The sequence below is a fragment of the Salmo trutta genome, chromosome 1 (assembly GCF_901001165.1).
Source record: "Salmo trutta chromosome 1, fSalTru1.1, whole genome shotgun sequence".
Taxonomy (NCBI): domain Eukaryota; kingdom Metazoa; phylum Chordata; class Actinopteri; order Salmoniformes; family Salmonidae; genus Salmo; species Salmo trutta.
This window is the reverse complement of record NC_042957.1, coordinates 56,709,632-56,853,810: the sequence shown is the minus strand read 5'-3', so window position 1 is coordinate 56,853,810 and position 144,179 is coordinate 56,709,632. Positions and strand designations below refer to the sequence as shown.

Below are 144,179 nucleotides of genomic sequence, written 5' to 3'. Positions count from 1 at the left end.
TAGTTAATCTACAGTCCACTAGAGGTCCTCACACCATAGTCAATTTAGGACTCCCATGGCAGGTACTTTGTCAATGACAAAAAAAACTGCATAGTTACAATCTGGGAGATTTGCTCAGCCACACACACAAACTCACACTCACACACTCCCAGCAAGCTGGTAAACAAAACTATGATTCTTTCAGACTCTCTGCAGCAGTGTTCAAAGTAATGCACGATGCCAAAGACAGAGGCAGATTGTAGTCTAAGAATTATCTTGTCTGGGTGCAGGAGGTTCAATCTCTCAAGGAATGGTTTTAATGATCTATTATCATTACTTGTATATTGAAGAGGCCAGAAAGCACTTACAGAAATAATCATATATTAGAATTCCTCCATGGATGATTCATTAATATTATTAATTTATGGCTGCAGTACGGATACTCTGTTTATAAACAGGATTATTTCTTCCCTCAGTCAGTGCCATGATGTTCCAACAGCAGTCAGGAGTCTAATCTGAAGTGGTGTCTGATGAGAAAGTAATTTCTGCACAAGGAGAAAGAGGCCAAGAATGAACACTTACATAAATTCGAATTGCTTGACAGATGTAATTAAGTTATTGATGTGTGTACGCCTACATTAAGACTGATATCCACCCTGACCTTTTTAAAGTGGGTAAGTGGCCTGGGGGGGGGGGGCATTTACTGTGTGTGTGTGGTTACAGGAGGAGACTTAGAAGACATGGGTGACATTAGCCAAACAACATGGAGTCCAAAGTACCAATACATTTACACTGTTTAGGAAATAATGGATGTGATGTGAAATTTCGCTACATATTTACAGTAATGGTACCTTGGGGGCCCTGGGGCCTCATTTATCATTCATAGGCACAAATCTGTGCGTAAACCATGTGTGGGATCATTTCAACGCAAAGTGTAAGATTTATCAATATGAACATTTGCTTGAGAGTTTGCGTAAATGTACGCACCGCCATGACCATGCGTACAAATTGGTGGAATAAGGAACTGCTTGTCAAGTGTAGAATGGGTCAAATATATGGTGAAAATGTGTGAAATTGTGGGAGTAATAATTAAATAATTTTTCCATTTCATTGCATTCCCATTGTGAATTCATGCAACATATCTTGACAAGCTACAGTATATAATTTGACCACATCAGTGCATTTGTTATGATAAATCCATATAAAGTACAGTAATTTGTTAAATGACAAGTATGTGTGAAAGTGAAACCATTGTTGAAATACAATAAAAGACTGAGATAATGGAAAATCGAATGAGTTGAGAGCTCAAGGGAGGCCTGCTTGGTGGAGAAGATGGCGGACAAGGAAAAAAGGATGAAAGTGGAACATATTATGAATAAATATGGAGTGGGGATTGCACAAGCCTTCTGGAAGATCTGGTAAAGGAGAAGATAGCGGATAAGGAAAAAAGTGGAAGATGTTTTGAGGGAATATGGAATGGAGGATCGCACAGAACTTTTGGAAAAGCTAGAGAAGGAAAGTGAACGTGACGAGTGAGGGTGAATTAATTGTACTGGCAGGTGCAGTGATGTCCGCTGAGAAGGGAAGCGGGCTGCTGAGGAAGGTTGGCTTCAAGTGCAAAAAGTACGATACCTGCTCTAGTAGCTCAGAGATGGAACCTGAAGAGAGTATGGCGGTAGTATATGCGGTGAGGCCCGCCGAGTTTGGGCCTCATCCCGAAGATGAAAAGGATGATTCTGGCCCAGTGGGAGTGAGATTTGTGGGTCCTTGCATTTTGGCTGATCCATATTGGGTGGAGAAGAGGCTGGGGACTGTTGAGTGGTGAGTGTAACTCGGGAGTGGACTAGTGATGATTTATCATGTTTCTTCCGTCCAGAGGGAGCGGGCACTCCGGATCACGTGATTAGGGAAAATAAATGTGTCTTGGTTTGCTCTTTGGAGCACGGCGCCATTGAAAGGAGTAATATTGGGGTGGCATTAAGTGTTGAGGAGGATCAGTTGAAATGTAAGAAATTCTTGGTATCTGTGATACCGGCCGTTTGGTGCGACACAGATCCGATGGAGAGCGTGTGAAGAAGACATTGTCTGTCCTGCTGAGTTTTGATGTAGAGTCTTTGCCCAACAATGTCATGTACGTTATCCGGTGAGAGCATTGCTCAAAAAATACTACAGTGTTTTAGTTGTCAAGTTCATGGGCATGTTGCAGCAGTGTGTAGGAGGGAGATTTCTAGATGTGAGAAGTGTGCAGGAGGTCATGAGATGAAGGAATGTGTAGTTTCCTTGGAGAAAGTTGTGTGTGTTAGCTGTGGGGGTGCCCATGGGGCTGGAGATTTGAGGTACTTGGTGAGAGAAAGGCAGGCTGAGTTTGCCATGGTTAGAGTTGTACAGAAAGTGTCATATGCCAAAGCAGTGAAGAGAGTGGTAGAGGAAGATGAGTACAGGGGGAGGGATACTTAGAGGATTCCTGTGAGTAGGCAGAGACCAAGCAAGAGAGATGGGAAGAATATGTGCTTCAGTAAGGTGGGCTTTTTAGCATTCACAGCCATGGTGGTCAATTGTAATGCAGAAATGGATCAGAAGTCACAGAAAATAGAGGTTGTGGTGGAAGAGAAGTACATGGAATTGTGAGGATTTACTGCAGAATAGTTGCAGGGGGTTTTGAATGGTAGTGTTCTGTCCTCTCAGACCGTTGGTCTCAAGTAGGATTAGATAGGGTTAAATAGTGGAATGGGGTGGTGTTTTTTTAGAGAGGGCTAGTAGTTGGCAGGGCAATTTTCCTTTTCCCCAATTTTGTATTACCAAATCAAGAATTTAATGTAGGTAGGCCGTGAATGGCCTCACACACCAGTAAAGTAGGTGGCGGTGTATGCACCTAAAAGTTGGATGCGATCCGCCAACCAAATCCTAAAGAAGAAATCGAAGGAGAGATATCTGATCTTGCTCTGTTTGAAGATTTGACACACTCTACATTTAGCAGAGTGCATTTTTAGAGACAGGTGGGACTTTCTGCAAAAAGTACAGATTGTCTCAGCAAATATTGTTTTCAAAAACCAATCTTTAGGATTTTTACGGAGATTTAAGACAAACACATGCCATTCCGGTGCACATCCAAACGCTATCCACCCCCAGGTTTTTGTTTTTTGGCAACTGCACTTTTCAGTAGGAACTTGCCGATAGGCATCTCACAGCCCTCGATGAACCAATGTTTTGGATGCAATCATCAGCAAAAGGAACAGTAACACATACAATTTCCATACACCATCGCACAACAGGTTGGTCAAGAGGGGTTTCTTTGCCATGATGCCATGTGTTCCCAAATACGAGCAGAGCAATAGACGGCACCCACACCCAAAACAAAAATACCATCCCAAAACGGTTTCAACTATGTGAGCAGAAAAGGCTTCCACTTTTTATGTGCAGGTGATGCGATGCGTAAAATACACTGCTGAATGTGGTGGCAAAGTGGCCCAACTTGTTCTGCAGAACAGCAATGTTGGCCTATAGGCCTGCAGGAGGGAGCTGTTGAGGATGGATGGCTTATTGGTGAGTGTTGCCTTCTCATTAAAAGTATATTTTCCATTGCTAAAGCAACTTGAATTGTCAAATGGTCCTCTTTGTAGCCATGTTTTAATTTTTACTGGTCAAGCCACAACTGCAGGGAGCCAATTAAAAAATGTTGGTTGTACTCAATCTCTGACACTAGCACCTCCATTTCGTTCTCGGAAAAGTAAAAAATATCATATTTTTTGGTTGCACCGTTGTATTTCATGGTACGGTGTTGTATATTCCACACAGGCTTTAAAGGGATGATTTGGCCATATGTTTAATTAGGGGAGTTTCAAAATGCAAACAGCCAAGGTCATGTACGACCACTGAGGCTGAGAACAATTAGTATTTATCAATGGTTATCGCCTACCAGTGTGTGCATGACGCATGTAGGATTGTTTGATAAATAACTTCTATGCGTACGACCATTCTAAATTCCATTCGTAACAGGCCCATGGCCTGTTTAAATGTCATTGATAGCCTCAGAATATATTAATAGCAAATCCATAATGTGTTGGTTTTCGAATAGCGAGATGGATTTGAATTTGTTAAACTCAAAATGAAAAAATGTAAAATGGAACTTCCTTCAATCTCTTACGGATCAGTCATGATGATGAACGCACAAGTCCTTCCACATTCAAATGAGAAAGATGTAGCTTTCACAGGGCTGCCCTGCCATAGTAAGTGAAGTCTGCCAAAACACCAGAGAGAGAGAGATGAGCTCACTCCGTGTCTGTCAGCTCGGCTTCATCTCATCACCAGGACGTTAATACACTGGGCACCTGAGAGGAGTCAGAGAAGAGTCACGCATTGTGACCTTTTCTCAAACAGTGGCTCAAAGACCTCAGTGCCTTTTATAATGGGCCACTCTAGTCTGCTCACCTACATATCTACAGTAATGGAGAGCCTAGAAGATTTAGCCATACTCACCATATTATTCCATTCAATATTTTAGTCTGCATAGTAACCCAATGTAACATGCCAGTCCACAGGTAGTCACAAAGAAACAGGCATTGACCATAGGTAGATAGGCTTTCAGATATAAGTGTTTATCAAGTATCAAGTGTTTATCTGTGCTGGCTCTAATTAGCAGGCCCTGACAAGCTGGCTGACAGCTGTTTCTGCTGCAGCTGAGGCAGCCTTAACCAGTGCAAATGAGATCAATTAGGCCTGATCAAAGCAGGAGATTACAGCTGTTTGTGAGACGGGCCTGAGTCATGCCATCCTGATTCATTATTCAGTCTGCCTCTGCTCTGCCGCCCAGATACAGACGCCCATCATTCAGGCCCTCTACGTCAGCGCAGAGAGGGAACGGGTGAAGCATAACATTAACTGTTTTTCAAGTTATCGTGCGCTTATTCCCTTTGATAATCGTTTTTTAGAGTATCCTTATTTACAAACTTGGTGGTGTGGTTTTATATATTTTAATTGTTGGTTATTTCTGGGGCTTTGCTTGGCTTGCTTAAGTGACAATAGCAGATCAAAAACCATCCACTGGGAATAATTGTGTGATACCAAGCGGCAATATTAATTTTCTTGGGGCGAAAAGGTGAATTGAATAGAGAGAAAGACAGAGCGAGACAGAGGTGTGTTGCAATGAGGAGAGAGACAATCCTTAATCACACGGTTCACCATGTCTCCCCGGGAGATCCATCCTTAGTGAGATTGCTGCAGTCACTTCTAAAGCTTGGCCATCTCATTTGGAGAGATCAAAGGGGATCAGACACTATCAGAGGCTGGCGGAAGTATCTCCATAATCAGAGCAGACGACTGGTGACTACTGATCATCTTTGCTGCGGCTTCACAGTCTACAGGAACACTATCATTGTACTGAGGTTCTATCGAGTTCTGGATCAATCCACTACATGCTGAAAATCAAGGATAAATATATGTCGGGCATTTAATTAATCCTTTATTATGGTAAGAGCAGTGAAAAACCTCCCCCTACTCCTAGCTAGCTTCCTTTAAAACTCATAGTTCAGGGGCAGCACGGAGACTGAATGGGACTTTTTTCCTCTCTCTCTTCCCTTTCTCTGAATTGGACCCACAGCTGTGCCCTGTTCCCTGTGGCTGCACCATGTAAAGTAGGAGATACTAGAGTTCTCTTCTGCTGCGTTGCTGTGTCTGAGGATGGCTCTGGGGATATGCCTGCCAGTATGTAGTACAGCATATCCCTTCTCTCTCTCACACACACACTGACTCCCCCTCTCACTCCATCAATCCACAGCCTGCTAAATAACTCATGAGAACAAGTGGGCTGGAAACAAGCTGGCTCTGAAATTCACACAGGCTTTGATCTCTACCAAGACTTTTACATCAAGGATCAAATTGGATGGATTTCATAATTTTGCCATTCTGTGAATCCCGTTTGAGGCTTCTTTCCTTCATATATTCTGGATTTGGATCAGAAAAGATCACTCACCCTGTGCTGTTTTCCTTTGAATGTGAAAGTTATATTGCTTGAAAGGGTTTCATGATGTCACAACTTCCACCGAAGTCGTTTCCTCTCCTTGTTCGGGCGGTATTCGGCGGTCGGCGTCACCGGTCTTCTAGCCATCGCCGATCCCACTTTTCATTTTCCATTTGTTTAGTCTTGTTTTCCTACACACCTGGTTTCCATTTCCCTCATTATTTGTTGTGTATTGAACCCTCTGTTCCCCCCATGTCTTTGTGTGGGATTGTTTGTTGTAAGTGCTTGTTTACTGGTGCACGTCGGGTTTTTTGTACCAATATTCTGTTGTATATTTATGGATTACACATCTCCGGCTACTACCTAGTTCTGCTCTCCTGCGTCTGACTTCCCTGCCACCAGTTACACACCCCTTTACACATGAGATCATTGTTGGGTAATGAGAGTGTATTTCTGACCAGTCAGTTCAAGACAACCTGGTGTGCTGCCAATGGATCAGTGGTGCTGAGACTGTGAATAAGTCCAGAGCAATAGCAAATACCCACTGGGCACAGACGTCAATTCAATGTCTATTCCGCGTTGGTTCAACCTAATTTTATTGAAATTATGTGGAAACAACGTTGATTCAACCAGTGTGTACCCAGTGGGTAGGAGTGTCTTCAGTTTACCTCTCTCCTGTTCTCTCCCTCACTTATTCAATCTACCTCTCTTCTTCCACTATTCTAAACTCAGCAAAAAAAGAAACGTCCTCTCACTGTCAATTGCGTTCATTTTCAGCAAACTTAACATGTGTAAATATTTTTATGAACATAACAAGATTCAACAACTGAGCCATGAACGGAAGAAGTTCCACAGAAATTGAATAATGTATCCCTGAACAAAGGGGGATCAAAATCAAAAGTAACTGTCAGTATCTGGTGTGGCCACCAGCTGCATTAAGTACTGCAGTACATCTCCTCCTCATGGACTGCACCAGATTTGCCAGTTCTTGCTGTGAAATGTTACCCCACTCTTCCACCAAGGCACCTGCAAGTTCCCGGACATTTCTGGGGGGAATGGCCCTAGCCCTCACCCTCCGATCCAATATGTCCCAGACGTGCTCAATGGGATTGAGATCTGGGCTCTTCGCTGGTCATGGCAGAACACTGACATTCCTGTCTTGCAGGAAATCACGCACAGAATGAGCAGTATGGCTGGTGGCATTGTCATGCTAGAGGGTCATGTCAGAATGGGCCTGCAGGAAGGGTACCTCATGAGGGAGGAGGATGTCTTCCCTGCAACGCATAGCGTTGAGATTGACTGCAATGACAACAAGCTCAGTCCAGTGATGCTGTGACCAAGACCATGACAGACCCTCCACCTCCAAATCGATCCCGCTCCAGAGTATAGGCCTCGGTGTAACGCTCATTCCTTCGACGATAAACCCAAATCCGACCATCACCCCTGGTGAGACAAAACCGCGACTCGTCAGTGAAGAGCACTTTTTGTCAGTCCTGTCTGGTCCAGCAACGGTGGATTTGTGCCAATAGGCGACATTGTTGCCGGTGATGTCTGGTGAGGACCTGCCTTACAACAAGCCTACAAGCCCTCAGTCCATCCTCTCTCAGCCTATTGCAGACAGTCTGAGCACTGATGGAGGGATGGTGCGTTCCTGGTGTAACTCAGGCAGTTGTTGTTGCCATCCTGTACCTGTCCCGCAGGTGTGATGTTCAGATGTACCGATCCTGTGCAGGTGTTGTTACACGTGGTCTGCCACTGCGAGGACAATCTGCTGTCCGTCCTGTCTCCCTGTAGCGCTGTCTTAGGCGTCTCACAGTACGGACATTGCCATTTATTGCCCTGACCACATCTGCAGTCCTCCTGCCTCCTTGCAGCATGCCTAAGGCACGTTCACGCAGATGAGCAGGGAACCTGGGCATCTTTCCTTTGCTGTTTTTAAGAGTCAGTAGAAAGGCCTCTTTAGTGTCCTAAGTTTTCATAACTGTGACCTTAATTGCCTACCGTCTGTAAGCTGTTAGTGTCTTAACGACCGTTCCACATGTGCATGTTCATTAATTGTTTATGGTTCATTGAACAAGCATGGAAAACAGTGTTTAAACCCTTTACAATGAAGATCTGTGAAGTTATTTGGATTTTTGCAAATTATCTTTGAAAGACAGGGTCCTGAAAAAGGGATGTTTATTTTTTTGTAGCCCCCTATCCTTAAAGAGCTGTAAGAGTGTGCTCCTAATCTTAGCTCATTACCTGTATAAAAAGACACCTGGGAGCCAGAAATCTTTCTGATTGAGAGGGGGTCAAATACTTATTTCCCTCATTAAAATGCAAATCAATTTCTAACATTTCTGACATGCGATTTATGGGATTTTTTTTGTATTGGCAATTTCGGAAAAAATATGTGCCCATATTGAACTGCCTCCTACTCAAACTCAGAAGCTAGGATATGCATATTATTAGTAGATTTGGATGGAAAACACTCTGAAGTTTCTAAAACCGTTTGAATGGTGTCTGTGAGTATAACAGAACTCATATGGCAAGCAAAAACCTGAGAGAAATCCTACTAGGAAGTAGAAATCTGGATGCATGGGCTCTCTTCAAGTCGTTTCGTATTGAATACACAGTGACGTAGTAATAATTGTGCAGTTCCTAAGGCTTCTACTAGATGTCAACAGTCTTTACAAAGTTGTTTGAGGCGTCTACGATGAACAGAGACCGAATGAGAAGGTGGGGAAGTTGGTGAGCCAGGGAATGACATCACTTCATTGGTGCGCGTTCACGAGGGTGGATCCTCCGTTCCAAAATGTTTTTCAAGACACAGGAACCGTCCGGTTGAAATATTACTGAATCTTCACGTTCTAAAGGCCCTAAAGATTGATGTTTTACAACGTTTGACATGTTGGAACGAACGTAAATACAACTTTTTTTTACTTTTCGTCGTGAAATTGTCCGCGCGCTCCCTACATTTGGAGTAGCTGAACTGAACGCGCGAACAACAAGGAGTTATTTGGACATAAATTATGAACTTTATCAAAACAAAACAACATTTGTTGTGGACCTGGGATTCCTGGAAGTGCCTTCTGATGAAGATCATCAAAGGTAAGGGAATATTTCTAATGCAATTTATGATTTTAGATGACTCCAAGATGGCGGCTATCTGTATAGCCTAGTGTATTTTTCTGAGCTCAGTACTCAGATTATTGCAGAGAGTGCTTTCCTCGTGAAGCTTTTTTGAAATCTTTCATAGCGTTTGCATAAAGGAGATGTTCATCTATAATTCTTTGAATGACAGTTTAATATTTTATCAACGTTTATGACAAGTATTTTTGTAAATAGTGGCGCTGATTCACCGGCAGTATTTGAGGGAAAATATTTTCTGAACATCACGCGCCGATGTAAAATGCATATAAATATGAACTTTATCGAACAAAAAAATGCATGTATTGTGTAACATGATGTCCTAGGAGTGTCATCTGGTGAAGATCGTCAAGGTTAGTGCTGCATTTAGCTGTGTTTTAGGTATTTGTGATGCATGCTAGTTGCTTGGAAAATGGCTGTGTGGTTATTTGTGTCGATGTACTCTCCTAACATAATCGAATGTTTTGCTTTCGCTGTAAAGCCTTTTTGAAATCGGACAACGTGGTTCGATTCAGGAGAAGTGTATCTATAAAATGGTGTAAAATAGTCCTATGTTTGAGAAATAGAAATTATTAGATTTGTGGTTTTGAATATGGCGCTCTGATTTTTCACTGGCTGTTGTCAAACTCAATCCCGCTAACGGGATTGGCGTCGTAAAAGGACTGCTCCTAATCTCAGCTTGTTACATGTATAAAAGACACCTGTCCACAGAACCAATCAAACCATCAGATTCCAAACTCTCCACCATGGCCAAGACCAAAGAGCTCTCCAAGGATGTCAGGGACAAGATTGTAGACCTACACAAGGCTGGAATGGGCTACAAGACCATCGCCAAGCAGCTTGGTGAGAATTGACAAAAGTGACAAAAGTTGGTGCGATTATTCGCAAATGGAAGAAACACAAAAGAACTGTTAATATCCCTCGGCCTGGGGCTCCATGCAAGATCTCACCTCGTGGAGTTGCAATGATCATGAGAACGGTGAAGAATCAACCCAGAACTACACGGGAGGATCTTGTCAATGATCTCAAGGCAGCTGGGACCATAGTCACCAAGAAAACAATTGGTAACACACTACGCCGTGAAGGACTGAAATCCTGCAGCACCCGCAAGGTCCCCCTGCTCAAGAAAGCACATATACAAGTTTGCCAATGAACATCTGAATGATTCAGAGGACAACTGGGGGAAAGTGTTGTGGTCAGATGAGACCAAAATGGAGCTCTTTGGCATCAACTCAACTCGCCGTGTTTGGAGGAGGAGGAATGCTGCCTATGACCCCAAGAACACCATCCCCACTGTCAAACATGGAGGTGGAAACATTATGCTTTGGGGGTGTTTTTCTGCTAAGGGGACAGGACAACTTCACCGCATCAAAGGGACGATGGACGGGGCCATGTACCGTCAAATCTTGGGTGAGAACCTCCTTCCCTCAGCCAGGGCATTGAAAATGGGTCGTGGATGGGTATTCCAGCATGACAATGACCCAAAACACACGGCCAAGGCAACAAAGGAGTGGCTCAAGAAGAAGCACATTAAGGTCCTGGAGTGGCCTAGCCAGTCTCCAGACCTTAATCCCATAGAAAATCTGTGGAGGGAGCTGAAGGTTCGAGTTGCCAAACGTCAGCCTCGAAACCTTAATGACTTGGAGAAGATCTGCAAAGAGGAGTGGGACAAAATCCCTCCTGAGATGTGTGCAAACCTGGTGGCCAACTACAAGAAACGTCTGACCTCTGTGAATGCCAACAAGGGTTTTGCCACCAAGTACTAAGTCATGTTTTGCAGAGGGGTCAAATACTTATTTCCCTCATTAAAATGCAAATCAATTTATAACATTTTTGACATGCGTTTTTCTGGATTTTTTTGTTATTCTGTCTCTCACTGTTCAAATAAACCTACCATTAAAATTACATTTTTTTGTCAGTGGGCAAACGTACAAAATCAGCAGGGGATCAAATACTTTTTTCCCTCACTGTAAGTGACTATTTTACTCTTTTAATCCCTCACTCTTGTTTTCTGTCCCGTTATATGGCATTATTTTCATTCGGCCTCACGTGTCCCTCTTACTGTGTTCCCTCATTCTTTCTCTGCTTGTTTTCCCTTAGCGCTCTCCTTCTCATCTCCTTTCTCTATCAATACAAGTGGGCTCAGACAGTTTGGCAGGCCACTCAGACACCAGGATCATGTGAAGGGAATGTCTGGGGATTTAGAAACCTCTTCTCTATCTACCTGTGCTTTCTCTCTCTGCTCCACCTCTCCAGACAGCCAACAGTCACCCTGCCACTCACCTTTCCTAAAATCCAGACCACAGATGCTCTTCAGTCCTTCAGCACCACCTGATTTACCACTGAGAGTGGCTATACCGTCTGTGTGTCATGCTGCTAGATCCCAGTCTATAAACTCTGTAATTGTGTGACCTTTGCAGTGACAGAGTGTCTGCCAGAGCAGTGACAGATGCAGCATGAATAGACTGGTCCTGGATCTGCCAGCTGGCCCGAGCTGCACAGACTCACCTGCTGATGGGTATGTCTTCTGTCCTCAGCTCCTCTCCACTGTCGGTTAGCACACACCTTTACGGCTTGAACTCTAACTATCATTCCACACACCTTTATGGCTTGAGCTCTAGCTATCATTCCACACACCTTTACAGTTTGAGCTCTAGCTATCATTCCACACACCTTTACGGCTTGAGCTCTAGCTATCATTCCACACACAACTATTTTGGGTGGGTAGCATGCGTGCAGGATGGCATGCACCACTGAGCTTGCTTGATCGGATAGCATGTACCATAGTATACATCAGTGACCAGGCTGAGTGACCTCAACCATAGATGACAACAGAAGAGGAGTGAAAGGGCATTTTGAGTGAGTGGGCTGATATTTGAGGGCATTTTCCTGGAGAGCCTATTTCCTCAGCTCTGTGGAAGACTTTGCTGCCTCTCTGACTTTGGAAAATATTAATGTGTAAATATAATACATATAGCCCAGAGAGAGGTATCCAAAATGAGAATGATTGGTGAATATCCCCTTCCAGATTAGTTTTAGCCCATCATTTCAGGCCAAATGAACTTTAACAGTAGTTATGATTTGAAAATCTCTGCAATCGCTACCTAGTCAAACGCCTTGGATATGACCCTGAGCAGGGAAGCAATTAAGTCAGCCAGGATGGAGACTGCATTAGCCAATGTGATTACCACCTTACATATGAAAATAACTCCCATCCGTAGAGGTGAACTGCCCGAGCGTCCGGCGGAGTGACTGACAGATTGCTAATGAGGTGAAGAGGCAGAGACACGGTCGGGTCCAAACCCAACCTTCCTCTTTTCGGATGCCTCTGGGCAGACTCGGCACCAGTGGCCCAGATCTGGATGATACTACCCAGCTAGCACACTTGGTTCGTTGGGAGTTGTGGGAAAGTATGTTTTTGGTTTCATGTTGGTTCTGTGAACAAAGCCATACGTTTCTGACCAGTAAAACGGAACGTTTTTTTTATACATTCTGAGAACGGAAGTGATCATTTCGGCTGTTCTGGGAACATTTATTTTTAGGTTGCTGGGAGGTTCTGAGAATGTTTTACTCTGGTTTCTTGAAAGTTCTTTCTAGGAGGTTTATTAAAGCTCTGAGAACGAAAATTCAAGATAATTTGGAGGTTTATGAATAACTTTCAATAACACGACTAGCTTATTTCCTTAGGCATTAATAATGCAAACATTTATTTTTTTGTGACACGGCATCAGTGAAATTCAAACCTATAATCATCTGTCCTCTATCCATGGAATTAGTCCACTGCACCACCAGGATGGGGCTAGAATGCCATTTTTTTGTTGCATACAAAGCTGTTCCTTTTAGTCATTAAAACAGACCCCATTTCAAAGGGAAACAAGCATTCATTAAGATCAGGTGTGGGCAATGAGTGGGCACAGCCAACACACCTGAACACACTTAACAAAGTAGAGGATAGAGAGAGTTTAGTTAATGCTGAGAATGTTATTTACAAATATATACATTCCAATCTTAGAACGTTCTCTTAATGTTTCTAAAATTTGCTTGTGGTTTTTATGGAAAGTTTTCTTAACATTCTTGGAACAATTTGAGAACATGACTTTAAGTAGAACCATGAGGCAACCAGTAGAAAACGTTATATTGTACTGAAATTCCATTGTTCCTTAACGTTCTCTAAACTATTTGAAAACATTCCCAATGTCAAACCAGTTGGAGAATGTTTCTCGAACATTACCAGAATTGAAATTAAATGTAACCATGTTTGAACCTTTAGGAAACGTTCTGTTAAAGTAATGAAATGCCAAGAAAATAACATATTTTTGTCAAGTTCCTTAAATGTACTGAGAATGTTCCAAAGCCAAGAAACTATCCTGCACCATTCCCAGAAAGTTATGGGAAGGTTGTATGCAAAATAACCATAGGACAAGCATGCTCTCACCAAGCTCTAAGAAACATATGGTTCTCAGAACGTTATATGCAAGCTGGGTATAGTCTAGAGCTGTTTCCCCCTGTTTGGACTGCTCTCTCTCTACCTACCTGCCTGCCATGTGTCTTGCCTCTGGCCCAATTCAAATTGAACTAGCTTCCCTCAGAGAGACAGGGCAGGCTTATCATGCATGTACAGCACTGTCTGTGTGTCTAAGGGAGGTGCAGGAAGGTTTGAGTCAGGAAGTACAGACGTAGACAGGGATTGTGTCTGCATGCTCTGGGTCCTGCATTTTTATACATGCTATAAATGTTTTGGTGAAAATTACATTACTGTATACGTTATGTACATATGTGGGTGTGCATGAATATGCAATGTCCATATTTGCATTTTGGGTATTTTTCTACACACTGACTTTTTATGAGCTCTGCCCCCCAAAAATACCAAATTTGATTCATCAAGACCAGACCGAATCTGAATCAATCATATATTTCACAAGTTTGGACATCAAAGTAAGCACAGTAGAGCTTAGTAGAGGACAGAACAGCACAAAACAGTAGAGTTTAGTTCAGTACATTATAGTGTACTCAACTCTAGTGTTCTCTACTGTGTACTGTACTGAACTCTACTCTATTCTACTCTACTAAATTATACTCTACTGTGCTGAACTCTACTGTACTGAACTGTAAGCTACTTTTCTTTACTCTGCTGTACTGAACTATACTCTACTGTACTGTCCAAGTGTGTACTGTGCTGTCCAAACTTGTGAACCCAACTGTGGTTTGTGACTACTATGATTTCCCATTGTAGCCAATTTAATTACAGAAATTCCGTTACCGATTTGGTAATGGAATTTCGAGTTTGAAGTGGTTAATAATTGCTAAACAACATTGATATCAGTACAAACACTAACTAATTGATAGGTCTACCTTTACTTGTTACTTCTGTGAACTTTCATTATCCCCCCATGAGTGAGAGAAATTTGAAAATATCTTAAAGATGTGAGTTTTTGGTAAAAGAATTTCAAGGCAATGTTTCTTAAGAATACAGAAGGCAGAAACATTTCTTTAAAATTAAATATAAGTTTTGATATTAGTTGGCAGGGGTATATACTCAAACATTATTGTGTTTTGATGTATTTCTAATACCTTTTTAATATTTTTCTGGTAGATTTTTCCATCTATTTGACCAGAAATCAAAGGATTTGTTTATACCAATTTTTTTGCATGGAAAATGATTGGAAAATGTATATATACCTTATTTTCCCAAAAATATAGACTCTTAGCTTCCATTTGACACACACACACACACACACACAGGGTGGTGTGCTGCTGGCATATGAACTTCACATGTTGGTGTTGGGCCTTTTTACATGGAAATGACCAGCAGCAAACCATAGCTCATTAAGTAACACTAAGACAAACAGGCCAATTTCCCTCCTCCAATGCACGCTTTACTCAGAGAGAGCCAGACCAGTCACCCTCCATTGAGAAAAGGCAGGAAGTGAACAAATTTCATTGTAGACGCTTTGCCAATTAAAATATGTGAGAGAACACACACAGACACGTGAGTCAGATTCATTTGAGAGAGCAGGCGAGGAAGCCATTAGAGGTGTGTGTTGCATTAATCAAAAGGGAAGGCTGCTGGTAGGGGACATGAGCAAGCAGCCTTAACCCCACTGTCACGCAAAGAAAAACACCACAGAAACCAGAGAGAGGAGAAGAGAGTGGGAGGCCTGGCCAGCAGTTTAGATAAAGGTGATTAATCCTAGCCTGTGACCTCTCTCTGTGGGGAAGGTGGCCTCCCTCGCTTTGAATCATGCCTTTTCATGGCCACTGTATGGGCTAATTCACTGATGGAGGAAACACATTCAGCTGGTTGACCGGTGGCTGTCCACTCTACTTTATACTGAGCTTACATATTGTTCCTTACCTACAGTGCAGCCAGTACACTATGTTCTGTATCTCTTTTCATTTCTTTTATATTTCATACTGAAAGCCTTGGATTAACAGTGACATCCGTGCTACAGTATGCTAAAGGTTATGATTATTATTGATTACTATTACCATTATGTATTATCCTGTTACCAGTCACTTCCTGTTCACATGTACATAACTATCTCAATTGCTCCAGTACCCCAGCACATTGTAATAATACACTGATCTGTATATAACTTCCATTCTCCTGTTTTTTTTCTTCTCTTATTTCTTGTGTTTTCCTCATCTATATTATTACTGCATTGTTGGAATGAGCTGCAAGTAGCATTGTTGGAAAGAGCTGCAAGTAAGCATTTCACTGTGCTGTTATACACCTGCTGTATTCTGTACGTGTGACAATACAACTTTGAAACTGAAGGCTAGAAATATTTTTTTTTAAGGACGGGACACGGACGCATACAAGAAGTCCTGCCACAACCTCCGTCAAGCCATCAAACTTCTGAGCTTCTGAGTTGAACTTTATATTTTATTCTTATGCACACTCACATTCCAACACGCATACAAACTCACTATCATTTGCTCTCACACACATAATATGCACATACGTTTACACTGACTTTACACACACCCACTCACATCAAACTACTCTGTTTTATCATATATCCTGATGCCTAGTCACCTAGTGGAGCTAGGTGACAACTGTAAGCTCACAGAACAGGACCGCCAAGTGCTGAAGCGAGTAGCGAGTAAAAAATGTTGTCCTCGGTTGCAACACTCACTATTGAGTTCCAAGCTGCCTCTGGATTTAACATCAGCAAAATAACTGTTCGTTGGGAACTTCCTCCAATGGGTTTCCAAGGCTGAGCAGCCACACACAAGCCTGAGATCACCATGCGCAATGCCAAGTGTCGGCTGAAGTGGTGTAAAACTCGCCGCCATTGGACTCTGGAGCAGTGGAAACGTATTCTCTGGAGTGATGAATCAGGCTTCACCATCTGGCAGTCCAACGGACTAATCTGGGTTTGGTGGATGCCAAGAGTATGCTACCTGCCCTAATACATAGTGCTAACTGTAAAGTTTGGTGGAGGAGGAATAATAGCCTGGGGCTGTTTTTCATGGTTCAGTCTAGGCTCCTTAGTTCCATTGAAGGGAAATCTTAACGCTACAGCATACAATGACATTCTAGACGATTCTGTACTTTTAACTTTGTGGCAACAGTTTGGGGAAGGCCCTTTCCTGTTTCAGCATCACAATGCCCTCATGCACAAAGCGAGGACCATACAGAAATGGTTTGTCGAGATTGGTGTGTGGAAGAACTTGACTGGCCTGCACAGAGCCCTGACCTCAATCCCATCGAACACCTTTGGGATGAATTGGAATGCCGACTGCGGGCCTAATCGCCCAACATCAGTACCCGACTTCACTAATGCTCTTGTGGATGAATGGAAGCAAGTCCCCGCTGCAATGTTCCAACATCTAGTGGAAACCCTTCCCAGAACAGGGGAGGCTGTTGTAACAGCAAAGGCGGGACCAACTCCATATTAATGTCCATTATTTTGGAATGAGATATTCGACGAGCAGGTGTCCACATCATTTTGGTAATGTAGTGTATCTGTATCACTCCAGTATCCCTGCACATTGTAAATATGGTACTGGAACTGACCCTGTATATGGTATGCTTGCTTACTTTTTGTTTTTCTTATTTCTTATATCTTGTGTTTTTGTTCAACCTTGTTATTTTTAGTATTACATTATTATTTATTACTGCATTGTTGGGGTTAGAGCAAGAAAGGCATTTCACTGTACTTGTGCATGTGACATTAAAACTTGAAACTTGAAAAACACAGCAAAAGGACAATACTGGAACAAAATGGAATCCTACTACAACGTCTCCGACGCTCCTCAGATGTGGCAAGGCTTGCAGACTATTACAGATTACAAAGGAAGACCCAACCGTGTGTTGCCCAATGATGCCTCCCTCCCAGACGAGCTAAATGCCTTCTATGCTCGCTTTGAGGTAAACAAAACGAGCCATGCATGAGGGTTCCCACTGTTCCGGGCGACTCTGCCATCTAGCACTCTATGGCTCAGGTGAGTAAGACTTTTAGAAGAGTTAACATTTGCAAGGCCAGGGACCAGACGCAATACCAGGGCATGTGCTCAGAGCATCCACGCCCCCATCCACATCGACGGGGCTGTAGGAAGTTCCTTGGTGTACACATATCTTAGTTAACATGGTCCATACACACCCACACAGCCGTGAAGAGGGCACAACAGCAACTTTGTCATCGGCCATCAGATCCCCAAGAGGATTTACAGCTGCACCACCGCAAGGCTCTATAGAGAGTGGAGCGGACGGCCCAGTTCATCACTGGGGCCGAGCTCCCTGCCATCCAGGACCTTTATACCAGGTAGTGTCTGAGGAAGGCCCAGAAAATTGCAAAACACCTCAGCCACCCAAGCCATGGACTGTTCTCTCTGCTACCATCTGGCATGCAAGCGGTACCATAGCATGTTCCGAGACAGCTTCTGTCTCCAAGTAATAAGACTGCTGAACAGCCAATCGATGGCTATCCGGACTATCTGCACGGACTCTATGCGCACACTCACACACTTACACTGACACACATGACGCACACACATTACACACATCCTGACGCCACACACACGATCACACTCATCACATACACTGCTGCTACATTTTACTCTTATTATTATCTATCCTGATGCCTAGTTACTTTACCCCTGCCTACATGTCCAAATCTACCTTAACTACCACATATGCCTGCACATGTAGATGTTATTGGTACTCCTTGTACAGTGCATTTGGAAAGTATTCAGACTCTTTGAATTTTCCACATTAGTTACATTACAGCCTTATTCTAAAAAGAAAAATCCTCATCAATCTACACACAATACCCCATAATGACAAAGCAAAAACTGTTTTTTAGACATTTGTGCAAATGTATTAAAAATAAAAACAGAAATAACTTTACTTATTTGCTATGAGAATTGAAACTGAACTCAGGTGCATCCTGTTTCCATTGGTCATCCTTGAGATGTTTCTACAACTTGATTGGAGTCCACCTGTAGTAAATGAAATTGATTGGACATGATTTGGAAAGGCACACACCTGTCTATATAAGGTCCCACTGTTGAAAGTGCATGTCAGAGCAAAAACCAAGCCATGAAGTTGAAGGAATCGTCCATAGAGCTCCGAGACAGGATTGTGTCGAGGTACAGATCTGGGGAAGGGTACCAAAACATTTCTGCAGCATTGAAGGTCCCCAACAACACAGTGGCCTCCATCATTCTTAAATTGAAGAAGTTTGGAACCACCAACACTCTTCCTAGAGCTGGCCACACGGCCAAACTGAGCAATCGAGGAGAAGGGACTTGGTCAGGGAGGTGACCAAGAACCTGATGGTCAATCTGACAGAGCTCTAGAGTCCCTCTGTGGAGATGGGAGAATCTTCCAGAAGGACAACCATCTCTGTAGCACTCCACCAAGTAAGCCTTTCTGGTAGAGTGGCCAGATGGAAGGCACCTAACGACTCTCAGACCATGAGAAACAACATTCTTTGGTCTTAGGAAACCAAGATTGAACTATTTGGCCTGAATGCCAAGCGTCACGTCTGGAGGAAACCTGGCACCATCCCTACGATAAAGCATGGTGGTGGTAGAATCATGCTGTGGGGATGTTTTTCAGCAGCAGGGACTGGGAGAACACTCAGGACCTCAGACTGGGGTGTCATGACGTTGGCCTGTGGGTAAGGTTTATGACCCCCCCATAAATACCTTTCTCCCTTCCCCTCTCTTACTGACCCTACTGAAGGACTGCTGTCATGTTAAATATAGAGAGTCTGGGAACATCAAACAAATGGGGAAAGGAACCATCTTTTGATAATAAAACCAGTTGGAAATATGCTTGATAACGTAATGAGTATGTATGTCAGTTCATTGTTATCTGAGACATTATGATTGATGACAGGACGACATAAACTGTACCTGAGAAAGTATACACCCTCTAGTTATCAGAGTCACATGGAATTGTTATGCAATTGAAATGTTTGATATTGAAATTGTTTGTTAGGAGATTAAATGTAATTTTAGCTTCCAAATGAGATAATTGGGTTTTCATAAGGAAAGTGCCCTGCTCGATCAGTGGCCAACCCTGTGAAGAGACAGGGGTTATAAATGATGAAACACCTCCTTCCCTCCTCTCCACTATATAAGCCTTTGACGAAAAGACATTCACATGTTCCAGTACGGGAGGTCTGCAGCCTCTACGTTAGAAGGACAGACACATATCAAGGACAGAACTAAGCCAACCTCGGCGTGAGCTATGGTATGAACTGGTATGAACTTTGAGCTTATTCACTACAGAAGTGATACTTCCTAGCCGTTGAGTTAGCCGCTGCTAACGTGGGCTAGGAAAGGACGGACGACGGATCCAGTCTAACAACCAGACGAAGATACCACCACGTATCCATTACCACTAGAGACATTCTTCCACTACAGGAAGATCTGTTGGCCAACCCGGCCAGCATCTACGACCAATCTACCGAAGCGCAGCTCAGAGTAAATATTTATTGCATTTTCCTTTTCCAAATGGGCGGTAATTTAGAATGCATAAGATAATGTATTTACGATAGCATAGCTGCTGTTTCTTTGTTCCTAAATCTTCCCGCTCTTTCATTCAAGCCCAACCCCCTTTCCTTTGTGTAACCAGCCATGATACAGGCTCCGTTCACCAGGGCGTTTTCTGTATGACATCATTTGTATTCTGTGTATTTGTAATTCTGTGTGATTAGTTAGGTATTTAGTAAATAAATAATTAAACCCAATTTTGTATTGCTGATTCAACTTGTTAGCCAGGGTTCGTGAAGATAACCAAGAATTGACAACTTTCATTATGAGACTGAAAAGAAGATAAGGGTTAATATTGACTGCTATCGATGTAAAATATTACTAAGTATTTTAAGAGTTTATTCGGAAGATAACAGCTCTATAAACGTTCTTCTGTGGTGCCCCGACTTTCTAGTTAATTACATTTACATGATTAGCTTAATCAGGTAATATTAATTACAGATAAATAATTTTATAAGTTAGCATGTCATATCACTTAATCCGGCATAGCCAAAGACACAACAGGAGTGAAGGTTCACCTTCCAACAGGACAACAACCCTAAGCACACAGACAAGACAACGCAGGAGTGGCTTCAGGACAGCTCTTTGAATGTCTTTGAGTGGCCCAGCCAGAGCCCGGACTTGAACCCGATCTAACATCTCGGGAGAAACCTGAAAATAGCTGTGCAGTTACGCTCCCCATCCAACCTGACAGAGCTTGAGAGCATCTGCAGAGAAGAACGTGAGAAACTCCCCAAATACAGGTGTGCCAAGCTTGTAGCGTCATACCCAAGAAGACTTGAGACTGTAATCGCTGCCAAATTTGCTTCAACAAAGTACTGAGTAAAGGGTCTGTATACTTATGTAAATGTGATATTTCAGTTTCTCTCATTATAAATTTGCAAACAATTCTAAAAACCTGTTTTTGCATTGTCATTTTGAGGTATTGTTTCTAGATTGATGAGGGGAAAAAACTTTTAGAATAAGGCTGAACATTAAAAAAAAAGTCAAGGGGTCTGAATACCTTCCGAATGCACTGTACAGTGGCAAGAAAACGTATGTGAACCCTTTGGAATTACCTGAATTTTTGCATAAATTGGTCAGCAAATTTGATCTGATCTTCATCTAGGTCACAACAACCGACAAACTTAGTGTGCTTAAACTAATAACACACAAATTATTGTATTTTTCTTGACTATATTGAATACATCATTTAAACATTCAGTGTAGGTTGGAAAAAGTATGTGAACCCCTCGGCTAATGACTTCTCCAAAAGCTAATTGGAGTCAGCTAACATGGAGTCCAATCAATGAGATGAGATTGGAGATGTTGGTTAGAGCTGCCTTACCCTATAAAAAAACTCACAGAATTTGAGTTTGCTATTCACAAGAACCATTGACTGATCTGAACCATGCCTCAAACAAAGAGACTTCAGAATACCTAAGATTAAAAATTGATTGAGTTGCATAAAGCTGGAAAGGGTTACAAAAGGATCTCTAAAAGTCTTGATGTTTATCAGTCCACAGTAAGACAAATTGTCTATAAATGGAGAAAGTTCAGCACTGTTGCTACTCTCCCTAGAAGTGGCCATCCTGCAAAGATGACTGCAAGAGCACATAGCAATATGCTCAATGAGGTTAAGAAGAATCCTAGTGTCAGTTAAAGACTTACAGAAATCTCTGTAACATGCTAGCATCTCTGTTGATGAGACACGTAAAACACTAAACAAGAATGGTGTTCATGGGAGAACACCACGGAAGAAGCCCCTGCAGTCCAAAAAAAAACATTTCTGCATGTCTGAAGTTTGCAAAAGTGCACCTGGATGTTCCACAGCGCTACTGGAAAAATATTCTGTGGACAGATGAAACTACAGTTGAGTTGTTTGGAAGGAACACACAACACCATGTATGGAGAAAAAAGGCACACCAACATCAAAGCCTCATCCCAACTGTAAGGTATGGTGGAGGGAGCATCATGGTTTGGGGCTGCTTTGCTGCCTCAGGGCCTGGACAGCTTGCTATCATCAACGGAAAAATGAATTCCCAAGTTTCTCAAGACATTTTGCAGGAGAATGTAAGGCTATCTGTCCACCAGTTGAAGCTCAATGGAAGTTGGGTGATCCAACAGGATAACGACCCAAAACACAGAAGTAAGTCAACAACAGAATGGCTTCAATAGAAGAAAATATGCCTTCTGGAGTGGTCCAGTCAGAGTCCTGACCTCAACCCGATTGCGATGCTGTGGCATGACCTCAAGAGAGCAGTTCACACCAGACATCCCAAGAATATTGCTTAGCTGAAACAGTTTTGTGAAGAGGAATGATCCAAAATTCCTCCTGACAGTTGTGAAGGTCTGATCCGCAACTACAGAAAACCGGTTGAGATTATTGTTGCCAAAGGAGGGTCAACCAGTTATTAAATCCAAGGGTTCACATACTTTTTCCACCCTGCACTGTGAATGTTTACATGGTATGTTCAATAAAGACATGAAAACGTATAATTGTTTGTGTATTAGTTTAAGCAGACTTTTTGTCTATTGTTGTGTCCTAAATGAAGATCAGATACATTTTTATGACCAATTTATGCAGAAATCCAGGTATACTTTTTCTTGCCACTGTATGTAGCTTCATTCTTGTGTGTTTAATTTCTCATGTGTTTTTATTTTCTGTATTGTTGAGGAAGAGTTTGTAAGCATTTCACTGTAAGGTCTACCTGTTGTATTCAGCACATGTGACTAATACAATTTGATAAGACCTGTACAGTAAGCTGAAGGAGGGAGTTAGGTGAGCCAGAACTACTACATGGCAGTTAAATGGCCCTTTCCACGTTCGGTTCCTGACCATGACAGTTGAACACTCTCCAGAAAACAACACACTTATAAAATCAAAGACAGCCTCTTGAGAGTCAAGATGCTCCAACCTGTGCTGTTGGCTCTCTACAGTCTAATCCTCTTATCTCCCGACCAGCAGAGATGCACTGTAGCTTACGAGATAATAATACATTATAGACCTCTCTGCTGCTTCAGTCCACTTTCACCTCACAAAGTCACAGTTAGACTGCTGCTCAACGCATGGTGGAGTTACACCAGCTGGGGAATGTGAACTGGCTATTACCTGCAGCATTAGAGAAACATCTATGGTCTGTAATAGAGTTATGTCATTGGCAAAGGTAGTGTGAGGGGATGGGGTTTATCTTTCAGTAAATGCCATGGGATCTTTAGTGACTACAGAGTCAGGACCTCAGATTAACATCTCAATCAAAAGGACGGTTGGGCGAAGGGAGAGCCTCCCCACTGGGCACAGACGTCAGTCAGTCTAGTTTTGATTTACATTTGGTTAAATTGTCAACTAACATGAATTCAACGTGAACTCAACAAAAAATATCACCATGTCATTGAATTTAGGTTAAAAGTTTGTTGGAACAGGAAAAGCTCATCGCCTCCCTCGCTCCCTCACCCGTTCCCATCTCTCTCCTCTCCTCCTCGCCATCCTTCAGTTCTCACTCCTGTGCCTGTGCTTTTTCAAGCTAAAGTTCAACTTGAGTTCACAGACAGGAAAATTCTGATTAGAATGGGCTTAAATGTGTGTCTCCATTAAACTCAGGTGACAATGGAGTATAAGCACCTTCATTAAGCTGGCAAATTCCAATCATCTTCTCTCAACATATCTCATTAAAACTTCTCTTATCTTGGCTAAGAGTGTTCAGCATTTCTGGAGCAGCTAGGATGAGAATGTCTTTCACGTCACCTCAGCCATTTTGTGCAAGTCAGGCTAGTGTGGTAGAAAAAGTTGCCGGATTATTTCTGGCACTATAAAATGATGTCATTAAATCCCATATCACCTCACTTAAATCATGTAACAAAAACATAATGAACAATACGCCGCACCAATATTCAACAAAGCACTGTACTATAGCTGTGATTCAAGTCAGTAGTAGATATATCTACTGGACAAAACATTAAAGGAAGAAAGAAAGACCTAATTGGAAAACGTTTCTCATTGCAGATTGAAATGCACATATCTCACCATTCCATTAAAACAATTTACACTGTTGGACAGAATGAGCCATTTTCCTTTTTAATATCTGGACGGACTGCCACAAAAAACGTGTGCAGACATGACGTTGGCACAGTCCGTCGGAGATAAAAGTTTAATATAGCTCTCTCAGGACTATGAGTGGCCTGGTTCCCATAGGAACCCTGTATGGTAGACACCTGTTTGAAGTTAGAGCTTGAAGCTTTGCCTGTAGACATCCTCCCTCTCTCTCTTCAGGCCTGAAGGTAGGTTCATCTCTCTAATTTCTACCGTCTCTATTTCCCCCCTGTGGAGTTTGCGGGGCTCTCTGTTACCTCCAGAGAGGAGTGATACACAACCTGGCAATGGAATCTTAATCAGGACAACCACAGGAGGGAGAAGACCGTGGGAGGACAAACAGGAGTTTGGAACTAAAACTTTTAGTCATCAGCGCAGATTGTCTGATGTGTCGGTTAATGTTATTCTCTGAAATGATAGAATCAGTCATGTGTTTCAGAGTGTCTTCCATGTGTTTTATGAAAGAGTGATCTACTTGTCTATACCAGTGGAAGAATCGTAAAATTCACATCAGATGTTGTAGAAATGTCTCCGTCAGTTTCCTTCACTAAATCCATATTGGTGCCTCGATATCAAAATCTATGTAAATGAATGAGTACATTATTGGCAGCCTCAACAAGTGAATGATGACGTTCATTTTACACCCAGGTCAGGGAATGGGAAATGCTGATGAGGGCTATCAACCCTGTTGATTGCAAAGGGATAATTGAATGTTTGTCTACAGTATATGGGCTTTCTCAACATCTACCTCCAGCTCAATCTACCTCAGAGACAGACTGGGACATGGACCAGCTCCCCTGCAAACTCACTTTACTGGGTCTCATCATGGTATTGGGGTATGGCAAGTATAAGGTATGGCAAGTATAAGTTTGTGTATGACGGTTACTTCAGTAAATCATTGGTGTCTACAAGACTGAAAATCCTGAAGTCAGACAGACAAAGAGGGCAAAGAACTGTAGAGCTGCTGGTTGAGGTGAGATGAGTGAGAGGTGGGATCTATTGCACCTAGAGCCATGGATAAGCCAACACTACTCTCCGTCCCAACAGAACTCACTCTGATCTGCACCATCTAAACGCAGCCTTCCACCCACTCTGGCAACCTTCTCACGAATTGTCTGTGGGTATTTAGGCACCACTCCATGAACTAAATGAGTCCAAGCCAACAGTGCCTGCAGAGAAATCACCAGCTCTGAAAGAAGTCATTAGAACATTCTCTTCCATTTGGCTTTGTGAAATTGACCAAAAAAGATGGATGACAGCTTTACACTCAATTGCTTTTCTAAATCTACAGACTCATTCATGTCTCAAGACGTAATCTGACTCTTAGACTTGTTTTAGAGTTGAAGAAGTTGTACCAGAAAAGAGTTGTACTAGAATGTTTCAATTGTCTTTTTTATTAATCAACACTTGTATGTACAAATATACTAATGTATGAGACATGGAAAATATTACATCTAGTAGTGCATCTACTGTACAAATATCCCAACTGCATTATGATCAAAGTATTTCACAGAACATTACATTCCATACAGTATCTGCATGTCACTTGAAGCGAGATATTAGCAACTATAGCATTGCAATACAATTATCAGGGATATAATTTTGAATCCCCTCATTTCTGTGTTCCTCATAACTCCATCCCCCTAACATTCCTGTTGTTGGACCAAATGTAGTCCATAAAGACTATTGTAAAACTTTCACCTTATAGCAGCATCATCACTTTAGCAGGGTACAGTACAATCATGCATTTCCCTGAGATGCATCATGTCAGCCACACGTCTTGTTTGGCAGCCATTTTGTGGGTTTGGCGACTGGGTATTCTAGTAATTTCAGAATTGCCAATGCACTGAGCCTGTGGTCAGAGCAGCAAGTAGGGAGTCTCATTTTTCTCACTTTAACATTATCCAGCTGTCCAGTTCCGTGAAGCCTTCCCCCCTGTGCTATAATCATACCAGCAGTGATCTTTGTACAGCTGCTCCTCTACCCCATGGTGACCGACCCTACTGGTTCCTCTGTGTCACCCACAGTGACCTCCATCAAGGCCATCCTCCTCAGTGTCCCTCCCACCTATAGAAAGGGCCCCTGGGATGGCCAAGGCTGAGGGAGGGGTGGCAGGTCATCTTCCCCCAGGTGCTGATCACAGTCATAAGCAGTCCCTGCACAGCGCCACCTGGCCCTTACGGTAGTCCCTGCAGGGACAGAGGCGGTGGTACTTGGTGTTGGCCCCGGCACAGCTGAACAGCAGACGGTCTTTCTGGAGGCCACACTCACTACTCTCCACTGAGAAGGCTGGGAAGATGTGGTTCATCTCAGCCTCCACCCCCTCACACTGCACCTCCAGCCTGGGCAGAAACACCAGAGATACATTTCTTTATATATCATTATTCATATTAAGTAATGTGATTTACATTATAATCAATGTTTAAAAAAAGGCTTCATAAATGGCTATCAATATCATTACACCAAAGCACATTGGGTAGTGCATTTGAATGAGGGAGGATATTCAGAAGAATTTAAGATGCACATATTCATTGTTTGTTTCCTCAGTGATCGTGCTGTATAACAGAATCTGCTAAATGTTAAATTACAAGATGTAATGTTGTGTAACAGATGGTGGTGTGATCACATGGTGGTGAAGGGAGGCAGCAGCAGCTCACCCGTTGAAGGCCTCTTTGATATTGATGAAGCGGTAGAAGGCGGGCTCACAGATCAGGCCTGCGCTCTGGCACGCATCTATACATGACTGGCCCTCCAGGGAGGCCAGCAGCCTCAGGGCGCTAAGCGGGGGCCATGAGGGGGGAGTGCTGATGTTGGAGGCCCAGGCCAGGGCACTGGAGTTGGGCAGCAGGACAAAGGGGCTGGGGGGGCTGCCTGGCCAACTGCTGGAGGCATTCGCTGAGGGAAATGGAGCTTCGGGTGCACAGAATTCCTGCCGAGTACAATACAACAGAATAACTACACAATCTGGCTATTCAGCATTACATTCATCAGTCAATTCTACTGTAGCCTACATTCAGCATTGAAGCGGCAGGTAGCCTAGTGGTTAGAACTTGAGCCAGTAACCAAAAGGTCGTAACCAAAATACCCAAGCCGACAAGGTGAAAAATCTGTCGGTGCCGTTGAGCAAGGTTTAACCCTAATTTGCTCCAGGTGGGCTGTACTAATATGGCTGACCCTGTAAAACAACACATTTCACTGCACCTATCCTGTGTGAGACAATATATATATATATATATTTTATTAATTCAGCTGTGAACTATAAATTAATTTATTAGCTATACATTGATGGGTTCTGATTTAGACAGAATATTAAAAGCAGCATCACCATAGCTCTTATGACATACACATTGCCTTCCAGCCTCCTGGAATAATATGAATATACAGTACCAGCAAAAGTTTGGACACACCTACTCATTCAAGGGTTTCTTTATTTTTACTATTTTCTACACAAGTAAAATAATAGTGAAGACATCAAAACCAGGAAATAACACATGGAGTCATGCAGTAAACAAATCAAAATATATTTTATATTTGAGATTCTTCAAAGTAGCCACCCTTTGCCTTGACAGCTTTGAACACTATTGGCATTCTCAACCAGCTCATGAGATAGTCACCTGGAATACATTTCAATTAACAGGTGTGCGTTGTTAATTTGTGGAATTTCTTTCCTTCTTAATGTGTTTGAGTCAATCAGTTGTGTTGTGACAAGGTAGGGGGGGGGTATACAGAAGATAGCCCTATTTGGTAAAAGACCAAGTTCATATTATGGCAAGAACAGCTTAAATAAGCAAAGAGAAATGACAGTCCATCATTACTTTAAGACATGAAGGTCAGTCAATACATAAAATTAATAACTTTTAAAGTTTCTTCAAGTGCAGTCACAAAAAACATCAAGCGCTATAATAAAACTGGCTCTCATGAGGACTGCCACAGGAAAGGAAGACCCAGAGTTACCTCTGCTGCAGAGGATAAGTTCATTAGAGTTAACTGCACCTCAGATTGCAGCCCAAATAAATGCTTCAGCATTCAAGTAACAGACACATCTCATCATCAACTGTTTAGAGGAGACTGCGTGAATCAGGCCATTGTCGAATTGCTGCAAAGAAATCACTACTAAAGGACACCAATAAGAAAAAGCGGCTTGCTTTGGCCAAGAAACACGAGCATTGGACATTAGACTGGTGCAAATCTGGCCTTTGGTCTGATGAGTCCAAATTTGTGATTTTTGTTTCCAGCCGCCATGTCTTTGTGAGACAGAGTAGGTGAACGGATGATCTCTGCATGTGTGGTTCCCACCGTGAAGCATGGAGGAGGAGGTGTGATGGTGTGGGTGTGCTTTGCTGGTGACACTGTCTGTGATTTATTTTGAATTCAAGGCACACTTAACCAGCACGGCTACCATAGCATTCTGCAGCGATATGCCATCCCATCTGGTTTGCGTTGAGGGGGACTATCATTTGTTTTTCAACAGGACAATGACCCAAGACACCTCCAGGCTGTATAAGGGCTATTTGACTAAGAAGGTGAGTGATGGAGTGCTGCGTCAGATGACCTGGCTTCCACAATCACCCAACCTCCACCCAATTGGGATGAGTTGAACCGCAAAGTGAAAGAAAAGTAGCCAACAAGTGCTCAGCATATGTGAGAACTCCTTCAAGACTGTAGGAAAATCATTCCAAGTGAAGCTGGTTGAGAGAATGCCAAGAGTATGCAAAGCTGTCATCAATAATCTAAAATCTATTTTGATTTGATTAACACTTTTTGGTTTACTACGTGATTCCATATGTTATTTCATTATTTTCTACATTGTAAAAACTAAGAAAAACCCATGAATGAGTAGGTGTGTCAGAACTTTTGACTGGTACTGTATATACACACATACCAGTATACATAATTTTGATAGCAGGACACTGTAAAGTCCATTATCCCTCTGAAGAGTATGAATCCTAAGCAACCTGCCTACACATAGTTTGAAGAACAACATAGCTACTGTAGTAGGTTGAAGCTGTGTGCTGGAAACCCTAGGTAGAGCATGGGTGAAATAGGCAATGTGGTGCTCATGGGAATTTCCTTTATTTTTTCAGCTTCCGACCAATGCCTATTTTCAATTAAAACCTTGTTTTTAAATTCCAAGGTTTTTACACTGGAAGGTGATTATGCAACATTATTATACAACATAATTAAGCACGTGAGAGCGATAAATTATAAATTGACAAAAAACTGTTACACCTACACATTTAGTCAATCTGGCATTTTTTAAATCCCGATGGTCGCTTTATGGACGCTATAGTCTCGTTTTAATCCGACGTCTAGAATTTTAGCTAGGTAGGCGCAAGAAATACTCTGCTATGTGGTTCTCAGTAACGGCTCATGACAAGAGGCGGGGAGTGTGTTGAGTACCTCCAATCAAGTTGATTTGCGAATTTTCATTGAGATTGGTCTCATATTGGCTTAGATATGATGGTAGGGAGATTTGAATGTAACACTAAACTATCGTCATGTCTATAATACAGTTATGCAACCAATAATCAAATGAGGTTCAGGCAGGAATCAACCCTGGGAGAGCACCTCCCCCAGTTGGGCCTATTCATAAGGAACAGGGTATAATATTTCTGCGACATCTTCCTCTGACCCCCATCCCGGTTTATTAAACAGGCTCCCAGCGCCCTGCTGCAATAACCAGGCCTCCTCCACACCACGGCCCCCCAGCCCTGGGCTACTGCTCAACAGGAAAACAGGGCGAGCTGTCACACACCTCATCCAGAGTCTGTGTGTGTGTGTGTGTGTGTGTGTGTGTGTGTCATGAGAAAGCAGTATAAAAATTCTAAATAAAGAATCCGTGAAGATCATGGGGTCAGTGCTGCCCACGGAGGAGGATAGAAGGGTTGTCGCTGATTGGGAGTCTGGGTTCGTACATGCCAGGCGGGCAGTCTCAGTCAGTCACAGCCCACTGAGCACACTACTCTGTGTGTGATGGACAGATGGGGGAGTGGATCAGAGCTGGGCATAGGCCACCCAATTTCCCCTTTTCTCCCACGGCCTTAACCAGACTGGCAGACATGCACCGCACAAATCATCTCAGCATGATGAACGTATTGGAGCATGACAATGTGTGTAATTGTGCAAAGAAATATTAAAAGGCTTTTAGTGTGTGTGTGATTGTGTGCGTGGATGTGTTTAACTATACTGGTGGGAAGCAGAAGTCCCCACAAGAACAGTAAACAAACAAACATTTGGCCAACTGGGGACATTATGTTAGGTTAAACGGTCAAATGCTATTTCTAGGTGGTTTAGGGTTAAGTTTAGAATTAGTGTTAGGATTAGGTTCAGGGTTTGGAGCTAGGGTTAGTTTTAGGGTTAGGAAAAATAAGATTTTGAATGGACTGAATTGTGTGTCCCCACAGGTTAGTTAAACAGGACTGTGTGTGTGTGTGTGTGTGTGTGTGTGTGTGTGTGTGTGTGTGTGTGTGTGTGTGTGTGTGTGTGTGTGTGTAAATGAGCTCTTTTATATGTATACAGTACAGTGTGACTTCATCTTGCCTGTGCATAAATAAATGTGGATGAGGTTGGCTGCACCATCTCCAGGGTAATGGAGGCCAGTGTATGCAACACAAACCCACCTGGTTCTGGATGTAAGCATGCACTCTCTCCAGCATCCCCTCACAGGTGTACTCATAGGGCAGATATGGCTCCACCTGCAGAAAGGAAATCATACACCGTCACACACCATCGGCTTTAGACCTCCATCACCACCACAGCTATAATAGTACTGCAACGTTTTACCGTTAATCAAAGCTGACATATTCATTAAGGTAATTGTGAACGGTGTTTCAGTATGATATGTTGGATAAAGGAATAGAGACAGACAGATGTCAAGTTCAATAGCCTTGTTCATGTACTGTACAAATCCCTACACCCGGAGTCCAGGGAACAGTCCGGCTAGTCGATTACCTATCAACTAGACTCCGTAACAAACGGCTTCATTATGAGCTGCTTCATATTATAATCAATAACCTCATACATCACAGGTGACAGCCTTTGAATTGATTTCATTATTCTATTAACATTGACTACATCAATATGACAAACAATGGATTAAGCTGACAATCGACCACAGGTTATGTACGAGCTGCTAAACTGAATGTCTGAAATCTTTTTAACAACTCACTGGAGGATGTTTTGACCATCCCACGGTTGACCTTTACCAGATCATGTGAAAACTTTCTCCAGAGCTGGCATATTTCATAGAGTTACAGGTTAGAACGTATGTTACATACACAACAGATGCTGTGACACTGCAGTGAAAACAGCACAGAGAAGGCATTTATTTTCAGTGCAGCAGTAAACACACATTAGTCATCAGTGTGAAAGGATGAAGTCTGCAGGTCAATGCTTTCTATTTTGCTGTTATCCAAAGCCTATTTGGGTTAGATTACATAAATAATTATGATACATGTTGGAGTGAGAAATGTTCAATCAGTGTGATGGTACTGCATTCCCATTCCACATCACCTAACCTAAGATGTCTGTGCCATTTAAAAGAGATCTCATTGTTTACCATCAGGCCTCTCAGAGGCACTTGAGCTTTTAAACTGATAAATGGTTCCTTTTAGCATTCACTTCCTTTTAGTGCTCACTTACTCGTTTATTTCATCTGAGTTTAATGAAATGTATTTGGCACCTCATCAGCTATTCCAGAATGCAATTTGCCTTTTGGGCATCTTTATATAATGGAATGAAAAGGAACAGGAAAAAAACTGCTCTCCATGGAGTCTGAATTGAATTCAGCTTTAGAATACATGTGCATCTCTAAACCGACCACATTTCCTGCATACATACTCATCATATCTGACCAGTATACCTGATTACAATATCACCAGTGGTGTAAAGTACTTAAGTAAAAATACTAGAAAGTACTACTTAAGTCGTTTTTTGTGGGGTATCTGTACTTTAACTTACCATTTATATTTTTGACAACTTTTACTTCACTACTTTCCTAAAGAAAATAATGTACTTTTTTACTCCATACATTTTCCCTGACACCCAGAAGTACGAGTTACATTTCGAATGCTTAGCAGGTCAGAACTATTTGACAATTCACACACTTATCATGAGAACAACCCTGGTTATCCCTACTGCTTCTGCCTCACGAAACACAAATGCTCTGTTAATGAATTATTTCTAAGTGTTGAGGTGTGCCCCTGGCTTTCTGTAAAATAATAAAACAAGAAAATCATGCCATCTGGTTTGCTTAATATAAAGAATGTGAAATGATTTATAGGTATAATTAAAACCAAATCCTTTTAGACTTTTACTGGGTGACTTTCACTTTTATTAGAGTCATTTTCTATTAAAGTATCTTTACTTTTACTCAAGTATGACAATTGGGTACTTTTTACACCAGTGAATATCACAGGGATTAGTATTGTTGTTCACCGACATTGGATCAAAGAGGGGACATGTTTTTCTTCACCTTCAGTGTGTACTGTATAGTACAGTGCATTTGGAAAGTATACAGACCCCTTGAATTTTTCCTCATTGTGTTACAGCCTTATTCTAAAATTGATTACATTGATTTTACCCTAATCAATCTAAAACACAATACCCCATAATGACAAATCAAAAACTGATTTTTATACATTTTTGCAAATGTATAAACATTTTTTGGGGAAATATCACATTTACATAAGTATTCAGACCCTTTTTTACTCAGTACTTTGTTTAAGCACCTTTGGCAGTGATTATAGCCTTCAATCTTCTTGGGTATGATGCTATAAGCTTGGCACACAAGTGTTTGGGGAGTTCCTACCACTCTTCTCTGCAGATCCTCTCAAGATCTGTCAGGTTGGATGGGGAGCGTTGCTGCACAGCTATTTTCAGGTCTCTCCAGAGATATTTGATCGGGTTCAAGTCCGGGCTCTGGCTGGGCCACTCAAGGACATTCAGAGATGTGTCCTGAAGCCACTCCTGCGTTGTCTTGGCTGTGTGCTTAGGGTCGTTGTACTGTTGGAAGGTGAACCTTCGCCCCCAGTCTGAAGGTCCTGAGGGCTTTGGAACAGGTTTTCATCAAGGATCTCTCTGTACTTTTCTCTGTTTGTCTTTCCCTCGATCCTAACTAGTCTCCCAGTCCCTGCTGCTGAAAAACATCCCCACAGCATGATGCTGCCACCACCATGCTTCACCGTAGGGATGGTGCCAGGTTTCCTCCAGACGTGACGCTTGGCATTCAGGCCAAAGAGTTCTATCTTGGTTTCATCAGACCGGAGAATTTTGTTTCTCATGGTCTGAGAGTCCTTTAGGTGCCTTTTGGCAAACTCTAAGCGGGCTGTCATGTGCCTTTTACTGAGGAGTGGCTTCTGTCTGGCCACTCTACCACAAAGGCCTGATTGGTGGAGCGCTCCAGAGATGGTTGGCCACTGTGTTCTTGGGGACCTTCAATGCTACCAATTTGTTTTGGTATCCTTCCCCAGATCTGTGCCTCGACACAATCCTATCTCGGAGCTCTACGGCCAATTCCTTCGACCTTATGGCTTGATTTTTGCTCTGACTTACACTGTCAACTGTGGGACCTTACTATATATAAACAGGTTTGTGCTTTTCCAAATCATGTCCAATCAATTGAATTTGCCACAGGTGGACTCCAATCAAGTTGTAGAAACATCAAGGAGGATCAATGGAAACAGGATGCACCTGAGCTCAATTTCGAGTCTCATAGCAAAGGGTCTGAATACTTGTGTAAAATGTGATGTTTTTATTTGTAATAAACTTGCTAACATAAAAACCTGTTTTCACTTTGTCATTATGGGGTATTGTGTGTAGATTGATGAGGAAACTCATTTATTTAATACATTTTAGAATAAGGCTGTAATGTAACAAAATGTGGAAAAAATCAAGGGGTCTGGAGCCTCCTGAGTGGTGCAAAGGTCTAAAGCACTGCATCGCAGTGCTTCAGGCGTCACTACAGATCCGGGTTCGATCCTAGGCTGTATCACAACTAGCCGTGAACGGGAGTCCCATAGGGCAGCGCACAATTGGCCGAGCATCGTCCAGGTTAGGGGAGGGTTTGGCCGGGGGGAGCTTTACTTTGCTCATTGCACTCTAGTGACTTCTTGTGGCGGGCCAGGTGCCTACAGCCTGACTTCGGTCATCAGTTGAACGGTGTTTCCTCCAACACATTGGTGTGGCTGGCGTCCGGGTTAAGTGGGCGGGTGTTAAGGAGCGGGGTTTGGCGGGTCATGATTCGCCTCTCCCGAGCTCGTTGAGGAGTTGCAGCGATGAGACAAGATCGTAATGGGATATGACGAAGTGGGGTAAAAAAATGTATATTACAAAAATGTAAAAGTCAAGGGGTCTAAATACTTTCTGAATGCACTGTATATCAACATAATGAGAAGTGCTTGTGTCCTGTATTATTTTGTTGTTTTGTTTTCCTCCACTCCTAACCCATTACATGCACGTGTTCTACCACAGCATTACATCAAGTGGATGCTCCGTTTTGGTTCCCTCAGCAGCAAATCTGGGCTATATTTAACCTGCCATTATTCCCCACGTGTTAGGGGATCAATTGGCCGTACCTTGCATGTTGGCCTGGCGACAGATTGAGCACAGCATGATAGATTCATATCATCTCCAGTAGACAATGGTTAGTGCCTGGAGAAGACAGTATGGGCCCTCTGGAAGACTGCCATACTAACCCAGGTGTCTGCTGCCCAGTTTACCTACTAAGCAACTCCATCTCTGAGGCAATTAGGACTAAAGTCCTTGGAAGGAGCCAGCTATGCAGTTTGCAGTTACACTGGATCCTGTGATTAACAGCTCAATTAGCAATGTGAGAGAGAAGTGGGTCACAACTGGAAATACAGTCTGTGGGAGAGGAGATTATATACCTCCACGGCACCATTAATCATATGCGTAGGTAATGTTAATACTGAAGACTTTTTTTAACATGAGATGCAGTGAAGATACTACATCTGAAAGGTCATTTGTCTCTGAACAGCCACGCTTATCTCCGTGAAATCATGTGGTCCTCTGTAGCCAGGATAGTGGGTTTGATTCCCGGGACCATCCATACTTAAAATGTATGCACACATGACTAAGTCGCTTTGGATAAAAGCGTCTGCTAGATGGCATATATTATATTATCATCTCAAGTGAAATTAGCATACTAACCTTGGTCCTCATGATGTCACGTATGGCAGACTCAAACTCTTGGGAGTTGTTGAAATCCACCGTGATGACATGTGGCCTGCCTATATACTGCTCAGCATAGGGATGCTGTGAGGAGACCTGATGGAGGAATTAACACAATACTATATCAGTCAATACAGTCTCCATCCAGACAATACATGGACACAGCCACGAGCAGAGAAGCACACGAGTCAGGTTGAGGCCTACCTTGCACTAATTCACTGACTAACATTCATTTTCTCGACAGTATGGAGACAGTCCACTGACACCACAGAGACAACCCACTCACCTGTCTGGAAGTGGGCTTCCCTCTGAAGAACTCATGGTTGAGGGAACTGTGGGACGGCTTAAACTTGGGCTGCAGGAAGATGCAGCCATTGGCTATGGCCTCTAAAGGGGCTGGCCCTTCATATGGGAAGCCAAACCCAATGAAGAGCTTGTTTGAGAGAGGAAAAGAAAAGATGAACCAAACTGCTGCTGTTTACTGGCAACTTGAAGTATATAATATGAAAAGGTATTGAAACCCTCCACACCTTGGCCTTTCTGAGCAGCTGTTGCAGCTCTTGTTGGGGCAGCAGGCCGTGGTTTTTGACAAAAGCAGGCACCTCTGGAGGGCGCTGTGTCTCATAATAGACAGTCCCGTGGATATCCATGTAGCGATGCAGAATGGCCAGGAACCTTTCCTTACCCTATGGGTCAATGGAACAAATGGTTAGGACGGACTGGGCACACAGTATAATCTACCTATCCACCCCAAATATGCAGAATGTAACTCCTTTTTTTAACCAATTCTGTATGGAGTTCAAAGTTCTTCTCAAACATAAAGTTATGTTCAGTGTGTTGGTTGCAGGCATAACCAAGACAGGGGCAAACATGTTATTCATGACATTGGCTGTCAGCCTCTTCCACTTAGAGATTTCTCCATACTATCTGTGTCACCCTCCTGGGACTGAAGAGCAAGGGAGAATGTGCTCAACCTAAGAAGACTTCAGTAGCATGGAGGTCATCTCTCAGAAGAGTTTAAACCCCTTGACGGATAGGCCTCTCACCCTGGAGAGCTTCTGATTGGTGCAGAGCAGTGTGTACAGAAGCCTGTATGACTGACTGATACTAGGATTAGTGGGGTGGCTACTGTAGCCTCTGGTGCATACAGACTGGTATGGCCAATTAGAGGGTTGATCTGATTTCCTACACCAAGCAACAGCAGCACCAGGGGCAAATTACACGAGAATGGCCATAGAGTGTGAAAAGTAAGCATGGGTTTCACCTTGGCTACAGCAGCACACTGGTCACTGATCATAGAGATGTATTCGGTAAGCATTATTGACATATATTGGTGAGAATGTTGTACACAAAGTAAAACTATCATTAGTTGAGAGCTGACATTCTGAGTATTGATTAAAACTCCACCTTTTGTATTTTCCTAAAGCTGTTATAGGGCAGCAGTTTATTGATCCGACAGGGGGATGGCAGAAGATGCAGATAGACCAGGATGAACGCAACCCTCAGGCCTTTTTAGAAAAACTCCAGTATCTTTATGGTAGATAAAGATGATTCACCTGAAACATCTTTCTTTTTCTGTGTCTGAAGAGCTAAAGCTGCTGACTCATTCCAAAATAATTGTAGTTAACTGCCTGGCACATTTAATGGAACATTAACACATTCATTGTGCATGAACAGTACCAATCTCTATAAAAGGAATCTGCAGAGAAACCAAACACCAGGGACAGTCCGTACTATGGCTCAATGTAAAACAACGTTTCAGAGCGTGTTCAAAACGTCAATCATTGACAGGAAGTGCAGGTATACTTACTTGGAGCTGGAGATGATCCATCAACATGGCATGAGAGCAGAATAGGAGGAAACCATGTGGGAAGGAGAAAAGACGAGAGTGAGTGGGAGAGATAAAATGATAGTCATTTTGTCTCCTTGTAGACATACAGCTGTAGTACAACACATAGCTGACAAGCATGTGAACCGGAGAGCTGAGGATGATGCCAAAGGAGTGAGGGGTAGTCAGTGTCGAGGGAGGGCCAGGCACAGATGGCATTCACACTCATAAATATTATACCTCGCACCTCAAACTGTTCAGAGGGAGGGGGAATTCAATAAGCGTAGAGAGTGAGAGAACAAATGCAGCTGATTCAACTACGGGGAGGCGGCCAGACACATCAATAAGTGATGCCTTTTTCCTGTAGCTTGGAGGGAGAATTTACGCTAAACAAAAACAATTGCCACTTCCACAACACTCACACCTCTCTGGGCGTACATACATATACCTAGCGGATTGAAGTGTCATGCTTGGCAGATAGGAGAGAATAGCTTAGGCAAGTTTCAGCTTGTCTCTGGGAGTGGGGTGCACTCCATTTATCACATCGTGACAGAATACACTGCAGCGTATAACAGACTGCTGACTGTTGTGTAAATATGTTGAGACGCCACCTCAACTGGACTGCACATCTTAGTAGGAAAAAAGTCATTCGTTTGTTGATATCTTGTAGACAGGAGCAGGTGATACGCCCATTGGGGTGTCAGTCAAATGCACTCTCAGCAATATGGTTTTCTTTGCTTGAGTTGTGACATTAGTGGTGTAGAAATTGAACATTAATATCCATATGATCACCTTCCACATGCTGGCCTCTTTGCCATACACCACTGCCATGCTGTCCACCTTGTTCCTCTGGATGCTCAGCCTCTCTGTGCCGTTCAGCTCCTCAGCCACAAAACCCATGAAGGAGTTGTCTGGAGTGTGTGCTGTGAGGGACAAACATAGCAAAGTGTCAAGCTCAATAAGTCAAAGTCAATGACGCCTGGGGAGGGAACCAAAGGGAGTGACATACAGTTGAAGTCGGAAGTCTACATAAACTTAGGTTGGAGTCATTAAAACTCGTTTTTCAACCACTCCACAAATTTCTTGTTAACAAACTATCATTTTGGCAAGTCAGCTAGGACATCTAATTTGCACATGACACAAGTAATTTTTCCAACAATTGTTTACAGACAGATTATTTCACTTATAATTCACTGTATCACAATTCCAGTGGGTCAGAAGTTTACATACACTAAGTTGACTGTGCTTTTAAACAGCTTGGAAAATTCCAGAAAATGATGTCATGGCTTTAGAAGCTTCTGATAGGCTAATTGACATAATTTGAGTCAATTGGAGGTGTACCTGTGGATGTATTTCAAGGCCTACCTTCAAACTCAATGCCTCTTTGCTTGACATCATGGGAAAATCAAAAGAAATCAGCTAAAACAATTGTAGACCTCCACAAGTCTGGTTCATCCTTGGGAGCAATTTCCAAAGGCCTTAAGGTACCACGTTCATCTGTGCAAACAATAGTACGCTAGTATAAACACTATGGGACCACGCAGCCGTCATACCGCTCAGGAAGGAGACACGTTCTGTCTCCTAGAGATGAACGTACTTTGGTGCGAAAAGGGCAAATCAATCCCAGAACAACAGTAAAGGACCTTGTGAAGATGCTGGAGGAAACAGGTACAAAAGTATCTATATCCACACTAAAACGAGTCCTATATCAACATAACCTGAAAGGCCGCTCAGCAAGGAAGAAGCCACTGCTCCAAAACCGCCATTAAAAAGCCAGACTACAGTTTGCAACTGCACATGGGGACAAAGATCGTACTTTTTGGAGAAATGTCCTCTGGTCTGATGAAACAAAAATAGGGGGTGCTTTGTGGGGTGGTAGCATCATGTTGTGGGGGTGCTTTGCTGCAGGAGGGACTGGTGCACTTCACAAAATAGATGGCATCATGAGGCAGGAAAATTATGTGGATATATTGAAGCAACATCTCAAGACATCAGTCAGGAAGTTAAATGGGTCTTCCAAATGGACAATGACCCCAAGCATACTTCCAAAGTTGTGGCAAAATGGCTTAAGGACAACAAAGTCAAGGTATTGGAGTGGCCATCACAAAGCCCTGACCTCAATACTATAGAAAATGTGTGGGCAGAACTGAATAAGCATGTGCGAGCAAGGAGGCCTACAAACCTGACTCAGTTTTACCAGCTCTGTCAGGAGGAATGGGTCAAAATACACCCAACTTATTGTGGGAAGCTTGTGGAAGGCAACTGAAACATTTGACCCAAGTTAAACAATTTAAAGGCCATGCTACCAAAAACCCTTAACCCAGGAAATAAATAATTCGCTCTGCTATTATTCTTACATTTCACATTCTTCAAATAAAGTGGTGATCCTAACTGACCTAAGACAGGGAATTTGTACTAGGATTAAATGTCAGGAATTGTGAAAAACGGAGTTTAAATGTATTTGGCTAAGGTGTATGTAAACTTCCCACTTCAACTGTATATAGGGCAGGTAATCAAGGAAGTGATGGAGTTCAGGTGAGTCTGAAGACCCACAGGTGTGCGTAACGATGGTGACAGGTGTGCACCATAACGAGCAGCCTGGTGACCTAGAGGCCAGAAAGGGAGCACACGTGACACTAAACTAAATATTGACATTCAGTTTCAGATGAGTCAGAAGCATGTTGAGTAAGTTGTAGGAATAAAGAGACAGTGGTTAAAGGAATAGATTGGGCCAGCTGGGATCACATCACCTAAGAGAAGGACAGTGGTCACTCCATAAACCAGGAAACAAAGCAAGGCCTGAGTATTCCCAGTACACATGAAAAACAAAAAAGCCATTAGAATCATATATATATTCATAACGTGTTCCTATTTCAAACCCAATATGAGTGTGGCTTGCAATTACAATGTGTATTTCCAAAACAGCAGTACTTCCACAGAAGCTATGCTCACTGAGTTAATTGGAAGAGCACAAACACAGCTGAAGTCTCCTCTCCTTCCACTGATCCCAGCTGGATGTCTGAGCTCTGCGTGCGTGCCACTGAGAGCCTATGGTGCTAAGTTCTAGTGTCTAGCTCTAGGCATCTGTTTGGCCTCAACTGCTGTTACCCTCCCAGGCTCCTCCTCGTCTCTCTGCCCCTGAGCTTCCACTGTGAGAGGCCAGAGGCCTACACAAGCGCCCCACAACATCTGTGCCCCTACACACACTCCAAAAGCCAAACCTCCACTAAAATCCCAATTACCCTTTCCCACTTTCTGAAGTTGATACCTGATAAACAAGCGCAACCCCATTCCCCTCACATCCAGTGTCAGAAGAGAGATTATGCTCAGAGTTCACTCACGGAACATGGTCATGTACTGCCTGCAGTTGAGGTTCCAGTAGCCCCAGTTGGTCCTGTAGCCGTGCAGGGTGGCGTAGTCCTCATGGTTGTATGCCGGCTCTGTGCCAAATGTGTCAATCACACGGATGTGGCACCTGAGAGACAGAGGAAAGAGATGCGAGAATGAATGGGTTCTGTATGTCAAAATAGCGGAACATAGATAGACATTGCCTCCTGTTGCGATGATAGAATATTTATCTGGTAAAAGCCCATGTCTAACAAGCAGTGGTATGGGAACCAAGCCCAGGAGACTTGAACCGTAAAGCAGTCAGAGGTGATGGATGTCACCGTGCCTCTCCTCTCCCTCAGTGTGCTGGGCTCAGCCTGCCCTCCAGGTGGGGGAAATTGACTTTAAATCACACGCTGCTAGGCCACTACACACCACGGGGGAGATAAATGGAGAGCTCTTACTCACAGCAATGTAACAACGTCTAGACACCACAACGACACCTCCCTTCTTTGGTGGGTCTTTGACATTGCTGGTGCATAATGTGTGAGGGGCTGCTTCCTAATAGTCGGAAAAGGCTTCCTTTCCTTGTGTATGACCACTTGCTGTACCTGACAGGATTGAATAAGAGAGACATTTTGACAGGAGCACTACTAACATATACTACTTTGATTGCTACCTTTTAGTAGCAACGGTCATCAAAATTGTTAAAAGGTTTTTAAAATAATTCTAATAAAATGCAACAGTTGGACATTTACAATGGAAGCTGCTGAGGAGAGTAGGGCTCATAATAATGGCTGGAACAGAGCAAATGGAATGGCATCAAACACATGGAAATCGCTCCAGCCATTACCACGTGGTCATCCTCCCCTATTAAGGTGCCACCAATCTTCTGTGTTGGACAATGGATGAAGATACTCCAAACTTTTAACATTTTTATAATCCATCAGATATTGACTGAATTATAGCACATAAAACATTTTACGGACAAATAATGAATCGAGTTCAGGGAATTTGGTGGGAATTCAATACAATGTACTCATATTTTGAGTTAAATAAAGAAACATGTGCCTATTTGTATATATACACACTGAACAAAAATAAATGCAACATGCAACAATTTCAAAGATTTTACTGAGTTACAGTTCATATAAAGAAATCAGTCAATAGACATACATTCATTAGGCACTAATCTTTGGATTTCACATGACTGGGAATACAGATATGCATCTGTTGGTCACATATACCTTAAAACAAGGTAGGGGCGTGGATCAGAAAACCACCATTTGCCTCATGCAGCGTGACACATCTCCTTCACATAGAGTTAATAAGGCTGTTGATTGTGGCCTGTGGAATGTTGTCCCACTCCTCTTCAACGGCTCGGGGAAGTTGCTGGATATTAGCGGGAACTGGAACACGCTGTTGTAGACGTTGATCCAGAGCATCCCAAACATGCTCAATGGGTGACATGTCTGGTGAGTATGCAGGCCATGGAAGAACTGGGACATTTTCCAGGAAATGTGTAAAGATCCTTGTGACATGGAGCTGTGCATTATCATGCTGAAACATGAGAGGTGGATGAATGGCATGACAATGGGCCTCAGGATCTCGTCACGGTATCTCTGTCCATTCAAATTGCTATCGATAAAATGCAATTGTGTTCTTTGTCCGTAGCTTATGCCTGCCCATACCATAACCCCACCGCCACCATGGGGCCCTCTGTTCACAATGTTAACATCAGCAAACCGCTCGCTCTCATAACGCCATACACGTGGTCTGCGGTTGAGGCCGGTTGGACGTACTGCCAAATTCTCAAAAATGACGTTGGAGGCGGCTTATTGTAGATAAATTAACATAAAAATGTATCTGGCAACAGCTCTGGTGGATATTCCTGCAGTCAGCATGCCAATTGCACGGCCCCTCAAAACTTGAGACACCTATGGCATTGTGTTGTGACAAAACTGCACATTTTAGAGTGGTCTTTTATTGTCCCTAGCACAAGGTGCACCTGTGTAATGATCATGATATTTTATCAGCTTCTTGATATACCATAGCTGTCAGGTGGATGGAGTATATTTGGAGAAATGCTAACTAACAGGGATTTAAACAAATTTGTGCAAAAGGTTTCAGAGAAATGCTTTTTGTGCGTATGGAAAATGTATGGGATCTTTTATTTCAGCTCATGAAACATTGGACCAGCACTTTACATGTCGTGTTTATATTTTTCTTCAGTGTATGAATACATTAATATAAAGGTGAGGAACAGGGTTGCAACCACCAAACACTTGCTCTGTCTACCCTACCTGCGCTCACCTGCGCTGTCTAGACTGCCTCATTAATAACGGTTGTTGTCACATTCTCTTGCATAATTCAACAAGTGTGTCAATAGCAGGATTCCCTCAGATAAAAGGGTATCAACACGATTACACCTAAACATACTTTACATTGTTTGCGAGATCAGACATAATATCACTATAATCCGAGATCATTTTCAGAAATTGCTTTCATTTCAGCGCATCTAATTTGTAAACATTTCAACTGTATTAAATTACTACTTTTTTCAATTCCACAAAAAAAATGTACACCCATCAAAATAAAGTTATCTTCTCTTTCTTGTGACGTAAGTGTCGAGACGATACGTTCAATTCCAATTCCAGCCAATGTATCCCATTGAGCACATTTCCACCATTACCGGGGTGTGTTTGATAGGTCTTTACAAACATTTCAGTTGTCATAACGTTAATGGAGAAAAAAACGGCAGGTGTAAGCAAGAGTATGAAGAGTCACAAAAAGCAATCAGTCCACGGAGATTTAAGTGACAAGTGGATTTTGCTCCCCTCAAACACAGGAAATAGATGGCTGAAAAATACACATCTGAGGTGGGTGGGGCATGCACTTCACTACGCTAGATTAGATGAAAAGGAAGAAAATAGGAAGGATAGGGAAAGGAGGAGGAAGGATAGAAGAGGACGGATAGGGAAAGGAAGAGGAAGGATAGGGAAAGGAAGGATAGGGAAAGAAAGAGGACGGACAAGGAAAGGAAGAGGACGGATAGGGAAAGGAAGAGGAAGGATAGGGAAAGGAAGGTGAAGGATAGGGAAAGGAAGGATAGGGAAAGAAAGAGGACGGACAAGGAAAGGAAGAGGACGGATAGGGAAAGGAAGAGGAAGGATAGGGAAAGGAAGAGGAAGGATAGGGAAAGGAAGAGGACGGACAGGGAAAGGAAGAGGAAGGATAGGGAAAGGAAGAGGAAGGATAGGGAAAGGAAGAGGAAGGATAGGGAAAGGAAGAGGACGGACAGGGAAAGGAAGAGGACGGACAGGGAAAGGAAGAGGAAGGATAGGGAAAGGAAGAGGACGGACAGGGAAAGGAAGAGGACGGACAGGGAAAGGAAGAGGAAGGATAGGGAAAGGAAGAGGAAGGATAGGGAAAGGAAGAGGACGGACAGGGAAAGGAAGAGGAAGGATATGGAAAGGAAGAGGAAGGATAGGGAAAGGAAGAGGACGGACAGGGAAAGGAAGAGGAAGGATAGGGAAAGGAAGAGGAAGGATATGGAAAGGAAGAGGACGGACAGGGAAAGGAAGAGGACGGACAGGGAAAGGAAGAGGAAGGATAGGGAAAGGAAGAGGAAGGATATGGAAAGGAAGAGGAAGGATAGGGAAAGGAAAAGGAAGGATAGGGAAAGGAAGAGGAAGGATATGGAAAGGAAGAGGAAGGATAGGGAAAGGAAAAGGAAGGATAGGGAAAGGAAGAGGAAGGACAGGGAAAGGAAGAGGAAGGATATGGAAAGGAAGAGGAAGGATAGGGAAAGGAAGGATAGGGAAAGGAAGGATAGGGAAAGGAAGAGGAAGGATAGGGAAAGGAAGAGGAAGGATATGGAAAGGAAGAGGAAGGATAGGGAAAGGAAGAGGAAGGACAGGGAAAGGAAGAGGACGGATAGGGAAAGGAAGAGGAAGGATAGGGAAAGGAAGGATAGGGAAAGGAAGAGGAAGGATAGGGAAAGGAAGAGGAAGGATAGGGAAAGGAAGAGGAAGGATAGGGAATGGAAGCCATTTGAGAATACTGAGAGGGTGAGTCGAACATGGAGCATTGCTTTATCTCCCAGCTTCATCAGCTCTGAATATCCAGACTGAAGGAATCAAGGGATCTTATCAGATCTGGTTGATTTATCAGTGTCCTGCATCTCTAAGCAGTCTTCCTCCTGCAGAGGAAATTGAAGTATTAGCCTGCCAGACTGGGACAGTTGATACACATCAGCTAATCAAGTGACCTTGGATTGACACCGATGGGAATCCATGGTGAATTATTTCAGCAGCATGTACTGTCTGGGCCGGGACTGAGGGTCTCATAAAAGAGTCTTATGGGACCTCAAAGTAATCGCACAGTCGGATTTCTCCTGTGTCATCTATTCAAACATAATTCCATTGCTGCACAGATATCTGCCTGTAATGCAAATGATCCATGAGGCAAACACAATCATATTGGCATGTGGTCAGTCATCTTCATTAGGAGTTTCATTGTGTGATCGCAAACAATAGTGTGTGCACTACAAATATTGTGCTGTGTTTGCATGTCTCTATCACAGGAGGCTGCTGAGGGGAGAACGGCTCATAATAATGGCCGGGAAAAGGAGCAGATGGAATGGCATCATACACCTGCTAACCATGTCTTTGATATATTTCATACCATTCCACTTATTCCGCTCTAGTCATTAATACGAGCCCATCCTCCACAGTTAAGGTGCCACCAACTTCATATGGTCTCTATAATAAAAAATATTTGTGTGTGTGTGTGTGTGTGCGTGCGTGCGTGCGTGCGGGGGTGTGAGATAGGGTTGGGTGTTATCCAGATTTGCATACCTTCATACCGTTCCTGTACCATACCGGGTATACTGTATTACAGGCAGTGCACACAACGAGCTCTATTTATTTCCAAACGTACGTTTGATCCAGGACGGGATTGATTGTCTCTGCTGTAACCACAAAGTTTCATCTTGCAGGCTAGCCACTTCGCTAGCAAGTTAGCAAACCAAATGCATAGCTGAAGCCCTGAGCTGGAGAAAATGTATTTGGCTCATCTTAGATAGTTAAGGGTAGACTGAATGAAATTATGTTGCCACGAGCAGCATCGCAGATATTGCGATGAGCGAGATGCATGACTTCGCTTTCACACAGTCACACAAAGCATTTCTGTCATGTGGTAGCCATGGGACAAAAACAGAGGAGAAGTTGAGACTCACCCTTCAAAGCTCTTAGTTGTCGTGGAAATTGACCACTATGCTGTATTCTTTCTGCATCTATGACATATTAATGTCTCCCTTTAACTTATATTTATAAGCAGTGGGGTAGCACCCCCCCCCCCCTCCCTCCCTCCCAAACGTTAGGGTGCACATGCAAGTGTGCTGATGTTTGAGTGCATGTATGTGTATACTGAGCTAAATGGAGGTTGTGGAACAGGAAATTGAATATGCAGCTAGGGACAAAACAGACTGGAACACTACTCCACATTATAATGGAATATAACAGAACAGATTTATCACACCCCAGACATATTAGTTTCTCTCCAACCAAGAAATGGAAACATTATCATTTTCACAATCCTATCACTTAAAATTGTCCTGCAATAACTAGGACCAATAATTACATGTTTTATTTGCTTAGTCGACACTTTGCGGGCCTCTGGCAACTTCCTGTACATTGCAAAGTTCAAAATATATACAGAGAATTCAGGGGCTTTAAGCAGTGCCATTTCTCCACTGTGCTACTTAGCATTTCTATCAGTCAAACTGGGATTCATTATTTACCAAATTGATCGCTGTGTAGGCTCTCATGCAGATTCCCCCTGGAAGCGCTATGGTGACTCACAGGGGACCAACCAGCTGACCAAATACCAGCCAATAAGGGCAGCAGGCCAATAAGCCAATGATTAACCAGTACAACAGAAATGCCAGCAACAAAGAAACACTAGACAGTTTAACTTACGCATCATGGACAAGTTTGTTCCTCCTCCAGAAGGTAAGAGATAAAATTCATATTTGGCCCTGTTATAGTGCATAGTATATTCCATGCCTACACACACAGTAACCACACACTCACAAACACACATACAGTTGTGGTCAAATATTTTGGCACCCTTGCACGATTCACTATTTCTTCTGAAATAAGTAGACATTTAAAAAAACCTTTGGTGTTCACACATGTATTTCTTTGATTTATAACTGCACAGGACCAAGAAAAAAAAAATCTAAACTGAAATTGAGATTTTTCTCTTCAAGTAAAAAAAAATAAAAATGGCCTGGACTGTTGGCCTGGACTTACAAAATTCTAATTAATTTTGTTGGAGGTGAGTGATTCTCGTTTTTGTGTAATCTCTCACACCTGTGGTAAGTTGCAGGTGCCTACAGGGTAAAAATTGCCATTCAACCAGTTTTGAAAAGAGAAATCAGAACATTGCTCCATTGCACTGCATTGTCAAGTGCAAGGGTGCCGATATATTTGACCGCAACTGTATATATATTTTATATATTACACCTTTATTTAACCAGGTAGGCTAGTTGAGAACAAGTTCTCATTTACAACTGCGACCTGGCCAAGATAAAGCAAAGCAGTGTGACACAGACAACAACAGAGTTACATAAAAACCCACTGACTTGTGCTTCCTCAGAGAGAGACCCATGTGCTGCCTCATCTGCTGCAGGCCATGGTAGTCCGTGTAGATGAGGTCAAAGGGCAGAGGTCCTGTCAGGGGGCAGCTTCCTCTTCCAGGGGGGACCCCAAGAAACCTGCACACACACAGCACACACAGAAGCTCAGCTTAGGTACAGCAAACACATCACAACAACTTCATCACTGTACATACATTACCAGTCAAAAGTTTGGACACACCTACTCATTCAAAGATTTTTCTTTATTTTGACTATTTTCTACATTGTAGTATAATAGTGAAGACATCACACCTATGAAATAACACACATGGAATCATGTAGTAACCAAAAAATTGTTAAACAAATCAAAATATATTTTATATTTGAGATTCTTCAAAGTAGCCACCCTTGGCCTTGATGACAGCTTTGCACACTCTTGTTATTTCATAGGTTTGATGTCTTCACATTTATTCTACAATGTAGAAAATAGTCAAAAGAAAGAGAAACCCTTGAGTGAGTAGGTGTGTCCAAACTTTTGACTGGTACTGTATATCCACTGTCAATATGAGAGGAATGTACATTAACAATCGACACGGAGAATAACAAGACTTGGAAAATAAATACTACACATTGTCCAGTTCCCTATAATGTAAGTAAGACTGTATATCCACACAATGAAGTGAACAAGACAGTAAAAAGCAGCTGACATACTCTGTTCCTATAAAAAGCAGCTGACATACTATGTTGCTGTAAAAAGCTGAAATGCCTTAAGGGGGGTAATTCTAATGCTCTGAAATGGCCTGGAAGTTTCCATAAATGTTGTGTGCCATCTCCCAAGTGGTGTGTGTGAGAGAGAGATGGGGAGCCCCAGCCGTCAGAGCTCCCAGCTCTAGTCACATCAACTAAATGTGTCTGGTGTAAGGGGAATGATACCAGAAGTCTGATAGGTGGAGATGCAGAAATGGGTCAGAGAATGTTCCTAATTCAGCCACTGCTTTGCCACTCGCTCTATGTGCAATTAGTAGAGAAATTAAAGTAAAGGTATGTGTTGCCGTGAGCAATAAAACAAGCAATGCATCTCAGCTCACCTCAAGAGGCCTAAGCTTTTTAGACTTTCCACACTAAAAACTGTATTATCATGAAAACAATCATTTGCTTGCCAAAATGCAAACAAACACATATGAATGTATTTCCCTTCGTAAAACCTTCTATACACCAGCCACATGGCTCAGAAAAACACCTGCAGTCTTTGTAAAATAGCCAAAGGGATTTCAAATAAATGTTTCAAAACAGAGGGTGGACCCTGCCTGTTATTCACATATTCTGATGTCTGTCACCACAATATTACCGGACTCTCTCATATGAGTGACTCTCTCAATAACCACTGGTGTTGTTGATTATTAAGCCATGTCAGTGGCCCACAATCACCTCAGAGAGATAACGGATAGGCAGGCAGTATGTACAGGGATATCTAAACACTTGATTTACCATATCATTGCTGTCTGTAATGCATGGCTGAGTAGGGAGAAGCATCCAAATGACACCCTGTGGAAGAGGTAGTGAGGCATTGGAATGAAAATGACAGCTATCTGCCTACTATCCAGACTTTTATCTCTGTGGAAATGCACACAGTTCTGCAGCTACCACTTATGCTAATGACCGTAACACCAAGAATTGGAGTCCAGAAAATTGGCCACTCGTTACAATTTCCAGAAATAGCTGGGGGAAAACAATAATGACAGAGTGTTCGTGTTCTCTGACTGACTGTGAGACAGTCTAAGTTTTGTTATTCAGCTTAGGAGCCTCAAATCAAGCACCACACACACACACTGACATTAGTCCAGGATACAAGGTAAACATGTTAATTGCAGGTCTTGATTAATTCCTCCGGATTCCACTTTACAGAGCTGGGTTTCTAATGTTGGAGTGTTCTTCAGATGCAGTGAGATTGCACTAGTCAGCAGCCAGAGTAATTGCTTCCCTTTGCTAGAGCCGAAGTTTCAGGAGGCTGTCAGACACAAAATGGCCCCTGCAATCAAACGGTTTTCAGCTGAATTATGTCTGCCTCTAAATTATAAGATTTTTTTGTGATTGCACAGCAGACGGGAATATTGTCAACACATTGCCTTCTGAAAGGGAGATGGACAGCCTCTGTGGGAGAGGAAATGTAATTGCAGGGGGAGACAGGGAGAGCAGTTCTGTAAATGGCATGGTATAAGCAGAGATAATGGTAGCTAAAAGATGAGATGTTATCCACCTCAAAATTCAGTGTAACTTATTTTTATACTATCAAACTAGTTGAGTTTGTTGAATAGTTGAATTTTACCCAGATCTGATCCATACAGCACAACACGTTTGTCAATAATGTGCATTCTGTACACAAAATCTTGTTGATAACATATTAACCTGATTGCACAATTTCCAGGCTAAGTTGTATAGATCTATGTAGATGAAGGATGACAGTGTTTGTGTGACTCAACTGTGGTTGATTTAGATGCTTTGCTGTGTGGTCTTCTGAATGTGTTCGTGCTCACAGCTGTTCTAGCGGGGCTTTGCAATAAACAGCAGAAAGGCTTAGACTGCTACTGTATAAACAGTGTGAATAAACAGACACAAACAGTCAACACACACAGACACACACACACACACACACCTGCAAATAAAAGCTATCGATTTTTCTTTTGTTTGCTCAACTGATTTAGTCGGAATTGCAAACTGGTGGAAACAGGCACGGTAGAATGTTCCTCTGCAGTAGACTTGATAATGAGCAGAGAGTCTTTGTCAGCTGTCACTGCTTTAGACTAGAGCTTCATCAGTCAATTGTATAAAGGCTTACAAAAACAAAAAGGGGTCTTCACTCAAAAGTGGATTCAATTCTCTTTGCCTGCACCTCACTCAAGAATACATAGCACTAGTCAAGCCACTTGTATGGATGTATGCCTGTGTGTGCATCCAAACAGCACCCAAACACAAGCCTTGTACACTTCACCGGACTGAAATGAATCTGATTGCAGTGTGGGCCTGCATAGTAACCCAAAGACCTACAGTAAAACCATACCCTGTGTCTGGCATTCAAATAACTCAACTTGGACAGTTTGCATTTTTGCCGGGTAGTGTCATGTTTTACTATTGGAAATGAACACGTCAGGCTTAATTTCAAGCAAGACTGCTCCTAAATGGGGTGATTTGCCTCCAATGTGGTCTATTGTGGCAAACTTTCACTCCCAAAATGGCAATGGCATGCCTCACCCTTCTGTGTGTGTGTGTGTGTGTGTGTGTGTGTGTGTGTGTGTGTGTGTGTGTGTGTGTGTGTGTGTGTGTGTGTGTGTGTGTGTGTGTGTGTGTGTGTGTGTATAGAGGGATTTGCTATTTGCTCTGTATTTTATTAAGGACAGATATACTGTAGCAAAGTCAGCATGGTCAATCTAATACACCCCCACAAGGGAAGTGAAGGAGCTGCGAGACATTCTCTCACCTTGAAAGCTAGAGAAGTAATTTAACCTCACCATGGCTCAAGCAGTGGCATACCTACCTTCCCTGGGGGCAACAGTAGATTTAACAATATACAGCTTTCTATTCTATTTTCTGACACACGTAGTGTATCTGACAGCAACACACTGTTCTAAACACTGTGGCTTCACCTGTGTATAGTGCCTTGTGTCATGTAAAAATCTTCCCTGCGTGAAAAAGTTCCCAATCGTTCTGATGGTGACGTCATGTTGTAACATTCCGTACAGCGTCATAATGTTCCCAGTTTAAGAATTAAAAGGCTGAGATCGTTCGGATGTCTCTAACACACCCATGACACCTTGCAGCAGTTCAGACAGGTGGAACTCATCCCAACTAACCCACTGAAAAGTGGCATTTACAACCTTGAATATCACATTTAATGTAATTGTATTTGTCACATGCTTCGTAAACAACAGGTGTGGACAACAGTGAAATGCTTACCTCCAGGCCCTTCTAAACAATGCAGAGAGAAAGAAAATAGTGAAATAATAGAAAAGTAAAACACGTAATAATAAAAGTAATAATAAATACATGAGTAACAACTTGGCTATATATACAGTACCGAGTCGATGTGCAGGGGTACGAGGTAACTGAGGTAGATATTTAAATATAAACTTGGAATAAAAAACAGATAAACAGTAGCAGAAGCATATGTGATAAGTAAAAGTTCAATGCAGATAGTTAAATAGTTAACCACATTGCTACCCAGACTAACTATTTAGCAGTCTTATGGCTTGGGGGTAGAAGCTATTCAGGGTCCTGTTGTTTCCAAACTTGGTGCATCAGTACAGCTTGCAGTGCGGTAGCAGAGAGAACAGTCTATGACTTGGATGTCTTGAGTCTGGCAATTTTTAGGGCTTTCCACTGACACCGCCTGGTATAGTGGTCCTGGATGGCAGCTAGCTCGGGTCCAGCGATGTACTGGCCTGTAAGCACTACCCTCTGTAGTGCCTTATAGTCGGGTGCCAAGCAGTTGCAATACCAGGTGGTGATGCAGCCAGTCAAGATGCTCTCAATGGTGCAGCTCTAGAACTTTCTAAAGATCTGAGGACCCATGCCAAATCTTTTCAGCCTCCTGGTGGGAAGAGGTATTGTCGTGCCCTCATCACGACTGGGTTGGTGTGTGTGAACCAGGATACATCCTTAGCTATGTGGACACCGAGGAGCTTGAAGTTCTCCACTACAAGCCCCGTTGATGTGAATGGGGGCGTGCACAGCCCTCCATTTCCTGTAGTCCACAATAAGCTCATTTGTCTTGCTGACATTGAGTGAGAGGTTGGTCTCCTGGCACCACACTGCCAAGTCTCTGACCTCCTCCCTATAGGTTCTCATCGTCGTCAGTGATCAGGCCTACCACCGTTGTGTCTCCAAAAAACATAATGATGGTGTTGGAGTCGTGTGCAGCCACACAGTTGTGGGTGAACAGGGAGTACAGGAGTGGACTAAGCATGCATCCCTGAGGGGCCCCCGTGTTGAGGGACAGCGTGGTGGATGTTGTTGTTGCTTACCCTCACCACCTGGGGAGGCCTGTCAGGAAGTCCATGATCCAGTTGCAGAGAGAGGTGTTCAATCCCAGGGTCCTTAGCAATGAGCTTGGAAGGCACTTTGGTCTTGAATGCTAAGCTGTAGTCAATGAACAGCATTCTCACATAGGTGTTCCTCTTGCACAGGTGGGAAAGGGCAGTGTGGAGTGCAATAGAGATTCCGTCATCTGTGGATCTGTTGGGGCGGTATGGAAATTAGAGTAGATCCAAGGTGTCTGGGATGGTGTTGATGTGAGCCATGACCAGCCAAGCATTTCATGGCTACAGATGTGAGTGCTAAGGGCGATAGTCATTTAGACAGGTTACCTTGGGGTTCTTGGGCACAGGTATGGTGGTCTGCTTGAAACATGTATGTATTACAGACTGGGTCAGAGAGTGGCTGAAAATGTCATTGAAGACACTTGCCAACTGGTCAACACATGCTCCGAGTATGCATCCTGGTAATCCATTTGGCCCTGCGGCCTTGTGAATGTTAACCTGTTTAAAGGTCTTACTCACATTGGCTACGGAGTGAGTGATCACACAGTTGTCCGGAACAGCTGGTGCTCTCATGCATGGTTCAGTTTTGCTTGCCTCGAAACAAGCATAGAAGGCATTTAGCTTGTCTGGTAGGCTCGTGTCACAGAGCAGCTCATGGCTGGGTTTCCCTTTGTACTCCATTATAGTTTGCAAGCCCTGCCACATCCGACAAGCATCAGAGCCTATTCTATCTTATTCGATCTGTTGTATTGACGTATTTCCTGTTTGATGGTTCATCGGAGGGCGTAGCGGGATTTCTCATAAGTGTCCGGATTAGTGTCCTGTTCCTTGAAAGCGGCAGCTCTAGCTTTTAGCTCATTGTGGATGTTGCCTTTAATCCTTCTTTTGGTTGGGATATGTACCTGGGTGATTCTGCAACTTCGGGCACTTTGGCCATGCAAACTTTCAGAAATTAAAACTTATTCAAACACCATTTTACCAGTATTGTACTTGTCTTTGATTTGTCTAGAAACTATATCTGATAATGGCTGCGATCGTACTATTCAGGAATGTATATTTTTGTCATTTTTCCCAGACAGCCGTAGACAAATGTCATTTCCATCACGTCATTAAACATCCAAACAATTGATTTATAACAGATTTCTTATACATTTGTACATGAACTTGTATTGAATATTATTTTAAGTGATTTTTAAGGTTTTCCTAATATTAATAATTCAACACCACACCTGAATGTAAAAACTTCCCTTGGTGACAGCTGAAAACATTTATTTATCATGAAAAATAAGATATTTCCACCCAACCTTCTTGTGAGATTATGATAACAACCATATGATTTCCATATCTAAAACAAATAAATGTATGTAAATTATACATAATATACTTATTTACCTAAAAAATATGGGTTGTGATGGAAATGACAAGGTGTGGTGGAAATGACAAGGTGTGGTGGAAATGACAAGGTGTGGTGGAAATGACAAGGTGTGGTGGAAATGACAAGGTGTGGTGGAAATGACAAGGTGTGGTGGAAATGACAAGGTGTGATGGAAATGACAAGGTGTGATGGAAATGACAAGGTGTGGTGGAAATGACAAGGTGTGGTGGAAATGGCATCTATGTAAAAAAAAACTTATGAAAACAATATTTTATTGCAAACATTTTGAACAACCACCACTGTTAAACAATTCATTAATATAAGACAAAGTAAGATTCCAAAACACTGGATCTAACACCTTTTCAACATGAGAACAATGTGTTGTCCTTGACTACACTTAGATGCTACAAATAGAAATTCTAGCACATCTATAGAGGGAAGAGTTAATTGAGACCTACACATGTTTTATTTCATGTATGATTTTATGCCCTGCTTTGTATGTACTGTATAGTGAGTTTCCAAGTGTATCTAAGGCTTAGAAAGAGAGCTAAGTTACTCTCAGACCAAGGCATCCAGCTCCATGTGCCTGGTCTGTGGTCTGTACCATATGATATCGTCTCTCATTGGCCATTTACACAGGTAGTTCTCTGCAAAGTCAATATGCACAATGATCTCCTCTTTCCCCAGATTCTCTTTTAATTCTCTCCGTTTGGAGTACTGGTGTTGAATGTTGTACATGTGTTTCCCCAACTTCTCTTTCAATCCTTTGGAGAAGTCCTCCAATAGAATTTGCAGTGTGCCACATACCTTTTCTTTTACTGTCAAATGTACAGTGAACTTCTCCATGTTTTCCTCTTTGTTTTTCCACTCAAACCACCATGTCTGCTCACCAGCATCAAAGTCAGATGTTTTTGCTTGACAAAGGGAGCACGCTCTATACATGCAATATTTCTTCAGGTTCTCACAGCACAAAGACTCAATAGTCTCAATGTTGCTGCAGCTGATCATTTTGTGATACTGTAGTTTGTCCACCATGAATTGGAGGTTGGCGTGGGTTTTGCAGAGACATGTGTCCCATCTTGGACTGCTGGCTTGACAACCCTAAAATGACATATTTTGCAGAATTGACAGTAGGAAATTTGAATTTCTGAATATTCCCTCTTAAACTTCTGATAAAGATTCTGAATTGTGCCATTCAAGAAGAGCTTCTGCTTTTTCTTCTTGTTCCTCGTTAGTGTGTCCTTTTTCCCTGTTGTTGCTCTGCTGTTGTCATTACGTTCATAGAATCTAGTGATTTTCTCTTCTGTGGCAGTGCTAATTCTGTTACACTGATTTTTCCTGGAGTATTGAAGACTTGATGGCCTGTTTTCATTTGCCCTCATTGCTTTTGCTGAAAATCAAAATTCTCTGTATGTGGCTTTGACCAGGCCATACTTTCTCAGGATGTTGCCTCTGAGCATTTTTGAAGCCACTTGTTTGTCCTTGGCACAGCACATTTTGAAACAATAAAATCCTTCAAGTTTTTCGGAGTTCCCTTCAGTTGATGTTTTGTCTTTGGGGAATCTTGTCTCTCCATTTTGTTCATCAGTCAATCATACCTTTTTTTGTATTTCTCAGCTTTCCGTAAAGCATTATCAAGTTTGACATTTGTCATACTAAGATCTCTGTATGCTTTTGAGCAACCTCTTCCAACCTTTTTCCTTCCAGCAAGTATTCAACTTCTCATTCCTGTTGCAGATGATGAGGAAGGGGTATCAGGGTGTGCATCAGGGCAAGTAAGTTAGGGGCAGGTATGTTAGCTTCCTGTTCTGGCTGCAAGTCATCTGGTGAATGAGGTGTCATGGCGTTGCCCTCTTTGGGTACAGCGAGCACAGTTGACCCCCTCCCTCTGCACCATCCCCCTACTTCTGCACCCATCTCCCTCTGTCTCCTACACCCAGGCTGCTGTGGTCAGAAGGGGTCGTAAATTCCTAAGAAAATGTCCTGCCTCATAGCCACAGAATAAAGAGACAGAGTGTTTTCATAGAGAGACAAAGGAATTCTTCCACCTCACAGAATTGGAGAACCGAACGACATTTATGTTCTGGAGATGGTATAAAAGATCGGTGAAGAATCCAGCTACGAACTGGTCCGTTTGGTACAATTTTGTGAAACTCATGAGAGACAATACGGCCATATTACCATAATAATGTTTATATACTAGCCTCAGCTATGAGACTTACATCTAAATGGTTGTATAAAATTAATGAATAAGGATAAAGCTATTTGGAATATGTTGGGATGCTTGTAAGATGTTAATGTGAGAGAATTGTATTTTCTGTTTAAAGTTTTACCAAGTCATCGGCACGCCCCCATGAACAGACGAGACCTGGCGTCATGAGACAGCCTTTTTCTGTCATTCCGAATAAAACCCCCACCCAGGGTTTCTATCACCAGACCAGGCCTCCACTCCATTACGAGTTGGCTAATAGGTTTGACCATGCATCCCTCTACTGAACTTTAACCATACCACGTGGTTAAACTATTAGACTATCGATACAGAATACATTTACATTTACATACATTTAAGTCATTTAGCAGACGCTCTTATCCAGAGCGACTTACAAATTGGTGCATTCACCTATAATATCCAGTAGAACAACCACTTTACAATAGTGCATCTAAATCTTTTAAGGGGGGGGGGGTTAGAAGGATTACATTATCCTATCCCAGGTATTCCTTAAAGAGGTGGGGTTTCAGGTGTCTCCGGAAGGTGGTGATTGACTCCGCTGTCCTGGCATCGTGAGGGAGCTTGTTCCACCATTGGGGTGCCAGAGCAGCGAACAGTTTTGACTGGGCTGAGCGGGAACTGTGCTTCCTCGGAGGTAGGGAGGCGAGCAGGCCAGAGGTGGATGAACGCAGTGCCCTTGTTTGGGTGTAGGGCCTGATCAGAGCCTGAAGGTACGGAGGTGCCGTTCCCCTCACAGCTCCGTAGGCAAGCACCATGGTCTTGTAACGGATGCGAGCTTCAACTGGAAGCCAGTGGAGAGAGCGGAGGAGCGGGGTGACGTGAGAGAACTTGGGAAGGTTGAACACCAGACGGGCTGCGGCGTTCTAGATGAGTTGTAGGGGTTTAATGGCACAGGCAGGGAGCCCAGCCAACAGCGAGTTGGAGTAATCCAGACGGGAGATGACAAGTGCCTGGATTAGGACCTGCGCCGCTTCCTGTGTGAGGCAGGGTCGTACTCTGCGAATGTTGTAGAGCATGAACCTACAGGATCGGGTCACCGCCTTGATGTTAGTGGAGAACGACAGGGTGTTGTCCAGGATCACGCCAAGGTTCTTAGCACTCTGGGAGGAGGACACAAGGGAGTTGTCAACCGTGATGGCGAGATCATGGAACGGGCAGTCCTTCCCCGGGAGGAAGAGCAGCTCCGTCTTGCCGAGGTTCAGCTTGAGGTTGTGATCCGTCATCCACACTGATATGTCTGCCAGACATGCAGAGATGCGATTCGCCACCTGGTTGTCAGAAGGGGGAAAGGAGAAGATTAATTGTGTGTCGTCTGCATAGCAATGATAGGAGAGACCGTGTGAGGATATGACAGAGCCAAGTGACTTGGTGTATAGCGAGAATAGGAGAGGGCCTAGAACAGAGCCCTGGGGGACACCAGTGGTGAGAGCCCGTGGTGCGGAGACAGATTCTCGCCACGCCACCTGGTAGGAGCGACCTGTCAGGTAGGACGCAATCCAAGCGTGGGCCGCGCCGGAGATGCCCAGCTCGGAGAGGGTGGAGAGGAGGATCTGATGGTTCACAGTATCAAAGGCAGCAGATAGGTCTAGAAGGATGAGAGCAGAGGAGAGAGAGTTAGCTTTAGCAGTGCGGAGAGCCTCCGTGACACAGAGAAGAGCAGTCTCAGTTGAATGCCCAGTCTTGAAACCTGACTGATTAGGATCAAGAAGGTCGTTCTGAGAGAGATAGCAGGAGAGCTGGCCAAGGACGGCACGTTCAAGAGTTTTGGAGAGAAAAGAAAGAAGGGATACTGGTCTGTAGTTGTTGACATCGGAGGGATCGAGTGTAGGTTTTTTCAGAAGGGGTGCAACTCTCGCTCTCTTGAAGACGGAAGGGACGTAGCCAGCGGTCAAGGATGAGTTGATGAGCGAGGTGAGGTAGGGGAGAAGGTCTCCGGAAATGGTCTGGAGAAGAGAGGAGGGGATAGGGTCAAGTGGGCAGGTTGTTGGGCGGCCGGCCATCACAAGACGCGAGATTTCATCTGGAGAGAGAGGGGAGAAATAGGTCAAAGCACAGGGTAGGGCAGTGTGAGCAGGACCAGCGGTGTCGCTTGACTTAGCAAACGAGGATCGGATGTCGTCAACCTTCTTTTCAAAATGGTTGACGAAGTCATCCGCAGTGAGGGAGGAGGGGGGGGGGGAGGGGGAGGAGGATTCAGGAGGGAGGAGAAGGTAGCAAAAAGCTTCCTAGGGTTAGAGGCAGATGCTTGGAATTTAGAGTGGTAGAAAGTGGCTTTAGCAGCAGAGACAGAAGAGGAAAATGTAGAGAGGAGGGAGTGAAAGGATGCCAGGTCCGCAGGGAGGCGAGTTTTCCTCCATTTCCGCTCGGCTGCCCGAAGCCCTGTTCTGTGAGCTCGCAGTGAGTCGTCGAGCCACGGAGCAGGAGGGGAGGACCGAGCCGGCCTGGAGGATAGGGGACAGAGAAAATCAAAGGATGCAGAGAGGGAGGAGAGGAGGGTTGAGGAGGCAGAATCAGGAGATAGGTTGGAGAAGGTTTGAGCAGAGGGAAGAGATGATAGGATGGAAGAGGAGAGAGTAGCGGGAGAGAGAGAGCGAAGGTTGGGACGGCGCAATACCATCCGAGTAGGGGCAGAGTGAGAAGTTTTGGATGAGAGCGAGAGGGAAAAGGATACAAGGTAGTGGTCGGAGACTTGAAGGGGAGTTGCAATGAGATTAGTGGAAGAACAGCATCTAGTAAAGATGAGGTCAAGCGTATTGCCTGCCTTGTGAGTAGGGGGGGAAGGTGAGAGGGTGAGGTCAAAAGAGGAGAGGAGTGGAATTAAGGAGGCAGAGAGGAATGAGTCGAAGGTAGACGTGGGGAGGTTAAAGTCACCCAGAACTGTGAGAGGTGAGCCATCCTCAGGAAAGGAACTTATCAAGGCGTCAAGCTCATTGATGAACTCTCCAAGGGAACCTGGAGGGCGATAAATGATGAGGATGTTAAGCTTGAAAGGGCTGGTAACTGTGACAGCATGGAATTCAAATGAGGAGATAGACAGATGGGTCAGGGGAGAAAGAGAGAATGTCCACTTGGGAGAGATGAGGATTCCAGTGCCACCACCCCGCTGGCTCGATGCTCTAGGGGTATGCGAGAACACGTGGGCAGACGAGGAGAGAGCAGTAGGAGTAGCAGTGTTATCTGTGGTAATCCATGTTTCCGTCAGCGCCAGGAAGTCTAGGGACTGGAGGGTAGCATAGGCTGAGATGAACTCAGCCTTGTTGGCCGCAGACCGGCAGTTCCAGAGGCTGCCGGAGACCTGGAACTCCACGTGGGTCGTGCGCGCTGGGACCACCAGGTTAGAGTGGCAGCGGCCACGCGGTGTGGAGCGTTTGTATGGCCTGTGCAGAGGGGAGAGAACAGGGATAGACAGACACATAGTTGACAAGCTACAGAAGAGGCTACGCTTATGCAAAGGAGATTGGAATGACAAGTGGACTACACGTCTCGAATGTTCAGAAAGTTAAGCTTACGTTGCAAAAAATCTTATTGACTAAAATGACGAAAATGATACAGTACTGCTGGCTGGTGGAGTAGGCTAGCTAGCAGTGGCTGCGTTGTTGACTTTGTTTGAACGTGTAGCTGGCTAGGTGTAGCTGGCTAGGTGACCTCGATAGTTTCAGTACCACACCTTGTCATGATACAAAAGCAACTTTGTAGCTAGCTAACATAACACTAATCAAGACGTTCCTTTGTAATGTATTTAGTTTCTACAGTGCTACTCGTCGGTAATAGTTGGCTGGGTTTGGAAAAATGGCGTCGCGGGGGACGGCAATAGCTGGCTAGCTAACCTCGATAATTACTAAACTACACAATTATCAAGCTATGACAAAGACAACTATGTAGCTAGCTAGCCAACACTGCACTAGTCAAATCGTTCCATTGTAAAGTATTAGTATCTACAGCGCTGCTAGTCGGTAACGGTTGGCTAGCTGTTGGCTAGCTAGCTAGCAGTGGGTTAATGATGACTAGGTGTGTTGACTACGTCTGGCGTCGCGGCTGGCTAGTTACTAATAATTACTCTAAACTACACAATTATCTTAGATGCAAAGACAGCAAAGACAACTATGTAGCTGGCTCACTAACACTACACTAATCAAGTCGTTCCGTTGTAAAGTATTAGTATCTACAGCGCTGCTAGTCGGTAACGGTTGGCTAGCTAGCTAGCAGTGGGTTAATGAAGACTAGGTGTGTTGACTAAGTCTGGCGTCGCGTCGCGGCTGGCTAGTTACTAATAATTACTCTAAACTACACAATTATCTTAGATGCAAAGACAGCAAAGACAACTATGTAGCTGGCTCACTAACACTACACTAGTCAAGTCGTTCCGTTGTAATGTAATAGATTCTACAGTGCTGCTAGTCGGTGGAAGTTGGCTGGTTGGCTAGCTAGCAGTGTTGACTAGCTAGCTAGCAGTGATGACTACGTTAGGAGGACGAAGATAGCTAACTTCGATAATTACTCTAAGCTACACGATTATCTTTGATACAAAGACGGCTATGTAGCTAGCTAAGAAAAAATTGCTCAGATCAAACAAATCAAACCGTTGTAATGTAGTGAAGTGTAATATTACCTGTGGAGTGAAGCGTAGTGCGACTGCTCGCTCCAAACCGGAATAAGAACAAGTCTTTGATATTAATTACTAGTCTGCAGCTAGGAATTCGGTATCATTGAACGTGACAACCGCTGGAAAATTCATTCTATAACGACATTAATGAATGTCACTTTGAAATATCCATTCTAACTGAGAGAGAGAGAGAGAGAGAGAGAGAGAGAGAGAGAGAGAACGAGAGGACAAAACTTTCCAACAGAACAGAACTTTTCAACAAAGATCCCGATGGCACACTGAGCGTAAATATATATATTGATTGCAATTGTTCCCGAATGAGTGAGCGTTCATGTGCAAAGGATTAGCATTTCAATTGTTAATATTTATCAACTCTGTAGTGTCTTCTCCGCCGCCCCACCGCCCCTTTTGTCTAACAACCCGCCATGCCGGTTTAGCCCACTAGGGCACATTCTTCTATCATTTCCTTGTAACCATATCTGTTTGTTTTGCATTTCTGTTGAATTATTTAGTTTAGTAAATAAATGATTTTAAGACAATTGATGTATGGATGACTCATAGTGAAGACTGGGTTCATGCAGATAACCAACAATTTATGACGTTTGGAATGAGACTGACCAAGGTAAAGAATACGTCATTAAATCAGAACACTGATTTAATGACGTATATATTATGATATCTGAAAGTTATATTAGGAAAATTATAACTTGTAATCTGAATATTTTCCTTGGTGCCCCGACCTCCTAGTTAATTACAGTTACACGATTAATCAGTTTAATCGCGTAATAATTACAGAGAGTTATTTGATAAACATATCTTCAGTTTAATGATGCCAAAGACACGACAGAGGTGATGTGTTGCCTGATAGGTAGGTCTCCATCTGGTGACTGAGGTGTTGTGGTGCCTGATAGGTAGGTCTCCATCTGGTGACTGAGGTGGTGTGTTGCCTGATAGGTAGGTCTCCATCTGGTGACTGAGGTGGTGTGTTGCCTGATAGGTAGGTCTCCATCTGGTGACTGAGGTGGTGTGTTGCCTGATAGGTAGGTCTCCATCTGGTGACTGAGGTGGTGTGTTGCCTGATAGGTAGGTCTCCATCTGGTGACTGAGGTTGTGTGTTGCCTGATAGGTAGGTCTCCATCTGGTGACTGAGGTGGTGTGTTGCCTGATAGGTAGGTCTCCATCTGGTGACTGAGGTGGTGTGTTGCCTGATAGGTAGGTCTCCATCTGGTGACTGAGGTGGTGTGTTGCCTGATAGGTAGGTCTCCATCTGGTGACTGAGGTGGTGTGTTGCCTGATAGGTAGGTCTCCATTGCAACTGTTTTCTTTAAAGTCTGTCTTCTATTTTGTTGGTTACATTTCCATTGCCTTCTCGTTTCTTTGTTCTCGCTTTGTGAGCTCAGAGATAGATTTCACTTCTCCCTTTCTTTTTTCTTCCAGTATCTCTCCCTGTCTTTTTGCAGATGTTCCTGGTATCGTATAGGATCATTTTTTATTTTGTTTCTATATGTCTGTGACCTCTGTGTTGTTTTATGTGGCATCGTCTAAAAATAAAGACAAATACTACTTCGTTTTCAACTTGTGCACACCTTGGAGCATTTACTAGATTCAATTCATTTAAAACATGATTAAATAAGCCAAAATAAAAAAAGGAAAGTAAAAACGAGGAAGATAATGGATTTGTGTCATTTCCACCACACTTATGTTTGTGATGGAAATGTCACTTCTATAGTTTCTGGAGAAAATTGACAGACTGCTTAGCATGCTTTGGTTAGTATTACAGCTAGCATATCATTTACACTAAATACCTAAAATAGAAAAAAAATTCAAAAGTTCTACCACAAATGAAAGAAATTATAGCCTGTTTGGAAATGACTGACAATTAAAATATTCTCTACACAAGCAATATTTACCCAAATTTTTCTTCAACTTCTGGACATCACATCTGGAATAACTGTCCACTGCAGCCATTTGCTTCAGTGTCACAATGTTTCCATGGTAATTAAATTAACATTCTCTTGAAAAAAACTTTATTAATGAAGAATTTGTCCTCGGTGGTGGAAATGACACCACTCCCAAAAGGACAGGTATATTTTGTGTAAAGGGCATACTCACAATAAATATTGATATAGATTTTATTTAATTGACTCTTTCTGTAGTATATACCATTATATAATGTGTAATTATTAATGTTTTCTCATTGAAAAACATAGTAGGAGCTTAAAAGTCTGGGTCAGGGGCAAAATAGTGATATTGAGGTATAAAATGCATCTGAAAAGTAGCTAAAATACTTGATATAGAGGTGTTTAAAAAAGTATGGGGTGGTTCCAGTGTGAACTTAACATACAAATGTTTGTATTTGTTTTATTTTTTATAAAATCCCCAAAATTGACCCGAGGACATAGAAGTGCCCGTAGTTGCAGAAATACCCACCTACGTAAATACGGTCACTGTGGGGACATCATTGTGCACTTATTAATGAAGCCGGTGACTGATGTGGTAAACTTCTCAATGCCATCAGATAAATCCCGGAACATATTCCAGTCTGTGCTAGCAAAACAGTCCTGTAGCTTAGCATCCGCTTCACCGAACACTTCCGTATTGAGCGCATCACTGGTACTTCCTGTTTGAGTTTTTATTTAAAGCATGAATCAGGAGGATTGAGTTATGGTCAGATTAGCCAAATGGAGGGTGAGGGAGAGCTTTGTATGTGTTTCTGTGTGTGGAGTAAAGGTGATCTAGAGTTTTTTTGCCTCTAGTTGCACAAGTGACATGCTGGTAGAAATTAGGTAAGAGGGATTTCAGTTTTCCTGCATTAAAATCACTGGCCACTAGGAGCACTGCTTCTGGATGAGCATTTTCTTGTTTGCTTATGGCCCTATACAGCTTGTGAAGTGTGGTCTTAATGCCAGCATTGGTTTGATGTGGTAAATAGACAGCTATGAAAAATATAGGTGAAAACTCTCTTGCTAAATAGAGTTTATAGCTTATCATGAGATATTCTTACTCAGGCGAGCAGAATCCTTAATATTACAGATCGCGTGCCAACTGTTGTTAACGAAGAGACACGCACCTCCCCCTTTGAGCTTACCCGACGCTGATGTCCTGTCCTGCCGATGCATAGAAAAAACAGCTAGACCTAGTTCAGCCACAACTCCGAGAAAGACCGTATATTATAGTTCTTCAGGTCCCATTGATAGTATAGTCTCGAACGGAACTCTTCCAGTTTGTTCTCCAATAGAACGGAGGTACTGTATTTATTAGAACATATAAAACAATGATTTAAGGGATAGATCAGATAAAAGATGTGGTGTGATAATGTGAGAACAAATGTTTAATAATTACAACAAATGTTTAATAATTACAAAGTGCATTATGTGACTCCATGAGGCAGAATTGCACACAAATGCACTAAATCTGCTGTGTTCAGGGCTTTAATTGGATATATGCAAATCCATGCAAACTTGGAGAGAACAGGGGGATTACATTTGCAGTTATGGAGCTGAAAATGAGCAGCAGTTGAATAAAAAGCAACACATACACGCACGTGCACACGAACAAACACACACACTGAGTCTGACGCACAAACTAGAGGAAAGAGATCGGCAGCTGACAGTCCTGCTGTGAGTTCGGCAGGAGTGGGAGAGAGTAGGTGAAGAAAGGGGGAGGGAAGGAGAGGGAAGGAGCGGAAGAAGAGAGGAGGGGAGGATGGACTGGCACCCCATAAGAAAAGAACCAGCTACATGCACCAGGCCATCTTGGTGTATCCCACTGAGTGGACTGGCCACCTGCACCGTGCTGCCAGATATCAGAGAGAGAACCTCATACTGTAGCTGAGCAGAAGTCTATCTCACAGAGAGGAGGAAGTCAGACGGTGAGGAGAATTGGCCCGTGGCAGATGCCGTGCCACATTCACAGGAAGGAGGCCAGGGTGGGGCCATGGGGTGCAGAGGGCTCAGTGTGGAAGAAAAGAAACGGGCAGAGAGAGGGTAGTGGCAGCGTGGAGACCTGCTTGGCAGAGCAGAGCCAGGCATAGTAATGAGCCAGTTGAGAGAGTTGGGCATAAGAGACTGAGACGCTGCCTCCGTCAACAACAAAAGCACAGCTTCCTCTTAATGTGGAACACCCACTTGTTATGCTATTTCCGCACTTTTATTCACTGATTGCTTATTGTTAGTGTTGAATGTCGACCGCCCACTTTTTGGCTCTGTACAGTCAGCCCTGTGAGTCAAAACCTCAATGTGGAGAAGATTGAGTGGCGCTAGCAGATACTACTGCAGCTACTGAGAACTGTGTTTGGCCTCTCCTGCTCCATGTCTACTGCAGGATATATACAGTATATAACGGGTGTTCATATTTGGTCCTATTTTTCAAAATACAGGGTGTGTCCAATTAAATGTCACAATGTTCAAGTGACAAAAGAAACGTCCTCTCACTGTCAACTGCGTTCATTTTCAGCAAACTTAACGTGTAAATATTTTTATGAACATAACAAAATTCAACAACTGTGGCTCAGTTGGTAGAGCATGGTGTTTGCAACGCCAGGGTTGTGGGTTCGATTCCCACGGGGGGCCAGTACGAGAAAAAAAAAATGTATGAAATGAATTGAAATGTATGCATTCACTACTGTAAGTCGCTCTGGATAAGAGCGTCTGCTAAATGACTAAAATGTAAATGTAAAAATAAACTGAACAAGTTCCACAGACATGTGACTACCAGAAATTGAATAATGTGTCCCTGAACAAAGGGGGGGGGTCAAAATCAAAAGTAACAGTCAGTATCTGGTGTGGCCACCAGCTGCATTAAGTACTGCAGTGCATCTCTACCTCATGGACTGTACCAGATTTGCCAGTTCTTGCTGTGAAATGTTACCCCACTCTTCCACCAAGGCACCTGCAAGTTCCCGGACATTTCTGGGGGGAATGGCCCTAGCCCTCACCCTCCGATCCAACATGTCCCAAACATGCTCAATGGGATTGAGATCTGGGCTCTTCGCTGGCCACTGCAGAACACTGACATTCCTGTCTTGCAGGAAATCACACACAGAACAAGTAGTATGGCTGGTGGCATTGTCATTGCTGGAGGGTCATGTCAGGACGAGCCTGCAGGAAGGGTACCACATGAGGGAGGAGGATGTCTTCCCTATAACGCACAGCGTTGAGATTGCCTGCAATGACAACAAGCTCAGTCCGATGATGCTGTGACCCAGACCATGACGGACCCTCCACCTCCAAATCGATCCCGCTCCAGGGTATAGGCCTCGGTGTAATGCCTCCTTGCAGCATGCCTAAGGCACGTTCACGCAGATGAGCAGGGACCCTGGGCACCCTTCTTTTGGTGTTTTTCAGAGTCAGTAGAAAGGCCTCTTTAGTGTCCTATGTTTTCATAACTGTGACCTTAATTGCCTACCGTCTGTAAGCTGTTAGTGTCTTAATGACCGTTCCACAGGTGCATGTTGATTAATTGATTATGGTTCATTGAACAAGCATGGGAAATAGTGTTTAAACCCTGTACAATTAAGATCTGTGAAGTTATTTGGATTTATACGAATTGTCTTTGAAAGACAGGGTCCTGAAAAAGGGACGTTTCTATTTTTGCTGAGTTTACAACATATAGTAGAGGAAACTAGCAGCGATTGCAATATCTTACATCCATATGTTGTTTACAGTAGCGATTCAAACTGGATGAAAACTGACATGCAACACTCAAAAACACACCATGTAGTCCCTTGGTCTCAATCTCATTTAGGCATCACACTATGACTCTTGGATGAAGTTGAATCCCTCTCGCTGCAGCTAAATCATGTCACATGATTCTATCATGTTATCTTGCCGTGACCCAAATGCGATAAAAAGCGATAAAAATCTTCTCTCAACTCTGATTCTGTAAAAGTGCTGCGCACTGCAACATATTGTAAACACACAGCAGTCTATTTTTAACAAGGCTGCTTTAGTTTGGCTTTTCAAAGCCGAGAAACAAAAGCACATCGTTGGAAAGGCTGGAGGGTGAGAGAGCGCAGTAGCACTTGCAGGCACAAAAAGCAGCCCCGATTCTGGAAGCCTAATCAGCCTCAAAGGGTGATTTGATAGGGGTAAAACGACAGGGAGAGTTATGTTTCTTAGTGCCTCCTTCCCATACACATAGTGGCTGTGCTCTTATCGATACTATCTCTGATTCCAGATCAGTTTGAACCTACTCGTCATTTATTGCACGGCTCTATCACGCTTCTGATTGGACTCGTGCTGAGGGTTCAAATGATGTATGTTCCTCATATTATGGAATCACCCCCTCCCTTTCCCTCTCTCTCTCTCTCTCTCTCTCTCTCTCTGGTCTCAGAGGGTAGAGGACAGGGTCTGTGTGGGTGGAGACAGACAGAGCTGCTGTAGCAGGGGGGGGTTCTCAGTATTCTCCTGGTCCTGTCGTCACTGCAGAGCCAGCCAGCTCTGTCAGGCTGCTATCACCTCCCTCTCTCCTCTCCACTCTCCCTTTTCTCCTCCTCAGGTGTTGATAAGCCATGCTCTGGTGCTGGCTAATTACTCATGTCGCACTGGGAGGAACAGGGGGGAGATCCCCTAGAGGAAGTGACAGCTGTCTGCACTGCTCGGCTAACCACCACAGGGCACCTTTTAGCACATGTGATGCTGTTCCCAACAAATATGATGTTACAACCACTGAGGCTCCCCCTTCAATTAACCTCACCTCCCTTGACAGAGACTGGAGCCTCATCACTTCCTCCCATCCCCACTCTCAGCCTAGTGACTCATCTGCCCGTCAAGGCAACACAGCAGAGAAAGAGGGTGACCAATAATGGGATGTTTACAGTTTTTAAATGTTAGTCATTTAGCAGACGCTCTTATCCAGAGTGACTTACAGTGGTGAGGGCATACCGTACATTTTCATACTTTTGTTTTCATACTCTAACATAGAAAAACACACTGCACCATCCCAAACTACTACCACAACTTGACCAACAGCAACAGAAAAATGGGCTTACATTAATCATGAACATTTACAGATGGAACAGTCCTTGGAGAATGTCTTTTCAAGCTGTTTTTCTGTGCGAAGGCGGACTTGATGAATCTGGCTGCATGCAGAGGAGCGTCCTCCTCTCTGTCCAGAAATATCACTAAAAATATACCAAAGCAGCTTAGTTAAGCATCTGCAAGCGATGTGAGCCAGAAGCTTGTACTGAGAAAAAAAGGCTCTCAGCTAAAGGAACGAGTGGAACGGAGACATCTGAATAAAAAAAGATTGTATGAAAAAAAGAGAGCCAGAGGACTAGTCCATAAAGCTGGCAGGGGAAGTGACAAATGAGAAACAATTCCAACCACTCAAGCAAACTGCTTGGTTTCATCCAAACCAGCAGGTACTGTAGCTACTACTAATCTATATCTAACTTAGAGTAGTAGTAGCTACAGTATCTGGTGGTTTGGATGAAACCAAGCAACCCATGATCTGCAAAACAACAATATCAACCATCGTCTTCTTGTAACAGCCGCTGTAGACCATGGGATATTAGGATGACATGTTTCCCAGGCTGAGTGGGCGAGAAAGGAGGATGAAATCTAAATAGATACAACCCTGGAGGAATCTGTGGGAGCACAAACCATATAGCAATCTGCCAACTTAATAGTGAGAGAGAGAGAGAGTGTGAGAGAGGGAGGTAGAGACGGAGAGAAATGTCTGATTTTCCTATTCATTAATGTTCCTGGAAAGGAATTTATTGGACATTCAGCATCTCTTTTATTGGCCAATTTGAGAAGATAGGATCATAAAAAGAGAGTGGGAAATGTACTGCATCTCTTTTCTCTGTGAGAAAAAGGGTGAAATGGTCTGTCTGATAAATCCAATAGGCTCCAATTTCAACCTTCTATTATATTTTCTCTAAGGCTGCACATTCCATTTCCTGACAAATAGAGAGCTGCATGGGCCTTACAGTAGACCATCACATATACCAATAAACAAACACACTAGAACACACGCACACACACACACACACACACACACACACACACACACACACACACACACACACACACACACACACACACACACAGAGCATTTCAACCTTCGGAAACAGAGCCTAACATGGCTTTAGCACAGCTCCAATTTGTTTCTGACTGACAATTACTGTCAGTCTCATGCGGTTTCATCAACATTCACAAGACACATTCCCTGTGGTGACTGAATGCAGTAATTCAATACTCCATGACACCAATTAGTGAGGTAAATAATAGCGTGGGCAGAAGAGGCAGAATCCCATCCGCTCTCACTGATCTCCAGTCTACCCTTATCAAAGCCGCTTTCTTCAAAACTCAAATTTGAGATCACAGGGAAGCTCTAAGTCTTCAGTGCAGCTCTAACTCTGACGCTTCCCCACAGTGAGGAATATGTGTTCAATAACAGAAGCCACACCATATGCTGCTGCCTGTCCAATTTCTCTCAGCCTCACGTCTGCACTGGCAGGAATCGACAATATCCGATATCTCCAGTCTGACTTAAACACTGCAATTTTGACCAGGCCGGGTGAAACTGGGAAAGGGTAAAATATAAAAGGAGAGGCCGGGACTGGGTCCTCCAAGACGTTTATGGCATTTACTCCCAGATTGAACCATCTGCTCTCTTAACTCCAGCAGTCACACCTGGCCGATTTGAAAATCAATAGCGTTATCTTTTCAGATGGATAAATAAAGCCTTGGTTAGACAGAATGTTGCTCTGTGGCCCAGCCAGCCACTGCTATCAGTCTGGGGTCAGTGAGCTGGAAGAAGAACACATAAACGCTGTCTGTCTGGGGTCAGTGAGCTGGGAGAGGAACACACACTGTCTGTCTGGCTGGAACTCCAGTCCACAGGGAGACAGGAAGCTTATCAGGGTGAGACCAAATGTGACCAAACACACTGCGTGGGAATGAACCCTGAGATGGGCTGCCTTATACATGGTTACACATCACCTAAAGAGGTAAGACGGTATAAATAGAGATGTGTTTATAAGATATGTATGACATGAGTGCCAGAGAAATAAGCTTGTTTGTTCACCCAAATGTGTGTGCAAAAAAAACATCTCAAAGTGGGGAAAAATATCATGTCGTCACAACAAATCACATGACTCTCAATAAATACATGTCACAGGACTAGAGCATTCCTGAGGGGATTAAGAATTGACAGAACAGTTAGAAAGGCCATAGCACGGTTCTCCCTGGAGCTATCCATGGTGCTGAAAAAGTCCTCTCTCATGCATGACTTTATATACTCTGAGCCAGAGGAAGTTGTTCTGAACCACTAGACTCTGTCTGACCACTGTGATAGGTCCCATCCTTACATATAGATATAGACATAGATAGAATATGACATCATCTGACTCACCCCTGCAGCTCCTTCAGCGAGACAGAGATCTTGAGGTTGTGTCCCAGGACGTGCAGGGCTGTGAGGATGTCGGCCCACTGGACCATCTCCCCCAGAGGACCTCCCTTCAGGACCTTGGGGCTGAACACGTCCCCTGACTCCTCTGTCAGGAAGCCTACGTGCACCAGGATCTGAGAAACAAACGGAGGGTTGAGGGGTTGGAACCATAGGGTTGAAGAGTTTCCAGTCTCATTCTGATGAGCTCCCAACTAATAGGACTGATCCATGGTTCTTATCCATAGCTCTCTCTATTAGCTTCATTCATGTCTGTACATCTCAGATCACCCCAAACCACTGGTCCTGGAATAGAGATGAATGGAGATAAGAGAGATGAATTGCAACAAACTGAATATTTATGCTAGAAGACAGGAAGAGTAGTAATGCAAGCCATGAAACATTTGTCCCCAAGCAAATCTTGGAAAACACCATTTCTGAATCTGGAATCTGAATAGTGATTGACCTGCTGAAGATAATTAATATGCCTAATGGTACAAGACTGTTTTAATTGCTGATGGGAGAGGATGGGACTTCCAGCCTGTTAACTGTGTAATGAAATCAGACTGTGATTTCTCAACAGATGGCAGCCTTTAATTCTTCCCCAGTTACTTTTGACTCACAAAACTTTCTCATCTTACTTCTAAAAGGTAAAGTAGCTAACCACTCTGGGGTTTGTGCTCCAAACTAGTTTAACCATTCTGACTAAAGACGGGAGAAAAAGAAGGACACAGTGAAGGCAGCCAACACAGACCCATTGAATATTGCACAATGCAGGGAAATTGCTAGAGGACAAGATGACTGCACAGTGCACACTCAATACAAAGAGGGAAATCGATGACAATCAATTGCGATTTATTGCTCTGCTTTCGTTAACATACAGTGGGGGGAAAAAGTATTTGATCCCCTGCTGATTTTGTACGTTTGCCCACTTACAAAGAAATGATCAGTCTATAATTTTAATAGTAGGTTTATTTGAACAGTGAGAGACAGAAAAACAACAACAAAAAATCCAGAAAAATGCATGTCAAAAATGTTATAAAATGATTAGCATTTTAATGACGGAAATAAGTATTTGACCCCTCTGCAAAACATGACTTAGCACTTGGTGGCAAAACCCTTGTTGGCAATCAGAGGTCAGACGTTTCTTGTAGTTGGCCACCAGGTTTGCACACATCTCAGGAGGGATTTTGTCCCACTCCTCTTTGCAGATCTTCTCCAAGTCATTAAGGTTTCGAGGCTGACGTTTGGCAACTCGAACCTTCAGCTCCCTCCACAGATTTTCTATGGGATTAAGGTCTGGAGACTGGCTAGGCCACTCCAGGACCTTAATGTGCTTCTTCTTGAGCCCCTCCTTTGTTGCCTTGGCCGTGTGTTTTGGGTCATTGTCATGCTGGAATACCTATCCACGACCCATTTTCAATGCCCTGGCTGAGGGAAGGAGGTTTTCACCCAAGATTTGACGGTACATGGCCCCGTCCATCGTCCCTTTGATGCGGTGAAGTTGTCCTGTCCCCTTAGCAGAAAAACACCCCCAAAGCATAATGTTTCCACCTCCATGTTTGACGGTGGAGATGGTGTTCTTGGGGTCATAGGCAGCATTCCTCCTCCTCCAAACACGGCGAGTTGAGTTGATGCCAAAGAGCTCCATTTTGGTCTCATCTGACCACAACACTTTCACCCAGTTGTCCTCTGAATCATTCAGATGTTCATTGGCAGACTTCAGACAGGCCTGTATATGTATTCTTGAGCAGGGGGATCTTGCAGGCGCTGCAGGATTTCAGTCCTTCACGGCGTAGTGTGTTACCAATTGTTTTCTTGGTGACTATGGTCCCAGCTGCCTTGAGATCATTGACAAGATCCTCCCGTGTAGTTCTGGGCTGATTCCTCACCGTTCTCATGATCATTGCAACTCCACGAGGTGAGATCTTGCACGGAGCCCCAGGCCGAGGGATATTGACAGTTCTTTTGTGTTTCTTCCATTTGCGAATAATCGCACCAAATGTTGTCACCTTCTCACCAAGCTGCTTGGCGATGGTCTTGTAGCCCATTCCAGCCTTGTGTAGGTCTACAATCTTGTCCCTGACATCCTTGGAGAGCTCTTTGATCTTGGCCATGGTGGAGAGTTTGGAATCTGATTGATTGATTGCTTCTGTGGACAGGTGTCTTTTTTACAGGTAACAATCTGCGGTTAGGAGCACTCCCTTTAAGAGTGTGCTCCTAATCTCAGCTCGTTACCTGTATAAAAGACACCTGGGAGCCAGAAATCCTTCTGATTGAGAGGGGGTCGAATACTTATTTCCCTCATTAAAATGCAAATCAATTTATAACATTTTTGACATGCGTTTTTCTGGATATTTTTGTTGTTATTCTGTCTCTCACTGTTCAAATAAACCTTCCATTAAAATTATAGACTGATCAAACGTACAAAATCAGCAGGGGATCAAATACTTTTTTCCCCCACTGTATGTCATCACAAATGTCTCGCCATGACCAGGCAGAAGTACCTCAACAGGCCCCCATCTATGATGCCAGTGAATCCTCATGTCACTGCAGTGCCAGGGTACTCATGCCAGCCACACAATACTTGTCACATCACCATAACTACATGAAATAATTCATTTTCAAATTACTACAAAAAGGAATTGGAAGTTTAAAAAGTTGTCTACAGCAATTTTGCCTTTATGAAAGTACAGTTCAGTGCAGTGTAGAGAGAAAAAGACAGAAAAATCAAGGTTGCAAACAGAGAGGAGAGAGACAGGTGGGGTAGACGGCTGCTGTCTAGTTCCACTCCTCTGTGAAGTCTCCCTTCAAATGAGTATTTCCATCGGCAGATTATCGTTCTCTCATCTGCGTTTTCACAGCAGCACAGCAGTTCCTCCTCGTCTGTTTTCTAAGCACAGAGGGGCCAGTTAATGGACAGTAACTATTGCTGTTGAACACACCGTTAAAAAAGAACAACAGAGACTCTTCTTTTTGGAGGCTGATCAAGGAACAGGCTTGGGAAGGATGCTGTGTGTTGACAGCGCTGGTGCTGGCTTATCCAAGCTAATAGTTCTCTAAAGAGAGACTGATGAAAAGAAGAATCCTATTTATATACGTTCTGAAAGCATCTCTTGGCCAAAGACCAGACTGGCCTGCTTTCCCAAAGCAAACACCTATCAATCACTGCGTCTCATGTTCACTCAGGCGTTTGAAGTTATGAGCCTCTTTTTAACTAGAGAAGGATTAAAGGAGGGGTTTGCATAAAGAGAATGCTCGGAGTGGTAAACTCAAAGAATACTGCAGTCAATCTATACCTTTCCCAGCCTTGGTTTTGTGAATAATTCAAGCTTCAAGTTTTTAACGCCGTGTGCACAAGTACAGTGAAATACCTTTCTTGCAAGCTCCAAATCCAACAATGTAGTAATCAATATCAATGTAGCACTAAAAATAAGGTAGAACAGTAACCCATGAGAAATAAACATAAGAAGAACACAGTTTATAAAGGGTCAGTTCCAATACCATATTTCCAATGTGCAGGGATACTGGAGGGATATAGGTAGATATAGAGGAAAGATGACTAGACATCAGGATGATAGAGTAGCAGCAGCGCAAATTATGATTGTATGCGAGTGTGTGTGCATGTTGTGTGTGTGTGTGTGTTGGAGTGTCAGTGTGCGTGAGTATGTAGAGTCCTGTGAGTGTGCATAGGTGTCATTCTTGATGTCCCGGTACCGCTTGCCATGCAGAAGCAGAGAGAACAGTCTATGGCTTGGGTGGCTGGAGTCTTTAATGATATTCCGAGCCTTATTTTCATACTGCCTGATATAGAGGTTCTGGATGGCAGGGAGCTCGGCCCCAGTGATGTACTGGGCTATCCGAATCACCCTCTGTAGCGCCATGGCATAGAGGGCAGTGCTGTTTCCATACCACCTTACCTCAAGATGCTCTCAATGGTGCAGCTGTAGAACTTTTTGAGGATCTGTCATGAGGGCCCATGCCAAACCTTTTCAACCTCATCCCTTCTCTCAGCACACATCCAAGCGGCAGGCTAAGGTTGAATCTAGACTTGGTTTCCTCTATTGTAATCGCTCCTCTTTCAACCCAGCTGCCAAACTAACCCTGATTCAGATGACCATGCTAGATTACGGAGATGTAGATTACGGAGATGTAGTTTATAGATTGGCAGGTAAGGGTGTTCTCGAGAGGCTAGATGTTCTTCGGCCATCAGATTTGCCACCGATGCTCCTTGTAGGACACATCAATACTCCTACTCCTCTGTAAACTGGTCATCTTCTGTATACCCGGCGCAAGACCCACTGGTTGAAGATTATTTATTAAACGCTGTTAGGCCTCACTCCCCCCAATCTGAGATACCAACTGCAACCCTCATCCTCCACATACAACACCCGTTCTGCCAGTCACATTCTGTTAAAGGTCCCCAAAGCACACTCATCCCTGGGTCACTCCTCTTTTCAGTTTGCTGAAGCTAGCGACTGGAAAGAGCTGCAACAAACACTCAAACTGGACAGTTTTATCTCAATCTCTACTTTCAAAGACACTCTTACTGACACTTGTGGCTGCATTGTCTTCTTTGCCTAACAAAGTTTGTGCTGCTACTATGTTGTACTGCTGCAATGTTGCTGCTATGTTGTGTTGTCATGTTTTTTGTACCTTTATTTAACTAGGCAAGTCAGTTAAGAACAAATTCTTATTTACAATGACAGTTTACCGGGGAACAGTGGGTTAAACTACCTTGTTCAGAAGCAGAACAACATATTTTTAACTTGTCAGCTCGGGGATTCGATCCAGCAACCTTTTGGGTACTGGCCCAACGCTCTAACCACTAGGCTACCTGCCGGCCCTGCTGTGTTGTCACCATGCTGTGTTGTCACCATGCTGTGTTGCCGCCATGTTGTGTTGCTTGCTGCCATGTTGTGTTGCTTGCTGCCATGTTGTGTTGCTTGCTGCCATGTTGTGTTGCTTGCTGCCATGTTGTGTTGCTTGCTGCCATGTTGTGTTGTCTTAGGTCTCTCTTTATGTAATATTGTGGTGTCTCTCTTGTCGTGATGTGTGTTTTGTCCCCGCAGGAGGCCTTTTGCCTCTTGGTAATCCGTCATTGTAAATAAGAATTTGTTCTTAATTGACTTGCCTAGTTAAATAAAGATTCATTAAAAATGTAAATAAAAGGTGGAAGGGGCAATGTTGTGCCTTCTTCACGACTGTGCATGTATGAATGGACCATTTTAAAGTCCTTAGTGGTTTGGACACAGAGGAACCTGAAGCTTTCGACCCGCTCCACTGCAGCCCCATCGATGTGTTGATCAGCTCCTTGGTCTTACTGTCGTTGAGGGAGAGATTGTTGTCCCGGCACCACACTGCCAGGTCACTGACCTCCTCCCTGTAGGGTGTCTCATTGTCTCCAGTGATCAGGCCTACCAACGTTGTGTCGTCAGCAACTTGATGGTGTTGGAGTCGTGCATGGCCACGCAGTAGTGGGTGAACAGGTAGTACAGGAGGGGACTAAGCACACACCCGTGTGGGGCCCCCATGTTGTGGGTCAGCATGGCAGAGGTGATGTTGCCTACCCTCAACACCTGGGGGCGGCCCGTCAGGAAGTCCAGGATCCAGTTGCAGAGGGAGGTGTTCAGTCCCAGGGTCCTTAGCTTGGTGACAAACCTTTAGTGGACAATGTTGAACGCTGAGCCGTAGTCAGTGAACAGCATTCTCACATAGGTATTCCTCTTATCTAGGTGGGTGAGGGCAGTGTGGAGTGCAATTGCGATTAAGTTGTTTTTGGATCTGTTGGGGCGGTATGCAAATTAGGGTGGGTCTAGGGTGTCTGGGATGATGGAGTTGATGTGCGCCATCACTAGCCTTTCAAAGCACTTCAGGGGGGTAGTCATTATGGCTTGAAGCCTTAGAGTTCTTGGGAACAGGAACGATGATAGTGAATATGCCTGCCAGCTAATCTGCGCATGCTCTGAGAACATGCCCTTGAATACTGTCTGGCCCCGCGTCCTTGAGAGTGTTGACCTGATTAAAGATCTTACATTGGCCTCGGAGAGCGAGATAACCCAGTTCTCTGGGTTGGTGGGGGCCCTCACGCATGAAACGGTGTTGTTATGGTCGAAGCGTGCATAAAATGCAATGAGTTCATCTGGAAGAGAGGCATTGTTGGACAGAGCACGTCTTCCTTTGTAATCCGTAATGGACTGTAGCCACGGGTGTCGGAGCCTGTGTAGTATTATTCCACCTTATACCTTATTGTCCTTTTGATATTTTGCGTAGCGGGACTTCTTGTACTTGTTCCTTTCCTCAGCCGTAGCCTCAGAGTTGTCTGCGATAGCCCTGTGTGCGGTATCCTTTGTCCCCTATCCTTTATTTTAGCGCAAACCTCAGTGTTAATCCAGGGCTTTTGTTTGGGGAAGCAGCGACCCTTCACTATGGGAACAACATCGCCGATGCATTTCCTTATGGAGCTGGTGACAGAGGTGGTTAGCTCGTCAATGTTATTCACTTCACTGTGAAAGGAAAATCAGCACAGCTACTGTTTAATCCATCTAATGCACTGCAGACAAGCACAGGCATGTGCACACACACACGCCAATATTATTCTGAGGTTGATTTATAACCGTTTATGACATTACGAAAAGGTTTTCAACACAAAGGGCAGGCTTGGGGAGATTCTACAGTCATTGTCATTTCATCGGTGATGGTAAAGCAGTGTTCCTGTATTCAGGCTCCTCCACCACTCTTTCAAAATGTCCCTGTAAATGATAGGCTGGTTAAAGAGCACTAAAGACAATACATCCCAGGCCTGCTCTCCTGATAACGGCTGGTCAGTCTCCTCCTTACAAATCTACTTCTCTCTGCCATTCACAGTAACACCACTCACAGCAAATGGGTCCGTAATGGCTAGTGGAGAAAAACGTCACCACTAATGTTCATGAAGGCCACCTCGTCTTGATCCATCTTTGGTCAACCTTCCATCTTTTTGTCAGTTGTGTCTCTGCCTATTTTTTCGAGAATCAAATATAGCAAACCAAAATGGGCACCTACCTGTACAGCATATTACTGGCCTGCACTGTCATGGGAAGAGATATGAGTGAACTGTCAACCTTTTGACTCATAGCAGAGACACAGAAACTCTCTCTCTCTCTCTCCACAGTCACAGCACACTCACCCTCTTCTGCTCCCTCCATTGACTCCTCAGACTGTCATCTAGCCTGCGTGCAGCCGAGGCCCACTGTGCAGTCAGCCTGCGCATCCTTCTCTTCATGAAACTCAGAGACTCCTTCCCCGTACCCACCTGCTCCAGGAGGGCCTCGATGTCTGACCGGAATGCCGACTGGAGGACAGGAAAAGGAACATCTACATTTTTCTTCTCCCCTTACTATGTTAATCGCTATGAGCACCTAGAAAAAGCTGCTCAAAAAAATAAAGGGAACACTAAAATAACACATTCTAGATCTGAATGAATGAAATAATCTTATTAAATACTTTTTTCTTTACATAGTTGAATGTGCTGACAACAAAATCACACAAAAATAATCAATGGAAATCCAATTTATCAACCCATGGAGGTCTGGATTTGGAGTCACATTCAAAATTAAAGTGGAAAACCACACTACAGGCTGATCCAACTTTGATGTAATGTCCTTAAAACAAGTCAAATTGAGGCTCAGTAGTGTGTGTGGCCTCCACGTGCCTGTATGACCTCCCTACAATGCCTGGGCATGCTCCTGATAAGGTGGCGGATGGTCTCCTGAGGGATCTCCTCCCAGACCTGGACTAAAGCATCCGCCAACTCCTGGACAGTCTGTGGTGCAACGTGTCGTTGGTGGATGGAGCGAGACATGATGTCCCAGATGTGCTCAATTGGATTCAGGTCTGGGGAACGGGCGGGCCAGTCCATAGCATCAATGCCTTCCTCTTGCAGGAACTGCTGACACACTCCAGCCACATGAGGTCTAGCATTGTCTTGCATTAGGAGGAACCCAGGGCCAACCGTACCAGCATATGGTCTCACAAGGGGTCTGAGGATCTCATCTCGGTACCTAATGGCAGTCAGGCTACCTCTGGCGAGCACATGGAGGGCTGTGCGGCCCCCCAAAGAAATGCCACCCCACACCATGACTGACCCACCGCCAAACCGGTCATGCTGGAGGATGTTGCAGGCAGCAGAACGTTCACCACGGCGTCTCCAGACTCTGTCACGTCTGTCACGTGCTCAGTGTGAACCTGCTTTCATCTGTGAAGAGCACAGGGCGCCAGTGGCGAATTTGCCAATCTTGGTGTTCTCTGGCAAATGCCAAACGTCCTGCACGGTGTTGGGCTGTAAGCACAACCCCCACCTGTGGACGTCGGGCTCTCATACCACCCTCATGGAGTCTGTTTCTGACCGTTTGAGCAGACACATGCACATTTGTGGCCTGCTGGAGGTCATTTTGCAGGGCTCTGGCAGTGCTCCTCCTGCTCCTCCTTGCACAAAGGCGGAGGTAGCGGTCCTGCTGCTGGGTTGTTGCCCTCCTACAGCCTCCTCCACGTCTCCTGATGTACTGGCCTGTCTCCTGGTAGCGCCTCCATGCTCTGGACACTACGCTGACAGACACAGCAAACCTTCTTGCCACAGCTCGCATTGATGTGCCATCCTGGATGAGCTGCACTACCTGAGCCACTTGTGTGGGTTGTAGACTCCGTCTCATGCTACCTCTAGAGTGAAAGCACCGCCAGCATTCAAAAGTGACCAAAACATCAGCCAGGAAGCATTGGGGGTGTCTTGCTAATTGCCTATCATTTCCACCTGTTGTCTATTCCATTTGCACAACAGCATGTGAAATGTATTGTCAATCAGTGTTGCTTCCTAAGTGGACAGTTTGATTTCACAGAAGTGTGATTGACTTGGAGTTACATTGTGTTGTTTAAGTGTTCCCTTTTTTTTTGATCAGCATATATATAAGTCCAATATATTAAACACTTAATTAATACATTAAACACCTCCCCAAGCCTGTACAAAACAGCCACATTGTAACCACCAATATCCAGCAGCCCTACTTGGAGTTGAGTGGAGATGGGTGTTATATCAGTACTGCTCTCACTGTCATACCCATTCCCCCTGGAAGCAGGGCTCTCAGATAGTGTTGCCTGAGGGACTCCTGCCTCATGCTCATAAACAGGCTGCCTTCATTTCACTCCGCATGTTTCCCAGCCCTTTTTAAATCACTGGATCACAGTGCAATCCGAGCAGCCACGTGCTAATCAATGTTGTAACCGCATAAGGGATCACAGAGGACGTATAAATGACACACAGTCACACAGACCTCTCCGTCTCTCTCTCACACAGTGGGGACACACAATCCCTCTTTCCTTCCACACACACTCTCTTGATTATGCACACATACAAAATCAATATGAGATGCATTACTTTCACACTCAAGTTAATTATTGTTTGGAAAGCAACTTGTAGGTGCTTCTGTGAATGCAGAGGAACACCTGAGAGAAGTCACAGGATTAGTCCAGCTGGATCCAGGCAGGTAATTAGAATCCATGATTAAGCTGCACAGATAATTTAAATGAGCAGCCGACCCATTGGTGTGTAGTGTACAGAGCTCGGGGGAACAGCAAGGGGGCTGTAACTAGAACACCTGGCCCTGGTGGACCCATAAATAACTGGAATGCTGCTCTCACAAGAAAAACAGCGACAGCCAAGATTCAAGGCAGAGGGAGAATAGACTGTCTGTGAGTGACTGTCTATCCACACTACCCTCCCAGGAGACTGTGTGGCAGTCGGATACAGGGAAATTAGAGTAGAGATGAAATACAAAGACTAGTATCATAGACACAAACTATGTACACACACACACACACACACAGTAGCAGCCCTGTAAACAGCCCATGCCAACCCAGCTATCCCACCTGTCTCTTGGGGAAAGGTTTGTGCGTGGGTGTGGTGGTCTGGTTCCTCCAGGTCAGAGGGGGGCAGAACCACTCCACCTCACTCAGGTAGATGAGGAAGGAGCAGTCGGAGCCGTCCACCCCATAGAAGGCATAGCAGGGGTCTGAGGTCCAGCGGGCACGCATCCACTGAGGGGAAAGGTCAAGGCAGACTCAAGTAATAATAAATATATACAGTATCTCTATGGATCAAAGGAGGTCAAAGAATGTCAAATGTCAGTGTAGAAATGAATGTATTATAGCTAAGGAACCCATGAAATGTGACTTGGACTTGGTCAAGGTCCTTTCATTGATCTGAACACAGCACTAGACATTGATCCTTATGAAACAAGGCAGGGTTGATTGAAGCTGATCGTAAAGCTGGAGTTGCAGGGTAATAAACAGTCCAAGAGCAAAAGGACATAGGGGCTGTGGGATCAGGAGAACCACTGTGAAATTGCATGACATGCGGACTTACATCCACCTTGCTGGGGCAGTCTGGGTAGTGAGGGTCTTTGGGCACCTCACACTGTCCTGTTGTGCCATCCTTAACTGTGGGACAAAAACACATGTATTAACAACAAACACCTCCCTATGGGCAGAATCCTTAAAATACCTGCTCATAACTTTGCTATTCAGCCCTATGAGGAGAGTATGGAGCAGTTGAGGCAGGAACCAGACAAGCTTTTCAACAGGTCATACCTAAAAGGGAGCATATCTTGGCTTTAGCACTAGTCTATTGTATTAGAGCAGAACTCTCCTTGTCATGGGGATAGAATAGAGTGTTAGACAGACTGTTGGGTTAGTTAACTAGTGGTCATGGGGATAGAATAGAGTGTTAGACAGACTGTTGGGTTAGTTAACTAGTGGCCATGGGGATAGAACAGAGTGTTAGACAGACTGTTGGGTTAGTTAACTAGTGGCCATGGGGATAGAACAGAGTGTTAGACAGACTGTTGGGTTAGTTAACTAGTGGCCATGGGGATAGAACAGAGTGTTAGACAGACTGTTGGGTTAGTTAACTAGTGGCCATGGGATAGAACAGAGTGTTAGACAGACTGTTGGGTTAGTTAACTAGTGGTCATGGGGATAGAACAGAGTGTTAGACAGACTGTTGGGTTAGTTAACTAGTGGCCATGGGGATAGAACAGAGTGTTAGACAGACTGTTGGGTTAGTTAACTAGTGGTCATGGGGATAGAACAGAGTGTTAGACTGTTGGGTTAGTTAACTAGTGGCCATGGGGATAGAACAGAGAGTTAGACTGTTGGGTTAGTTAACCTCTCTAGGGTAGGGGGCAGTATTTGCACGGCCGGATAAAAAACGTACCCGATTTAATCTGGTTATTACTCCTGCCCAGAAACTAGAATATGCATATAATTGTTTGATTTGGATACAAAACACCCTAAAGTTTCTAAAACTGTTTGAATGGTGTCTGTGAGTATAACAGAACTCATATGGCAGGCAAAAACCTGAGAAGATTCCTTACAGGAAGTGCCCTCTCTGACCATTTCTTGGCCTTCTACACTCTCTTTATTGAAAACTGAGGATCTCTGCTGTAACGTGACACTTCCTACGGCTCCCATAGGCTCTCAGAAGGCGGCAGAACGTTGAATGATGACTTTGCAGCCCATTGCTGAAAAACAGTAGCGCATTTGGATAGTGGTCGATCAGAGAACAATGAGACTGGTGGCGTGTGCACGAGACGACTCCATGTTTTAATTTTTTCGTCTTTGAACGAAAACAGGGTTTCCCGGTCGGAATATTATCGCTTTTTTACGAGAAAAATCGCATAAAAATTGATTTAAACAGCGGTTGACATGCTTAGAAGTACGGTAATGGAATATTTAGAATTTTTTTTCACGAAACGGGTCGGGCGTGTCACCCTTCGGATAGTGTCTTGAACGCACGAACAATAGGAGGATATTTGAACATAACTATGGATTATTTTGAAACCAACATTTGTTATTGAAGTAGAAGTCCTGGGAGTGCATTCTGACGAAGAACAGAAAAGGTAATCCAATTTTTCTTATAGTAAATCTGAGTTTGGCGAGTGCCAAACTTGGTGGGTGTCAAAATAGCTAGCCCGTGATGGCGAGCTATCTACTCAGAATATTGCAAAATGTGCTTTTGCCGAAAAGCTATTTTAAAATCGGACATAGCGATTGCATAAAGGAGTTCTGTATCTATAATTCTTAAAATAATTGTTATGTTTTTTGTGAACGTTTATCGTGAGTAATTTAGTAAATTCACCGGAAGTTTGTGGTGGGTATGGTATGCTAGTTCTGAACGTCACATGCTAATGTAAAAAGCTGTTTTTTGATATAAATATGAACTTGATTGAACAAAACATGCATGTATTGTGTAACATAATGTCCTAGGAGTGTCATCTGATGAAGATCATCAAAGGTTAGTGCTGCATTTAGCTGTGGTTTGGGTTTATGTGACATTATATGCTAGCTTGAAAAATGGGTGTCTGATTATTTCTGGCTGGGTACTCTGCTGACATAATCTAATGTTTTGCTTTCGTTGTAAAGCCTTTTTGAAATCGGACAGTGTGGTTAGATTAACGAGAGTCTTGTCTTTAAAATGCTGTAAAATAGTCATATGTTTGAGAAATTGAAGTAATAGCATTTCTAAGGTATTTGAATATCACGCCACGGGATTCCACTGGCTGTTGAGTAGGTGGGACGATTTCGTCCCACATACCCTAGAGAGGTTAACTAGTGGCCATGGGGATAGAACATAGTGTTAGACAGACTGTTGGGTTAGTTAACTAGTGGTCATGGGGATAGAACAGAGTGTTAGACAGACTGTTGGGTTAGTTAACTAGTTGCCATGGGGATAGAACAGAGTGTTAGACAGACTGTTGGGTTAGTTAACTAGTGGTCATGGGGATAGAACAGAGTGTTAGACAGACTGTTTGGTTAGTTAATAGCCACTTCTGAAAGACTGGCTTCCCTTGCTGATCTCTGATGCCTACTGAGAACAGTAGATAGACAACACTGCGTGGGCTTGATTAATAAAATCACCTCTCTCCCCCACGTTCCCTCTCTCCCCAGTCTCACTCCTTCGTTCCCTCTCTCCCCAGTCTCACTCCTTCGTTCCCTCTCTCCAGAGTCTCACTCCTTCGTTCCCTCTCTCCACAGTCTCACTCCTTCGTTCCCTCTCTCCCCAGTCTCACTCCTTCGTTCCCTCTCTCCCCAGTCTCACTCCTTCGTTCCCTCTCTCCCTGGCCTCCCTCCTTCGTTCCCTCTCTCCCTGGCCTCCCTCCTTTGTTCCCTCTCTCCCTGGCCTCCCTCCTTTGTTCCCTCTCTCCCCGGCCTCCCTCCTTTGTTCCCTCTCTCCCCGGCCTCCCTCCTTCGTTCCCTCTCTCCCCGGCCTCCGTCCTTCGTTCCCTCTCTCCCCGGCCTCCCTCCTTCGTTCCCTCTCTCCCCGGCCTCCCTCCTTCGTTCCCGCTCTCCCCGGCCTCCCTCCTTCGTTCCCTCTCTCCCCGGCCTCCGTCCTTCGTTCCCTCTCTCCCCGGCCTCCCTCCTTCGTTCCCTCTCTCCCCGGCCTCCCTCCTTCGTTCCCTCTCTCCCCGGCCTCCCTCCTTCGTTCCCTCTCTCCCCGGCCTCCCTCCTTCGTTCCCTCTCTCCCTGGCCTCCCTCCCTCCCTCTCGTCGGCAGCCAGCTCCAATTAAAGAGAGCGGAAGCTGTTTCTCTACCAGCACGCCGCCAAGCCTGGGTGAGCGCAATCACAGACAAAGGATTAGCAGCCATTCTGTTTGATTACCATTGTAACTACAGCAGTCACAGTGTGGAGCGCTAACACTAGCGGTGTCACTAAATTAGCCAGGGGATTAGGTTCTGGTAGCAAAAACAGTCTCTACAGAATAGGATATGTCTGCTTTACTCAATGACAAGGCAAATAATGACAATATGCAAAGTCTATAATTGGCTTTCTAATGTGTCGGCTAGTCTCGCTTTGCATGTAAGTAGCCTACTGTATCTCTTGCTCAAACAGAACAGGAGCACAATGAACTGAGCAGAGGACAGCTAATAGAAGAAAGCTGACAGTCTCAGATCTTCTTAACTAGAGGGGAATTCGTCAGCATACACTGAACATCATGTAATGCTGAGACAGGGAGATGGAGCCCTCCTGCAGCGTAGCTCTCTTTACAAAGACATGAATGGAGACTCATCATTTGAAGTACTGTCATAAATGCTGCCTGTCATGTTCAATAGGGTCTTACAGTGTGGCAGACATATACAACTCCCTTTCAAATGTGAAGAGTGGTCAGATGTGTGTGTGTGTCTCTCGTACCTCTGTTGTTGGCCATGCTGCGCTGTAGGATCTGCTCCACCCTCACAGCCATGTCAGACATGTTCTGGGCGATAGCCTGAATCCTCTCCACCAGACCAATCGGCTGGATCCTGCCAACACACACACACACACACACGCATGCACGCACGCACACACGCACGCACGCACGCACACACGCACGCACACAACAAAACACAACACACAGAGGAATGACCATCAATAGGGCACATGCAGGCACAGGTGATTAAAGTGTTAGGCATGTCTTCTCTTTCTTACTGATCTGATCATTTCTGCCATCTCTTTCCCCATGACAAGCCACCGGGCACACACTGGTTGAATGAATAATTTTTTTCTAGTCATTTCAATGAAATTATGTTGAACCAACGTGGAATTGATGTGAATTGATGTCTGTGCCCAGTGGGAATGCACATTCAATCTTTATCCTTTATCTCAATCCTTAAACTCCCTGGAAACATCTAGAAAAATAAAACATAGAAGGCTACTTCTTTCATCTAAGTCCACCCTCCTACAGTATACGCTTACTTTTTCCTCCCAAAAGAGAAGAGCTTCAACAAGTAGAGGAAATGATAATTGTGTGGAACTTGGTTGGAGCGTGAAATAAAAAAGCTTTTAAACTCTGACACAATTTATTTGTTGAGGTGAAAAAGTGACTCAGCACATTAAAGCAGGTCCCTGGGAGACTGAGAACAGAGCGCAATTAGGTTGTTAGCAAATTCCTTTTATGGCAGCTGACTGCCATGGCTTGTTGTTGCCATGTTAGTGTTGGCAAAACAATCAGAAAAAGAGAGTGAGAAAGAGAAAAGGAGACAGCAATAGAAAGAGGGAGATAGCCCTGAACTCACAGCTATCTCAGGCACTAGCAGTGAAAACTGGAAGGTGCCCAGGGAACTCCAAGCTGAAGCATTATGGCAGTGTGAACATTTTGAACTTGCTTTGGCTCCCTTCCGATAAAAACAGAAATCTCAGCCCTAGCTGATGTAACATAAAGGTCCAAAGAGGCACAGAGATTTCCAGCTGTCTTTATGGAGCCATGATGATTGTGTATAATCTCAATGCAGTCAGTCAGCCGCCTGGGCCCTACAGTATAAAAGAACAGTGCTCCTCTGTGTGCTGTAGAGAACTGAGGTCTAAATGTTCTCACGGGCATAGCCATGGTTAAAGCAAGGCCACCGAGACAGAATTATCACCAGTCCATTCAGCCTCTATCTGTTACTTCTATACTGGATCTTCCCAAGGCTGCTGTGACCTGGTCAGGGAGGCTGAGGACCCTCCAATAGGATTGATGCTGGTCTTAAGGAGTACTACTGTACTATAGATGAACTCTGCAGAGCTGAAGACACTGTTTATCAGGGAGTATCAACCAGAGCTAAATCAATATCTGGGGTCTAACAGCCTGTCATATCAATGAGACGCTTACTGTACACAGTGTTCAACACTGGCTTTTTGCTTTTGTTCAAACTCTACAGCTTTATCTAACATATGCATATAAATGAATGGTTGGGAGTTTTTTGTTGTTGGAAGAAATGGGCAATGGTCTAGACCAGTGCTTTTAGTATAAGTGTATGAGCATGGGTGTGGTATGTGTGTCTAAAATGCTACATTACTTTGCGTAAAATCCCCCTCTAATATCACTTGACCATGTACTGCCCTATGGGCAAGTGTTAGCCATCCCTTCCGATTCCCTCCTATGAGGCAGCATGTCAGAACAGATGAGAGCCAGACACAGACAGAGCTGTCCTCTACACAGCACCAGACTGCAGCACAGACTGATCAGTATAGGAAACATTCCTGTGGCCAGACAGATAATCCTGCCCTCCCTCTACAGAACACCACTAATACATTTACAATGGGTGTCTGGCCCTGGAGAACCATACACAGCCTTAATTAAAGAGAGAGAAACGGCTGATTCCTTTTTAAAGACCTAACAGTGAACTCTGAATGGCTGGGTGTCACGGTCGTCGTAAGAACTGGACCAAGGCGCAGCGTACATAGCGTTCCACATCTTTTTATAAAGTGAAACTTCAGCACAAACAAAACAATAAAGAACAAATGAAACATGACGTTCTGGAGTGCTCACAGGCAACTACACAAAAACAAAACAAGATCCCACAAAACACAGTGGGGAAATGGCTGCCTAAATATGATCCCCAATCCGAGACAATGATAAACAGCTGCCTCTGATTGGGAACCATACCAGGCCAACATAGAACAACCTAGATTACCCACCCTAGTCACACCCCGACCTAACCAACATAGAGAATAAAAGGCTCTCTATGGTCAGGGCGTGACAGTACCCCCTCCAAAGGTGCGGACTCCGGCCGCAAAACCTGACTCAATAGGGGAGGGTCCGGGTGGGCATCTAGCGTTGGTGGCGGCTCCGGTGCAGGTCGTAACCCCCGCCCAGACCCCGGATCCGGCCATGGCGCCAGGCTGAACGCCGTGCCTGGACTGGGTATCGGCGCAGATGAAGGCTCCGGCCATGAAGCTGGGTTAACCGCCACGCCCGGACTGGGCACCGGCACAGAGGAAGGCTCCGGCCTTGGAGCGGGACTGGACGCCGTGCCTGGACATCGGCGCAGAGGAAGGCTCCTGCCATGGAGCGGGACTGGACACCGTGCCTGGACTGGGCACCAGCGCAGAGGAAGGCTCCGGCCTTGGAGCTGACTGGACGCCGTGCCTGGACTGGGGACCGGCGCAAAGGAGGCTCCGGACTGGGGACCGTCGCCGGAAGCTCTGGACTGTTGATGCGCACTGGAGGCCTAGTGCATGGAGCCGGTACAGGTGGTACCAGACTGGTGACACTCACTTCAGGTCGAGTGCGGGGAGTAGGCACAGGACATGCCGGACTGGGGAGGCGCACTGGAGGCCTGATGCGTGGGACCGGCACAGGTTGCACCGGACTGGTGACACGCTCTTCAGGGCAGGTGCGGGGAGCTGGCACAGGACGTACTGGGCTGTGGAGGCGCACTGGAGAATTGGTGCATAGAGCCGGCACAAATCGTACCAGAACGATGACACATTTCGCACGGCGAGTGCGGGGAGCTGGCACAGGACGTACTGGGCTGTGAAGGTGTACTGGAGACTTGGTGTGTAGAGCCGGCACACACGTGGTACCGGACAAATAATACGCTCCAAGGCGAGTGCGGAGAGCTGGCACAGGACATACAGGGCTGTGGAGGCGTACTGGAGACCTTGTGCGTGGAGCCGGCACAGTTTTTACCAGACTGCTAGCACGCTCCTCAGGACGAGTACGGAGAGCTGACTCAGGTGGCATCAAACAGATAACACTCTCCTTAAGGCGAATGTCGTGCAACATACACCAACACAACAACTCTCTTATTTCTCTCTCCTCCAATTTCTCCATCAACTCACTGACGGTCTCTGACTCTCCGTTCACTCTCCTCCAATTTCTCCCTCTTCTCCCAGATAGTCTCTGGTTCGCTCCTCGGCTCCGCCGACCACCCCGTGTGCCCCCCCCCCTCCATGATTTCCTCCCATGTCCAGGATATCTTCTCCTCCTTGATCTCCTCCCAAGCCCAGCATACCTTCTCCTCCTGGGCACGCTGCTTGGTGCTGTTGTGGTGGGATCTTCTGTCACGATCGTCGTAAGAACTGGACCAAGGCGCAGCATACGTAGCCTTCCACATCTTTATTATAAAGTGAAACTTCAGCAAATACAAACAATACAGAACAAACTAAACGGGACGTTCTGGAGTGCTCACAGGTAACTACACAAGAACAAAACAAGATCCCACAAAACACAGTGGGGAAATGGCTGCCTAAATATGATCCCCAATCAGAGACAACGATAAACAGCTGCCTCTGATTGGGAGCCATACCAGGCCAACATAGAAATAGAACAACCTAGATTACCCACCCTAGTTACACCCCGACCTAACCAACATAGAGAATAAAAGGCTCTCTATGGTCAGGGCGTGACACTGGGTTTTTTGTTTGTATCTGTTAAACTGCACCTTGGCTGAATTCTGAGCAGGTCACCAAGCAGACTAGACTTTATTACCAGAGGCAAAGTGCTGAAGCCTAGAGACGCTCCCCCTTTTTCATAATCGCTTACAGTTAGGCTGACTTAAACAGCAATGAATGGCCTCTTTCTGGCAACATTTAGGAAGAAAATCCTCATAATTTCTATAGTACCTCCCAAAGAAGCCAATTAGATGCCTGTACATGATAGAATGTGAATAGTGGGAGTTATTTATTTTCTAACAATACTGTCTACTCTGGTGGTTAGAATCTATATCAAACATCCACAACTCTGCATCCTGGCAGTTAGCTCAACTCTCAGGCATAGTTTGAGCCGGGATTATTTTCCTGGTGTGAGACAGTGAGTGTAGGAGCAGGGATGTCCAGAAGGGATGGCCAGAGTGTCAGACATGGGCAAACCTCGGCAGGAGGGAGCCTCTCAACCCCCTGTATGAGAGAGGTCCGTTGCCATGGAGACAGAAGAGCAAACTCCAGGTTGTTAGCCTCTGCATGTCTGGCAGCGCAGCATCCCTGTCTGACTGTCCATGTCCACCCAATAACAGAGCAAATAGATAGGAAAATGTTGAGACTAACGAGACAACTTCTAGTTTAAATATCCTCCAATTATTTGTCTATATGCAGACAAATACATGCATACACCATACATTATGTAATGGCAGGCCTGCTACCAAACCCCAGAACCCTACCTGTCCAGTGCTGAGCTGAGCTCATCCAGTCTGTGGGAGTCTGTGGTGGTGTTGCCCAGTTTGGACAAAGTGTCCATCCTCTTCATGATGACCTCCAGCATATCACTGATCTTCCTCAGCACCCCGCGAGACTCTGGACCTCCCAGCACTGCCAACACACAGACACATACAGTAGGTCAGATTATAAGAGCACAAGGGCTGGGGTCAATTCAATTTGAAGGCTGTAGTAAACTTGAAGTAAACTTAAATAACAATTCAAAATGTGAAAAAACTGCATCTATTTTTAATGACTTCTCAAACTGAGGACTAGTTAAAAACTAAGGACTAGAAGCTACATTTTTCAAAAATGTTTCAATGTTTTTTTATTTAAAAAAAAATTAAAACCCCTTCCTGAATTGACTGCCTTCAATTCATCCCTGAAGAGCAAAATACAGTTAAATCGAGTACAGGCATAATTGAATGACAACAGAACCAGAATCCAATATGGAATTTTATTGAATGTTTTTGGGTAGGATAGTTTGGGGTAGGGCTCGTCTCAGAGGAATGTTCCTCAGAGCCAGATGCTGATGACAGGTTGCCCTATGCTGGGCAGCTGGCATCAAAAACCCCCACCCGCTGGGAGAACAGGGATCCGATGAAGGTCCTTCAGTTGGTGGTGGGGAGGTCATTGGAAGACTGTTGCTGCAAAACAGCAAGTGGGAGGTTTGAGATTCATGCACATAGACCCTTTTCTTGTACACGACACACTGACTTCATGCACAGACGCACGAGACGCTTGGCTGCAGTAAGAAAGCCATCGCCATCTGCGCATATTCAACATAGCCTAGATTTGTTTTTATCACTTCTGAACAACAACAAAAAACATTTTGGGGTTCTCATATGCTTACAATGATGTTTTGATTCTTGCTTGAACAGTCGCTAAGATTATATTTGGTTGTGATCTTTGCTAAATAATTATTTGGGATGCAGCACTTGTTAGCTAGAATGCTAACGCTCATTGATGTAGTCTGTAGCAAAAGCTAACCAATTGTACTTGTTGAAGTGTTTTCTAAGTATAATGCCGTTGATTTGCGATGATGACACATTATATTAAACAGGACATTCATACAAGCCTTAAAATCCAATTATAATCCAAAAGTAGTGTGAAATGCACTCATAAGCAACATGTAAATCGAGGCTTTTTTTGCTGGCCTTCTATAAGAACCCCGTGTTCTGCAACCAACTTGCGCACATCGCCCTCGTGCGGCAACGTTTGCAAACACAGAAAGGGGTCTACTGGTTGAAAGAGATGAAAGTAATTATTGCACGAGTGAGTCCATAGGTTAATCAGCAACCGTGGTTGAACTGCCTTAGTGTGCCATGATCATAGGGGGAAGTTAATAGGTGAATGACATTCCACACGCTTGCTAATAGTAAAGGAGGAGGAGAGACCTGATGCTATGCTAATGAGGTAATGTTATAGGCACTACCCTATAAACACCGGCTATACTGATGAGGTAATGTTATAGGCACTACCCTATAAATACCGGCTATACTGATGAGGTAATGTTATAGGCACTACCCTATAAATACCGGCTATACTGACGAGGAAATGTTATAGGCACTACCCTATAAATACCGGCTATACTGACGAGGTAATGTTATACGCACTACCCTATAAATACCGGCTATACTGATGAGGTAATGTTATAGGCACTACCCTATAAATACCGGCTATACTGATGAGGTAATGTTATAGGCACTACCCTATAAATACCGGCTATACTGATGAGGTAATGTTATAGGCACTACCCTATAAATACCGGCTATCCAGTCCTCGGGGGCCTGATTGGTGTCATCAATTTCCCCCCCCATCCCTAGCAAACACACCTGATTTAAACTAATTGCATTTTTAACTGAAGATCATGATTAGTTGATTATTGGAGTCAGGTGTGTTAGCTGGGGCAAAAGTGTGACACCAATCAGGCCCCTCAGGACTGGAGTTGCCCTGAGCTATGCTGATGAGTGAGGTAGTGATGGGAATTATATGAGTTTACTAGATGAATGAAAAGTGACAATCCATTCAGTCTAGCCTTACTGATTGAATGTCCGTAAACTACATTACTTTACACACACAGAGAGACAGACAGACAGAGAGATAGATAAGTGATAGATAGTGATAGAGATCTGTTGTGTGGTTAACTGCTATATTGACAAAGAGAACTGCCAGTTAAATCAGACATGTTGGAAGTAAAAGCACCATTGCCTCTGATCCATACTGTCAGCATCATCCAAAATGAGTTAATCTAACTAAACAATCAATCCCTGGGCTAAGTACAACACAGAACCTAGGGGACAATCCTCCTGCTTCCCCACTCCCACGACCTATCCATTCAACAATATGAAGATTAAATTAAATCTAGAATCGTCTACCTTTTTTCGCAACAAAGCATCCTTCACTCATGCTGCCAAACATACCCTCGTAAAACTGACTATCCTACCGATCCTCGACTTCGGCAATGTCATTTAGAAAATAGCCTCCAACACTCTACTCAATAAATTGGATGCAGTCTATCACAGTGCCATCCGTTTTGTCACCAAAGCCCCATATACTACCCACCACTGTGACCTGTATGCTCTCGTTGGCTGGCCCTCGCTTCATACTCGTCGCCAAACCCACTGGCTCCAGGTCATCTACAAGTCTTTGCTAGGTGAAGCCCCGCCTTATCTCAGCTCACTGGTCACCATAGCAGCACCCACCCGGTTACCCTCACTGGTCACCCCCAAAGCCAATTCCTCCTTTGGCTGCCTTTCCTTCCAGTTCTCTGCTGCCAATGACTGGAACGAATTGCAAAAATCTCTGAAGCTGGAGACTTATATCTCCCTCACTAACTTTAAGCACCAGCTGTCAGAGCAGCTCACAGATCACAGCACCTGTACATAGCCCATCTGTAAATAGCCCATCCAACTACCTCATCCCCATACAGTATTTATTTATTTTGCTCCTTTGCACCCCAGTATCTCTACTTGCACATTCATCTTCTGCACATCTATCATTCCAGTGTTTAATTGTTATATTGTAATTACTTCACAAGTATGGCCTATTTATTGCCTTACCTCCCTTATCTTACCTCATTTGCCCACACACTGTATATAGACTTTTTCTACTGTATTATTGACTGTATGTTTGTTTATTCCATGTGTAATTCTGTGTTGTTGTATGTGTCGAACTGCTTTGCTTTATCTTGGCCACGTCGCAGTTATAAATGAGAACTTGTTCTCAACTAGCCTAACTGGTTAAATAAAGGTGAAATAAAACACATTTAAAAATGAGGCTTAATGCCTTTTCAAAGGCTGCGTCACAATACAGATTCACTCAAGATTGCATTTGAAATGCAATGCATTGCAGACAGATGTTCCATGAATATCTCAGCCAGGCCCTGTGGTATTTTCAGTGCACCTTGACAAAACACCACAACATCCAGGAGTTTCTCTATTTTATTTATTTAACCTTTATTTAACTAGGCAAGTCAGTAAGAACAAATTCTTATTTACGATGAAAGGCCTCCTGCGGGGACAGGGGCTGGGATTTAAAAAAATAAAAAACACCTTCATTTGACCTTCATTACTGAGGCAGAGAGCACAGGGACAAACAGGAAGGGAACAAATTAGGCTGACATTTTTGTTTTTCCCTTCTTTCTCGGCTCCCATGACCCAGAGAGAGCAAGGGAACCAGAATGATGCTGTTAGCCCTCACCTGGTCAATGAATGAGCCCGTAGCTATTATACCAGGGTCAACTCAGTTCTCCACCACACCACACTCACATGTCACGGCCATGCTCTCCCTTATGTTTACCTAATTACTCTGCTCTAACTCCTCAATGGAGATTTTATTAACTAAAGAGCACACCCAAGTCAAACAGAATGTTGAATCAATATAACCAGCTCTGCAGTTCAATGAGAATAGTACAGCTTCTGGTTAACAAGTTGTTAAAAGAGGAGTGTTCCTTTTAGGTCATTGTACCAAAAGTCTAGATACAAAACTAAATAATAGCCTTATCCTTACCTATGTCTGGCAGTCTGAGTCGTTGAGAACAGTGACACTGACCGACAACAGCCCCAAAATGTTGTGATTGTGGTGTGAATGAAATAGAGCTTAACCTTTATGTGGTCATTCATCAAGCGTATTAGGCTTTTAAAAATGCATTGTGTGCAGACTCACTTGCTTTCACTGTCAGACTTCATTTGTCACCGTCTAAGAGAAAGTCACCTTTGTCAGAAAAAACGAAACAGTTTTAAATTAAACCACACAACAAAACAAACTCAGGAGTAAGTACTTAATCAGGGGGGAAAAACTGATTAGAATGGAATTGATCTTCCTGCACTGGAGATTCACGGTGTGTGTGTGTGTGTGTGTGTACAAGTGTGCCCGTGTGTAAATATACAGACACGCTTTTGTCTAAAATGCCTTCCTTTCATGGTTACATCTTCCATACCTGTCTAGAGTGAATAAAGAAAACAGGCTAGATAGGCTTCTCTTCATTCACTTCATTCACTAAGGCTGACAGCAGGAGCTGTTCATACAGTTGAAGTCGGAAGTTTACAGACACCTTGGCCAAATACATTTAAACTCAGTTTTTCACAATTCCTGACATTTAATCCTAGTAAAAATTCCCCGTCTTAGGTCAGTTAGGATCACTACTTTATTTTAATAATGTGAAATGTCAGAATTATAGTAGAGAGAATGATTTTTCAGCTTTTATTTCTTTCATCACATTCCCAGTGGGTCAGAAGTTCACATACACTCAATTAGTATTTGGTAGCATTGCCTTTAAATTGTTTAACTTCCACAAGCTTCCCACAATAAGTTGGGTGAATTTTGGCCCATTCCTCCTGACAGAGCTGGTGTGACTGAGTCAGGTTTGTAGGCCTCCTTGCTCGCACACGCTTTTTCAGTTCTGCCCACACATTTTCTATAGGATTGAGGTCAGGGCTTTGTGATGGTCACTCCAATACCTTGACATTGTTGTCCTTAAGCCATTTTGCCACAACTTTGGAAGTATGCTTGGGGTCATTGTCCATTTGGAAGACCCACTTGCGACCAAGCTTTAACTTCCTGACTGATGTCTTGAGATGTTGCTTCAATATATCCACATAATTTTCCTCCTCATGATGATGCCATCTATTTTGTGAAGTGCACCAGTCCCTCCTGCAGAGAAAGCACCCCCACAACATGATGCTGCCACCCCCGTGCTTCACGGTTTGGATGGTGTTCTTCAGCTTGCAAGCCTCCCCCTTTTTCCTCCAAACATAACGATGGTCATTATGGCCAAACCGTTATATTTTTGTTTCATCAGACCAGAGGACATTTCTCCATAAAGTATGATCTTTGTCCCCATGTGCAGTTGCAAACCGTAGTCTGGCTTTTTAATGGCGGTTTTGGAGCAGTGGCTTCTTCCTTGCTGAGCGGCCTTTCAGGTTATGTCGATATAGGACTCGTTTTACTGTGGATATAGATACTTTTATACCTGTTTCCTCCAGCACCTTCACAAGGTCCTTTGCTGTTGTTCTGGGATTGATTTGCACTTTTCACACCAAAGTATGTTCATCTGTAGGAGACAGAACGCGTCTCTTTCCTGAGCGGTATGATGGCTGCGTGGTTCCATGATGTTTATTTTTTTTCTGAGGTCTTGGCTGATTTCTTTTGATTGTCCCTTGATGCCAAGAAAAGAGGCACTGAGTTTGAAGGTAGGCCTTGAAATACATCCACAGGTACACCTCCAATTGACTCAAATGATGTCAATTAGCCTATCAGAAGCTTCTAAAATCATGACATTTTATGGAATTTTCCAAGCTGTTTAAAAGGCACAGTCAACTTAGTGTATGTAAACTTCTGACCCACTGGAATTGTGATACAGTGAATTATTAGTGAAATAATCTGTCTGTAAACAATTGTTGGAAAAATTACTTGTGTCATGCACAAAGTAGATGTCCTAACCGACTTGCCAAAACTATAGTTTGTTAACAAGAAATGTATAGAGTGGTTGAAAAACGAGTTTTAATGACTCCAACCTAAGTGCATGTAAACTTCGACTTCAACTGTACATACATAGAATGCGCATCCATTTAAATGAAATCCCCAGACTGGACCAGTTTGGCAACAGCATGACTCAAAGGAGAGGGAGGGAGATCTGTAATGTACAGAAACACTTCAAAGAACATCTCCCTTATTTTCCTGGTAATTACTGTTATAGAATGCTGAAAGACAGTATACGCTCGCCCTACAGTAATGCTAGGGATTGAAATAATTCAATAGCAAAAAAATTATCCATGTAGATGTCATTCATAATTTTCAATATCAAGAGTAATTCTATTGATGCATTTGTTCAACAGGGGAGCATGAGGCTTACAGAGACGGTATCTCAACCAGAATAGAGGCTATAAAGCAGGTGCCAAGTTCCAGGGATATTCTCCCTGCCGCATTGAGTCTAAACACTGCCCCTGGGCTTTGAGTCTAGGTGGAACTGAAACGTAGCTTCACAATAACAACGTTTCTCACACGTTTCGCCCATAAATCATCATTATGGAAACTAACACCCCTCCCACAGAGTACATTTTATATATGTTCGCAATCTATTGTTCATCAGCTACCTCTATTTATTGCGCCAGCGACTAGTCTATCCCCTGGAGGTGAATGGGCTATTGTGTTTTCACCAAGTCCTGCGCTGTTAGTGGTTTCAGCAGCCGGTTTGCCGATAGTATCTGTGTGCTAATGTGGGCCGTTGCCATGTCATTCCTCATCTACTGGTTAATAAAGGGCCCATTTAACAAGAACTAATCTCCTTAACGACTCCATTTCGTAAGTGCCACAACACAATCGATTTTATGAACAAATTCTAATTAGATAGCCATACCGTAGCAAGCTGAGAGCGGAGCACTGGTCGGCCAGTCTCATTTCACAGTCACTGTGCCTCCACCACTGGTTTGAAATAGCTCGCCCCAAATGGGACTGGTCACATAGATGGACAGCAAACAGACTTTCACTTTATTTTTTATGGCTCGCTGTACTATGGGTTGTTAGAAACTGAAAAAATTATTTGCTTACATTCACCACTTTTTTTTATGTGTTATGTTTCTTGCCAGCTAGGATGAGAAACATCTGTTCATAGGAAGAATTAATTAGATCAGTGTAGTACTTTTCCGAGCAGCTTTGCATGAACAGTTACTAATTGTCTGCTCTCTCATTGACTTTTAGTAGGGACACATATTAACGTTATAGGTCCTGAGAGTCTGGCGTCTGAACCACAACGGTTTCCTGCAGCCCGTCATCAGAGCCTCTGAGGTGAGGACAGATAAGTTCAGGAACCAGGGGGGCTCCTAGTGGGTTAATAAGGCATGTATGACTCAATGGTGTGAAGTGAATATTGCCCTGGTTGGCAATATAATGTCATAGTACTAATCAAATTCCAACTTTGTTTATTGATCACTCCAGCTAAGATTCATTTAGCTGAGAGCTCTTACTGCCTGGAGACTGTTAGTTCTGAACCTGAGCCGCATGTAATTTAGATTGAAATACAAGTGTTCAGATAGATGAAAGCCTTGCCAAAGGGCATTCCCACATAACTTACTTTTTTTGCGTTTCATCCAGACCTTTTCAGAAAAGAACATGTCCCTCTCTGCAAAGCACTGTAAGAGCCTGTGTACTTCGTTCTGAAAATAATATGAACCGTTTACTGTAGTGGGCTAAATCAGGGTCACACAGAGTGTTTCTTGGTAGTCTTAAACAAATCTACTTTGAAACAAAAGTATACACCTCACACACATTGTTATGGGCTTAAAAAAGAAGACACCTGTACAATGTCAGATATGGAGTTTAAATATTACATTTTGAGTTTGCATCCCAATATTATACTTTATGTACATCACAGAAGACTGAAATATAGCAACTTTTTAAAAAATTTAAATAATTTTTATTAATTATGACAAATATGAATAACATTCCACTTATGAAGCCACTAGAGGGCGATTTGGTCATTTGACTGCAGGAAACTACAAGAGCATGAGACATGCTATGCGTCATTGTGAGTTAACATAACAATCGTGAACAGTCATCCTCCTAGTTTTTGGGCAGTAATGCTCATCAAAATGTTTGTGGCATGGATCATGAAATCTAGTCAATTTTAACAAATCTATCAATGGAAAATTGGCAAAAGATAGAAAAACATGGCCACCATTGTGGAGTAGACAGTAAAGCAGCATCCATGCCCTGTGTGTGCATACAGTACGCTGTAATCCAGTAAGGCTTCAGACACACAAACATGATACAGTTTAATGCTTGTGTTTGCCAAGCCATGCTTTGCCTAATGTCAACCTCTGTGTTGCTTTTGCTACTGTGGCTGTCTGTGGGCATCATTTCCTCAGCCTCCTGTGGTGGGTGTGGATTTGGGCTGACACTCCAGCAGCATCACAGAGGGATAGCTGTGTATTGTGTCTCATCACACTGCGCTAATCCTGCAGACGCACTCGCTCCAACATCTGGATGATGTATTTATTAGCCTTGTGAAAATCCCTCATTTTTTATTTAAACAGCGGGTATATGTTTGGACTGATTAAGTAAATGCATGACTTAATCGTCAGATGAAATCAATACCTGCCAAGTATGTGTATTAAATGGCTAAGTGTGTGTGTGTGTGTGTGTCTGGTGTGTGTGTGTGTGTGATGAGATGAGATGCCAGGTGAAGTAGAGGAACAAGGACTGCTGCTGAGGAGAGAGAGAGTAGGATGAGAAAAAGAAAGCGCTATAGTTTAGGGTTGGGAATTGCCAGGGACTTCATGGTATGATATTATCACCATACTTAGGTGCCGATACTATATGTATTGTGTCATGACGTTGCCCTCTGGGTTTTCTATGCACCCTCCCCCTACCTACCCAGGCCTTGTGAGAGGGGTCGTAAAATTCCAAAGGGGAATGTGGGAGTGTTTTCATGGAAAGAACAAAGGATTCTTCCACCTCACAGAATTGGAGAACCGAACGGCATTTATGTTCTGGTGAAGGTATAAAAGATTGGTGAAGAATCCAGCTACGAACTGGTCCGCTTGGTACAATTTTGTGAGGCTCATTAGAGACAATATGGCCATATTAGCATACTAAGGTTTATATACTAGCCTCAGCGATGAGACTTACATCTAATGGTTGTATAAAATGATTTAATAAGATTAAAGCTATTTGGAATATGTGGAGATGCTATGTACTGATGTTAATGTGAGAGAATTGTATTTCTGTACAAAGCTTAACTCAGTCATTGGCACGCCCCCAGGGACACAGACAGGACAAGGCATCATGTGACAAGCTTTTCTATGTTCAGTCTAAAACCCCCACCTAGAATTTCTTTCTTCAGACCAGCTTACCTCAGAAGAGAGCGCCAAGGTTTGACCATGCATTCCTCTACTGAACTTTGACCATACCACGTGGTTAAACTTTTAGACTATCGATACCGACAGAATAATAACAAGTCTTTGATATTAATTGCTAGTCTGCAGCTAGAAATTCGGTATCATTGAACGCGAAGACCGACGAAACATCCATTCTATAATGACATTAATGAATGTCGCTTTGAAAGAACCATTCTAACCGAGAGAGAGAGAATGCGGACAAAAACTCTCCAACAGGACAAAAACTCTCCAACAAGGATCCCGACGACACACTGAGCGTAAATATATATTGATTGCAATTGTTCCCGAATGAGTGAGCGTTCATGTGCAAAGGATTAGCATATCAATTGTTAATATTTATCAACTCTGTTGTGCCTTCTCCGCTGACCCCCCACTACTCTTTTGTTTAACAAGCCGCCATGCTGGTTTAGCCCACTAGGGAACATTCTTCTACCATTTCTGTGTAACGATAACTACTGTTTGTATGCTTTCTGTGAATTACTTAGTTTAGTAAATAAATGATTTTAAGACAATTGATGTATGGATGACTCATAGTGAAGACTGGGTTCGTGCAGATAACAACAATTTACGACGTTTGGAATGAGACTGACGAGGTAGAGAATACACCATTTAAACCAGAAGATAATCGGTCAGATACTATAATATAATATATAATGTTATAATATAGGAAAGTTATATTAGGAAAATTATAACTTTGTAATCTGAATATTTTCCTTGCTGCCCCAATCTCCTAGTTAATTACAGTTAAACGATTAATCAGTTTAATCGCGTAATAATAATTACAGGGAGTTATTTGATAAACATGTCTTCAGTTTAATGGTGCCCCAAAGACACAACAATTGCAATTCTCACAATTCTACAGTTTATGTACTGTGTGAGAGCAAAATTACAAGATTGTTATAATACTCTTATTGCATCAAATGGTTGTTTTATGCAACAGAATAGAATCTTAGAACTCTATTGTGTCTGTGTAAACTGAAAGGGGGCCTCTGGGGCTTAGTGCTGACAGTAGATTTACGATGCCTTAGGTGATAAACCTAACAAGCCACATTCCATTCATGTGAGGGAGATTGCTCTGGTCTGATGAAGGTACCAGGGAGAGATGGCTCCGGTATGGATAATGATGAGGGGAACCTTGTTTTGGGTGCAAGACCCTGGTTTCCACACAATGAGAACAGTCTTTACAGCAGATACTGCCTGCTGTGAATTATTCATTTATTTCATACGAATCCTAACCTTCTGACCCATTCCACACATCTGTTGTCATGTAGACTAAGGGGGAGTATCTTTACTATAAAAGATAGTTGAATCCTTTGTCTCATGGCTCTCAACACATCATCTAAGTGTGGTTCGTCGAACAGCCATCGTTACTGCAGAACACTCACATCATTCACTTGTGTGTGTGTGACCTGCTTTCCTTATTAATAAGTGAATAAAGACTAAGTATAACTCTGACTTGTGTGACAAGTTTGTCTCTCCTCATTTGATAATAAAGAAATGACCACCACAATTGTGATTTGATACTTGCGATTTTATTGCGATTTGATGTTCCAAACATAATGGCCATTATATGTCTGGTGCAGAGGAGGCTGGTGGGGGTAGCTTTAGGAGGACGGGCTCATTGTAATGGCTGGGATGGAACAAGGGAACAGAGTCCAACATGTGGTTTCCACATGTTTTATGTGTTTGATATTATTCCAATAATTCCATCCTAGTCTTTACAATGAGCCTGTCATCCTATAGCTCCTCCCACCAGCCTCCTCTGGTCTGCTGCAGAGAGACAAGAGAGAGCATGAGAAAATGAGTTTTGATCAGTCAGGGAAATAAAAGTGCTGAAGGCATGTTGGCTCACTATTTAAAAAGAAGATGGAGAATAAGCTATAAGATGAAAAATACAGGTTTTAGCACAGGTACAGCCGACTAATGCTACCTACAGTAGCAAAAAAGAAACAAATATCGATAAAATCTATTCAATGGCCATAACATGCACAGACAGACACACATACCTGACCCTGCACATACCATACTGTATTGAATTGTTGGTTGTTTCCGCATAAAACATGACATTTATGCTTTCTTATCCCTATTGACAATTAGCCTTCAGTTTTTCATAGGGTTTTGTACAGGATTATGTACAACTGAGAAATGTTGGCACATATAACTCGAGAGTGCTGTGTGTGTGTGTGTGTGTGTGTGTGTGTGTGTGCGGTTTTCTGGGTTGAGGACCTTTTGGGGTGTCAGTCCCTCCCCCCTCTCCCCTGCTAGATTCACACTCCCCTAGCCCTGCTGCTCTCACTCCTCATACGGATATTCATTAACAGGAAGACTGATTGAGATTGAGTTGCTCTAGTGTACCCGGCAGCCATGGGGGAGCTGACAGAACCAGAACCTATTAGGACCGACAACCTCGGTCACTTATCCTCTCTCTCCTCATTGCACCTAACAGCCCAGAAAAAGGAAACTATCTGCACTAATGTATCTGTCTATGCTTCTCCACGGCTTCAATTAAAAACCTGCCTCTTCCTCCTATTAACCCTACAGCTAATATACACAGACACAAACAAACCCAAAACACATTTTAGGAGAACCAAAAGCAAGTTGGAGGCCAGTCTTCTTCATTGGTATGAATGGCAGACATAAGGTAGAACTAAATGGGGAGCTTTTATGTAGATACTAACAATGTTTACAGTCAGCATTCAGTTCACATTTCACCTCCCACCACCACCATTCTTATGTTCTGATAGAACGTGTGGCCCGGTATTTTCAGGGTAAATAAGAAATCGAACCCCACCAACAACACAAAGAGGGGAACCTCTGAGTCAGGGACTCTGCACAAAGACCGGTGATAGGCTTCTGATTCAATGTAATGTACACACATCCAGTTCTCACACACACACACACACACACACACTCCTTCAAACAATACAGTATATACGGACTACTGTGTTCAGCATTAAGCATTCATGTTTGCCATTCAGAGGGTGGGCAAAACAAAAGATTTAAGTGCCTTTGAACGAGGTATGGTAGTAGGTGCCAGGCGCACTGGTTTGAGTGTGTCAAGAACTGCAACGCTGCTGGGTTTTCACGCTTAACAGTTTCCCCTGTGTGTAGCAAGAATGGTCCATCTACCAAAGGACATCCAGCCAACTTGACAACTGTGGGAAGCATTGGAGTCAACATGGACCAGCATCCCTGTGGAATGATTTCAACACCTTGTAGAGTCCATGTCCTAACAAATTAAGGCTGTTCTGAGGGCAAAAGGGATGCAACTCAATATTAGGAAGGTGTTCCTAATATTTTGTACACTCATTGTATACTTGAACACTCCAAAGAACTAATTCATAACATTTAATTTTGACATTTTAGTCATTTAGCAGGCGCTCTTATCCAGATTGACTTCCAGTTAGTTATACAACTTTAAAAAGGTTTGCACTGTAATTTTACATATTACTTTCTCTTCTAGAAATAATGTTCGTGAGAACGCAAGGAAAATCCCTAATGATTGTGACAGTGTTTTCACTGGATGAAGGTTTGATCAATCAACACAGAATCAAGATGAATGTCAATCTTTTCAGCTGCTCAAGATGAGGAATCTTTGAGGTTTCTCCCCTCTTCTCTGCAGAACCCCATGCCTTCTTACCCTGGTGGATGAAATCAGATTTGCTAAGAATCAAAAACATTTGTGCAGCCGCCCTACCCGTAGAAACCTGGGATTTTTCTGCAGCCAAATGTCACTGCCTATCATGGAAAACAGAGTGAGAAAGATCTGTACAACATGGCTGTCGTGTCTTCACTTTGAGAATTCAGTTAATTGCTCTACTTTAGGTAGTGATGACTGCTGAGCTACACAATACATGGTCTATCGTTGTCTTGAACGCATCACCGAACATAGCTGCAGTGGAAGTCTTAACACAATGATGGATTTAACTGCATTATTAGCATTTCAATGAACACGCAAACACATTGTGACAAGATAGCCATGACATTGAATGGAGGTCAAATTAGATGTCGTTTTCACTCTTGTGTACATCCTGCAAAATAGTTCATCAGCTCTCTCTGTTTCAGCCTCACCTTAGTGGCTCCTGCCCAACCACTATGTTGTCTGACGTAATACGTGACCTACTATGGGTTACAAGATGTAGGGGTAAACAACATGTGCGGTGAGATTTCATGAGTTATTACCCCTCACTTGGCCTCCGGGCCAAATACGTGTGTGAGCCAGTCTACTTCCCTGGCCCCATATTAGCACCAGACTCCTCCTGTTAATTACATGTGTACCAACATCCATCAGTGGCATTTTGCTGAGAGAGCACCTTAGGCCGAGTACACAAACACACTGTGTGCACTGTTACAGTGCATTAACTGAGTGACTGAGTGAATAGACACACAGAAGCGTCATAATGGGTGGTTCCTTAAAGGATGCTACAGTACTGTACCTAGCACCGATTGAGTGTGTATAGCTAGTCTGATAGAATAGCTACTCAGATTGAGTCTGTAGAACAGCACAATGGAACTTCTGCCTCTCATCTCTCAGCAGTACAGGGGGGATAGGCAAAATATGTTTACATCCAAACTACTGTATATCAACCATTTAAACAGCATCAGCCTGCCAAGGGCAAACCTTGGAGCTCATGAACTTTACCCTTTCTCCATCTACCCAACAGCCAGGCAGGGTCACATTAATAGCCCCTGTGGAAAAAGGGGTCTCTGTGAGGGAGGGCTTCAAAGACATTATTAGAAGCCCCTGGAACACCTCTGCAGCCTTTAAGATAGAGAGGATCAAACGTTTCCCTCTTTCATGCCTTCGTCCTTTCCAGGAAATAGTCCCCCACCACATCATTAGTTTCACGTTCCATGAAAGACCACCTGCATAATGCAGGTTAGCATTTATTGGGATGACTCATGTGCTGGAGGCAGCTCTGCTCAGTGGTCACTAGCTGGCCCAGCCACAAAGTCATACAACCCCAACCACACTGCTAACGCCTAACACTAACCTAAATGTTGTTTTCATTCATTTTTACAATATAGCTCATTTTGACTTTGCAGCTGGCACATCTAGTGGATATCACTCAGTTTTGCATCACGGACAAGACTCATCCCCCAAAAAATTTTACCTGCACCAATAATGGGGTAAACGTTTGTACAGACACATTATTTCAGTGTTCTACTGGGTGTAGCCAGGTAAAGCAACGGGACAGAAAAAGCAAATAGTACAATATTGCTCTATGAATAAGAATTGAGCAACAGCAATCACTGAGAATAGGCTACACTATATTGATTGGTATTGATGTTGACTCAGACAAGTCTGAATTGATACATATCAATAAGAAGAGGTAACTGAAATGCAAGATTCAAACACTGTATGAAACCTTAGGAATCTATTCTATTTCATTGTTGGGTATCAATTCCATATAACATTGTGTAAATCTCCAGTGTGGTCACTAATCCGACCAGGGAGAATCCTACAACAGAGCCTGTATGCCTGCTAATTCTCTCCCTGTCCACACAACAAGCCAATAAAGCCCTAGACAAACAGATCATCCAATGTAAATAGCATCAAAGCTTGCAGAGCTGGATACTATACAGACAGGATCTGGGCAGAATCTACAAACGATTCATTGATTTGTAGTCCTCCCACTAACCTACAGCAGAATCATTTATTGTGTAGTAGTATACCGTATCTACTCAAATTTAATTTAGACTTCTCTGAAAGAACATTAAGGACAACATGTTATGATAGGCTCAGGCTGCCTCTAATGACTGCATTGTCTATAACGAACAGAAAACAGTAGACTGTCCTAACAGTTTTGTTGAGGCTTTATCCTGTGGTTGCATTGTAAGTGAGTTCCATTATAAAAACAAACTGCTGAGGGAGAGAACTGTTCACTGGGGAACACCTTTCATCAAGCAACCTTCTCTTCCCTACGTTAGAAACCAGTCTGTTGGGTTTCCTCATTTTTATACTTCCTCTCCCTTCCATCTACATCTAAACTCCTCTATCAACTACGGGTCCGTTCATGAGCTCTACTGAAAGGCTTATTACCATCACAGTCAATCTGGGATATATTTATATGCTCAGTTGGTCTAATGCGTAAAAAGATCCCCCATTTACTTGGCCCCTAGCCTTTTTCCTCCCTCTTGCAAAACACAAATTGTGTGTGTGCACTAAAAGATCCTCCTCACTAAAGCAGATTACACAGTCAACAGGCTCTCTGTGTCACTCCTGGGGCCAGAAGTAGCTGACTTGGTGTCTACTATCCTGATGCTGCTCCAATGAACACTGACCTCCATCCTGCCCATTCATCACACACACACACACACACACACACACACACACACACACACACACACACACACACACACACACACACACACACACACACACACACACACACACACACACACAGAGAGTTTACTTAGCAAGGCTTTCCCTGGTTGGGTAGCAGACAGTGTTTAATGAGCTGAGGGCCAAATGCCTTCCCTAGACTGCAGCTTGTGAGTGGTTAATTTATCAGGCAGCGTTCCAGCCTTCCTCTGCCTGCCCACGTCCCTCTCCCTATCTCTCTCTCTCTCTGCTGGGGTTGGCGTGCAGCACGGCGGATTACATTATATGAAGATTATCCATCATTTATGGATTTTATCCACAGTTTGGTGGACAGAGAGGGATTCTGCTTTAGATCAGGCTTTCACACAGACAAAAAAAAACTGTCACTAGAGATTCCTACTGTACTGTGTATTATCACTGCACTGCAGCAGCATTTAGGTCTACAAGCATGCATCACTGCTGAACAAACCATAAAACAAATCATCTGTAAAACAACAAGGCACAGGAATAATTCTGAGTTCTCTTGACTTTCTATTGTTCTGTTGGGTGGTTATGTCACCTGATAATGCCCACATTGCCCTATGAGGATGAGACAGTGTCAGAGTGCCAGGCTGTGATAAGGCTGAGAGGCAACAGTGCCCAAGCTAACATTGACTCTTCTAAATGATCTATGCACTGTGATATAAATGCAGGGGCACATAGCACAAACACAGATAACGTGCTCCGAAATTTAAGAGCCTGCTTTCCCAGAGCACGGAACACTGACCAGGGTGAATACTAAAGACCTGGAGGGGGTGACATCTTAGCAAGACTACAGGGAGGTGAGGATAACAAGACCCACATCACCATCTCCCCAGCCCCCCTAACCCCCACCTGGTGAGCAGCAGACTGATGAGGTCTGTCAGCCGGCTGCCTGCAATCAAGGGCTTCTGCTGCACTGAGCGTGTTCATCCGTGTTTATTGTGGGCAGAGAACGTATGTAGTCAGAGGCTGCCAGGCTTTACCGAGAGAGAGACGCTGTAATGTCTGTATTCTGGAGCTTACCTTCGGCCCGCATGGTGAAGGGAGTGTCTCCGGGTCGCTTGGCCGAGAACTGCCCCCCCAGGGAGGTCATTAGGAAGCACAGGCTGAAGAAGCCGATCCCCACCACAAAGATCCTGCAGGGACAGGGACCAGGGCAGCCAGGAGACAGAGAGCAAGACTCAGGGTTAGAACTCAGGGGGAACAATAAGAGAAAAACGAGGGAGTTAAGGCAGGGGAGAAGAGAAGAAGGGGGAGTCAACTGTCAGAATGAAAGCAAAAGAGCTGTACAGTACAAAAGGAGTGGGGCACAAGAAGATGATGCAAAATAACAAAGAAACTTAAAGATGACAAGTTTGAATTCTATGGCCATTGGTCTAACGCGTTGCAATTCTTTTCATGGGGGTAGTCAGGTGCACCTCACATAGCTTGGCAAACGGGAGCTGACAGCATCATGAAAACAAATGCTTTTACTTTGGTTTTTTTGAGTCCACTTAGGTTTCACTTAGTGTTTTGATCCTATCACTGCATTTCTTGCCATTTAACAGAGTGCAGAGAATCCAATTGTCGAGACTAGAGATGGATGAATTATCAATCAATCATCATTCTAAAACTAATCTACCTACGGCAATGCTGGGGATCTGGTTGTGGACAAAGGTAAATGGCATATTACATTCAGTACATGGGTCTTGTGTACTACACAATGCATGTAAAGTCAACTGAAAAATTATAACATTAAGGATTACAGTTGCATATTTGTGACTGCAACCACAATCACTGTAGACATTTTCAAATGTTCAGAATGGTGGGTGGAAATGAATGCTCATAACAGATGCCTTTCAAACTGTAGATGACATCCTTGCGTGAGAAAAGTGTTCCACTGAGAAATGCTCATGCAAATGTTGAAATATTTGAAAGCATTCTGGTCCATTCCTCCAGAGGAGAGCTGCTGGATGGAGAGCTAGATTTACATATTACACACCACAACTCACGTCACTTGCTGCTCATTTAACACGGGTTATGATATTGCTTTCTTTCTTCTCATCCTATGCTGTAAGGGTAGCCCTTTAAAAGAGAGCTTCATTTAATTCAGAGGAAATACTATACTCTTACTGCCTAAGAGCGATGTCACACTTCATCACTGTCCAATATTTGGGCTAATGGTGAAGAGCTGAGTTTTGTGCTCATGAAAGCTAAAACCAGTGTGAGCAGAAATACACATAACTAGTTGATATCACCTACTGTAAGCTGATGATCTGTTCCTTTGTGTGTTTGCATGCCACTGAACACATTCTACACACCAATGAATTCATTCACAGTAGACACAAGACTAACTGCTTTTAGAGTGCTGGCAGAGTTCAGGTTTACCATAGTGATCAGAGTATGCCCAAGAGCTCAAACAATGCAGTGATCCATATTGACTGAAGTGTCAAGTGCATAGGCCTACTGTATAGGTACATGCATGTCATTCTATGTACAGGGGAAAATACAGGCAAACTAATGTAGAAATATGTAGTTCATATTCAGTCTTGTTGTGCACTATCTGCAATGCACCTTGATCCGCTATGCCATTAGCCTACTCCTTGCTTTTATGAGGTTGTCATAACATGTTTCTGACATGACAGATCCATTTTCACACCTCTATGAAATCACAGGTGTGTCGTCCTGTCAAGGCAACCTGACCACTGTGAGCTTGTTGTAGCCTACTCATGACGTTCCCATTTTCATTAGGTTAACTCGTTTTTTTCCCAACTCAATTTGAGACTTAGGCTACACAGAGAGAGAACACTGTATGTACATCGAGACCACGAGAACAGTAGCCTACATGTAAATGCTTACCTGAATGGTTTGAACGTCAGAAGACATCTTCTCACCATAGTTGAATAGTCTGTGTTCACAGCACTCATTTTCCGGAGAAGGAGAAAACGCAAAGAACCCCCAACATTGTGTATATTTCACAAAGTGTCCTAAGCGCAAACATAAACATAGTAATTATGAATGAATAGAGCTTTAAAAATATCGATACATCGACTTCGGAATCGGATAACCAATACTGCACGTGCTTGGTTTAGTAAAGTTCGGCAGGAATACACTCCGCTTGCCCAGCTGCATACAATAGTTTGCTTCCGCTGAGTTTAAATTAGTCCGTAAATTAACCGTGACTCCGGAGTCCTAGTCGTTCTGTTGGAAAAACACAAGTAATATTGTTCACTCCTCTCCTTGTTAACATGGTAAACGTGTTTCACGTTGGGAAAAGGGTAGCAGAGTTATCGAGCGTAAAAGTCCATTGCTCACCAGTGAGCGCTCGGTTCCATTCGCTTTCTGGCGGTGTATTTCCAGATTGTGCAAATAGCCTAGAATTGCTTTTCAGTGCAGCGCCATCTAACGAGTGATACATACAATCAAAAGTTTCAGTATTGCAGGACAAATGACTACTGTTTTTATAAAAATGTCCCAGTCAGCCCTGCACAGAAGCCTAAATCAAAATAGCTGTGAATTAGACTCTAGAATAGAAAGCCAACATCATAGATAACTGTAGGAACAAGGCTTTCATTTAAAAAGCACACAAGCTATTCAATAAAAAAATACATGTTTAGTCTTTGGACAGTATAATTTACACTAACTTTACATACCAGCTTTTTTCACATCCGTTGACGCTGTGGCCTACTTTTTTACTTTCAGCACCATGGCCAGTTCCCATTGCCGTCAGCAGCTGAGCAGACAAACTCAGCAAAAAAAGAAACGTCCTTTTTCAGGACCCTGTCTTTCAAAGATAATTCGTAAAAATCCAAATAACTTCACAGATCTTCATTGTAATAAACGCAGTTGACAGTGAGAGGACATTTTTTTCTGAGTTCATGAACAGCAGCACTCAATGGTCTGAATGGGGGGGCATTCAAACCAAGTCTCTTATCGACAGCTGCAGTGTGACTGGTAGGACTAGGACCTGACGCGTTTGCATCAGTGAGAGTTTGCGCCTGTCAGACTAGCCTGCTTTGGCCCATTCTATGAATCCAATTGCTAAGAATCTACTCTACTATTCTAATATATAGCTAGGTAACTATGGGCAGAAGTTACTCACAAAGTTGAACGATCTCACCTTTCCACAATGTATCCTCTATCCTCCCTCTGGCTTTTTGTAACCTAGTGAAAATGTATATAAAATACGATAACTAATGATATAAGACCTGGAAACTGGAGGACAGATAGATGAAACCAATTGTCACAATCCCTAGATGTCATTCAGACACCCATGAAAATCAACATGTCTGTGACCAGCCTGACCACTTGTGCTCCTGCACCTGCAGGACTAGTCAGAGAGGAGAGAGAGAGGAGTATGTCATTGGGTTAAGGCAATAAATCACAGAGAAGAGACAGAAAGACAGAGAGGAGGTGGCCATTCTTGAGGTCACCCAGGGGCATCCCTACTATGACAGAGAGCCATCTACATCCCTGCTGCTATGGCAACCATTTTCATGCAGCCCTATGAGCCCTGAATCAGACTGACACGACAGGGCTCTCTGGCAGGCCCGGTACGGTCATGGTGTGGAGAATGGCATTCTACTCAATCTCTGGCTTCAAAGGCATTGACAGCCAGCTCGCATTCATTTAAGATGACAAGTTCAACCCTTCACATTATATTGTAGAAAAAATGAGGAAGGGAAGCGCTGCTAAGGTACACAATAGTAGGTTTTGATAGACAGAAGCTGCTAAGGTACACAATAGTAGGTTTTGATAGACAGAAGCTGCTAAGGTACACAATAGTAGGTTTTGATAGACAGAAGCTGCTAAGGTACACAATAGTAGGTTTTGGTAGACAGAAGCTGCTAAGGTACACAATAGTAGGTTTTGGTAGACAGAAGCTGCTAAGGTACACAATAGTAGGTTTTGATAGACAGAAGCTGCTAAGGTACACAATAATAGGTTTTGATAGACAGAAGCTGCTAAGGTACACAATAGTAGGTTTTGATAGACAGAAGCTGCTAAGGTACACAATAGTAGGTTTTGGTAGACAGAAGCTGCTAAGGTACACAATAATAGGTTTTGATAGACAGAAGCTGCTAAGGTACACAATAGTAGGTTTTGATAGACAGAAGCTGCTAAGGTACACAATAGTAGGTTTTGATAGACAGAAGCTGCTAAGGTACACAATAGTAGGTTTTGGTAGACAGAAGCTGCTAAGGTACACAATAGTAGGTTTTGGTAGACAGAAGGTTCTAAGGTACACAATAGTAGGTTTTGGTAGACAGAAGCTGCTAAGGTACACAATAGTAGGTTTTGGTAGACAGAAGGATAATATTCATTTTCTTGACCTTGACATCAGTAAAAATGACAGTTTGTTTGCACACATCAATCTTATGGAAGCCTACCGATGGGAATAACATTCTGAGGGGAGACAGCTACCACCCCAAAAGGCTAAAAGAGAACATTCCATATGGCCAATTCCAAAGTGTCCGCAGAATCAGGAAACAGGCTACAGCTGAATTGGAGAATCGCTTCTTGAACCAGGGTTACAGCGCTCAGGCCCTGAAAGATCCAGGTTTAATGGCCGGACGACTTGATAGAGAGAACAAAGGGGAGCGCCTCGTGATGCACCAGAGAGTGTACTTTGGTACAAAATATAGCACTGAAGCACAGAACATTAAAAGAAACATAAAAAATAATTGGGGAATCATCCAAAGTGATACGCTACTATGCGAAGTCTTCCCAGTCATAAGCTTTATTAAGAGATGTCCTATGCTAAATGACAAATTAGTCCACAGCTATCTTCCTGGTAACTCTGAAAAGACTTGGCTAGACCACAAACCCAGCAGCTCTTTTAAATGCAACCAGTGCAACCATCGCAGAAATATTGCACAGAAAAAGTATTTTGTTGACACAGCTTCTAAAAAGGAGTATCAAGTCAAGCATTTCATTAACTGCAATACTACTCATGTCATCTACAGATTTGAATGTCCATTACAAGGTGTTCTACATTGGACGGACAAAGAGACACCTTCAAAACCGCTTAGTGGAACACAAGTGCGCCATACGGGTAGGCAATGAAGATTACCCCATGGCAAGGCACTACAAGTCCTTACACCATGGCAACCCTGCCTCCCTACAAGCTACGGGTATTGATCATGTTCCGGCCTCAATTAGAAAATGGGACCGTCTTAAACAGCTAAACCAAAGGGAAAGTCTTTGGATTTACAACTACAGGCCATTAAGTACCCTGATTTAAATTAAGATATGGATTTCTCACCTTTCCTGTAGGGTCGCAGGAGGTCCCTTTGCTGTCATCTAGTGGACATATTGCTCTATTGTCCTCGGCTATGTTTAGACGGCGGTGGTCCATGTTTGCTGTGATCTAGTGTACTATAAAATAGATGTCTCTCCTATTCTTACCACTTCGCCCAGTCATATTCAAGGTTAGAACTACTTTTCTAGAGGTTCTGATGTGTCTAGCTTTGATTTGCATTTTGATAACATATCTACAGTACTTCACTTCTTAATGTATATGGTATTGCTTACTAGGTGTTGTCCCATGAATTCTGTAACCACAGCCTCTTCAAATCAGGGTTTATTGGAAAAAGCTGTTCAAAAGAGGACATTGCATTATCATATTTTTGTACTCCCTGACGAAGGCCATGCAGCCGAAACGCGTCAGAGTTTTTAATCTTTGTTTTCATTGAACATGCCTTACAAATAAAGGCATTTTAATTAATTACATGAGCAGTGCCTTGGTCCTCCTTTCTTTTTGATGACCTTCACATTATTTGTTTGGATAGGAAGGAAACTCATTGAAGAGCAAACTGATATTTGTAGCAAGATATGTCAGGACGAGATACTCTGTCTGTCTGTCTGTCTGTCTGTCTGTCTGTCTGTCTGTCTGTCTGTCTGTCTGTCTGTCTGTCTGTCTGTCTGTCTGTCTGTCTGTCTGTCTGTCTGTCTGTCTGTCTGTCTGTCTGTCTGTCTGTCCATGCATAACATGTTAGTACTGCACAACCTTCAGGACCTGGTGTGCTCAGTCACAGCGCTCAGCACAAACCATATAGTAGAAACAATAGAGCCCTAGCTAACTCTCTTTGTTCTATCTGCTGCTGTCGCTCACTTCTCTGTAGTTTTATCTCAGTCTGCTTTTCATGCGAGTTCACAGAGGAAAAACCCCTCTGGGAGGGCAATAGAACTCTTAAAAGTGATTACTTTATATTGAGCTGTGACTGTGTTAACTAGAAAAGATACCCCTATGTTTGGGTTGTTTCACAGTCCCCGATCATGTATCAGGAAACTCCTTTGTTTCGCTGTCATTAACAAAGATGAAAAATCAATAGCCCTCTTTCACTGAGACTTTGTAGCTCTGATCAGAATGGAATAAAACACAGTTTAGTGGTGAGTGGCCTACATACAGACTGTAGCTCTGATCAGAATGGAATAAAACACAGTTTAGTGGTGAGTGGCCTACATACAGACTGTAGCTCTGATCAGAATGGAATAAAACACAGTTTAGTGGTGAGTGGCCTACATACAGACTGTAGCTCTGATCAGAATGGAATAAAACACAGTTTAGTGGTGAGTGGCCTACATACAGACTGTAGCTCTGATCAGAATGGAATAAAACACAGTCTAGTTGTGAGTGGCCTACATACAGACTGTAGCTCTGATCAGAATGGAATAAAACACAGTTTAGTTGTGAGTGGCCTACATACAGACTGTAGCTCTGATCAGAATGGAATAAAACACAGTTTAGTGGTGAGTGGCCTACATACAGACTGTAGCTCTGATCAGAATGGAATAAAACACAGTTTAGTGGTGAGTGGCCTACATACAGACTGTAGCTCTGATCAGAATGGAATAAAACACAGTTTAGTGGTGAGTGGCCTACATACAGACTGTAGCTCTGATCAGAATGGAATAAAACACAGTTTAGTGGTGAGTGGCCTACATACAGACTGTAGCTCTGATCAGGATAGAATAAAACACAGTTTAGTGGTGAGTGGCCTACATACAGACTGTAGCTCTGATCAGAATGGAATAAAACACAGTCTAGTTGTGAGTGGCCTACATACAGACTGTAGCTCTGATCAGGATAGAATAAAACACAGTTTAGTGGTGAGTGGCCTACATACACATTATCTGGCCTCCGTCCAGCATTTTCCCCCACAGCTCTTCTGCCAGACATCTGGGAGAAGAGGGGAGCAAGACTGGAGAGCTGCAGGGCATCCCGTCCTATAGGGAAACAAAAGCTGTGACTAACCACTGTGACACAAGAGGGAACCAAACCTCAACAGACTCAGCCTTATTATGAGTAGAATTTTATATTGAGAAAGGCTGGGTCTTTTTGACAAGGCTTGTTGTTTCACTGTAGTGTAGTTCATTTCACCCCTCCGCTGTGAATAATTCTCAGATAAAAGTCTGGTATCGTATGAGACATCATTCAATATTAATTTGCCAAACACTTACATATTTCCACTTGTCTCAAAAGCTATTCAAGTTAACTTTCTTTGTGACCTACACTAAAACCAATTGATTGAAATGACAAAACTGCTAAAGCACTTCTGAAATGGGCCGGCAAATCATCTCTCTGGTTCTCAAGTGCCATCCTCAGGGTTTTTCCATTTCCTGGTGATTCTATACTTTTAAAGTCAAATTACACCCCCTGACTTGATATCTCAGACAATTACATTTCCTCGGTGGGAGAGTTGAGAGTAACAGAGCGTGACAAGGAACTATGATCTTCTAGGTGAAATGACAACAGAAGTGGCAGTCAGACATTTGCATATGGTATAAACACCCTGGGACAGGCTGAAGCTAATTCAACTGACAGACAGATTGGAAGAAGAATACCTCTGATGTTCTAATGGCATCGTAATGATGACTAACCTAGCTGGTGAGGGCATATGATGAAAATTACATCTCCTGTCAACAAATAGTCAACACCAAATATATAATTTCACCAATAACAATTAGGCTATAGAAAGACCATCACAGTTAATGGTTGTGACGTACTTCCATTAAAGTGGGAAAATAAGTAGAAATGATGAGATGAAATGAAGAGTCAACACATTGACCTACTGTAATTCATTCTGGGGTTGATTGCTTATTAGGGGAACTTACTAATACAGGCTAATGACACTGATAGACAGCCAACACAGTGATGTGCTGCCAGTGGCATGATGACTCATGCTGACAGTCAGAGCGAGGCCTTCATTCTCAGGGGCTCTATCGCCTCCATCACCTCTATGGGCTAATTCATCATGTACACAGTGATCAATATGGCCACACGCAACTGGACAGACAGCACTCTGTCTGCAGTGGCTCAATGAAGACAATATGTTTCAGTGTAACATCCCACTGAGCACACTACGTCATTTCAACGTGGATATTTAATTGGGCCATATTTGGTTGAGACGTTGATAAATGAGATTACAAACTATTTTCACCCACTAAAAAAAGACAGACAGAAGTTAGTTGAATTTCCAATATGTTATCACTATGCTTTCAACCATCTTAAAGTACAGCAAAGTTCAAATGGGAATACAGTGTCAGATATTTTGTTTATTTATCTAATAGCAGAACCAAATGACCTGGGCCCAGTTTCCCAAAAGCATCTTAAGGCTAAGTTCGTAGTTAGAACCTTTGTAGGAGCATCGTCCCAATACCATTGTTACCAAAGTTGCAATTGAAAACGCTATTTATTTACCAACTGCCTCAGACCACTCATAGAACAGCTAAGTCTGTCGTTAGATGCATTTTTTCCCTACCTTGTCACTTTGTACACAGAAGATCTCCGCTCAACATGTAACCAAGATGTTTATCTGAAGCTCTGTGACCACTGATAACTTCACAACGAAGTTGACCACAAGTATAAAGTTGCCGATGTCTTTGCAGTTGTTACAAACAAGCGAAGAATAAAAATCAGCTTAAAATGAAAACCGAGATGACTGCATTAAAATATAAACAGCCTACTTACTGTAGGCTACATAGACACAGTGACGTGTATTCATGGATGCCAAGGAAAGCCAGGCTTCCCCCAAACATTTACAACAACAATAAAAACATACAAAACCATTTATCTTCCATCTATCTGTGATTCAAAACAGCACCTCTCTGTCTCAGTATGTGTAGGGTATCTATCTGATGCTGTCTGGTCAGAAAGGGTATGACATTGTTGCCGCCAGTAGCATTGAATGCAAGGGAAGCCAGCGAGCATTTGGCATCCCTTGATAAAAAACAAATAAAATAATAACCAATCAGCGTTGAGCTAAACTGAGTGAGCTGTGTATGGTGCTGGCGCACAAAAAAACATGTCAAGGGAAGCCAGTTTGGATTTGCCCAATCCAAACTTCATTATTGAAGCCAAACTTCATTATTGACAGAAAAAAACGTATGGTTGTGTTGTTTTCCTCTGGTGGCTAGCTAGCTAAAATCATCCCTTTCCTAAATTAGCCATCGATGGAGATATGGATTTGGACTTGTGGTTTTACTTAATTCTCCATACTGGCCAATGATTAGAACGACGATTCTGATCTAACCTTAAATTGAACCCTTGTGCCCCTGGCCTGAGAGGATGGAAGTTCAATATGTAGCTAAACGTAGATTGCTAGTGTTAACAAGCAGGCCTGGCGTATCGTTGCCCATGAAAGGAAGTTAGGCTAGAGAGCAAGTAGAGTTGCATACAAAAGTATGTGGACAACCCTTCAAATTAGTGGATTCGGCTATTTCAGCCACACATGTTGCTGACAGGTGTATAAAATCGAGTACACAGCCATGCAATCTCCATACACTAACATTGGCAGTAGAATGGCCTTACCTGTTACATCTGCTCCTGCCACACCCTCTACTGCTCATCCTGTGTCTCCTTGACCTGCCACCACTGCCCCAGTGCTCTCTCCCTCTCCCTCGCTGTGTGTGTGTGATTGTGTGGGCGGAGACAGGTGTGCTGGAGTCAGAGCAGATCCCCACCAGCTGCAACCTGTTCCATAATCAAGACCTCTACAAATACTCAGTCCTGCCACTTCCACACTGCCAGATCGTAATCTCTGCTCAGTCAGTGTACGTTTCTAGCCGTTTGTTACTATTTAGATCATGTTGTGCATGGTTTACTTGCCTGACATAGTTTTCCTCTCCGCTACAGTTCTGCCTGCTCTGACTCTGATCCCTGTCTCCTCATCCTGCTACTCTGTCCTGGATTCCTCACTCTACTGCTCCCTTGGATTTCCCTCCGGACCTGCTTACCATGTCCCAAGCCCTCTCGCTCCAGCCTCCGCACATGGTTTCCTGCAACCCGCCCAAGCTTCCCCTGACCTGCACTCCATCTTCCTTGTGTTTCAATAAATACCTTGGTTACTTCATCCCAGTCTCCTCATCTGAGTCTGCTCTTGGGTTTCCCTGTTCCACTCCACGTAACATTACTGAAGAGCTCAGTGACTTTCAACGTGGCACCGTCATAGGATGCCACCTTTCCAACAAGTCAGTTCATAAAATGTCTGCCCTGCTAGAGCTGCCCCGGTCAGCTGTAAGTGCTGTTATTGTGAAATGGAAAAGTCTAGGAGCAACAACGGCTCAGCTGGGAAGTGGTAGGACACACAAGCACACAGAATGGGACTGCTGAAGCATTTAGCTTGTAAAAAATCGTCTCTCCTCGGATGCAACACTCACTAACAAGTTCCAAACTGCCTCTGGAAGCAACATCAGCACAAGAACTGTGCGTCAGGAGCTTCATGAACTGGGTTTCTATGACCGAGCAGCCGCACACAAGCCTAAGATCACCATGCGCAACGCCAAGCGTGGGCTGGAGTGGTGTAAAGCTTGCTGCCATTGGACTCTGGAGCAGTGGAAACAGGTTCTCTGGAGTGATGAATCACGCTTCACCATCTGGCAGTCCGACAAACAAATCTGGGAACCCTACCTGCCCCAATGCATAGTGCCAAATGTAAAGTTTGGTGGAGGAGAAATAATGGTCTGGGGCTGTTAATGGTTCGGGCTAGGCTCCTTAGTTCCAGTGAAGGGAAATCTAAACTCAACAGGTTACAATGATTTTCTAGATGATTCTGTGCTTCCAACTTTGTGGCAAAAGTTCAGGGAAGGCCCTTTCCTGTTTCAGCGTGACAATGCCCCCGCACAAAGCGTGGTCTATACAGAAATGGTTTGTCGAGATCTTTGTGGCAGAACTTGACTGGCCTGCACAGAGCCCTGACCTCAACCCCATATTTTTGTTCAGTGTACATCTTCAGCCATTGTAAGAAATATGTATAGTTAAAACACTCGTAAGCCTAAATTCCATCGCTATCGGGAAACCAGGCCCTGGATTGCAGTTGAGATTACATTAAAAGTACATGGTGCAAGTGATCAATGCCGGTTGAGATTCTGCACAGATTATTACAGCAATTGTGAAGATCTCCACAGACCTGTAATGACCTATGCATGCTATCTTGAACATGCACGCTTTATATGATTACATAAGAAATGTATAGTTACAGTAAATTCAAAATGTGGCCATGGATGTGTTACTAATTTTAAGGTTGAATGTTACATTAGTTTCTAAGATAACTTTAGGCTAAGGCTATTTACTGTAATACGAAAGTAATATTGAATTGTATTTGGTTGACAATTCACCCAAATATCAACATTTACAGTAGATTTACCTACTGCTTGGATAGTTCCATCTGAGCCACTGGCTTAATCCCATTCTTGTTTCTTTTTTATTTTTGGTTGAGTTGGAGACATGAATCCAACATATCATTTGTAACCCCCTAGAGTTTATTGATGCACCGGTGCGTCCATCTAAGTAACATAATAAAAAAATCCCCATCAAAATCTGTAAATTTAAGGTAGAGATACCTGCGTCTTAATCCATCACATCTGCCTATGGCGGCCTTCTACGATGGAAGGTGGCCAAGCTACAGTGGTGTTTGTCAGACCATGAAACATTCAAAAAATTGGTCTTCTCGCGAAAACATCTGTAGCGTCCGAACGGTTTGGCCTAAAAACTAATATGGAAAGATGAGACTCTCACGATGGTAGTCTTCGTTTTTCTCTACAAAGTCGATACCGCCGATGTGCCAACTTCTGTTTGTAGCGTCTGAACGATTTGGGCTACAAACTAATGTAACCACCACTGTGGAAAAGGGAGAATCCCATTAACAGGATGGTGTTCTCGGTTTTGCTCTATGACCTCCACAAGTGTCACAGGACTCATCTGAAGGAATCCGGTAGCAGTTAAAAACATTAATGGAAGTATGGAGGTAGTTCCGAGCCTACCACAAAAAAAGGGGTTAAATATGCGTAAAAATATATATATTTCCTGAGCTTTCTTATATCATCTAGATATACACGTAGGACAGACACTTCAAAACCTTATTCTTTATGATTTACTTTCTGACTGTCATTTTTGCCATTTATTCAATGTGTTTCTATGGGCTGTAGTAGTGAAGGCCAAATTCATATATTTTTTTAACCTAAATGGGTCTTAAAATTCTAAATTAAATAGCTAAAATGATCCATGGTATGACCATCTTAAAACAATTCCATATGTCAGCTTAGACCCCCAAGGTTTTAACTTGTCAACTAGTTAATATGCTATTCATTGTATTTGTAAAGTTATTTAATTCCAGTTTGTCTACAAAATAATCATTATGTTGGATGAACGTCTCCATCTCAACCAACAATAAAAGTTATAGAATAGGACTAAATTAAACTTTAAATGTATTTTATGTCAAGATTAATTTGATTTAGTCATATTCTTTAACGCTGATTTATGGTTGAAAATATACATGTTTTATTTGTAGACTAGCTGGAATTAAAGCCAGTGGCAGAGATGGAACTATCCAAGCAGAAGATACATCTCCTTCAAATGTTGATATTTGGTTGCATTGACAACAAAACACAATTCAATATCACTATCATTACATTTCAAATCAACCAGAGCTTGAAACCCTAGGCCTATTGTATTGTCTGTTTTTAGTTTAATTCTTGGTTTGATTCAAATAATTGTTGTTGATGGATTTGCAAATCTATATAGGCATAAATAACATCCTTGATGATTGATTAAGTATGGTCACACTTCATTTTCTCTGTTAAACCTTCCCTGTGGAATAACTTCAATAGCAACAGTAAATCTAGTTAGTTTTTAAGTAGAGATCTCTCAACAATCATTCTCACAATAGCACATTGGTAATAGTCTGTGAAACATATCATAGCTGGGCTTGGGTATAACCTTGGATGGTAGACCAAAGGGTAGCTGTAGATACATTCATCCTCCAGCAGGAGGTGCTGCCCAGCCTACTTGCCCAGGTACAAACTCAACATATTTTATACATGGTATGTTTGTTTAAATTTGGTTACCATGATAACATAATCCTGTGGTTGAAATTTCACCCTCAAAATAGTTTACGTAGATTTTTTTTTAATCCAACGTATTTTCCACATAGATTCCACATCACACCTCATTGACAAATTAAGTTGAAATAATCAAATCAAATTGTATCAGTCACATGCGCCGAATACAACAGGTAGACCTTACAGTGAAATGCTTACTTACAAGCCCCTAACCAACAATGTAGTTTAAAAAGATATGGATAAGAAATAAAAGTTACAAGTAATTAAAGAGCAGCAATAAAATAACAATAGCGAGACTATATACAGGGGGGTACCGGTACAGAGTCAATGTGTGGGGGCACCGGTTAGTTGAGGTAATATGTACATGTGCAGTAGGTTGAGTTATTAAAGTGACTATGCATAGATGACAACAGAGAGTAGCAGCGGTGTAAAAGCGGGGGGCAATGCAAATAGTCTGGGTAGCCATTTGATGAGGTGTTCAGGAGTCTTATGGCTTGGGGGTAGAAGCTGTTTAGAAGCCTCTTGAACCTAGACTTGGCGCTCCGGTACCGCTTGCCATGTAGTAGCAGAGAGAACAGTCTATGACTAGTGTGGCTGAAGTCTTTGACAATTTTTAGGGCCTTCCACTGACACCGCCTGGTATAGAGGTCCTGGATGGCAGGAAGCTTGGCCCCAGTGATGTACTGGAATGTTCGCATTATCCTCTGTAGTGCCTTGCGGTCGGAGGCCTAGCAGTTGCCATACCAGGCAGTGATGCAACCAGTCAGGATGCTCTCGATGGTACAGCTGTAGAACCTTTTGAGGATCTGAAGACCCATGCCAAATCTTTTCAGTCTCCTGAGGGGGAATAGGTTTTGTCGTGCCCTCTTCACGACTGTCTTGGTGTGCTTGGACCATGTTAGTTTGTTGGTGATGTGGACCCCAAGGAACTTGAAGCTCTCAACCTGCTCCACTGCAGCCCCGTCGATGAGAATGGGGGCATGCTAGGTCCTCTTTTTCCTGTAGTCCACAATCATCTCCTTTGTCTTGATCACGTTGAGGGAGAGGTTGTTGTCCTGGCACCACACGGCCAGGTCTCTGACCTCCTCCCTATAGGCTGTCTCGTTGTTGTCGGTGATCAGGCATACCACTGTTGTGTCAATGGCAAACTTAATGATGGTGTTGGAGTTGTGTCTGGCCCTGCAGTCATGAGTGAACAGGGAGTACAGGAGGGACTGAACATGCACCCCTGAGGGACCCCAGTGTTGAGGATCAGCGTGGCCGATGTGTTGTTACCTGCCCTTACCACTTGGGGGTGGCCCTTCAGGAAGTCCAGGATCCAGTTGCAGAGGGAGGTGTTTAGTCCCAGGGTCCTTAGCTTATTGAGCTTATTTGAGAGCACTGTGGTGTTGAACGCTGAGCTGTAGTCAAAGAATAGCATTCTCACGCAAGTGTTCCTTTTGTCCAGGTGGGGAAGGGCAGTGTGGAGTGCAATAGAGATTGCATCATTTGTGGATCTGTTGGGGCGGTATGCAAATTGGAGGGGTCTAGGGTTTCTGGGATAATGGTGTTGATGTGAGCCATGACCAGTCTTTCGAAGCACTTCATGGCTACAGACGTGAGTGCTATGGGTCGGTAGTAATTTAGGCAGGTTACCTTAGTGTTCTTGGGCACAGGCACTATGGTGGTCTGCTTAAAACATGTTGGTATTACAGACTCAAACAGGGAGAGGTTGAAAATGTCAGTGAAGACACTTGCCAGTTGGTCAGCGCATGCTCGTAGTACACATCCTGGTAATCCATCTGGCCCTGCGGCCTTGTGAACGTTGACCTGTTTAAAGGTCTTACTTACATTGGCTGCGGTGTGCGTGATCACAGTCTTCCACAACAGCTGGTGTTCTCATGCATGTTTCAGTGTTATTTGCCTCGAAGCGAGCATAGAAGTAGTTTAGCTCGTCTGGGAGGCTTGTGTCACTGGGCAGCTCTTGGCTGTGCTTCCCTTTGTAGTCTGTAATGGTTTGCAAGCCCTGCCACATCCGACGAGCGTCAGAGCCGGTATAGTACAATTCGATCTTAGTCCTGTATTGATTCTTTGCCTCTTTGATGGTTCGTTGGAGGGCATAGCGGGATTTCTTATGAGCTTCCGGGTTAGAGTCCTGCTCCTTGAATGCGGCAGCTCTAGCCTTTAGCTCAGTGCGGATACTGCCTGTAATCCATGGCTTCTGGTTGAGGTATGTACATACGGTCACTGTGGGAACAACGTCATCGATGCACTTATTGATGAAGCCAATGACTGATGTGGTGTAGTCCTGGAGGAATCCCGTGACATATTCCAGTCTGCAAAACAGTCCTGTAGGTTAGCATCTGCTTCATCTGACCACTTGTTTATTTATCTAGTCACTGGTGTTTCCTGCTTGAATTTTTGCTTGTAAGCAGGAATCAGGAGGATAGAGTTATGGTCAGATTTGCCAAATGGAGGGCGAGGGAGAGCTTTGTATGCGTCTCTGTGTGTGGAGTAAAGGTGGTCCAGAGTTTTTTTCCTCTGGTTGCACATTTAACATGCTGATAGAAATTTGGTAAAATGGATTTAAGTTTCCCTGCATTAAAGTCTCCGGCCACTAGGAGTGCCACCACTGGGTGAGCGTTTTCTTGTTTGCTTATGGCAGAATACAGCTCATTCAATGCTGTCTTAGTGCCAGCCTCTGACTGTGGTGGTATGTAAACAGCTACAAAAAATACAGATAAACTCTCTAGGTAAGTAGTGTGGTCTACAGTTTATCATGAGATACTCTACCTCAGGCGAGGTAGCTCAAGACTTCCTTAGATATTGTGCACCAGCTGTTATTTACAAAAATACATAGTCCGCCACCCTTGTCTTACCAGACATCGCTGTTCTATCCTGCCGGTACAGCGTATCCGTGAAGCATAAGATATCACAGTTTTGAATGTCCCGTTGGTAGTTGACGTAGTAAGATCGATGATTCAGCCAGTTTTTGCCCAGTGGGATGCTGCTTATCCCAGTTGATGTAGGATGTTCACAATGTCTAAAGCAATAAATACCAAATGTGCTTGATGGAGCTTTTAGCTGCTTCTTTATTTAACCTAATTATCTTCAACCTAACAGGCCACTTGCTAGTTAGTTGCATAGGGTAAGCCTACACTTAAATAATGGGATTCAATTTAGTATTTAATCTAATTACCATACCAGATAGGTCATTTTATGCTCTGAATGGGATATCAATATCAGGGTAATACTCCTGCTATACGAAGAGAGGTTAATCAAAAAGTAAATATTGTTTAGAAAATCTAATTGTCTCCATCTCCCTAACAGCTCAATGAACATCATGGTCAGTGTAGACAGCAGCACAGTAACCTTGACTCCCCTTTTGTATCAGTCATCTACTATTAATACAACATGTTGTCAGGGAGAAAACCAGCTTGTTCTCTGCTTTCATCGTTGTAATGAACCGCCAATCCCACGGCATGCCATACAGATTTTTGACATTGACTCTGACTCCAATCCCAGTTTCTAACAGGAAACATTTCTTTAATTCCCTCCTCCTGTCAGGGCCCATACTGGCTGACATCTTCAAGAGATCCAGTCATTGGATATCTGACTAGTCTAAAGATAAATCATTCACTTTACATTAACAATAGCTAGTCTTCCATCCAATTGGCGACAGATGTTAATGCGAATATTCAAAAATGTGCATGAAGAAAATATGCACATTTTCCCACCAGTGTCTCCACCAAACTGACTTAGTGCAGACAAAAATCAGTGCGTGATGACGTAGTGCACACAAAATGTACTTTTTTGTTTAAGTTTTCCATGTACCAAATAAAAATTGAATGTTCAATGGGTTTCCATCCCATTTTCAACTCTACCGATAGTTTCATGGTCCTTTATGGTTAGAGGAAACCTATTGAGATCACCTTTGTTCCCCCAAAGACCTGAATAAAGTCAATGGAGAATCAGCTCCATTAAAACAAGAAGCTCAGAATGTCAAACTGACAGACGTCTGTAACTCACAGCTCTCATAGACTCCACTGCGAGAGAGGATAGCAGCGGAGAAGGCATAGCACTATGTCAGAAACATGAGGATCCAATAAGGTAATACAGAAAACGTAATCCTCTTTTTCATGTGTGCACTCATCCAACTCTTGACACTTAAGAGGGCAGGAAGAGTCATCCAGATGCCTTCTAAAAGAGGGAAGAACAGACAGAGACAGACAGAGACAGGGAGACAAAAATCATGCCTTAACTTGTATTAAATCAAGACCAACACCAAGGTTCAAGTAAGTCAGGGTTTATTCTCCATTCTACTGTTGCCCCTGGCTGTGCACAGAGGGGAAAAAGACCTAACTTAATTAAATTCCAATAAACATTTATCTCAGGTGGAAAAGGAGGGGCACTTGGGATAGCACAGATCAGGGCCGAGAGAGAGAGAGAGAGAGAGAGAGAGACATATACAGTTGAAGTCAGAAGTTTACATACACTTAGGTTGGAGTCATTAAAACTTGTTTTTCAACCACTCCACAAATTTCTTGTTAACAAACTATAGTTTTGGCGAGTCGGTTAGGACATCTACTTTGTGCATGACACAAGTAATTTTTCCAACAATTGTTTACAGACAGATTATTTCACTTATAATTCTCTGTATCACAATTCCAGTGGGTCAGAAGTTTACATATACTCAGTTGACTGTGCCTTTAAACAGCTTGGAAAATTCCAGAAAATGATGTCATGGCTTTAGAATCTTCTGATAGGCTAATTGACATCATTTGAGTCAATTGGAGGTGTACCTGTGGTGTGGATGTATTTCAAGGCCTACCTTCAAACTCAGTGATTTGACATCATGGGAAAATCAAAAGAAATCAGCCAAGACCTCAGAAAATAAATTGTAGACCTCCACAAGTCTGGTTCATCCTTTGGAACAATTTCCAAACGCCTGAAGGTACCACGTTCATCTCTACAAGCAATAGTACACAAGTATAAACACCATGGGACCACGGAGCTGTTATACCGCTCAGGAAGGAGATGCGTTATGTCTCCTAGAGATGAAAGTACTTTGGTGCGAAAAGTGCAAATCAATCCCAGAACAACAGCAAAGGACCTTGTGAATATGCTGGAGGAAACAGGTACAAAAGTATCTATATCCACAGTAAAACGAATCCTATATTGACATAACCTGAAAGGCCGCTCAGCAAGGAGGAAGCCACTGCTCCAAAACCGGAATAAAAAAGCCAGACTACGGTTTGCAACTGCACGTGGCGACAAAGATCGTACTTTTTTGGAGAAATGTTCTCTGGTCTGATGAAACAAAAATAGAACTGTTTGGCCATAATGACCATCATTATGTTTGGAGGAAAAAGGGGGACGCTCGCAAGCCGAAGAACACCATCCCAACCATGAAGCACGGGGGTGGCAGCATCATGTTGTGTGGGTGTTTTGCTGCAGGAGGGACTGGTGCACTTCACAAAATAGATGGCATCATGAGGTAGGAAAATTATGTGGATATATTGAAGCAACATCTCAAGACATCAGTCAGGAAGTTAAAGCTTGGTCGCAAATGGGTCTTCCAAATGGACAATGACCCCAAGCATACTTCAAAAGTGGTGGCAAAATGGCTTAAGGACAACAATGTCAAGGTATTAGAGTGACCATCACAAAGCCCTGACCTCAATCCTATAGAAAATGTGTGGGCAGAGCTGAAAAAGCGTGTGCGAGCAAGGAGGCCTACAAATCTGACTCAGTTACACCAGCTCTGTCACGAAGAATGGGCCAAAATTCACCCAACTTATTGTGGGAAGCTTGTGGAAGGCTACCCGAAAAGTTTGACCCAAGTTAAACAATTTAAAGGCAATGCTACCAAATACTAGTTGAGTGTATGTAAATGTCTGACCCACTGGGAATGTGATGAAAGAAATAAAAGCTGAAATAAATTACTCTCTACTATTATTCTGACATTTCACATTCTTAAAAGAAAGTGGTGATCCTAACTGACCTCAGACAGGGAATTTTTACTAGGAATAAATGTCAGGAAATGTGAAAAACTGAGTTTAAATGTATTTGGTTAAGGTTTATGTAAACTTCCGACTTCAACTGTGTGTATATATATATATGTTTGGCCTGAGGGTTTCTTTTGTCAAGCCTCCCCACTGATAAGAAAAGGGCCTCTTTCTGCACCTCAGCACTGTTTGCTGCTTTATTGTCGCTCCAGGCGAAGACAGGGAGATGAACAAAGCCGTTTCCAGAGATGGAATGCTCTTCCCCCCTTAGACCAGGTTAAGGGGACCCGGGAACACTTTTTGCCCATCAGCGATAATACCTGCAGGCAGGGAGAGAAGAAACTCACTGAACTGTGTACTCAAAATGCCAACCCTCATTTTCTAGTTTTATCTCAATTCTATAGTTATGAATCATAATTCAAACCAAGGAGGAAAGGTTGCTTCTTCATTCCATAATAGTATGATGGTGCTGTGATTTGCTGCACCAAAAATATTAGCATGCAGTATGGTATGAGTATTCTTTATGTTGTTGATCAAATTACTCAATGGTTATTGGCATTACAATACATTTCTGACCAAAACATAATGATTATGTTATTCCTAGGTCATACTGTAAGTATTATACTTCTGCCTTCCTAGAATATATTGTACTGTGCTATATAGGAATCCCTGTATAAAGGAAATGCAGATCAATCAGCCAGGATTCTGCTTCATCTGTCGTGCTTTGGACTATGGCTGGTGGATGGGGATTTGTTCACTTCTCAGGTACAGATGTAGGATCTTAATTTGAACCAGTTAGCTAGAGAAGGAAAATAATCCTGCAGCAACAGTTATGTGAATTGTTATGTGGATTATATGGACATTTTTGTAGGGGTTGATACGTTGTTCATTAGGGCAAATCAAGTCTGACATTTTAAAGTGGAAATATGAAATTTAGAAACATTTTTAAAACTGAAACACACTACAAGTTTACAAATTCTCAGCAACAAAAAAAGTGATCAAATTAAGATCCTACATCTGTACACTGCTTGGCACAGTGTCACATCAAAGGGAAATGGCTCTGAAGGTTTGGAGTCTCTTTCCTTCCTCTTTTTCCTTTGTATTCCACCTGTGAGGAGCAGGCTGGTTTAAACCCCAGAAGAATACCTGCTGAATGCGGTGCTGATGTCTGTATAGACTACACTGAATAAGAAGCACTGTGCTGTACTCTGTCACATATATTGAAAAACAGAGCTGTCTGAGATCTGACAGCACTACTTTAACACAAGCTATCTTCTTTATATACACCAACTTGTCTCTCAAGAGACAGTGTAGGACTGGATGGAAACGTGACATCGCTATCTGAACCTCTCCCCTCCTCACCAAAAACACTCCTCCAAGTGTAAGCTTCCTCAATATTCAACCAATGCACACTTGTCCTCATTTGCACCTGGTTCTGGATCCTCTGGTGTGGCTATGTTGCATTGATTTACACCAGTCTAGAGATGTCAGTTTGCTGTGATAGAGCCTGTGCCAGGACCAAGCTGTTTAACCCTAGTCTAATCTTAACATGCTGTATACTCTCCTTGTCCTAAGGGTAAAAAAATTACCCGCCTTCACTAAACCCCTAAAATAAAGCAGCTTAATTGAATTTTAAACCCTAAATCTATTTTGCATGAAGAAACAACCTGTCATTCATCACAAACTTTGTGAATATGTGTTTTTCTTTTCACAATGCAGAAAGACTGCATTTAATCAGCGGACACCACTCGGTTTTTATTATAACACCTGTCATAATTGTTTTCTTTTAGAGGTTTATTATTATTATTGCTAAAGGTACTGCATAGGTGTAAACATACATTTTTTAGCAAGAGATAGCACTTGTATAGCCTAAGAAAGTAGAAGAAATGTGAAGAAAGTCGTTTTTAATGCATTTTATTAAAGGGAAACATAACAGTCTGTGATATATATATTCTTATATACTGTACAATTAGGAATTCAACTACAAAATACTAGTCTTCTCCCATTTTTTAAACCATTGCCCATCCACAAGGTGTATAAACAACAACAAATACGAATAAAATAAGATAATAGATACAAAACAAAAACGTGAAGAACATTAATCAATCAACTCTGATTATCACATGTAGGACAGTATGCAAGTGTGTGTGCATGGACTTGGCAGATGTATTTCTCACATGTGCAGCACATAGTATTTGTTTTACAGTCCTTCTTTGGGGGGCAGAATTGACATCTCCTCCTCTTGCCTACCCCAGCTGCAGCCTCAGGTGGATCAGGACAAGATTCAGCCCCCTGAACAGCTTTCACAAGCACTGCAGAGGCTGCTGTGCGGGGGAGGCGCTCCCTTCTTTGAATGTGTGGGGTTACAAGTGCCTTTCCCAGCTGCTCCAGGAACACCCTTCTCTTGTTCTGCTTATCAGGCATCCAGGTATGGTTGATCTTGTTCCATATCACGAAGGCATTGTATGAGGACACATCAATGATGTTATGGAAGATGACCAGGGGCCAGCAGGCAGTCATCCTCCTACAGCTGTAAGTTCCAATCACCTTGTCCAGGTTGTCCATGCCTCCTTTGTTGTGGTTGTAGTCCAGGATGATGGCTGGCTTCCTGTCCTCACGATCACTGATCTCAGCTGTTGTGTGCAGTGTGCTCAGGAGGACCACATTCTTGTTCCTCTTTAACATTTTACATTACATTTTAGTCATTTAGCAGGCGCTCTTATCCAGAGCGACTTACAGTAGTGAATGCATACATTTCATTTTTTTATTTTTTATTTTTTTCGTACTGGTCCCCCGTGGTGCAAACACCATGCTCTACCAACTGAGCCACACGGGACCTGAGGTAAGAAACTAGAGTGGTGGTGGGGGTGAAGGCAAACGTTGATGAGAAGGCCTGTCTCCCCCTTGTTGCGAGGAGTGCAGGGGAGACTCAGGCTTGTTCTTTCTAACTGTGCCAACCATGGTGATCTTCCTCTTCAGGAGCTGCTGGCTGAGTTCAACCAGTAGCACATATCATCTCAGTTTCTCATTGTGTGTGTGTGTGTGTGTGTGTGTGTGTGTGTGTGTGAGAGTGTGTGTGTGTGTGTGTGTGTGTGTGTGTGTGTGTGTGTGTGTGTGTGTGTGTGTGTGTGTGTGTGTGTGTGTGTGTGTGTGTGTGGTTTGTGTGGTGTCTAAATGATTTTATAACTGCCGGGTCAAAAATGACCCTAAGACAATCTTTGTACCCTGGTGGTGTACAGCTTTCATGGAAATATGAACAAAGGCAATGTTTCACTTTTTCTAATGTTGGGGTCACTCTAGGAAATTTTAAATTTCAAGTTGAAAAATATCATTTAGGGGGTTTTCTCTGCTGTTAAACATAGTGGCGGGTCATTTTTGACCCTTAAGACAACAAGGGTTAGGACAGATTCTGTTTGTCTGTTATCTTAGCTAGAATTCAGAACCAACTTCACAGTACCCCGACTGACAAACATTGTCTGTTTTACAAGACAACTAAAAGGCAGATGAGATAAGCTGGCTTTGTACTGACACTGACGAAACATATTTGTTAAAGAAGGTTGCTGTGGTGTAAAAACTCCAAAATCCAAGACATGCTGCAACCCACTGCCCATTATGTTAATTCAGATGTTGACAGATATGTTATATAATATCCCGTCTGTATCCAGTTGGCAAGTATGGAAATATTGGAAATATGCCCAGGTAGCTGTGGTCTTAAGCAATCATCAGTGCTACCTGTCCCAGACCTGCTGTTTTCAATCTCTAGAGACAGAAGGAGCGGTAGAGATACTCTCAATGATCGGCTACGAAAAGCCAACTGACATTTACTCTTGAGGTGCTGACTTGTTACACCCTCGACAACTGTGAATATTATTATTTGACCATGCTGGTCATTTATGAACATTTGAACATCTTGGCCATGTGCTGTTATAATCTCCACCCGGCACAGCCAGAAGAGGACTGGCCACCCCTCATAGCCTGGTTCCTCTCTAGGTTTCTTCCTGGGTTTTGGCCTTTCTAGGGAGTTTATCCTAGCCACCGTGCTTCTACACCTGCATTGCTTGCTGTTTGGGGTTTTAGGCTGGGTTTCTGTACAGCACTTTGAGATATCAGCTGATGTAAGAAGGGCTATATAAATACATTTGATTTGATTTGATCATTTTATTTGACAATCGTAGTACATTCTTGGGCAAGTTATGACACTTCAGATGGGTTACTGGTAGACTCCTGTTGCAATGACATATAACTGAGTTTTTAATTTAATGTATACATTTCTCCATATTGATGTTCACTCATTTTGACAAAGGCAACATATAACTACTACCACTGTGATGTCACATGGTCAAGGTGTCACGTCCTGACCAGCAGAGGGCATATTGCTTAGTCTAGGTCAGGATGTGGCAGGTGGTTTGTGTTTGTTTAATGTTGATGATTGGGACTTCCAATTGAAGGCAGGTGTGTATAGTTGCCTTTGATTGGAAGTCCTATATAGGTGTGTGTGTTTGTCTTTGGGGTTGTGGGGAATTGTTGTGAGCACTGCTGTGTTTGGTATAGCCTGCCACACCGTCACATTGTGAGTACCGTTCATTGTTTTGTTTATTGGTTTTCAGTGGATGCTCTACTCCTTTTGTTTTCAACATTAAAAACATGAGTATCCACACTTCCGCTGCGCCTTGGTCCTTCTCTCTCAAATACGACATATTCGCCGAAGAGTACGACATATTCTGTGACAGAATTCCCCACCAACACAGGACCAAGCAGCGGAAGAAGGCTGGTGAGGACTGGGAGACACGACGGGTAAGGGAGACCGAGAGGCACCTCTAAGATTTTTTTAGGGGGGGGCACAAGGGCTGTTTGACGGCGTCAGAGCTGCCCGCCAGTCAACAGTCGTCAGAGCTGCCCGCCAGTCAACAGTCGTCAGAGCTGCCCGCCAGTCAACAGTCGTCAGAGCTGCCCGCCAGTCAAGTCGCCAGAGCTGCCCGCCAGTCAACAGTCGCCAGAGCTGCCCGCCAGTCAACAGTCGCCAGAGAGGTCAGACTGCGCTGAACTGCCGGAGTGGCCAGACTGCGCTGAACTGCCGGAGTGGCCAGACTGCGCTGAACTGCCGGAGTGGCCAGACTGCGCTGAACTGCCGGAGTGGCCAGACTGCGCTGAACTGCCGGAGTGGCCAGACTGCGCTGAACTGCCGGAGTGGCCAGACTGCGCTGAACTGCCGGCGTGGCCAGACTGCGCTGAACTGCCGGCGTGGCCAGACTGCGCTGAACTGCCGGCGTGGCCAGACTGCGCTGAACTGCCGGCGTGGCCAGACTGCCCTGAACTGCCGGCGTGGCCAGACTGCCCTGAACTGCCGGCGTGGCCAGACTGCCCTGAACTGCCAGACCGTCCCAAGCTGCCAGACTGCCCCGACTGCCCCGACTGCCCCGAGCTGCCAGACTGTCCCGAGCTGCCAGACTGTCCCGAGCTGCCAGACTGCCCCGACTGTCCCGAGCTGCCAGACTGGCCGGACTGCCCCGACTGCCTGGAACGGCCAGCACCTGAGCCACCTCCAGGATAGGTGGGTTGGGGAGGGAGGGTGTAGCACAGTGCCGTCGGTGACGGCAGCCACCCTCCCTTCCCTCCCTTTTTGTTTAGGGGGTATTGTTTGTTGGGGTATTGGGGATTTTCTTGTGTTTTTCTTTTTTAGGTGCATCCCGGAGTCTGCACCTTGAGAGGGGGGTACTGTCACGTCCTGACCAGCAGAGGGCATATTGCTTAGTCTAGGTCAGGATGTGGCAGGTGGTTTGTGTTTGTTTAATGTTGATGATTGGGACTTCCAATTGAAGGCAGGTGTGTATAGTTGCCTTTGATTGGAAGTCCTATATAGGTGTGTGTGTTTGTCTTTGGGGTTGTGGGGAATTGTTGTGAGCACTGCTGTGTTTGGTATAGCCTGCCACACCGTCACATTGTGAGTACCGTTCATTGTTTTGTTTATTGGTTTTCAGTGGATGCTCTACTCCTTTTGTTTTCAACATTAAAAACATGAGTATCCACACTTCCGCTGCGCCTTGGTCCTTCTCTCTCAAATACGACATATTCGCCGAAGAGTACGACATATTCTGTGACACAAGGTGTCATGTGTAACTCCCAGATGAATGAGTCAGGGAATGGGTAATTAAGGGGTGGGCCATGTGAATCTCCCTCAGGGCACTGACAAGGCTCTACAAGCCCTCCTTTTTGCGATTAAGGCCCTAGTTCCCTCCTCACACAGGTAGGAAAGAGGACAGTGTTTCACAACCCTGACCTGTGATAATCACTATGAAATCTGAGCACATTAATGATTATCTTCCCCATAGGGATTCTCATTGACAGAGTCACCACCACAGTCAATAACATTTATGAGGAAGGTCATGTTCTAATTCCCTTCCAAATCCCTAAAGGGCCATCATGATGATTTTGACCCATCTTTTTTGAAGGGTAATACTTTTATTAGTGCTGCTATCAATGAAGTTAAAGATTTTAATGCAGCCAGTAAGTGGAAGTTGACTTTCTGCCTTTCATACACCAGCAGTCCAATTCTAATGCTGCGAGGATTTGACTTGGTCTATAATTACCGCTGAAAGCCTATATGAGTGTTGGAGGTCGATGCGTTCTCTGGCAAGACCCAGGAGACATTTGATTATATCTGTGTCATTAAACAGCAAAGTGCTTAAAAATCAAATAAACATGGCAATAAAAGCTGTTGGGTTTTCTTTTATATATTTTCTTCGAGGTTCATGAAACAAAAGGAAGTGTGATAGGTGTGAAAGAATTCAATGTGAAGGTAAACTTGAGACTTCAGAAGCAGTAAAACTCTCAATCTGAAGGGGATACAGTATGTAATTCAACTGTAGGAATAGATTGTTGCTCAATCGCTCTTCTCTCTGACAACAGCATGTCTTTCAGGGAGTCAAGGACAATTAAAATACCCTTAGTTTGTCAAGATGTGTCAGGGGAATTACATTTCATTCTATTTCCAATACAAGTGGGTGGATAGATGCTAGAGTCTATTTCTCTGAGAGGGGGTGTATTGCATAGTGACAGAAAAGCCAGAGACAAGAAGAAATGATGGACAAGTGAGAGTTAAGCAACTTTGACCTTCAAGACTTCAACTAACATTGTTTTTGTCTGGTCCAAACTCGGTATCCTATAATTCCATATGAGAATTCAAGGTGAATTTGAGGAAAATGTTTATGGGGAAATAAAAGGCAAGTTTGAGGATACGTGGGTGTTCTAGTATCACTCCAGATGTTATTCTTGGACGAAAGGAAAGTCTCAAGAAATATTCAAGAGATGGAAGATAGTAGAAGCAAGGTCATAAAACACACAAAATTATGACATGTATGGAATTCAAGGGCAACATTTTACAATAAGATGCCCTTTATGTCATGATTAGTTTGATAAGGGGGAATGCAGTACTAACTATTGTCCCTGTTTACTGAAATAAACAAGAAATAGAACAGAATTTCCTTATAAGGGAATAAATCAAACATGGAGTTTCTAAAAGTAACTAGAGGCCTTTCCAGATGACTTACAAAAGTGAAACTGAAAAGTAATCTGAAGCTGCTTGCATTTGCCCAAACCATCAGCATAATTTCTCACTCAAACCAGAGCAAAAAGGCCAGTCTGCACATGTTCTAGTGCAAACCTGACACTACATGACATTAAGCATGAAAACAAACCCAGAGGAATGTCCATGTTATCATACAATTGAGATGTGAGACACTCCTCTGGCTCAGAAATGTATGTGCAAGACCTAAACACAACTTGAGGTTAGTTCAAGTGCTTTAAATCTGTATGAGTAAACCACTCACAGGAAAAGAGAGGCAGGAAGTTATAAACAGAGAAGACTGTGATTTTAAGAGCTTTAACAAGATGGTGAGTAGTCCTGCTATAATACATATCAGAAAGTAACACTGTGCTTTGGATTGGATCCTCTCTCTCTCTTTAGAGCCATGTGTTTGAGCTGTGAACTGTGCCGTCTAAAGTAACTCATGTCAATTTAAATGCAGATGAAACAACAGAGAAAAACAGAGGTCATTTTTGTCTGGGTCTTAGCCATCTGGCTCTCTTCAGTTGTCAACAGTGAAAGTAAGTCATTTTTAACATTGTGAGACAGTGCACAAAACATATTTTGGCTGTTAATTACCCATTTACCATCCATTCACAGGTAAAGTGGAGCTGAGAACCAGTACTGAGGTAAAGGCTCAGTGTGATCAGAATGCGTCCCTGCAGTGTGACATCATGTCATGTAGCCCACTCAAGATCATTCTCTTTTCCTGGGTAAGGAAAACGAAACAGCTGTGTGTGGTCAATGCCACTGGTGTATTCTCCTTTCCTGGCGTCCGGTGTGACAACACAAACAACACCCTCACACTCAATCTGACTCGGGTGATGCCGTCCAGTCAGGGTAACTACACCTGCAAACTGCGCTCCAACCTAACGATCACAGCTGCCAACACCACTGTGACAATGCAAGGTCTGTATACTGTATAGGAATAATGCTCCTATATCTAATGATGATGATGCTGTTGTAGGATGGGAGCAATTGCAACAATGACGCATGTAAGCAAGTCAGACCAAATATTACACAAATATGGCAATTCAATTGTTAGACGTACTCCAGCTATGTGAATGTTACTTGAGAACTACTCAGTCCGCCAGCACAAAGAGCCAGCTGGATGAAGAGGGGCTGTTTGATAAAAGGAGTACCCTGCCTACCCAGGCTGGGACTGAGCCTTACAACTGCTCCTTGTGGATACCTAGAAGTGGAACCTACAGCTCTCACAAACAGCTGCACTACTCCAGGGGGCTCTCTTCAGGGACAAGGACTAGGAGCAGACTGCTGTTGGTCTTCATCCTGGTTGGACTCATAATCATAACTTAGGACTGCTCATGGGAAGGTCGGGAGGTTTTTTACTGAACATGGGACTTCGAATTACAGTAGGGCAAAGGGCTTTTCTGGTCAGGGCACATCTACACAGGATGAATCAGGGCCTTTCTCTTACTGAGTGAAGAGAAAGCAAACCTGGACTGCCATGGCCAAAGTGGATATATGTTTTCACTTTTTATACTGGGAAGCAAAATATCAAAGAAATTACAATGAATACAATTGAATTTTAAACTGAAAATCATTGTACATTGGGATTTGAGAATACTGTAAGAAGTATTCATCCGTTCTCATCTTGTTCATCGTTTGTCTTCAACATTATACACTTGCTTAAATTGCATTGCTTATTACAGTAGTAGAGTACTGCTTCCTGGTGGTGAAAGTGTTTACTGATGGAAATAGTATTGATGTTAGCTGAGTCATAAAGCTGTTCTAAATTGTATTGTTGAATTGACTGATCTTGCTTATTAAGTCTGTCATATCTTGTTGCTGTGTTTTCCAGTCAGCACTGATTAGACTGATTATATAATAATCAATGCAATGTCAAAACATGGCTAGAAGGACATGTGACTGTGTGTTCTGGATTCTAAAATACAACTTGTATTGTACCATAGCAAATATAGTCACCCGTGTTGTTTTCTGTACTAGTTCTCAGTTTAAAAATGAACCAGACCACCGAGGGTACTCATGACATTGACAGTAAAAGAATGAAGACTCACGGTCATTCAAATTGCATTTCTAGTTCCTTCTCAGTGTACCACAAGGGGGCAGAGTCATCCCACCAGAGAGGACTGTCAAACCAATCATACACAACTCTTCTCCCTCTGCATACAAACACACAATCATGCTGTGTGAATTCCAATCCAACTGTTCTGTATAAATCAACACTTTGATGTGACACATTTCCTATCAATTTCCTCTACGCCAATGTGGGGTCTCCTGCAAAGTGAAGGAGTGAAGGGTAAAATGTCTGTCATTATAAAACACTCAAATCAATCCACATGACTTCTGCGGTGTCAAACTCACATCTCTAATGCATTATCCAGGTGCGAGGATATGTAAAGTGTTTTAGATGGACTGACCTTGTTGCACATGTTGTGTGGGCTGCTGTGAGAGATGTTAAAGTACCTGTTGAGTACACAGTATAACAACACATGCTGCATTTTTCTGATAAATAGGTACATTTCCCCGACAACTGTGAGGATTCCTGCAAAGTGGGATGTCATTGTCAAACACTATGATGAGTCCTGTTGTCATTATCAAACACTATGATGAGTCCTGTTGTCATTATCAAACACTATGATGAGTCCTGTTGTCATTATCAAACACTATGATGAGTCCTGTTGTCATTATCAAACACTATGATGAGTCCTGTTGTCATTATCAAACACTCATCAATATGATGAGTCCTGTTGTCATTATCAAACACTATGATGAGTCCTGTTGTCATTATCAAACACTCATCAATATGATGAGTCCTGTTGTCCCAAACAGGGCATGATCAGAAAGATAGTGTTTTAAATCAACTGACAGTTTGTTTCAGTAAAATCAAACATTATCTAGAAGGGAGATGATGGTCATTGGCCTCCTTTTGGCAAACCTGCTCCAAGGTGTACAAGGGGCTTTAGTTGTAGCCTAGTCTGTATAGATTTAACGCAACACAGCGGTTAAGAGAACCACATCTCTGTTTAACTTGACTTGACTGGGAGACAAATTCATGTTTGTGATGTAGTTTATAGAGTTCCACTGTAATATACACACAGACAGATGGGTGCATGGTGAGTGAACAGACTCAAAAAAGATAACACCTGCTTCCACATAGTATTAGGGAAACCTGACATGGCTATCCCTAGAGCACGGTGGTGAGACAGGCGATTAAGGGCTGAGACTCAGCGATGCTGGTCTAAAGGCTCCCTAGAGAGAGTAGAGAGGCAGGAGGAGAGGTCAGCCACTGTGGACAGAGTGAACAGAGTAGAGGCTGAGTCGGCTCAATAGGCCAAAAACAACACGCTCCAGCAGAGCCACCACCCAATCAGACACTGGATCAATAAGAGAAAGAGAGGAGCGAAGACCCTGGTTCACTAAGCATGAGTGTAAGGACAGATGTGTGTTGAGGGGTGGTGAAGTGGGGTGTTAGACTGCAAGTCTAAGGAAGACAGATGTGTGTGTTGAGGGGTGGTGAAGTGGGGTGTTAGACTGCAAGTCTAAGGAAGACAGATTTGTGTGTTGAGGGGTGGTGAAGTGGGGTGGTGAAGTGGGGTGTTAGACTGCAAGTCTAAGGAAGATAAGAGTCTATTTCTGGCCTGGCGTATGGGTCAGAAGTCAGCTCCCAAGAGCTGGGGCTGGCATGATTGACAATGGCTAGCTACAAACCAATGCGCGACACTGGCTGGGAATAAGGAAGTAATTGCGAGTAATTGATGTGTGGTTAAGGGATACATGATTAGCTTCCTTGTACATATTTATCAAATGGTATAGGAACACAGAATGCAGAACACACACACTACATCATGTAGAATATTCACTGCACACCCAGAAGCTTGTCTGTATGTTTACAAATGTATTTTATATGTAGTTTATAAGTGTTTATGTGAAGAAAAAAAAGGTTTAGAAAGAAAATATGATAGATCATTTCATTGTGCCCTTACTCTTTTCTTTTAAATTAGCTAATGAGGGAGAATTCCTGTTGTGTATTTTTTATTAGTTCAATGACTTGCAGTGTTCTGCTATTTAACGGAAACTATTGTGTTCTTCAGCTCTCATCATTTCAACAACATCTGTTTGCTACACAGACTTGTCTTTTAATGCTTTGGCTTTATTCAATTAATGCAGAAGAGATAACTCTTCCCCACATTAATTTACCATAACTAAGAGAGCTATCTAATGAGAATCAGCAAATCCAAATGAACTTTCCCAAGCCCAGCTAGACTTATATCATCCCTTATAAACCAGTCCTGCTGAAGGCTGGAAAAAGAGAGGCTTTGATAGGACTGGTTTATAAGGGATGATATAAGTCTAGCTGGGCTTGGGAAAGTTCATTTGGATTTGCTGATTCTCATCAGATAGCTCTCTTAGTTATGGTAAATGAATGTGGGGAAGAGTTATCTCTTCTACATTAATTGAATAAAGCCAAAGCATTCAAAGATAAGTCTGTGTTTGATGGCAGTACTCCATAGCATCCATAGTGCTACACAACACTTCATACACAAAGAGTCATCCACAGAGCATCACTGTAAGCTATTTATTGAATCTGTCTTCTATATGGAGACAATGTTCCAGTCCAAGCCCTTAAAACATATTGTACTGTGAGAGAATAAACTAGCCTATCAAACACAAACTCTTGGGCAGCATCTCTGTAATACGAAGGCAATATATCTGACATATGGGTGCATTTTTGACACAACTCACGTATCTTGACTGTAAGTTCCCCACCTCTTGACATAAGGTAAATAGAGGGAATTCTTCTGGGTTAGAATGGAGGACCTTGGGGTTTTGTGGGTTTCTCTGAGGATAGTCTATCTGTGAGGTCTGGATCACTGATATCCTGGCCTGAGATAAGAGCTGGACTGGGGCGATGCTTTCTGCCCTCCTGGATACAGGCAGCTGTTTGATGGGAAGCCTGTTGCCATGGTGAAGTGAAGCTGCTGATGCCTCACACTGCATAGAGGCAGCAGGCTGGACTCTCTCTCTCTCTCTGTGTTTTTCTTTTTTTACAGGGGATTAGCAGCAGAGTTTCTTTCTCTCTAAATGCACACTAATTAGCCGATGGAGGAAAACAATACATTATGTTCCTCAGGATCAGTTACGTGTGAGCTGATGTTTCTCCATTATGCAATCTCTAGCAGAGACAGTACCTGGGTAGAGAGATATACAGTACAAGAAGACTTGTGGTTTGTTGCAGAGCAAAATGAGAAGTGGGGTAGAAAAGCAGGAGATGTGCCCTATGGATTATTGTCCTGCTGAAATGATCCCTTATTACTCCATGACTGGAGTGGCCTCATCAAGTCTTTGTTGTGTAATTCTCTATTCAGTCTTTCCCCAGCGCACACTGATTTACATTATTATTCTGGAATTGAGCAGGCACAGACAAACGTCAACTGATTGATTGCAGCTTACTTAACAGCCACACATGAACTTCCTCGGCGGTACTGCATTGGGGGCAGCGGCAGCCATAATCAGAACCCCACAATGAAAACTGGGGTTTATGAAAAAATGTATTTCTACAAGTAGTCAACAAAACTCCAGTGGATATTATTACTGTTGTTTAGAGCTATGGTCCACTGCAAAACTCAGCACACTGTCCTTGTCATTACACAATATATCACGTTTTTGGTGGTGTGTATATAACATTGGGGAAAAACACAATCACACACCTGTGCACACACACACACAGCGGGCCCGGTTCCACGAGGGGGCAAAAGGGGGCTTAGCCCCCTCAGTTGAAACTTGTGTCACCTCAGTTTTAGTTTCATATAAAAATAGCAAAAAAGTTCAAATGACTGAGTGTCATGTTGGCGCCAGATCTGTATCAGCACAATGGACAGAGCACGCCGCAGTGTGTGTAGGGGGCTATGGAAAGCCACTGGGGTGGTTAGGTATGACTCCTTTGGGTTTCCATAAAAAGCGTGAAAAAACGCTTCTCATCTCTGGGGTAGGCTATGTGAATAACGTGATGCGCCTCCGCCTGATTTATAAGGGAGGGGCCAAGTTTACCGTTGAAGCAGCTTCACTCAATTCTGCCTCATGCCCCACCACTACAGAGTTTAGCTTCTTAGCTAGCTGTAAAAAGCGTTAGTGTTATTAGGCTTAGCTTATTTAGCTAGCTCAAACCAGATAATCTGCCACTGCCACGATGGATATCAGAAATGGGCTTCGCCAAAGTTTCCAAACAAAGCCAAAAGGGGAAGGAGAGCGATGAGCAGCAGCATCAAACCACCGAGGCCATCACCAAGCCCAGCAGCGATGATGCTTCCAAGCTCCAAATAGCTCTGCATGCAGAGTCTACCCACCCTTCCACAAGCGCTGCCAGGATAGTGCCTCCACAACCCCTCCACCTCCAACTGTTCCTGACGATCTTGGAACAGAGGAGACAGCCCAGGATAGCTTAGAATCCTACCCTAGCCACAAGATTTCTGTCCAAAAACGTTAATTTAATAGCAACTGGTTCATAGAAAGAGTGCCTGGAGTACGCATTTACTGCAGAATTCAATATAATTCCAATGCAAGAACCCAAATGATGCCCATGGGTATAGCTACATATCAGCATGTTTCATCATAGAACTACATTCTATTATGGTTTTCATGGTTGTAAATGAAACTGTACGTATTGGAATTTTTTTTATGGTAGGCTGGCATTGCTTAATTGATTACGTGGGTCGAATTTGATCCACAAAAGTGTATTGTGCCATATCACATGTCGCTGTACAGTCGTGGCCAAAAGTTTTGAGAATGACACAAATATTAATTTCCACAAAGTTTGCTGCTTCAGTGTCTTTAGATATTTTTGTCAGATGTTACTATGGAATACTTAAGTATAATTACAAGCATTTCATAAGTGTCAAAGGCTTTTATTGACAATTACATGAAGAAAGATGCAAATATTTGCAGTGTTGACCCTTCTTTTTCAAGACCTCTGCAAACCGCCCTGGCATGCTGTCAATTAACTTCTGGGCCACATCCTGACTGATGGCAGCCCATTCTTGCATCTCACAGTAATAGGCTGTAGGCTGTTTTGGTTATCTGGCTCTCCATTCACTTTTTCTTTACTGTGTTTGTTTACTGTTAATGTAACTAGCCTAATTATAGATTGTGTCATGCCTTTATCCATCTGATATTTTGTTTACTAGGCCTACTTGGTACCGCTGTTTTGTTCTGTTCCCCTTCGTTCATTCATTCATTCATTCGTTCGCAGTTGTGTCGGTATTCTAAGCCAAACTGCTATTCAGTATTTTTGTTGGTATGCATAAATAACTAGACTACTACTTCAGCATTTAGTTTGCATTATTTTGGCCAGACAGCTGTGTGTACTGCTGCAGTCACATACAGTAGGCTGTTTGTAATAGGTGAATGACCCTATCTACTGTATCTTGTAGCCTATATTCATTACCAAACGGCCTTGCTTTAGTGGGTAGGGCGCTGTCCATTGTGCTGATACAGCGCAGCGGAGATAGGCTATAGATTTCGCACCAACCTGTCACTTCAAAAGCACTCAATCAATGGTCTCGGAGTCTCTGCATTTGAACTTTATGTTTATTGTGGTATATCGTGATATAAGAACAATTCAAAGCAAGAACCCCCAGAAATTGTGGCACCTCACCGATTTCAACTGCCGTCTTCGTCACTTTATCCTGGCACCATGTCTGACATACACACAAATGAACTGCCTATTTGTATAACCCTTTAAAAGTTTTACTGTGCTGTCAGTGGCACACAGACACAACACGCCAGGTTAGGGAGCTGAAAATAGCAGGCGAAGTGGGTTCGCCCACACAGTAGTCTCTGCATGCCAGTCAACTCAGCCATGTGATACTGTATGAAAATGGAGTGGCATACTGACGCATGCACTGCACACACACACACCAACACGTGCCATATTGCATGTGCCAACATGTGAATGAAAGTTATTCCAAGTCCAAGTGGTTTCAGGCTTTATTAATAAGTAGTGCTGTATTGTATTGCTGGAGCAAATGTCCTATCAATAGCTTGGACCCGCACAGTGTGTCCTTTGGTTGCTGTGTGAGTCATTAATCACCATCTAATAAGCTGACACTACAAGGTTCAGTAGACGGGCCAAGGCTGCCACTATGTCCACAATGCCAGTAAAGTTAACTATGGGGATTGAGAGAGTGGGTGGAGGCACGCAGATTCAAGTAGAGAGCACCACTTAGATATTACAAGTCACGCACAAAAACAAACCAAACTATTGTATTATTTTTGAAAAACAATCAACTACACAATTTAGGACCCTGCACTGTAAAACCCCTTACAAAGAGTTTCCACAGTTATTTGTCTGAGAGCTTCAGCCCACCTCTTCAAACTGGCTTTAAATTAAATTTCCTTGTTGGCAAGCCTCATGTTTGGAGGTGGGGATGACCTACAGTGTGCTTCTGACCATCCTGACAGGGCACACAAGAAAACATTAACCCAAACACACAGGGTCAACCATCTTCATCCCCCATCAGTCCCCATTTATTTATTTTATTTAACCTTCATTTAACTTGGCAAGTCAGTTAAGAACAAATTCTTATTTACAATGACGGCCTAACCCGGACGACGCTGGGCCAATTGTGCGCCGCCCTATGGGACTCCCAATCACGGCCGGTTGTGATACAGCCTGGAATCTAACCAGGGTCTGTGGTGACGCCTCTAGCACTGAGATGCAGTGCCTTAGACCGCTGCGCCACTCGGGAGCCCAATTCCCTCCCACTCATCTGTCTCACATGCCAAGGAGATGACTTCTCAGAAAGACACATTTCTCTTTCCATCCATCCGCCAAGGCAATTCTGAGAAACACGCCTGTCGTACTATTGGAAGAGCGCATCATGATTATATTTCTCCCGGTAGCCATACACTCCTGCACAAAAAGACCACTCCAATCTATGAGTGCACAACCCCGATCTATGGCTAACCATTAACAGACTCAGTTAGGCATGCTGTATGAGGTTGAGAAGCAGACAATAGCTTGTTGTCTTGGCACCTGAGATACATTGGGCAGATCTTCAAATGCCAGAGTCCAATTATGTTTGCTAGAAAAGGGAGGAAAACTCATTTTCAATCACTTACTGTAGCTGTCATGGTTTTGCTTGTTAATTTAAATATAGAGTTCAACAATGCTTAGTGGGAGTCCAAGTGATTGTAGACTCAATTACCACAATCTGTTCCCTCTAGTTCTCCTGTGTATTTCTGCCATTCACCTGCTCTGGACCTTTAATTTTATACTGGCTTTATTTTATCGCTGAATCATCTACATGGGACTCCTAATCCTTTCTTTTTGAGATGGTGTGTGTTGACTCGTTTCTACCTGTAGCTCTTAGTTCTCTCTTCCATGGAGGCTAGCTGGTGCTGAAAAGGCGTCAGTGTCGGCACTAAGCTGAGCTTCGCATGGATCCTGCTAAGTGCTTCGTATCAGTCTTCCAGGCATTCAACACTAAATCCTGCTGAGAGGCTCAATAAATCCTCACTCACTCACTTCATCACACCGTCAATAATTTGACAAAGGCTTCTGAAGTGGTAGTACATGTACAGTTATATCTTGATTCGATAAGTATTCAACCCCCTGAGTCAATACATGTTAGAATCACCTTTAGCAGTGATTACAGCTGTGAATGTTTCTGGGTAAGTCTCTAAGAGCTTTTTACACCTGAACATGTGCCCATTATTCTTCTAAAAATTCTTCAAGCTCTGTCAAATTGGCTGTTGGTCATTGCTAGACAACCATTTTCAGGTCTTGCTATAGATTTTCAAGCAGATTTAAGTCAAAACTGTAACTCAGCCACTCAGGAACATTCACTGTCTTCTTGGTAAGCAACTCCAGTGTAGATTTAGTCTTGTGTTTTAGGTTATTGTCCTGCTGAAAGGTGAATTCATCTCCCAGTGTCTGGTGGAAAGTAGACTGAACCAGGTTTTCTTCTACGATTTTGCCTGTGCTTAGCTCTATTCCATTTCAGAGGTAGTCATTCAAAAATCATGTTAAACACTATTGCACACAGAGTGAGTCAATGCAATTTATTATGTGACTTGTTTTTGTGGGGACTATCTGCTGTTCCATGTAGTGAATCTGTTATTCAATGCGTTTGAATGGGCTAATAGCAGTAAGGCCAAAAATACTTTATCATCAATAATAATATAGTTTTTTTTATACTTCAAGGGGTCAAATAGTCAAATAAATCAAATAGGTAAAATATCTTAAACAATCCCATATAGCTTAGTAGAACCCCCCCCCCCCCCCCTAGACAGGGCTTAGACTCTTATGGGATAAGCACATTTTGGGCACAAGTTATTTAGACTTGCCATAACAAAGGGCTTGAATACTTATTGACTCAAGACATTCAGCGTTACATTTTTAAATCATTTGTAAAAAAATATATATAAAAAAATCTAAAATCATAATGCTACTTGGGTAGTAGGGGTGCTGAAAGTGCTGCAGCACCCCCTGATCAATATATATTTTCCCCTGAACAGACATAAATAAAAGCATTCAAAATACTACACCAGAGAGCATCATTTAGCCACAGAGGATCATTGGCTTCTAAAAACAACAAATTGCTGTGGATTAAAGATTTATCACAAGCACTTACAGTTGGGAAGGCTGTAATTTGAGCCGCACACACGCCAAATATAAAACAGCTTGTTGTGTTGTGGCCAGAGGCATCATGCCCATAGGGGGCAAAAGGTCACGTGCCCCCTCAGAGTCCTGTTTCATTTGTTACTAAACTTCGTTTTTAAGCCCCCGTTTTATCGTAATTATTTATAAAAAGCCACAGGAGGCTGCTGAGCAGAGGACAGCTCATAATAATGGCTGGAAGGGAGTGAATGGAATGGTAATAAACAAATGGTTTCCATGAGTTCATAAGTTTGATACCATTCCAGCCATTACTAAGAGCCTGTCCTCCCCAATTAAGGTGCCACCAACCTCCTGTGCTGTCAGCTGTATAGTTTGTGCAGCAGTATCATCAGTGGAGGAGGAGAGAGTGTAGAGCAGGGCTCTCCAATCCTGTTCCTGGAGAGCTTCCGTCCTGTAGCTTTTCACTCCAACCTGAATTTGATCAATGTCAGGTGTGTGCGTACTGGTGGAGAAGTCAGGTGCAGGAGAACAGAGAGTTGTGAACAGGTGCACACTTTATTGAGGCAGGAGAAACCGACAGACGGACGCAACTGCGTCAAAACCTCCAGCCCATAGGCAAAAGTGCAAAACGCGCAAAACAGTCACAATAATTTATGTTAACAATAAACATCTTCGTGAACAACACATTAAAACCAACCAGTCTGGCGCATCAGCAATTAACACGTAACACAAACAATTTCACACAAAGACATGAGGGGCAACAGAGGAATAAATGCATGCAGTGTGATTTGGGAATGAAAACCAGGTGTGCAGGGAACAAGACAAAACAAATGGATCAATGAAAAATGGAGCGGCGACGGCTAGAAAGCCGGTGACGTCGAACGCCGAACTTCGCCCGAACAAGGAGAGGAGCCGACTTCAGTGGAAGTCATGACAATCAAGTTATGTAGCCTATTGATTCCTTCTTGATGAATAAATAAAACAAAAAGGTTTTGTTGTTTCTCTGTAATAATAGCCTCCTAGCAATTTTATGAAGATGGCTTTAGTTAGCCAGCTAGATCTGTTCCTGATCTCCCAGCCTCATAACTAGCTACCAAACCATTTCAGGGTATCAATCAAGTTAGAGTAGCTTGTCTATCTTAGCTGGCATTCCTTCTGCCAAGGTTGCTAGACTTTAGAAATACAAGCAATTACTAAATAAGACTCACATTA

The 144,179-nt window shown here is 43.4% G+C and overlaps 1 protein-coding gene across 3 annotated transcripts; it reads right to left on the bottom strand.

The window, feature by feature from the left end:
• Window positions 1-25,522: 25,522 nt before the first annotated feature.
• LOC115202053 (alpha-1,6-mannosylglycoprotein 6-beta-N-acetylglucosaminyltransferase B-like) lies at window positions 25,523-108,179 on the bottom strand. 3 transcript variants are annotated; one of them, XM_029765917.1, is made up of 18 exons: window positions 108,109-108,179; window positions 105,500-105,612; window positions 88,699-88,846; window positions 83,990-84,099; window positions 80,165-80,238; window positions 79,669-79,836; window positions 76,937-77,101; window positions 69,736-69,905; window positions 47,141-47,272; window positions 40,506-40,639; window positions 37,957-38,087; window positions 37,147-37,152; window positions 35,867-36,022; window positions 35,623-35,769; window positions 35,316-35,432; window positions 30,767-30,841; window positions 26,804-27,075; window positions 25,523-26,488 (listed from the first exon to the last, which is right to left on the bottom strand). In XM_029765917.1, exons 1-18 carry the CDS (start codon window positions 108,174-108,176, stop codon window positions 26,290-26,292), a joined length of 2,385 nt encoding a protein of 794 aa, XP_029621777.1. In that variant the 5' UTR covers window positions 108,177-108,179; the 3' UTR covers window positions 25,523-26,289. The 3 variants fall into 3 exon arrangements, with proteins under 3 accessions (XP_029621777.1, XP_029621770.1, XP_029621785.1); XM_029765910.1 differs by lacking the exon at window positions 108,109-108,179 and adding an exon at window positions 107,315-107,811; XM_029765925.1 differs by lacking the exons at window positions 76,937-77,101; window positions 108,109-108,179 and adding an exon at window positions 107,315-107,811.
• Between the last annotated feature and the right edge of the window lie 36,000 nt (window positions 108,180-144,179).

Bases quoted from the DNA above. Each gene is read 5' to 3' on its own strand.
- LOC115202053 (XM_029765917.1), bottom strand. From the start codon at position 108,176: ATGGGAACTGGCCATGGTGCTGAAAGTAAAAAAGTAGGCCACAGCGTC. The intron at 80,239-83,989 runs GTACGAGAGACA...TTTGTCCCACAG, and splicing joins CAGCATGGCCAACAACAGAG to TTAAGGATGGCACAACAGGA. The intron at 69,906-76,936 runs GTGAGTGTGCTG...TTTGTTTCTCAG, and splicing joins AATGGAGGGAGCAGAAGAGG to ATCCTGGTGCACGTAGGCTT.